At 45.8% G+C, this 143,139-nt stretch overlaps 4 protein-coding genes across 6 annotated transcripts; 2 read left to right on the top strand and 2 right to left on the bottom strand.

Moving 5' to 3' along the window:
* Positions 1 to 34,128: 34,128 nt before the first annotated feature.
* TNFAIP8L3 (TNF alpha induced protein 8 like 3) lies at positions 34,129 to 34,689 on the top strand. The gene has a single exon (XM_056865911.1). It carries the CDS (start codon positions 34,189 to 34,191, stop codon positions 34,687 to 34,689), a length of 501 nt encoding a protein of 166 aa, XP_056721889.1. The 5' UTR covers positions 34,129 to 34,188.
* A 7,447-nt stretch (positions 34,690 to 42,136) lies between these two features.
* Positions 42,137 to 64,261, bottom strand: AP4E1 (adaptor related protein complex 4 subunit epsilon 1). The gene is made up of 21 exons (XM_056865872.1): positions 64,112 to 64,261; positions 62,098 to 62,169; positions 61,002 to 61,125; positions 60,001 to 60,074; positions 59,125 to 59,246; positions 58,456 to 58,615; positions 57,709 to 57,875; positions 56,012 to 56,085; positions 54,293 to 54,415; positions 54,097 to 54,206; positions 52,981 to 53,120; positions 52,258 to 52,370; positions 52,020 to 52,138; positions 51,040 to 51,339; positions 49,590 to 49,704; positions 48,285 to 48,420; positions 46,788 to 47,046; positions 44,940 to 45,515; positions 44,134 to 44,318; positions 43,146 to 43,303; positions 42,137 to 42,297 (listed from the first exon to the last, which is right to left on the bottom strand). Exons 1-21 carry the CDS (start codon positions 64,259 to 64,261, stop codon positions 42,137 to 42,139), a joined length of 3,438 nt encoding a protein of 1,145 aa, XP_056721850.1.
* Positions 64,262 to 72,462: 8,201 nt separating this feature from the next.
* SCG3 (secretogranin III) lies at positions 72,463 to 108,532 on the top strand. 3 transcript variants are annotated; one of them, XM_056865775.1, is made up of 12 exons: positions 72,463 to 72,553; positions 73,436 to 73,488; positions 76,699 to 76,744; positions 76,840 to 77,055; positions 79,457 to 79,599; positions 82,620 to 82,781; positions 83,697 to 83,850; positions 84,858 to 84,974; positions 102,875 to 102,952; positions 103,845 to 103,970; positions 106,459 to 106,539; positions 108,279 to 108,532. In XM_056865775.1, exons 1-12 carry the CDS (start codon positions 72,463 to 72,465, stop codon positions 108,395 to 108,397), a joined length of 1,386 nt encoding a protein of 461 aa, XP_056721753.1. In that variant the 3' UTR covers positions 108,398 to 108,532. The 3 variants fall into 3 exon arrangements, with proteins under 3 accessions (XP_056721753.1, XP_056721754.1, XP_056721755.1); XM_056865776.1 differs by lacking the exon at positions 76,840 to 77,055; XM_056865777.1 differs by lacking the exons at positions 72,463 to 72,553; positions 73,436 to 73,488; positions 76,840 to 77,055 and adding an exon at positions 74,886 to 74,891 and having other exon boundaries at positions 76,694 to 76,744.
* An 8,585-nt stretch (positions 108,533 to 117,117) lies between these two features.
* LYSMD2 (LysM domain containing 2) lies at positions 117,118 to 126,472 on the bottom strand. The gene is made up of 3 exons (XM_056865868.1): positions 126,245 to 126,472; positions 118,888 to 119,219; positions 117,118 to 117,446 (listed from the first exon to the last, which is right to left on the bottom strand). Exons 1-3 carry the CDS (start codon positions 126,470 to 126,472, stop codon positions 117,398 to 117,400), a joined length of 609 nt encoding a protein of 202 aa, XP_056721846.1. The 3' UTR covers positions 117,118 to 117,397.
* Between the last annotated feature and the right edge of the window lie 16,667 nt (positions 126,473 to 143,139).

Raw genomic sequence — 143,139 nt, 5'->3', positions numbered from 1 at the left:
AAAGAACATGAAAGATACTGCAGACTTGGCCAACCTGAGAAATCAGCAGTGGCTGAACATGGACTGACACAAACAGGACACAGGGTCTTATTCCAAGACACTGAAAGACTGGACAATTCTACCAACTATTTTGTCAGATTGCACAGAGAAGCCATTGAAATTCATAAACATCAGCACAACTTTAACAGAAAAGAGGAGAGTTTAAGAATGAATAAGGCTTGGCTTCCTGCCCTGAAAAACCTCCAGACAAAGACAACATTCAACAATAGCCATACAGATTAGCTTTGGATTACACACATTAACAGATCACTTCAGGATACAATGGTTCCATATTAACATACCATACCCTCATTAGCACATTATCTTGATACTTACAGGACAATACTTTTGCAGGACAATACTCAGCTCAAACCCAACCCCTTTCTGACTATATATTACTCTTCCTACACCCTTGACACTGAGAGACACTGTCCTTCAGTGTTACTACTCTGAAGATGCCTGCCACAGTTGCTGGCGAAACGTCAGGAAAGAAAATTCCAAGACCACGGTTACACAGCCCGGATAACCTACAAGAACCAATGAACTCTGACCGTGAAAGCCTTCGACAATATTTTGCTCATTATTTGTTTGGAGCGACATAATGCATTTCTCGGCGAGCCTTTCTCTTTCCCCGATCCCTTTCCCCCCACACACAGACACGCTACTCTATAGATACGGTACGGTTTGGCAGCTTTCTGTGGGCGTTTGATCATTAGCCTGTCAGTCAATAGTGTAGTCAACACCAACCAAAAAATCTCCTTGGGGTGGGGGGGAAGGTGTTCATTTCTGGGTTTACAGCTGGAACACCTTGAAGGAGATGGTGAGCGATACTTGGCTGCAGAGTTCGAAGGAGAAAGAAGAAGAGTTGGTTTTTCTATGCCGACTTTCTCTACCACTTTTTTTTTTATATAAACATTTTTTTTAATTTTCTTATTAAGTCACATACAATTTCAATATTGTCATCTTCAGAGTTACATAAAATAAAGCAATTTCAAACTAACCAGCCTAATCAGTATTGACTTCTTCTGACTTCCCCTCTCCCCTCCTCTATCAAATTATTATCTATATAATCCCCTCTGTATTTGTTTTCTAATTCATTATGATTCGTTGTATCATTTCTATATGCTACATATCATCATCTTATATACTTTAATTATTGAATACTTCATTCTTTCAACATTAATCAACTGAATTGGATTAAGTCATAGCCTTTAACATTTCCCACGTTTAATTCGTTTTCACAATATGTTATCCATGCCTCCCATTCTCGACTTTCTCTACCGCTTAAGGGAGAATCGGACCGGCTTATGATCGCCCTCCCTTCCTGGCAACAGACGCCCTGTGAGGGAGGTGGGGCTCCCCAAACCCCGCCCGCCTCAGGCTCTGCCCCCCAAAAAACCTCCAGGTATTTCCCAGCCCCTGCATAGTCATGCCCTTCATCCGGCCTGTCCTGGGATCTGTTTCTTTGTTTCTCTTACTGATTCATCACGAAGCCTGTTGGCGGTCTGAACTGCACCTATTATGGTCTTGCATATTTATACGAATTCTCATTGAGAGAGTGACCAGCTGATGAAGCCTTGGCGAAACGTGAACAACGATCTAGACAACACGTCCATCTTCATCTTTCGGCTGTTTATTTGTCTGCAATATATTTTGGGACAGTTGCACTCACCTGGAAGCTTGAATGCTGTAAAAGGAAACTGACCTGTCCGTGATTGCTATAACGTTTATTACTTACCTTTATTAAGTGCATTTTTGTCTTCTGTCCTTTTATGTATTGTTCGTTATTTATGTAGTCACTGTATATATATTTTTGGCACCCAATATATATAATTGCATTGAATATTTGTGCTGTTGCTTTGCTCAACTGCCCGGTAGTCACAGGAGATCTCCTGCTAATTCAACTGATCTCCAGCCGATAGAGCTCAGATCACCTGGAGAAAAATGGCATTGAGGTCCCTCCCCTCCCCAAACCCCGCCCTCTTCAGGCTCCGCCCCCCCGCCCCCCGCCAGTTGCGAAGAGGGACCTGGCAACCCTAGAGGGCGGGTTATAAATCACAACATAAATAAATAAAACCATGTGAGGTAGGCTAGGCTGAGTGTGTGTGTCTGGTAGGGTTGCCAGGTCCCCCTGGAGGTTTTTGGGGTGGAGCCTGAGGAGGGCGGGGTTTAGGGAGGGGAGGGACTTCAATGCCATAGGGTTCAATTGCCAAAGCAGCCATTTTCTCCAGGGGGACAGATCTCTATTGGCTGGAGATCAGTTGTAATAGGCAATCTCCAGTTAGTACCTGGAGGTTGGCAACCCTAGTGACTGGCCTACGGTCACCCGGAAAGATTCCATGGCAGACTTGGACGGAAGGGCACACGAGTCTAGGTTTGCTGGGTCCCTCTTCGTCACCGGCGGGAGAGTTTGGGGGCAGGTTTGGGGAGGGACTTGAATGCCATAGAGTCCAGTTGCCAAAGCGGCCATTTTCTCCAGATGTATCTATCTCTTTGGGCTGGAGATAGTTGTAATAGCAGGAGATTTCCAGCTAGTACCTGGAAGTTGGCAACCCTACGCAAGTATAAGCTTCATTCTGGGCTTCTTAACAGGCCATGGCTTGAAGTTACTTCCGAACCAAGCGTACATGTATTGTGATAGGGCTGGCATATTTGCGGGGTGTCTGTAAACGGGCCATCCTTTCATTCTCTGGGCTTGCGCACGAGAGAGAGAGAAGCCTTATGTTACATTGGTTTTCGCCTTAATTAAATCTGTTACTCAAAATACGAAATCGCTGTGTGAGCTTGAGAGAGAGAGATCTATTGCATTTAATTAGAAGAAGAGTTGGTTTTTATATGCCAACTTTCTCTACCCCTTAAGGGAGACTCAAACCGGCTTACAATCGCCTTCCCTTCCCCTCCCCACAACAGACACCCTGTGAGGTGGGTGGAGCTGAGAGAGTGTGACTAGCCCCAAGGTCACCCAACTGGCTTAGTGTGTAGGAGTGGGGAAACCAACCCAGTTCGCCAGATTAGCCTCCGTCACTCACGTGGAGGAGTGGGGAATCAAACCTGGTTCTCCAGATCGGACTCCGCCGCTCCAAACCACCGCTCTTAACCACTACAGCACGCTGGCTGTCAGCGATACAACCAGCTTTCAGCGATACAACCAGGAGTGTCATCTTTCCCAAGTGCTGAGCCCTTGGTCCCCTTTTGGAAGGGGGAAAAGAAAGCTCCGCTTCTGATCAAATCCCGGCACCTGGAGCCCCGAGCCCCGTCTGTGTACAGCGGCAAGTTGCCTGCAACCATCGTCCGCTTTGTCTCGCAATTCCGTCCGTGGCCTGCACAGATTAATTCGTACATCATGAGTTCTGGCACGAGAGAGTTGGCGATCATTAAATTATATGATGTACCATCTCGCCCTAATCACAGGGAAAGAAATATGTTGCCGGTAAACACAGTATCAGATTTTGAAGTTATTTATGGTACTGGCTGGGGCTATAAAGAAATGGCATAATTTACTCGGAGCTGCCTGGTAGTTTTTATTATCTAATTTGCAATGCCTAGCAAATCATTTATTTATTTTTGCTAAACCATTTACGATCTGTATGTACACTGGTTTTGTTGGAAGCAATCTTGAATCTGTTTCGTATTATGCCTTTCTCCTGCCCAGAGCCCGTGCTCGGAGATTTTACTTTATCAGATTCCCTTCCACACGCGTAAGAAGTTCCTTTCCTGGAACAACATGTCCCTCCAGACTTATGTTACAGTTATTGGAACATGCTTTAAATAGGGCTGTCATTCAATTAAAGACATTCTGGTTGACTAATCATCAGCGTTTCAGCAGATTGATTAAGCGACATATATGGATAAATTCTGGATGCTTCCTGAACGCTGACCTTTAATTTTTGTGCGTTTCCCAGTAGAGGGAAAGAAGAAAAGTGGGGGGTCTTTGGAAAGGGATTTTACAGATCATTCCATTACGCAGGGACAGCCCCGGCCTTGCAGGATCATGCCTGATGTTCAGACTTGGAGGGGCTCTGGCTCAGTGGTAGAGCATCTGCTTGCCATGCACAAGGTCCCAGGTTCAATACCCGGCATCTCCAGTTAAAGGGACCAGGCAAGTAGGTGATATGAAAGACCTCTGCCTGAGACCCTGGAGAGTCGCTGCCGGTCTGAGTAGACAATGCTGATTGGGAGGGTCTATGGTTCAGTGGTAAAGAATCTGCTTGGCATGCAAAAGGTCCCAGATTCAATCCCTGGCATCTCCAGTTAAAGGGACCAGGCAAGTAGGCGATGGGAAAGACCTTTGCCATCTAGCAGCTGTGGTTTGAGGGTTGGACTAGAATCCGGGAGACCAAGCTTCAAATCCCTGCTCCGCCATGGAATCCTGCAGGGCGATCTAGGGCCTGCCGCTCATTCTCATCTGGGCCTACCTCACAGGGTGGTTGTTGTGAGCATAACATGGAGGTGGGGAGAGCAATGTTGAAAGCTGCTTTGGGTCCCTATTGGGGAGAAAAGCAGTTTATAGATACCTAAATAAATAAAATAATCGGTTCTTGTAGGTTATCCGGGTTGTGTGACCGTGGTCTTGGTATTTTCTTTCGCTGCTGGCGAAACGTCAGGAAAGAAAATACCAAGACCACGGTCACACAACCCGGATAACCTACAAGAACCGATGAACTCTGACCGTGAAAGCCTTCGACAAATAAAACAATGTTCATGGCAGATTCCCCCATCATTTAAAAACAGTACCCATCAATTAAACAAGGAGCATAAAACAAGAGCCACTGCCCAAAATGCAGTAAATAAGCAGCAAAATAATTAATAATAATTCAGCCGTCCGTGTCCAGTTGAGGAGGAACGCAGCAAAAATGTGACCAAAATGTCTGGGCGAATAAACAAAGCAACTTTCATTCCATGCTCAAAGGCTAACCACTCAGGTGGTAAGTCAGGAACTGGGGGGGGGGGCGACATTCCAGAAACAAGGTGCCACCACCAAGAAGTCCCTTCCTCTAGCTGCCGTCCCCTTTCAGAAGAAGGGGATAAGCAGGGCATCGCCTCCGGTGCCAACCGAAATAAACTAAGCAGGATCGGATGGGTAGAAAAGAATTGGCGTCGGAGAGTAGCGGTTGTTTGGAGCACAGGGGTGACCTGAGCCACTGGCGTGTGAGAAAATTGAAGCAGTGCCCTCCAGTGTGGTTGGTAAAACAGTAATAAATTTTAAAAATTGATCCCCCCCCCCCAGCCCTTTCATGGAAGCGCCGATATTTGGCGCCTGCAGCACCCGGGTCGCCCTGCCTGATCCTAGAGCAGGCCCCGTTTGGGGAAAGCTGCTTTTCCTCTTCCTTTTTCTATCTCGAAACAGGCTGTGCCAGGCTGCTTCTTCTTGGGGAATTAGCCTTTTTGTAGAGAGACATTTTCCCACTCCCAAATTCGAAGTTTCCCAAGAGAAATTTCCTTCAACCTACACATGCAGCACAGAACAAAACGCCTCTCTGGAAACCTTTTGTAGTGCTAATATTGATTTAAAAGTGGGAAACTGCACACGGCGAATGTTAGCAGCCAGCATGGTGTAGTGGTTAAGAGCGGTGGTTTGGGGCGGCGGACTCTGATCTGGAGACCCGAGTTTGATCCCCTACTCCTCCACATGAGCAGCGGAGGCTAATCTGGTGACCTGGATTTGTTCCCCCACTCCTACACATGAAGCCAGCTGGGTGACCTTGGGCTAGTCACAGCTCTCTCAGCCCCACCTACCTCACAGGGTGTCTGTTGTGGGGAGGGGAAGGGAAAAGGTGATTGAAAGCCAGTTTAACTCTCCCTTAAGTGGTAGAGAAAGTCGGCATATAAAAACCAATTCTTCATCATCATCTTCTTCATCGTCTTCATCATAGCACAACGGATTTGGAGGGGTGGGACACCTTGCTGACAGAAGGCCACAAGTCTTAGGAGGTTGGTTTGGTAGCCCTTTGTGCAGCCACGGTTTGTAACGTATTTTGGGAACGTGACAAACAGAAGACACCTTCCCCCTTGGCACACCGAAGGCAGATGTTTGTATCCCTCTCCCTTCTTTCCATTTATTCCCCCTTTTTAATGTGATGGGCGCATGAGTCAGCACAGTGGTAAAGCGGTGGGGAGGGAAGGGAATGAAGTCCGGTTGAAAGGGTGGACTTGACGTTGCACAACAAATCAAAGCGTTCATAAAATATGTGGGAAGCATATTGAGAAAAGAAGTTGCGTAAGCTGTTGCAGACAGATGCGGGCCATTCGGAGCAAAACACGCTCCGCCATTCGGAGACCCTGTCTACTCTCCGGATGTCATAATCTTTGCATTCCATCTGAAACAGACATGCGGTCTGGGGGAGTCATCACTGAGCGAGGTGCTGATTTGCACTAAAATAAACTCAGAATTCTGCATTCAAAACAGATACAAGGAAGTATTTCTTCACACAACGCGTAGTTAAATGGTGGAACTCCCTGCCCCAGGATGGGGTGATGGCTGCCAACTTGGAAGGCTTGAAGAGGGGAGTGGACGTGTTCATGGAGGAGAGGGCTATTCATGGCTACTAGTGAAAATGCATGCTAGTCATGATGCATACCTATTCTCTCCAGGATCAGAGGAGCATGCCCATTATATTAGGTGCTGTGGAACACAGGCAGGACTGTGCTGCTGCAGTTGTCTTGTTTGTGGGTTTCCTAGAGGCCCCTGGTTGGCCACCGTGCGAACAGACTGCTGGACTTGATGGGCCTCGGTCTGAACCAGCAGGGCTTTTTTTTTTTTTTACATTCTTATTTTGTTATTCATTGTTCATCGAGAAATAACGGGCTGGCGCGGATCAGCTTTTCCACTGGATGACCCATTTGGCTACCAAAGGAGCTATGCTAGGGATCATGGGAAGCTGGCTGGATTGCCCCCATTAAATTAAGCAAATTGGCCTGACTTCTTCTGTTTTGTATAATTAATTCTGTCACTTCTGCAACTTCATGTACAAAAATTAAGTTTTTTGGGGGGTGGGGCAAAGAAGACCCCTAAACCACAGTCTGGAGATCAAACAGCAGATGAATTTTGGGAAGCAATTTTAATTAGTTTTAAATGTAAGTACTTGCATATTCCAAGAGGACATGCCTCTGCTGTTCTCTCACTCGCAAATCTCAGTCATAGAATCATAGAGTTGGAAGGAACCACCAGGGTCATCTAGTCCAACCCCCTGCCCAATGCAGGAAATTCCAAACTACCTCCCACACACCTCGCCAGTGACCCCTTCTCCATGCCCAGAAGATGGCCAAGATGCCCTCCCTCTCATCATCTGCTGAAGGTCATAGAATCAGCCTTGCTGACAGATGGCCATCTAGCCTCTGCTTAAAAACCTCCAGGGAAGGAGCGCTTGCCACCTCCCGAGGAAGCCCGTTCCACTGAGGAACCACTCTAACTGCTAGAAAATTCTTCCTAATGTCTAGATGGAAACTCTTTTGATTTAATTTCAACCCGTTGGTTCTGGTCCGACCTTCTGGGGCAACAGAAAACAACTTGGCACCCTCCTCTCTATGACAGCCCTTCAAGTACTTGAAGGGGGTTATCATATCCCCTAGCTTGTACACGATAGATTAGCAAAACTCTGTAATATGTATTTTTTTTAAAAAGAGTCTCTTGGAGGGGGGGAAATAGATTTCTGTACAAAAATGTGTACAGATTTCTGTAGATTTCTGGCTGCCTTGTCTTAATCACAGTTGACATCTTTTGTCAACTCAAACGCGGGCGATTACAGTCCTCGGATGAGGTGCAACGCTGTGAATCATACTGCATGGCGTAGCGAAAGCGGCACGTTGCGGTAAGGAATCCCTGCTTCCCCTTCAGACAATGCCGCTCGATTGAAATGAGTAATTTTTCCCCCCCCCCATCTTTTCGTTTGCGTCTGACCGAGGCCTGCTGAGCTCTTTGGCAGCCGCTGCGTTTTGGGGGGGGGGGGATTAAAAATAGAAACCATAATTCGGAACTTCAGTTCCTTGTCCAAAAGAGGCAGGCGTTTGTATGCTGTAAAGAGCTATTTCCACCACGGTAAACTTCCTAGAAGCTAGATACATTTTAAAAATTGCTCAGGGCTGTGCATAATTCTTTACCCGGCATTCTGGGGTTCCATCTTTTTTTAAAGGCTGTTTTATGGTGTGCTTCTAGTCCGAGAACTGTTTTATCAATATCAGGTTTTTGTTTTACGTTCTTTTATGCCTTGCCTTGTCTTGGTTTTGTTTTATTTCCTTGGCTTGGTTTTTATTGTCATGGTTTGGGTTTGTTTTGTTTTAGTGCCTTGGATCAGTTTTATTTTATTATTTCAGCTGTGAACCGCCTCAGGCCGGTTTGGAGAGGCGGCATACACAATTTTCTAAATAAAACGAGTTAGCATTTTTATATCCCTGTATGCAAACCTTTAAGGCCTGACACAGCCATCCTTGCAACAAGTTGGTTGGTATTGGGGAGTTGGAAGAGCACAGTGGTTAAGAGGCTGAGCTGTGTATTGGGTTCAAATGTAGACTCTGCCACAAACTCACTGGGTAGCCTTAGCCAAGCCAGTTGCACGCCGAAGAAACATTTTTAAAAAAAACCTGCACAGCCAGTCAAATTTCCAATGGCAAATCAAAAGATTTAATGAGCAAAAGCCCTACCTGTCCTTGCCTACTTTCTAAAAACAGTTGGCAGATACCAGAGCATCCATTGGCACCATGTTGGAGACTGCTGATTTAGAGATGTGTGTGTGTGTGTGTGTGTGTGTGTGTGTGTGTGTGTGTGTGTGTGTGTTAAGTGCCGTCAAGTCGCTTCCGACTCATGGCAACCCTATGAATGAAAGTCCTCCAAAATGTCCCATCTTTGACAGCCTTGCTCAGATCTTGCAAATTGAAGGCTGTGGCTTCCTTTATTGAGTCCATCCATCTCTTGTTGGGTCTTCCTCTTTTCCTGCTGCCCTCAACTTTTCCTAGCATGACTGACTTTTCCAGTGACTCTTGTCATCTCATGGTGTGACCAAAATACGATAGCTGCAGTTTAGTCATTTTAGCTTCTAGGGTCAGTTCAGGCTTGATTTGATCTATAGAGATACCACCAAATTAAGGAAACGCTCAAGCCCCAAAATAGTCCGTTCCAGGCGCCTAGTAAATGCATGCAACTTAGGGTTGCCGGGTCCCTCTTTGCAACCGGAGGGAGATTTTGGGGGCGTAGTCTGAGGAGGGCGGGGTTGGGGGAGGGGAGGGACGTCAATGCCATAGGGTCCCATTGCCAAAGCGGCTATTTCCTCCAGGGGAACTGATCTCTATCGGCTGGAGATCGGTTGTAATAGTAGGAGACCTCCAGGGAATAGCTGGCGACCCTAATGCAGCTTAAGTATTTTATAAACCACTGAAGTTGTTAAGTGTCATCATATCCTGCGGTATAGAACCCCATAAGTTAATTCCATGTTGTGTGACAAAGTACTTAGCTTTGGTCTCTCCTAAAACTAATGCCAGTCGATTGAGCAGGGAGCTCCCAAGTTACAGTATTATGGGAGGGAAACCAGGTAACCGTATCAGTTTAACCAGAGACACCTTTCTCAGTCAAGGTCATTTGGCTTTTTGAGGGGTTCAAGTTTCCAGTCAAAGAGAACATGGTTTCTATTGGTAGAGGATTAATAGACGTCCCCGTTATGACTTTAATTACTCCGTGGGTCTGCTTTCCTTCCTCCGTTTAATGATATAAAGGCAAACGAATCTTGCAGGAAATCAATGGAGATTTCATTTTACCCCGATCGTAATGTCAAATAGCTTTTAGGACTATGTAAATAAAACCTCATGAAGTGGTCTCCGCTGACAGAAGTGGAGACTCATAAGAAACGGCAGACAAGGGGTTAGCTCCGGCCAGCTTTTTAGATTCAACCTCACCCGATTCCTATCCGTATTAGAGATCCCATCCCATGCGGCTTTTAGCAGGCCTCGCGGTCCCCATCGTGGTCTTTTTGGGTGGTCAAAGGAGACCACCTTCCCTTTTTGTGTAGTGGAAAAGCTGGTTAGATCCAACCTGACTATTCTCAGGCCAGCACCCTCATGGATCTACGACTATCATGTTAACTCTTTACCCCAGTTGTGTGTGTGTTAAATGCCGTCAAGTCGCTTTCGACTCATGGCGACCCTATGAATCAAAGTCCTCCAAAATGCCCTATCTTTGACAGCCTTGCTCAGATCTTGCAAACTGAGGGCCGTGGCTTCCTTACCCCATTTACTCTCTTACAGATAGGATTGCCAGGTCCCTCTTCACCATCGGCGGGAGGTTTCGGGGGCGGAGCCTGAGGAGGGCGGGGTTTGGGGAGGGGAGGGACTTCAATGGCATAGAGTCCAGTTGCCAAAGCGGCCATTTTCTCCAGGCGATCTGATCTCTATCGGCTGGAGATCAGTTGTAATAGCACGAGATCTCCAGCTAGCACCTGGAGGTTGGCAACCCTACGTACAGAATTGGAATGAAGCATTCACACGTGTTGACTGAATGCATCTCTTTTTAGCTTTGTATGATGGTTACGAGGTTGGCCTGCCTGCACATATTATTTGACCTTTTTGCCTTGTTTGTATTATAAGCTGTAGTACAAGTTTTTTTCCAAAAAAAAATGACAAGTCTGCAAAAAAAAAAACTTTATACAATCTGCAGTTCTTCCTTTCCCCTGAGAAGCAGCTGTATTTTTAAAAGCATTAACAGGCCCACTCAAATTCGCTTAATGGAGCCATGTCGCTGTCTCCAGTAACCTTTGGGAAGTTATTGACAAATCTTGATACTGACAGTCATAAAATGTGAAGTGTTTGGAGCGGAGTGTATGTTCTTTTCATTTTTTGGTGCTTGGCAAAAGGAGTATCAGGTTTTCCCCTTGCAAATAAAAATCAAAACCCTCGAATTCTAACTTCTCTGCCCCTCTGTCCACAAATACATTAAGTAGTCTAAGAGCAGAAATTCCCCCAGGAAATAATTTCTGCCCTTAATGCAGTCTGCAAGAAAGGACGCTAACTTTCTCTCTCGTGCAAATAAATGGGTCGGAAGCAGGATTCCAAATAGGGTTGCCAGCTCTGGGTTGGGAAATACCTGGAGATTTGGGGGGCGGAGACTGAGGGTAGGGTCCAGATCATGCGAAGTGATGGCGCCGCTTTACTCTGCTCTGGTTAGACCTCACCTAGAGTACTGTGTTCAGTTTTGGGCACCGCAATTTAAGAAAGATGTAGACAAGCTGGAACGTGGCCAGAGGAGGGCAACGAAGATGGTGAGGGGTCTGGAGGCCAAGTCCAATGAGGAAAGGTTGAAGGAGCTGGGGATGTTTAACCTGAAGAGGAGAAGACTGAGAGGGGATATGATAACCATCTTCAAATACTTGAAATTAAACAATATCATTAATTGGCTTTGCCTGTCTATATAGTTTGTATCTCCAGGACCTGGCATTAAATTGTATGGTACACATGACCCGGCCCAACCAGGTGACATTTATGTCATATCCAGCCCTCATAACAAATGAGTTGGACACCCCTGCCGTAGGTAGGGTTGCCAGGTCCCTCTTCGCCACTGGCGGGAGGTTTTGGGGGCGAAGCCTGAGGAGGGAGGGGTTTGGGGAGGGGAGGAACTTCAATGCCATAGAGGCCAATGGCCAAAGCAGCCATTTCCTCCAGGTGAACTGAACTCTATCGACTGGAGATCAGTTGAAACAGCAGATCTCCAGCTAGTACCTGGAGGTTGGCAACCCTAGTTGCCAGGCCCGTCTTGGACACCGGCGGGAGGTTTTTGGGGTGGAGCCTGAGGAGGGCAGGGTTCGGGGAGGGACTTCAATGCCATAGAGGCCAATGGCCAAAGCGACCATTGCCTCCAGGTGAACTGATCTCTATCAGCTGGAGATCAGTTGTACCAGCAGGAGATCTCCAGCTGGTACCTGGAGGTTGTAGTCAAAATTCGGCTGCGCTACTCGGAAGTTTAGAATTCAAGGTGCAAGCACCAGCAAAAGTAAACCTAAAATAAGGTCACTACAATACAAAATTGCTCTTAAAATGTATATTAAAGGTAATTACTAACAGGCACAACCTCGGTTGAGCAAACAGGAAATTTACAAAAGGTTCAAAGTGAATTCAATATAACAGCATACAAGCTTTACACAAAGATAAATACAGGCAAAAGTGCTCAATGCATATCATAATTTCAAGTCCATGTATGTAAAATTCAAGCAACGGAGACATGACGTGGTGCAATGGAAATCTGGTATAATTCCATTTCATATGAAACTTTTTCAAGCTCTTAGTCCTTCCGTGCTAAGTTCGTTCAAACCTGGAGGTTGGCAACCCTAGCCGTAGGATATTCAATACAGGAGACATTAGGAGGTGGTTTGCCATTGCCTGCATGTGGCAGTTGGCAGCTTGCCTCCAAGCACAAATTGAGCCTTATTTTAACACAGACAGCAAAAAAAGGGGGGGGTCCTTCGGTGGGCCAGGAAGCAGTTTGAGTCCCGCTTCACACCCAGTAGCCCGTGAGTCAGATCGGAGATTTCCGTCTCCGCGAAGTGTCGGAGCCCTCCCGGGCGTAAGTAGCTACGTTTGCCCGAAGCAAAACCCCAGCTTCTCAGGCCTCTTTGTGCCGTTACCAAGTGTATTCTGTCCTCTGCTATTCCGGCGAGATCTTCTGAACGGCAGGGCGAGGGCATGAATGGACGAATGAATAACCCGTCCTTTCTCAAATGCCAGTTTTCCAAACAGGGCTTTCAGAGGGTCTCTCCCCTCTCTCTCTCACACACACAAAACCCTTCCTAGCTGGCAGCTTGTACCTGGCAAGCGACAGGCTTTCTAGCTGCCAATTCTGGCCATCATCGGTTAATTTGGTTTTTTTTTTTCTCCCCACCACCACCCCCATCAACGTCCATTTGTTTTCTTTCTTGGAACGGAGGGAAGCTGCAAGCAGCTAACCAAGACAGCATTTTTGGGGAACAATGCCCATTTGCAAAAAAAAGAAAAGTGATTGGGGCGGGGAGGCAGTTCCAAACCGTGTTTCGCTTAACAGAGCTAGACTTTTTTTCCCCCATCATGGGAAATTACTCAACTCTGGAAAATGTGTAGAATCCAACCCACAGAACAGCAGTTAAAAGCAGCTTCTGGGTCTGAACCCACAACCCATCTGCCCGGCCTGCCTTTTCCTTTCACTGACATAAAGGTAAATAGGTGTGTGTGTGTGTGCGGGGAGGGGGGGGGAGTTTGTTTGTGAAACTCCTGCCCAGGGCTTCCCTTAACAGCGGCGAGACCCAAGCAGATTTGGGAAGAGATGCTGCCTCATTTGTTACTTTATTCATTTATTGGTGTTATTTATAGTCCGCCTTTCTCACAGGGACTCAAGGTGGATAAGAATACATGAACACACGAAGCTGCCTTCTACTGAATCAGACCCTTGGTCCATCAAAGTCAGTATTGTCTACTCAGACCGGCAGCGGCTCTCCAGGGTCTCAGGCAGAGGTCTTTCACAACACCTACTTGCCTGGTCCCTTTAACTGGAGATGCTGGTGGGACCTTCTGCATGCAAAGCAGATGCTCTACCACTGAGCCATAGCCCCTCACCTTTTTTCCTAAGAGAGGCAGTGTGTCACAAAGGGCAGAAATTCCACAGGTCCAGCTCCTCATCCCTCGGAGGCGTCTCTATGGCAAAGAAAGCTGCACCTACTGACTATCTGCCTGTTAGGCAGCCCATTAGAAGCACCCCACCTCTAGTGGGGAAGAGCCAGCGTGGTGTAGTGGTTAAGAGCAGTGGAGTCTGATCTGGAGAACCAGGTTCGATTGCCCACTCCCCCACATGAGCGGAGGAAGCTAATCTGGGGAACCGGGTTGGTTTCCCCACTCCTCCGCATGAAGCTAGCTGGGTCACCTTGGGTTAGTCACAGCTCTCTTAGAGCTCTCTCGGCCCCACCTACCTCACAGGGGGTCTGCTGTGGGGAGGGGAAGGGAAGGTGATTGTAAGCCGGTTTGAGTCTCCCTTAAGCGGCAGAGAAAGTCGGCATATAAAAACCAACTCTTCTTCTAACTCGGCAAGTCCCAGTTAATTAAACCAAGCAAGTAACTGGAACTCTCCCCCTCCAGAGTACTTAGCCTATGTGTATCCCTCGCTGAATGTTATATAAATGCACAGCCAATAAATTACACAAAAGGTTGGTTTTTGAAGGGAAGGATGATGGTCTGGGAGCTCTGAGTTACTACTTTGAATCCCTTTGGGCAAAGATAACATCTATAAATCTGCCCTCTCCCGCTGAAAAGTTTACGCAATGATTTACACCCTCATTAAAATGAACAGTGTCTTAAGCGGTGTGTGAGTATCTTCAGGGAGGCTGAGCGGGAAGGGCCGAGGACTGGGGTTTTGCTGCATAGCTTAACCGCGGTGTCATTTGAGAAGGGCGGAAAGCAGTAAGGTAAAGCCATCATGGAAGATTCTTTGGTTAAGAGAACTCCCGGCACCGAGGGGACGTTGTGGTTAACGTGCCCTGAAAGGAACCCAAAAATTGTCTTGGTAGTTCAAAGGAGAAAAAGATCCTCTGAGAACAACTGCTTTCTGAGTGACAGAGTATCCGTTCCCAGGGATGGGCTGTGCACTGCCTATAATTTACTTCTTTAAAATGAATGAAACTCTATGATCTTTGTTGCATCCGTCGATGCCGTCAGGTCACACAGGGCGATGATGAGGACTAGAACCTTGGTTGCATGAAGCTGCCTGATACTGAATCAGATCCTTGGTCCATCAAAATCAGGACTGTCTACTCAGACCAGCAGCGGCTCTCCAGGGTCTCAGGCAGAGGTCTTTCACATCACCTACCTGCCTAGTCCCTTTAACTGGAGATGCCAGGGATTGAACCTGGGATCTTCAGCATGCCAAACCGATGCTCTACCACTGAGCTGCAGCCCCTCCCCATAACACATGAAGCTGCCTTATACTGAATCATCAGACCCTTGGTCCATCCAAGTCAGTATTGTCTACTCAGACCGGCAAGCGGCTCTCCAGGGTCTCAGGCAGAGGTCTTTCACATCACCTCCTTGCCTAGTCCCTTTAACTGGAGATGCCAGGGACTGAACCTGTGACCTTCTGCATGCCAAGCAGATGCTCTACCGCTGAGCCACGGCCCTTCTCCATGGCTCTCCAGGGTCTCAGACTGAGGTCTTTCACATCACCTACCTGCCTAGTCCCTTTAACTGGAGATGCCGGGGACTGAACCTGCGACCTTCATGCCAAGCAGATGCTCTACCACTGAGCCACGGCCCTTCTCCATGGCTCTCCAGGATCTCAGGCGGAGGTCTTTCACATCACCTCCTTGCCTAGTCCCTTTAACTGGGGATGCCAGGGATTGAACCTGGGACCTTCTGCATGCCAAGCAGATGCTCTACCACTGAGCCACGGCCCCTCCCGCTGAAGGTCAGTGCTCTGAATGAACTGACTGTGCACCCTAGGATGTAACCGCTTTCCTCTCCCCCCGCAAAAAAACCACGTTCACAAGGGTTCCTCCTCAAAAAAATAAGTCACTGTGGATGGATAACGGGAAGATGGAATTTGCAGAAAGCTAAGACGTTTGAACTAACTGCTCAGGGCCTATGGGCCATAGGAGCAAAGAAGGAAAGAAAGAAGAAAGAACTAGTGGAAGAGTCGTGAGACCCTGAATAGAGGGTCTTTCTTTTGCTCCCTCTGAATGCTCTTCGGTCTCTGTTTAACCTCTTGATACGTGGAAACAAGTCATAGATTGAAACTAAACAAAAATGGCTGTCATCTCCAGGGGTTTATGGTATAAACATGTCCTAATAAGGGCTTGCTTTGGTAAAATAAAGCATAACATTTAATGAAACGTTATTTGATCAAATGTACTCGAGGCTTAAAAAATGCAAACATTAGGGCCAGGTGAATAATGTCTTAAAACATGCAAACGAGCTAGAATTTTTCTCGGCACCATCTGGATAAGAATTGAGGAAAGCCATAATGCCGGATTTGATAGTAATAATGATGCTTTTTCAGGACTCTGTTGACTGTATATAACATTAGTCATCATCATGACACCGCTGTAAGGCAGGGCAGTCCTATTTTAAAAGGGGTCGTAGTTTGCTGGTAGAACATACGTTTTATAAATAGGAGGTCTCAGTTTCGATCTCTAATTAAAAAGAATATACAGGTTCAAGATGCCCCCTTCCCCCCCCCCCCCGGTGTGATCGCTTTGCATTTACTGGCACTGAGTCCCACCTTCCCTTGATGCAGTTGTCAGACGAACTTATATCTACATATCCAGGCAGTTCAAAGACTTAGAAATGTAAACTTCCCACTCATAGGAGGACAACTATCACCCAAATATATAGACGGGAGGATATAGTCTTGTTTCGTCAGCAGGAAATGAAGAGCTCTAGGCTGATCCTGCATTGGGCAGGGGGTTGGACTAGATAGCCTCTATGGACCCTTCCAACTCGATTCTATGCTCCAGGGTTGCTAACACCGGCAGTCTGCTAGTCGCGGCCAAGCTCATCTGCGGCTCTCGCAGCCTGCGTGAAGTACCACTTGCGGTATTGAACAGGAAAGGTTACTGGGCCATGTTCGTGTCTGGCTAAGGGGGCCTTTAAATAAATATCTATCTCGTGTTGCTTTCACGTTAATTTGGGTCGCAGCCTTTCTTCCACCAACGCGCTGGGCGGCGTTTTGTTGGAAGCTTCAGCTGGGGACGGGGAGAGCTTGAAAAACAGAGCGGCAACATCCTCTGCCTGCCAAACTCGAGGAGCGGCTTTCTTTGGGGTTCTCGGCCCCATTCAGAGAGTCCCTTTTGAAGCAGGTTCCCAGGGCGGGGGCTCAATGCTGTAAGATGCTGCGGTCTTACGAGGAAGACGCTGAAGGCCTCCGACGGCTGCTGTGGAACACGGGAGCTGGGCACGGGCAGGACCGTACAGGATCGGCCCTTCCCGTGCTTCACTGTCTGCTCCTTTCAAAGTTTGCTGTGGAAGCCCTTCTGCCACCCCCTCCCCATCAGCTGCCTGCTGCTGCTTTGTACAACCTCCCGGCCTTAGAAATGTGCCCGGTTCCTGGTCCTCGGTGTCTCTATCCACATCCTAATTAATATGGAAGTCCCAGAACGGGGCGGGAGGGAGAGACCCAAGGACACTTGCAGGCGTCTCCGTTTCCAAACACTTTACACATTGCTCGCGGGGGGAGAAAACCAACCTGCTAGTTCAACCTCACCCGACGCCTGATCTTTTATTAAGAGACGGTGGTGTGGAGCTACTGTACGGCAACCGCTGGACCGTTCCCTGTGTTCCTGGCCCTGCAGAAATGGCAGCTGGTCGGAGCAGTTGTAAATTTGTATCGTGGGATTTTAGGTTCCGAAACGAGGGAATCCTAAGCGGAGTTTCAGCCTTCTCAACCCACTGAAGTTTCAGCCTTCTCAACCCACTAAACCCACATTTGGCTTAGGACTGCACTGTTAGTTACGCTGGTATTTGTGAGTGTGCACAGAGCATCGGGGAGGGGCCGTGGCTCAGTGGTAGAGCATCTGCTTGGCATGCAGAAGGTCCCAGGTTCAATTCCCAGCATCTCCAGTTAAAGGGACTAAGCAAGTAGGCAATGGGAAAGACCTCTGCCCGAGACCCTGGAGGGCAGCTGCTGGTCTGAGTAGACGTTACGGACTTTGATGGACCAAGGGTCCGATTCAGTATAAGGCAGCTTTGTGTGATCATTACATCTGCATGAACAAACGACTGAAATTGCACTGCATCTGACCAATCGAGTTTGCCCGTGGTGGACTGCTCAAAAGCAGAGTTTGTAGAAAAGGGAGCAACGTGCAGGTTATCACGAATGATGTTTATTTTTAAAGAATTGCTAGGCACTGTGTATAGGTGTAGCATAACTAAGAGTGAAATCCTAAGGAGGGTTACACCCTTCTAAGCCCACTGAATTGAATGACTGTGTGGGTGGGTGGGTGTCTGCTGGAGATCAGTTGTAATAGCAGGAGATCTCCAGCTAGTACCTGTAGGTTAGTCGAGCACAACTAAGAACACCTTATGCTAAATAAGGACAGTAGAACAACCAACAAAAAGCTCCAAATCAAATGACTGTTTGAACTACAAATTTAAACGACCGTCTTCTGTATCTACCCACAAAAAACACCAAGGGTAACAATTGCAAGCACGAAATACAAAGTGAGTATGCAATATAACACAAATAAACATGAAAAAGGTGTAAGGATAGATACAATATGAAACAAACAGGCAACTAGAAGTCTAAAAATAAAGCTGACTGTGAATCCAATAGCTTGGGAATCAGCAATTTCTGTAGCCTGGGCGAGGGCTGCGTTAAATCGTGTCTTCTTCCCCAACAAGGCAACCAACCAGAGTCGGTTGGCGCAAGGAGTCGGCAAAAATGCAAGGAAGCAGGGAATGTTTTTGCTACTAGGGCTTCATCAGCCTGAAATTGAAATATTTGTCTCACAAAAGCTGGGTTGTTGTTTTTTTCCAAAAGCTGGTTTTTTCAAAAGGAATACTTTCTGTCTCTCATTCAGTCAGCGCCGCAGCGTCAAAGCAGTACATAGGGCGTAGTGTGCCGGCTGGAGATCAGTTGTAATAGCAGAAGATCTCCAGCTAGTACCTGTAGGTTGGCAACTGTGCATGGCCCCCACATCGTGGAATAACCATCCAGTTTGGGGGTGAGGCATGAAGAAGGAGTCCAGCCGATGAGTCACCGCTGACTTACGGCGACCCCGTAGGGTTTTCAAGGCAAGAGTCGTTCGGAGGAGGTTTGCCATTGCCTGCCTCTGCGTGGCCTGAGAGAGTTCCAAGAGAACTGTGACTGGCCCAAGGTCACCCAGCAGGCTGCATGTGGAGGAGTGGGGAATCGAACCTGGACTAACAAGGGTATAATTAATTCTGCTTAGGAGTCCACTGGAAGGCACTCCCTGGTTTAGGAATCTCTATGAAGATTATAAACATCGGCGTGCATCCAACTTTCTCTACACAAAAGGCACATGGGGTTCTCCCGCATTCTTCTCCATTCCCACAGCCTCTTTGGTGTCCTGAAAAGATGGTTCCTGAGTTTGCAGGATCTGTGGAAGAGGAAGACGGAGCCATTTCACTCCCTCCCCATCCTTCCTGATGCCTCACCCCCCACCCCAAATTGGATGGCTATTCTGCCCCGTGGGTACAATGTAGGGTTGCCATTCTCCAGGTTCCGGAAGCCCATTGCGTCTGATATTTATTCTGTGCTCATTTGGACTTTACCATTCTGGATAGTCTATTATTGTATACTTGACTTATTCTTGTACACACTTTTTTGTATTCTTATTATGTATTAACTTACCTTGCTCAGTTTTTACATCCTTTGGATATCCTTGCAGTGAGGTTCTTGTTCCTCTGAATACAATTGTTTGCATATTGCTTATATGTGCTTTATTGAGCTCTCCACAAGTGCATAACTTTGATTCCTCATTCTCCAGGTTCCAGCTGGAGATCTCCTGCTATTACAACTGATCTCCAGCTGATAGCTCAGTTCACCTGGAGAAAAAGGGCCACTTCGGCACTCTACGGTACTGAACCCCCTCCCCAAACCCCGCCTCCTCAGGCTCCGCCTCAAAACGCTCCAGGTATTTCCCAACCCGGAGCAGGCAAGCCTACTTCCATGATTCTGGGAATAATCTTTCCCAGGGCTGGACAGGGATGCCGGTGCAGAAAGGAATGCTAGGAAACTCTGGTTTCTGTGCACAGAATGGTAGGATGTATACCTTTGGTCTCTGCCGAATGCTTAGTTGGCTGAACTTTATCTACCCGACCATCTCCCTTGGCGCATACCTTATTTAAAAACATAGCAAGTGCTCTTGGAGCTATTATTTTTTTTAAAAAAAAAAACTTTCACAAAATATACTCCCATCCATCCAGCATGCCAGGAAGGTCTAAAAATTGTTTCTTTGGGCTACATTCAGACTAACTAATGATGCCCTGGTTGGTGCCATTATGAGGCGAAAAATTGTTTCCAAGCCTTAAAAGGCAAAAAGACCTCTAAAGGCACTTGCGGGAGGGCAGAAAGCAGCGTTCACTCCCACCAGTTCTCCCTGAGATTTTAACTTTTTCTGAAATAGCAAAATGGAGCAACAGGTAGAAGAAGAAGAGTTGGTTTTTATACGCCGCCTTTTTCTGCCACTTAAGGGAGAATCAAACCAGCTTACAAGTTCCTTCCCTTCCCCTCCCCACAACCGACACCCTGTGAGGTAGGTGGGGCTGAGATCGAAGAGAGCTGTGACTAGCCCGAGGTGACCCAGCTGGCTTCGTGTGTAGGAGTGGGGAAACAAATCCAGTCCACCAGACAGCACTGGATGGTATGAGTCCTCGGGCGAGGATCCCTTACTGTTTGGGACGGTTGTATAGCCAGTGAGGGGTAGAGGCAGGTGCAGCACGAAGGGGTTTAATCCTTCCAGCCCTTTAAGGGTTGCACTAATCATAACGGGGGCTCTCGTGTTTTGGGGCTTTTTTAAAGGACAAAAGGCGGCCCCAGTTTCAATTCCCAAACGGGGGGGGGGGGAGAAGCCAGAAGAGTTATCCCCCCCCTTCCCTCTTTGCCGTGCAGCAAAGCCAAACGGGGGCCTTTCATGGCCGCAGTTAAGCTTTCGAAGACGCTGGAAAGACCATCTGATGACCGATCTCCAAGAGTCTTGTCTTTTTTTCTTTTCTTTTTTGAGCTTTTTGGAACGCTCCAGCAAAGAGGGGAGGGCCACCACCCTCTAACACAAACTCTCGAGGGTGGCATGTTTAGTCTGCTATAAACCGTGGCCTCGCTTTCACCCTGGGCCGCGCCAAGGGACTTTTAACCAAGTGTTTACTCGGGTTAAAATTATTGTGCTCTGCCCTTTTGAGGACCGTACTTCTTCCCGACGTCTGTTGACGCTCAAAATCAACATAAAGTTACAGCCACGCCGAAAAGTCTTTAAATATTTTTACAGCGGGCAGCGGGCAGCGTATTAAAGCGAGTTATTTCAGACCGAGGACGGGTCGTTTCAGTTCCCTAGCGCACTAAGCAGTGATAGCCAATGGTCAAAGTGACACGGTATATTTCCAGCCAAGAAAAAGCGCATGTCTCATTTCATCTGTGTTTATCTCCGCTGTGTTCCTTGTAAATACCCTCCAGACGGCTAAGAGGATATATGCGTATCCTCGCAACGACAACAGCCACCCAAACTTCTGCAACGTAATTCCACTTTACACAAAAGACAAGCACAGTTTTGTTTTGTTTTGTTTTAAAGCAAGGATTTCACATTCAGTTTTCAAAGAAATGAGCCTGTAGGGACACAATCCGACAGGACACAACCCTTCCTTAAGGAAGTATTTCTTCACGCAATGCATAGTTAACTTGTGGAACTGCCTGCCCCAGGATGTGGTGATGGCTACCAACTTGGATGGCTTTCAGAGGGGACGTGTTCATGGAGGAGAGGGGTATTCATGGCTACTAGTCAAAATGGATGCTAGTCATGATGCACACCTATTCTCTCCAGGATCAGAGGAGCATGCCGAATATATTAGGTGCTGTGGGACACAGGCAGGACAATGCTGCTGCTGTTGTCTTGTTTGTGGGCTTCCTAGAGGCCCCTGGTTGGCCATTGTGCGAACAGACTGCTGGACTTGATGGGCCTTGGTCTGATCCAGCATGGACTTTCTTATGTTCTTAACCCATCCTAGTGCAGGTGTGGGACCTGCACACAGAAGAGTGTCTGTCGCATCTCCGTTGCATATTTCCAATCCCCAACCTCCCCCCTTGGGCTGCGTGTAAGTTACTCAGGCTCTGAGTAATGAACTGGGTGCTGCAATATGCATGTATGTTAAGGAGGATGCACGATTACTCAGTGCCCTGCTATTGCACCCATGTTTTGACATATCATGTGCTAGGAAGAAGAAGAGTTGGTTTTTATATGCCGACTTTCTCTACCACTTAAGGAACAATCAAACCGGCTTACAGTCACCTTCCCTTCCCCTCCCCACAGCAGACACCCTGTGAGGTAGGTGGGGCTGAGCGAACTCTAAGAGAATTGTGACAAGCCCAAGGTCACCCAGCTGTGTGGAGGAATGGGGAAACAAATCCAGTTCCCCAGATTAGCCTCCGCCACTCATCTGGAGGAGCGGGGAATCAAACCCGATTCCCCAGATCAGAGTCCACTGCTCCAAACCACCGCTCTTAACCACTACACCCTGCTGGCGTAGGAACTGATGGGGGATTGTTTCGTTTTGGCTTTTTTTAATTCATAGCAGTTCTTACAGTGAAGAAAACCCTCTCACATGATTCAGGGACAGCCCTGGATCTTATGATTCCTCAGGTGAGGATCCCTTACTGTTTGGGACGGTTGTATAGCAGGTAAGGGGTAGAGGCAGGAGGGGCACGCAACCAATGCACACTTTAAGGCCACATGCTTAGCTGGCAAGACCAGATGAGATCAGGCTAGCCTGGCCTATCCACGTCAGGGCACCAAAGAGACAACAGCATTGAAAATTGGTCGCTGAATCTGGTCTGTGCCTTGCTGATACTGCAAGATGCCCACAAACTTCCTTCATATTTGGCTTTCCTCTTCATTTAAGAGGAGGAGGCAGCTCACAAATTAATGGGCCTTAGAAGCCACCTTTTGTGGAAATAACCAGAGATGTCCCTGTGGCTCCCAGAGCTAGTTATGAGATCTGGGTTTGGGACAGGGGAGGACAGTCAATCACCAGCAAGAGTATCTATATATTTTGCAGAGTTCTACATAGTCCTTATATTAAAGCATCGTACAAACTGGGGGGGGGGGACATTTACGAAAACCTAGCAACATAAACAGACGCAAAGCTAGCAAAATATTACCAGGAGTCCCATAAAACCATCATATGAAAAACCTATAAAACTTCCAGACTAGAAAACAGCATAAAAACCCTTATTAAAAATCGCTCATGAAAGGCCATCGGTTAAACATCATGAAAACTACCAGGCGCTATTAAAGTGCTTGGCAGGACCAGAAGGTCTTTGCTTGTTTCCAAGGTGGGAGGATTGCTCTCTGGGAGGAACCCAATGGGCGTTCCATAATGGCTGGATGCACTGAAGTACCCAGTGAGGGGAGCAGATTTGTGTTAGAGAGATATATGTATCATATGTGTCTCCCCCTACCTCAAGTACAGTTCTGTGAGAACTTGTTCATGGAGGACAGGGGTATTCATGGCTACTAGTTGAAATGGATACTAGTCATGATGCATACCTGTTCTCTCCAGGATCAGAGGAGCATGACGAATATATTAGGTGCTGTGGGACACAGGCAGGATGGTGCTGCTGCAGTCGTCTTCTTTGTGGTCTTCCTGGAGGCACCTGGTTGGCCATTGTGTGAACAGACTGCTGGACTTGATGGGCCTGGGTCTGATCCAGCATGGCATTTCTTATGTTCTTGAGTGGGATGGGATGGATCGTACTCATAACTAACAAAAACTAGGATTGTCGAAGGCTTTCACGGTCAGAGTTCATTGGTTCTTGTAGGTTATCCGGGCTGTGTAACCGTGGTCTTGGTATTTTCTTTCCTGACGTTTCGCCTGCAGCTGTGGCAGGCATCTTCAGGAGTAACACTGAAGGAGAGACACTGTCCTTCAGTGTTACTCCTCTGAAGATGCCTGCCACAGCTGCGGGCGAAACGTCAGGAAAGAAAATACCAAGACCACAGTTACACAGCCCGGATAACCGAAAAGAATCAAAAAACTAGGATTATTTACAGATTGGCCTGTGTGAATTAAAAAATTAACTTTTTGTTCTTGCTAGCACAAACCAGGTCATGGCCAGTGTCATTCTGTAGTGGAAAAGGAATACCAAGATCTCCATAGGTTATACAGGGCAAGATTCAATGGTTGTGTTCAGTCTGTACGATAAACAGTGGTTCATGAACCGTAGGTTGCATCTGAACGCAGCCGGGGCAACAAACTACAGCAGCAAACCAGGATCTCAAACTAGGGTTTAACCGCAGTTTGTACTAATTGTGGTTTGTTGTGAATTTGAATTCACAATGCATTTTTTTTCCTTGAGTAGCACTGCCCCTTCTAACCAACTGGCAACAGAGATGGCAGTACATGGAACATGTTCCCCATAGTGGGAGAAAAAGGAGGAGAAACAGACAGAACAGGGTATACGCACCAAAAGGGATTGGTTTGTTACATCTGTACCAAGCGTGTTGCCTGATATCTGAGCTCAGTCCTTATGCAACTCTTATTCCATAGCTTAAAAACAAGAGTTAGTTAAATGGTGGAACTCCCTGCCCCAAAATGTGGTGATGGCTGCCAACTTGGAAGGCTTTTAGAGGGGAGTGGACATGTTCATGGAGGTGAGGGGTATTCATGGCTACTAGTTGAAATGGATACTAGTCATGATGCATCCCTATTCTCTGCAGGATCAGAGGAGCATGACGAATATATTAGGTGCTGTGGAACACAGGCAGGACAATGCTGCTTGTTTGTGGGCTTCCTAGAGGCACCTGGTTGGCCACTGTGTGGACAGACTGCTGGACTTGATGGGCCTTGGTCTGATCCAGCATGGCTTTTCTTATGTTCTTATGCTCTTTTGAGTTATTTCAGATCCAGGCATTTACTTGATAGTGACTTAATAACAGAGGACTAGGATTTATGAGTTTTAATTTGTTTCTCGAAACGGGAACACCAGTGCTGAGATTTACCATCTTCGACAGCTAATCCAACCGCGCCACAAGAACCGTTTCTGATGACTTCTTCTAAATGCCGACGGGTTTCCTAGTCTAGTCGCCTGAAGATTCCTGCCTTTTTCAGACTCCGGCAGTTAAGCAGCTGGCTTTCATCACGGCTGCCTCCACAAAACCGGTTGGCAGTCCAAGTTTTCATTTTTAGCACACGAGCGTTCCTACCAATATAGACATTCTAAGGGGGATTAAATGGATCCCGTGTCCACAGGCACGGTGGCATTTTTGATAAGCCGCCTGCCGAGTGACCGCTCCCTGCTTCCTCCCTATCATACATGCGAGCCAGCCCACATCTGCCAGACAGGTTTTTGTCAGCGGGACGTCCTGCGCACTCCCCTCAACAGGATATTAACCAAATAAAATTGGGAGCACAAAGCAGCATGGGTCACGATTTCCTAATGTGAACATTTCTTTCTCCAAGGGGTGCTCAGTCTCAATAATTAAATGGTTTGGGGGATACAGGAGGGCAAAAGGAAATAAAAAATAAAATTGCATATAGATATTAAATCTGTTTTGAGGGGGATACTACATTGTGGCCATTTATGCTTGGTAACTAGCAGCGTGTAATTGCCCCGCATATTTTTTTTTTGAGTTTTTCACACTGAACCGTCATTCAGGAAGTGACCGCGAAGCCGGCACATGCCTGCTTTGCATATCTTAAGAGCCCCTTTAACGCGACCTTTTGTGTTTGCTCTGCCCCCGCCATGAAGAATCCCCTCAAGGAACCATGCAAAATCACAGCTGCGCGTTAGCTATGCACATGGCGGCTGCTAATGGCTATGCAAACAAAGGAACGACGGAGCGGGCGAGTGTGGGGGGGTGGAATTTCTCCTTTTGTGTTGGGATCGTGAATAGGCATTTTAAAGGTCGCGTTTAAAAAAAGAGCTTTGAGCGAGCATCAAAATTGACCCTGCATAAATGGCCTGTATGCAACTCAAAAGAGTATTGCTTTCTGCAGGTAACTACCTCTGAACTGTGTAATGGTTCAAAAAACTGCTATAGAGTGGGCTGAGCAGACTGAGCAAACCCCACGCTTCTCAGGCTCTGCCCCCAAAATCTCCAGGTATTTCCCAACCCGGAGCTGGCAACCCAGAGCTCAGTCCCATGTATGGGGGCAGTGGTCAGTATAAGCAGATCACCTGCTGTCCTATATCCATATATTGCAGTATAGAAGCGAATGCACCATTAGGTGGAGGGACAGCACAGTATGGCCTGAAAATACTTAAAAGCTGGTGATTATGAACCCAGGATTTTTACTTAAAGAAGGAGGCATGGGGGCTCTTTGCATTAGACATGTGTATGTGGAAGCAAAGTATCGCACATACAGATCTACTCTTCCCCACCCCACCTAATATTTTTGGGTTCATAATAAACTCCACTACAATTCTAATAATGCGCGAAAGCTTCAATCGCTTGAAGTGGGCACAATCACTTTGCATCCCATTGCCACTGTGCCATTAAACCATTTTTATTTTAGGAGAAGAAGAAGAAGAATTGGTTTTTATATGCTGACTTTCTCTACCAGTTAAGGGAGACTCAAACCGGCTTACAATCACCTTCCCTTCCCCTCCCCACAACAGACACCCTGTGAGGTAGGTGGGACTGAGAGAGCTCTAACAGAGCTGTAACTTGCCCAAGGTCACCCAGCTGGCTTCGTGTGTAGGAGTGTGAGAGATTAGCCTACGCCACTCATGTGGAGGAGTGGGGAATCGAACCCGGTTCTCCAGATCAGAGTCCACCGCTCCAAACTACCACTCTTAACCACTATACTACGCTGGCTCTCAATTTTAGCTACCTAATTGCCAGTGTTAATTTTTTAGTAGCTCTCACTTAGGGTTGCCAGGTCCCTCTTTGCCACTGGCGGGAGGTTTTTTGGGGCGGAGCCAGAGGAGGGCGGGGTTTGGGAACGGGAGGGACTTCAATGCCATACAGTCCAATGGCCAAAGTGGCCATTTTCTCCAGGGGAACTGAGCTCCGTCGCTTGGAGATCAGTTGTAATAGCAGGAGATCTCCTGCCACTACCTGGAGGTTGGCAACCCTACTCTCACGGTATCTTTTATCCTTCTGCTGTTTTATGCTTTTTCAGCTGATTCCGGTACTACTTGTACTTTGCAGCGCTTTTAATTGTTCTTTTAAGGTTTCCTGGGCAACCCTGTGCAGAATTGCCTCGGCCTATTTAGGGCTGGAGTAACTCTACATAGGATTGCAGCGTTGATTGCTTTTAATACCACATTAGTCATCCCAGCGATCCCATTTCTGATTGAGGGGCAGGATGCAAACATTTAAAACAAATGAACGGAGCCTAGCTAGCATAAGGACCCTTCTGTAACAGTATGATTGGGATTAGTCCCGCGGAATTAAGAATCCATGTACATCTATATCCTCGGCTAAGCAACACCGCAGAGAAATTTTTGTGGCCGTAATGCTGCTTTGCTCACATAAAAGAGCTTTATTGAGAGCTTTGCTGGTTATCACTGGTAATTGAGGCTACAAACGTAAATTGCTTTAACTTGTTAACAAGAGGCTGGAAGTTTTCTTGGTTCATTACTGGATGAATAGGCCAGGAAGAACCCCCAGAAACAATTCACATCTGTTTGGTGAAGAATCCTTATCACCCAAAATAGAATATCCCTTATAGCCAAAAATAATACTAGAAACAGCCTAGTCTGAATAGATGTTGCTCATTCTGCATTGTTCACATTGTGAGGGTTCAAGCCTTTCTTTTTGTTGCGCCCACAAATAGAATCCCAGGATATGCATTGTGTCTCTGCAAAGCAAGCAGCGTCCGCACTAAATAAAAGCATATTTACTTGCAAATAAGATTTCTGAGCGCCCCCCCCCCCTCCCCGGTCTCCCAACAACAATTTGTACTTTTCGTCCTGCCATCTGGAAGGCAAAATATTTTGAGAATTTCGCAGATGCTCATGAAGATTGCATTTACAATTCGGAAGAGGGGGTATTTAAAGAAAACTCGGATTGATTTCTAGCCCTTCTGCAATCAGGAACAGTCCCAGACAATTTTAAGATCCTTCAATATAGCTCAGCGGACGATGATGAAGGGAAATGTTGCTATTGGGACCACAAGTGATAAGGGAAAGTATAAGGCTTTGTAATGAGAGATCTGAGGCCAACTGTCCACTTGGGAGTATAACAACATCCCAAGATCAGAGAGATTTTGTCCATGCAATTCTGGGGAAATAGAAAGAATGGAATACGTGTTTTTCAGATGCTCATTCTATAAGGATGCCCGCTCTAAGCTGACCCGGTCCATGCTTGAGAAAATCTCAGGTTATTCTGAAAAATTAGAGAGGTCGCCAAATTCTGCGCAGCAGTCTACAAACTTCGTCAAAGTTTAGTTAAATAAAAGTCAAAGAAATAACAAAGTTCAAAATCTTCTTTTGAATTTGCATCAAAATGTTGATCTCTTATCCAAATCGTGAAACATTTTAATTTATATAAAAAGGTAAAGGTCCCCTGTGCAAGCACTGGGTCATTCCTGACCCATGGGGTGACGTCACATCCCAATGTTTCCAAGGCGGACTTTGTTTACGGGGTGGTTTGCCAGTGCCTTCCCCAGTCATCTTCCCTTTACCCCCAGCAATCTGGGTCCTCATTTCACCGACCTCGGAAGGACGGAAGGCTGAGTCAACCTTGAGCCGGCGACCTGAAACCGACTTCCGTCGGGATCGAACTCAGGTCGTGAGCAGAGCTTGGACTGCAGGACTGCAGCTTACCACTCTGCGCCACGGACTAGCCATCATCAAAAGATACCAGGGTTTTACGCTATGTCTGAACCAACCCTAAGGGTTGCATACCCTCCTATTTCCCACACGGTTGCTGAAGAGGTATGTTTTAAACTGTGGATAATTGTTTTTCTAGTGTATCTTAACAAAAAGCCTGGCTTTTAAATTCAGTGGAAATCTGGCTGTTGCAAAGTACACGAATCTGGCATACTGTAGGTGGTGGAGTTCAGCCTCGAGCAAGAGGCTGGTGGGTGGTGTTGAAGCCCGGGCAGTGATTTTTGGTATGAGAATCAGGGTGTTGCGCGTATCCCTATTTTCATCTACGGAAGGTCGGTGGTACGTAGTGTCAAGTGGGGACACGGCCTGTTCTCTCTGGTTGAGCTAATAGATACAGATGGTTCCTCGTTGGTACTTTTCGCTGCGGACTGGAGGCCAAGATCTCTGTCTTCCTTTGTTTCTAGGGAGAGAAGCAGTTGGAAATTAATATCGCGAAGCCAGGGAGAAGGTCTGATTTTTTTAAAGCTAGCTTCTGAAGAAGATCCTTGGTGTTGGGAGTTTCAAAAGTGAAGTTTACTTCAAGGAACCGCACCTGCTTTAGACGAATGCCACGCATTTGGTAGCATTACCAGTGTTCGGCTTTTATATATTTGTAAAAAAGCAACTCTTGCAAAAGGCACTGTGAGTCTCCCATGCTCTCTCAGCCCAAAAGAAAAGATGAAGAAGAGTCAGTTTTTATATGCCGACTTTCTCTACCACTTAAGGGAGACTCAAACCAGTTTACAATCACCTTCCCTTCCCCACAACAGACACCTGTGAGGTAGGTGGGGCTGAGAGAGCTCTAAGAGAGTGGTGACTAGCCCAAGGTCACCCAGCTGGCTTCATGTGTAGGAGGGGGGAAACCAACCTGGTTCACCAGATTAGCCTCCACCGCTCATGTGGAGGAGTGGGGAATCAAACCCGGTTCTCCAGATTAGAGTCCACCGCTCTTAACCTCTACACCACGCTGGCTCTAAGTGGAATTTCACATTGATGAGGGAAGTGGCAGCTGTGTAGTAGTGGTCTTGTAGTAAAATACTACATCGTTTCTTGGGCTTGACTACATTTCTGTGTGGTCTGTTAACAAAGGGCACCAGTTATAGGTCCCAAGGGGAATAGGATGTGTTCCAGAAGGGGAGCCACGCCAACTGAATTCTAGAAAGGGAGCAACAATAAACAGGGATCTTGCGGTACCTTACAGTCTTAATAATTTTATTCCTGCATGCACTTCCATGGCGTCAGGCCCACCTCTTCTCCTGCCAGGGATGGATCCTCACTGTGCACCCACTCATACAAGCCGAAGAAGGGTGCTTTAGGCCACAAAAAGCTGGTGTTGGCATAAAATTTGCGCTGCCATTGAAATGCCACAATACTCTTGTTTATCTGTTAGGTTCATTTTTATCCTGCTGGGTGGTACAGTGGTTAAGAGCGGTGGACTCTAATCTGGAGAACCGGGTTTGATTCCCCACTCCTCCACATGAGCGGCGGACTCTAATCTGGTGAACTGGATTTGCTTCCCCACTCCTACACGTGGAGCCAGCTGGGTGACCTTGGGCTAGTCACTCTCTCCCAGCCCCACCTACCTCACAGGGTGTCTGTTGTGGGGAGAGGAAGGGGAAGGTGATTGTAAGCCGGTTTGATTCTTTCTTAAGTGGTAGAGAAAATCTGGGGATAAAAACCAACTCTTCTCCTCCTTCTCCAAGAAGCTTAGGGAAATGTAGTTCAGTACTCTAACTCATAAGTCACACTGGCTGTCCCTATCCACATATAACGTGCTGGTGACGCTAATACTTGCCTAGCCCATCCGTATCAAAAGATGCATCCGACCTCTTCAGCGAGACCCAACTGAACATTTTGATGCGGAGAGGGACTTTGCATCCAGGTGTGCAGCTTATGCACAGAGGACTGCTTCTGCATGCAAATCTCCCTTTCCGGGTTCAGGCAACGTTGCAGCTGCACGCAACCATAACTCGTATCCCCCCTTCTTTTTGATTGCAGAAGCCACATTCCTGCAGGCACTTGAAGCTTTAGAGCTGAGCGAACAAACCGGGACATGGGAAAACACAACCTTAGGGTCAAAGGAGCCTCTTATCGAATCTGAAAAGAGGGTCGGCAGCTTGCGACCAGCCAGTTTCATCTGGCCCAAAGGAGTCCGGCCTTGGCCCACTGATTTGGGAAGCCCCTTCCCCTTTGCTTGACACTGCCGCTTTCACAGCTAGCTTCTTTACAGGCAGAAGACAATGGAAAGTGTGATTTTTAGAAAGAAGGGATGATAGTGGGGTGTGTGGAGGGGGGGAGATAAATAATACAGGTAGTTGCTAGGTGCCAGCCTATTGTCTCCTTGTGTTTCTGCTCACAACTAGGCAATAATAGTGTACTCTTTGTCGGTTGCTAAGCAGTCCTTTTCCCTTCTATACTTAAGCAAAGCTTCCTAAGTTCTGTTAGCACAAAGCCAGCAATAAATTACAGTGAGAGCAACAGAAGCTGCCGCCAGCCAAACCCCACCCAGGGGCGTTTGGGGGCAGGGATACTGTGCCTTTAAGCCCGAGTTAGAAATGTTCACCCAGTGTGGTGTAGTGGTTGAGAGAGGTGGTTTGGAGCGGTGGTGTCTGATCCGGAGAACTGGGTTTGATTCCCCACTCCTCCACATGAGCGGCGGAGGCTAATCTGGTGAACTGGACTTGCTTCCCCACTCCTGCGCACGAAGCCAGCTGGGTGGCCTTGGGCTTGCCACAGTTCCCTTAGAGCTCTCTCAGCCCCACCTACCTTCTCTTAACCGGGAAATGATGCTTGAGCTCTGGAGGAAGGTTTGAGGTCAGGCCATTTTGTTTATTCTTCATTTTACGTGATTTTAAGAGACCTCCTTTGGACATTTTTTTAAAGGGGGGGGAATTCCACCCACATCTAATGAAGCAATTAGCATGCAGAGTTGAAAACCTGACATTTATCCAATAACTGTTTGCTTTCTTTCCCCCTCCGAAAATAATTTGCATAATTGTTTAGATTATTAAAAATGTACTAAGGCAGAGGCAAATAGCTGGGCTTTTTGTATTCTATTCAAATAGATATTTGACCATTTTCGAAGAGATGATAAGCAGTGAAACTCACAATTAGCAAGTCCCTTTGAATTCTCGACGCAAAACTTTACAGCTGTGCTAAGGAACCAACATACTGCATATATCTAAACCTTATTAATTAATCTTGGCTGTTCTTTTTAACTATCAGTAATCACAGATACAATTGAATTGCAGAATTGGTTGTAGAGGACAGATGAATCTGAGATAGATCATGGTGGGTAGCCGTGTTAGTCTGTCTGTAGAAGTAGAAAAGAGCAAGAGTCCAGTAGCACCTAAAAGACTTACCGTAAAAAAATTTCTGGTAAGGTATGAGCTTTCGTGAGTCACAGCTCACTTCTTCAGATACAGCTAGAACGTGAGTCCATCTATCCTTACGTAGAGAAGAGTGAGTTCAGACACCCAATGGCAATAGCATATAAATGACACCTAATCCAATCAAGCCTGCTGTGTGTGTGTGTATATGTGTTAAGTGCCGTCAAGTTGCTTCCAACTCATGGCGACCCTATGAATGAAAGTCCTCCAAAATGTCCTATCCTTGACAGCCTTGCTCAGATCTTACAAATTGAAGGCTGTGGCTTCCTTGATTGAGTCCATCCATCTCTTGTTGGGTCTTCCTCTTTTCCTGCTGCCCTCAACTTTTCCCAGCATGACTGTCTTTTCCAGTGACTCTTGTCTTCTCATAATGAGACCAATACGACAACCTCAGTTTAGTCATTTTAGCTTCTAGGGTCAGTTCAGGTTTGATTTGATCTAGAACCCACTGATTTGTTTTTTTGGCCATCCACGGTATCTGTAACACTCTCCTCCAACACATTTCCAAGGAATCTACTTTCTTCCTATCAGCTGTCTTCACTGTCCAGCTTTCACACCCATACATAGTAATAGGGAATACGATGGCATGAGTTAACTTAATCTTGGTGGCCAGCGATACATCCTTACAAGCCTGCTAATGCCATTTTAATCGGCTATTGCCATTTGCATGCTATTGCCACTCAAGATTGCTTTTTTGCATTGTTTCTATCTGTGCACATCGGTAATGGAGAAAGAGAAAAAGATGCAGGTGAATGGAAGGATCTGAAAGCTGCAGTGAACTGCAAGTTCTGGAATTAATTTAGATGTTCTTATTAAAGCAAAATAGAATAGAATGCCGTGCAGGGTAAACGTCTGCAAAAACGAAATGATGTGACTCAGGAAATCCACTCATCTTTGAGTATGAAAAAACAGCGACTCCTAGTGTCCAAAAACTTGCTTCTCAGTCACACTCTGACAAAACGCATGGTCACTTTATCCTCCTTTAATCCCTGTTTTAGCCAGGATCGAGCGCACATTAGGCGAAACGCATGCGTTCGATCCTGGCTGAATCCTGGTTGAAACAGGGATTAGAGGAGGATAAAGCGACCGTGCGTTTTTGCCCTTCGACAGCCAAGTTTTCCTGCAACTGAGCCCTGGTTTTTCTTAATCACTTCTCACCTCCTGTGTGTGTGTGAAGTGCCGTCAAGACGCAGCCGACTTACGGCGACCCCTTTTGGGGGGTTTTCATGGCAAGAGACTAACAGAGGTGATTTGCCAGTGCCTTCCTCTGCACAGCAACCCTGGTATTCCTTGGTGGTCTCCCATCTCACCTCCTACAGAAACTTTAAAAAAAATTTAATTCCTGCTAAGGGCTTTGTGCTGCTCTTTGATGGGGTGAGGCTAAGGTTGGAAAAGCTGGAACACTTTCTCTGCCACTTAAGGGAGAATCAAACCAGCTTACAATCACCTTCCCTTCCCCACAACAGACACCCTGTGAGGTAGGTGGGGCTGAGAGAGTGTGACTGGCCCAAGGTCACCCAGCTGGCTTCGCATGGAGGAGCGGGGAAACAAATCCAGTTCACCAGATTAGCCTCCGCCGCTCATGTGGAGGAGTGGGGAATCAAACCCGGTTCTCCAGTTTAGAGACCACCGCTCCAAACCGCCACTCCAAACCACACCACCACACGGGCTCTCTCAGTTAAATTAAATCTCAGTGGCTCTCAACATTCGGAGGGTAATGAGCATGCTCACTCATCAGTTTAATTTTTGGATGAGGTTCTTTGAGGGGGCGGAAATTACAAACAATAATTTTTTCTACTTGGGTGTAGCCCAACTATGCACGTATCCTGATGCTTGCCCGCAGTTAGGTGCTTCTGGCTGCCATTGTGATAGTCAAGTTGCAGCCAACTTATTTATTTATTTATTTATTTTGTGATTTATAACCCGCCCTCCCCGGCCGAAGCTGGCTCAGAGCGGGTATGGTGACCCCGTAGGCAAGAGATGCTCAGAGGTGGTTTGCCATGGCCTACCTCTTGGTAGCAATGTTGGACTTCCTTGATGGTGTCTCATCCAAATAATGACCAGGGCTGACTCTGCTTAGTTTCCGAGATCTAGTGAGATCTGGTTAGCCTGGGCCATCCAGATCAGGGTGCTGTGATAGGCCCGTTTGCTATTATAGGTATGTCCATTGCACATTATTTGCTTAACTCCTCCCTATCGCTCTCTCTCTCCCCTCCATACCTAGGTCCTGACAGTTTTAGCTCCAAGAGTCTTGCGCTGCAAGCTCAGAAAAAGATCTTGAGCAAAATGGCTACCAAGACCATGGCTAATATGTTGATTGACGACACCAGCAGCGAAATCTTTGACGAGCTGTACAAAGTGACGATCGAGCACATGAAAAGCAAGAAAGAAGCCCACAAGATCATGAAGGACTTGATCAAAGTTGCCATCAAGATCGGGATCCTCTACCGCAACAATCAGTTCAACCATGAAGAGCTGGAGGTCGTCGAGAAGTTTCGCAAGAAGCTGAACCAAGCGGCCATGACCATCGTCAGCTTCTACGAGGTGGAGTACACGTTCGACAAAAACGTACTTTCGGGACTCCTGCACGAATGTAAAGACCTTGTTCACGAACTGGTGGAACGGCACCTGACAGCCAGGTCTCATGCTCGAATCAACAACGTCTTCAACAGTTTTGCAGACCTGGAGTTCCTCACCGCCCTTTATAGCTTTGACGGGGAATGTCGCCCACACCTCAAAAAGATCTGCGACGGAATCAACAAACTACTTGACGAGAAAATCCTCTGAAACTTTGCCTTTTTAAATATTATATCAGAAAAGACTTAAGAGATGCCAACTGAGAAGGTGGGTCAGAAACGCAAGAACAGATTTCCTTCCTGTCATCTCAAAGCGGAACATCTCTATTCCGGATCACTTAACATTCAGTTTGTAAATGGAAAACATGTCACACATAGTACTTGTGCCCACAAATAGCTTTTTAGGATGTAGGGCAGTTTGTTATGCAAAATCACGATGTATCATGGCCTCATTACTGCCACGCTGTGGTTAGATGCTTCTTCCCAGCCTCCCATCCCAAAGCCTGACGTCCAAGTCAAAGATGAAAAGATCCATGTATATCTTGGAGAAGAGTGGATCCGTATGGTTTTGATGAAGAGTGGGTCCCCGAACGTCCTCAAAATGGCAGATCTTCTATTGTACACATGACCCAAGATCATATTTAGCCTGGAGAGGAGAAGACTGAGGGGTGCTATGATAACCATCTTCAAGTACTTGAAGGGCTGTCATATAGAGTGGATGGTGCCAAGTTGTTTTCTGTTGCCCTAGAAGGTTGGACCAGAACCAACGGGTTGAAATTAAGTCAAAAGAGTTCCCATCTAAACATTAGGAAGAACTTTCTAACAGCGGTTCCTCAGTGGAACAGGCTTCCTCGGGAGATGGTGAGCTCTCCTTCCCTGGAGGCTTTTAAGCAGAGGCTAGATGGCTATCTCTCAGCAATAATTATTCTATGACCTTAGGCAGATCATGAGAGGGAGGGCGTCTTGGCCATCTGGGCATGGAGTAAGGGGTCACTGGGGGTGTGGGGGGAGGTAGTTGTGAATTTCCTGTGTTGTGCAGGGGGTTGGACCAGATGACCTCGGTGGTCCCTTCCAACTCTATGATTCTGTGGTTAGGAATGAAAATAATTTCGTAGGCCAGACACAACAGAAGCACAACACGGCAGTTTTGGAAGGCTTTTTCATTTTCTAAGGAGAGCAGGAATACTAAAGTGCAAGCTACGGTGAGATGGGATGGCTTGTTTTTCCAACCTTTCTGCACTGCCCAAGCTATTCTGCGATTGTCTCAAGTAGATTATGAGGGTTAGCAGACGTTGTAATGCATTCCCCAACTGGTAAGGCGCTGATGGGCGAGATTTTGACTTGTTGACAGTGGCTCACTTTTGGTCACTCACTTTTGATGTTACTCAATTTGCCAATTTTCCCTCTTCGTTTCTGGATAATATGCTACGGATTGGAGCACCTGGTTGCTAAACTGGGGGAATACAAAGCATTAGAACAGGGGTGTCAAACTCAATTATTATGAGGGCCAGATAGGACATCAATGTCACTTGGTCAGGCCAGGCCAGCCCCGATCGAGAGTGGGTGGGTCAGCTGCCTCGTGGGCAGGATAAGAGGTCTCAAGGGGCCGGATCCGGCCCTTGGGCCTTATGTTTGACACCCCTGCATTAGAAATTATTATATCTAGGATTATATTCCTTGAGAGGTGGTAAGCTCTCCTTCCCTGGAGGTTTTTAAGAAGAGGCTAGATGGCCATCTGTCAGCAATGACCTTAGGCAGATGAGAGGGAGGGCATCATGGCCATCTTCTGGGCATGGAGTATATTATATATACCTATTCAGACATAGTGGCTTTTTATAAGCCAGCTTCCCAAACCGAGGCAGGGGGTGGTGGTGGTGGAAGGCAAGACAGAAAGGAAGGGGGTCCTGGATAGAGCGCACAAGGTAAGAGGAGATTCTGCTTTATACTGTTCTTGCACACATCGTTATTCGGATTCCAATTATTTTAGGAAACGCCCAAACGTCTCGCCACTTTTATTTATAAGACTTCGGTAGCCTTAAAAGCGAGGAGCAAGTATTACGCATTGCTCATGTTGGTATATGCTGTACATTCATTGTTCACTTTTATGTTAGTGCGTAAACACGGTAAAGCAGTCTGTTTCCAAAATATCGGTAGTTATCAGTCAGCTAGCTACGAAACATGTGTTGTACTATAAATTATACACATTAAATGATTTGTGAGTCAAACAGTTTTATGTCCCGACATTTCTTTTGATGTCTCGCCTGATCCAGTTTTTTTTAGAAGCACGTCATTATAATAAAGCGTCGTGCACAAAATCTTTGTACGAGTGACAAACTAAAAACTTTAAAGCCAAAAGAGGCTATTACTAAGATGGGGACTCCAAGTTGCACTGTAAGGGGAGAGCTCCCCCCTACAAAATTCAGTTTAGCTGTCACGGGTCTCCTGTGAAGAACAGTAGGAGCTGTACAGTGGCAAATGTACTGTGTTCAGTTTTGGGCACCGCAATTTAAGAAAGATGTAGACTAGCTGGAACGTGGTCAGAGGAGGGCAACAAAGATGGTGAGGGGGTCTGGAGACCAAGTCCTATGAGGAAAGGTTGAAGGAGCTGAGTAGGTTTAGCCTGAAGAGGAGAAGACTGAGAGGTGATATGATAACCATCTTCTAGTACTTGAAGGGCTGTCATATAGAGGATGGTGCCGAGTTGTTTTCTGTTGCCCCAGAAGGTCGGACCAGAACCAAAGGGCTGAAATTAAATCAAAAGAGTTTCCGTCTAGACCACTGGTTCCCAACCAGGGGTCCGTGGACCCCCAGGGTCCGCGAGAACTAAATTAAGGTCCACGAAACAAAGTTATAAACCCATAATAAATTAATATTTTCAATTAAAAGTTCTCTATTATAAAAATATATATTCAAACGTTATTCTAAGTTTAATGTTTAACTAACAGTTATGATTAAAGTTTATTTTCAAATTCTCAGAATTTTTATTTTGAACCTTGGGGTCCCTGCACTGAACAAAAAAATCCTAGTGGTCCCTGGTCAAAAAAAGGTTGGGAACCACTGGTCTAGACATTAGGAAGAATTTTCTAACCGTTAGAGCGGTTCCTCAGTGGAACAGGCTTCCTCGGGAGGTGGTGAGCTCTCCTTCCCTGGAGGTTATTAAGAAGAGGCTAGATGGCCATCTGTCAGCAATGACCTTAGGCAGATGACGAGAGGAAGGGCATCTTGGCCATCTTCTGGGCATGGAGTAGGGGTCACTGGGGGTGTGGGGGGGAGGTAGTTGTCAATTTCCTGCATTGTGTAGGGGGTTGGACTAGATGACCCTGGTGGTCCCTTCCAACTCTGATTCTATGAAATGGCGCCAGGAGTTCTGATAAAGACCTCTGGACCTTCCCCGAGAAGACAGAATGAAAGATAAACAGATTTTAAGGTTGCATTACATGTATGGGTAAAACAGAAGGGGTTGCTGCCCATGGCTGTTGTAGACAACCACAGCATCCTAGGCTTCCTTTCTGTGAGTAAAAGGCAGGGTCCTTTCAAGGCTATTTTGGCCCAAGAGGGAGGATTTGCTGGGGCCAGGTCCACCTAGCAGCAACAAGGGAATGACTTGATACCTCCTGATTTGCACAACTCAGCCAGGCCTAGCTGCTTGCTACTGTTAAGCCGCAACCACCCTAATGAAAGCCAGTGCGGTGTAGCAGTTAGCGCTTCAGAGTAAAGTCTGGGAAACCCAGGTCTGAATTCTTATCTTACTGTGGAAGCTCAATGGGCGTTTGGGGCCAGTCATATACTTTCAGCCTAAACCTACCTCACAGGGTCATTGTGAAGATAAAAGGAGAAGAGTTGGTTTTTATATGCCGACTTTCTCTACCACTTAAGGGAGACTCAAACCGGATTACAATCACCTTCCCCTCCCCACAACAGACACCCTGTGAGATAGGTGGGGCTGAGAGAGCTCTAACAGAGCTGTGACTTGCCCAGGGTCACCTAGCTGGCTTCATGTGTAGGAGTGGGGAAACCAACCCAGTTCACCAGATTAGCCTCCGCCGCTCATGAGGAGGAGTGGGGAATCAAACCCCACTCCTGCACACGAAGCCAGCTGGGTGACCTTGGGCTAGTCACACTCTCTCAGCCCCACCTACCTCACAGGGTGTCTGTTGTGGGGAGGGGAAGGGAAGGTGATTGTAAGCCGGTTTGAGTCTTCCTTAAGAGGCAGAGAAAGTCGGCATATAAAAACCAACTCTTCTTCTTCTTCTTGGTCAGCAAACCCTAAGGGACAGCAGGGTGGCAAAGGGAGGGGGTTGCAGTGGAAGATGGGGGGAGTCAGTAGAAATTGCTTACAAGAACAGTGCTGTTCCATCAGAGGAACCGTTTGGATACATGTCACTAGAAGGTATCGCTTAAGAACAATGCCACAAACAAGTCATAGCTCGATAACAAACGTAGAATTTTTTTCAAGCAGCAGGACATTTTATTACACTGCACTTTATTAAGTTACAGATTAAGAAGAAAAAAACCAACATTTTCTGTAGACAATTTAAAAATAAAGGAAGTGTACCACAGGTACAAGTAAGCAACCCCATTTATGTCTTTACCAACATAAGTTTTGTGATTGTGCTCCCAAAATTCTGCGCGTTTACAGATAAATAGTTAAAACATCAAAATTAAAAACTTCAAACCAAGTGTTAAAAAAAAAAAGAGGAACTCCGCTCTTGAGTGTGCAAAAGGCATAGCTATTGTAGGATATCAGTGCAAAACATCGTGCAGCTGTAATAGTAGAAAAACTGCATAGCCCAAAAACAGAAATTGCTGCAATCCATTAGGTTTTGCTCGAGTCCAGCCTTAAATCTGATGCACGCTGAAAACACTAAGTGAAAAGAACATTCCTGGGGTTTCCTCGACGTCAACGATACACAAATGTAAACATTAAGTACATATTCCATATGTTAATATCTGCGGTTTCGATACCGTTACATTTCAGTGCATTTTAGTCAAGCCCTCGATTCAGATGATGCCGGAATCGTGGCGAGGGGGTCTGCTCGTACCCTTTACATCGTCTGTTGCGTAGAAACGGCGGCTTCACCTTCTGGCCCAGGAGTGAATGGAAAGACATCCGCCGCACTGCTAGAGCCAAGGGAAGACCTGTCCTCACACCCAAACATTCAGTGGGACCACATTGTGCTTCCTGCTTTGCCTGGAGCGCACACAGACACATGAGCCCCCACAGCAATTTCTCCAATCACCCAGGCTCCACCCTACCCTTTGTTCAGGTTCTATACAAGACATGACTTCATCACACACAATACCTATAAACACGCATCACAACTGATCTCCCTTCTCCCAAACTGATGCAACCACCACAAGGGTGATATGTCTACTACTTTGTGCCGGGAGGATTTTCTTACGATCGTGGCACCGCACGGCGAGAGTCGAGGTGTGCCGCATCACACACAAACGCCTGCTTTGTGTAAGCTTTCCTGCACGAAGACGGAGAAGTCATAATCACCGTATGCGGACTTTGCTACATCAGGCTTGCACCCGAGGGGTTCTGTACACTCCTACAGTATTTTAAAAACCGACAGAAAATGAAAACAAAATTCCAAAATACTGCAGTTTTGGCAGTTCGGCTATTTCGCCAGGCAGACTGGACTCAGGGAGGGAACAATCGCAGACAAAAGACATTTAGTGATGACGAGAGAGAGGAAAGAACCTAGACAACTGCATAGAACAACTATTTTGACTTCGAACAGATTTTGTGAACGATGCTTTAAAGCACTGCGCGTAAAAACCACCATGCAACACTCAAATGTCGTAAAGCCAGGTTTCAACCCACAACGGTTTGCATTAGCGAGTAATGCGGATGAGGCTGGTTCAGCGCAAAGTCACCTGCTCTGGCACCTCGCAGGGCACTGCCAAGGAAGGGCCACGCCAGCTGAGTGGCCAAGAGCGCCACCTCTGGCGCTCCCGGCACTTGTAAAAACCCAACAAGCACGGGGACAGGGGCATCAAGTTGAGCCTCCTTGCTCCCCTGTGCCACTGTCCTGATCTGAAGCAGCTCTAGGGCAGGGGTTGCCAAACTTTCTGAGCCTGCGGGTACGTTCGGAATTCTGACACGGCATTGTGGGCGTGGCAACAAAATGGCTGCTGCAGGAGGTGGGGCCAGCCGCAAATGATTGCCGCGGCTTAATTTCACACAGTGCAGATCCTTGTGCCGTGGGGGCAGCTGCTGCCAAAGCAGAGTTTTTTAAAAAAATCTGCTCAGTCAGTCAAATCTCTAACAGCCAATCAGAAACCTTGCTGGGCAAAAGTCCTACCTAGCCCCACCCACTTCCTTAAAACACTTGGCGGGCACCACAAAAGGTGTTGGAGTGCCATGCTGGGGACCCCTGCCATGCTGGGGTTGGAGTGCCATGCTGGGGACCCCTGCTGTTGGAGTGCCATGCTGGGGACCCCTGCTTTAGGGTGCTGCTATTTTGCCCTGTAGGGAAAACATATAGGTACAGGAATTATATGTTTACCCCGAGAGGCCAGACAGCTGTTCCCTGGAGCCGTTTTAGGTCAGGAGAATGGAACGGGGGAGGGGCAGGCTTCAATCACCATGTTGCAGTCACAATCCGAATCAGGACTCCGGAACCTGATAATCGAACCTGGGAAAAGTGCTGGGAGGTTTGGACACCTCGTCCGGCTTGGCCCTGGCGCACCGAAACAAATATTTTTTCGGGCGTTGACGTTTTCCTGAGCTATGTATCTGAAAATCCATGTGGAAGCCCGTTCAGTTCTTGCGTAAGATTTCCCCGGACCTATTTCCCACCACAGAAATCATCACAAAAGGATTCCTATGACGACACGGTATCCCAAAAAAAGGGGGGGAGGGTGTCTTAGGGCACTTAGCACCCATGGACACCCATAGGCAGGGAAGCCTTAGTTTTTTGCAAGTCAAAAACTGCATCTCAATAACGGAGAAAGCCAAACTGCGCCCGCTCGTCTTAAATTATAAAACATATTATCTATGCGAGCAAATCCTTTGGGAGGCACTCTGAACGACAACTTAGCCCCCCCCCCCCAAAGCCCAGCATCCAGGAAACTGGTTGTTACCGAGTCAACGTTTTCGGTTTAACATAACGCCAAGCCAGCATGGCGGACAATCACGGTGAGCAATACCTTGCAACCCAACGTCAGTTTCGCACATGGTTTGGCGAGCAGCTGAGCGACCAGTCAAGCGAACGGACAGCTCTGCAAGAGCTTTGGATGCCATTTTAAGGAGGGGGCAAAGGAATAAAACGCACAAGGTTTAAGGAGCAGCTTGACAACATAAGACATGTGAACTACTTTGTTAAGTAGCAGACGCTCCTATGACTAAAGTGTTGTGACCTACACAAGTATGTAACAGAAAATACATACTTTTAAGTCAAGACAACACGTCTCGTTCAAACAATTACTGATGCTTTTATTTGGCCACTCGTCAGTGACTGATATATCCTGAGCTTTTTTGTTTTTGACAGGCACCTAAGAATACATCCCCAGAGGTACGTAGGGCCTATACTTACACAACACCCGCCCTTGATAAGCAGGAACAGAGGCGGATTCGCTTTTGGTAAACCCCTGCACAATCACACGCTTCCTTCCAACAGCTGCCGGAAATGGAGGCACTAAGGGCACCCTCAGGATTCTCCCATCACCTTCTGGCACTGGTAAAGTAAACAGTCTGGAAGAGCAGGACAGGGTGACCGGAACCACAGGCCCAACATCCCGGTATGGATACGGCAGTGCAGTAAACAGGGGACCGACGGAAGCAGCTGGCATGCTGCTATTCCCTCATTACCTAAAAGAGAGACATCTTACCCTTAACTGCAAAAGATGTTCCGCATGATAACTAACGCTTCTTTTCATACATAGTTTTTGCTATAGTCTCAATTGAAGGATTGCATTAAACCCCAGCGTGGTGCAGTGGTTAAGAGCGGTGGTTTGGAGCAGTGGACTCTGAACCGGAGAACCAGGTTTGTTTCCCCACTCCTCCCCATGAGCAGCAGAGTCTAATCTGGTGAACTGGATTTGTTTCCTCACTCCTACACACAAAGCCAGCTGGGTGACCTTGGGCTAGTCACATTCTCTCAGCCCCACCTACCTCACAGGGTGTCTGTTGTGGGGAGGGGAAGGGAAGGTGATTGTAAGCTGGTTTGAGTCTCCCTTAAGAGGTAGAGAAAGTCGGCATATAAAAACCATGTCCTCTTCTTCAAAGCCTTACTTGGTAAAGCAACGTACACCTGGGGAAGAAGTCACAACCTCTCCTTCCCTACAAGACTAAGGAGATGTTCGAAAGATTCTGGCCTGGTTTCAAAGAGCAACTTGTTCGGCCTGCCCAACGATTCCCTGGACGTCGATTCCTCAAAAAGTAACATGCATTCTCTCCCAACCTGTTCTGACACCTCGCGGGATTTCACAGAGGGGTTTCTGACGTGCAAATTTGCTGATCAAAACTATAAAATCCCACTGGCCTATATGAATACTGCCGTATGTGTACCTTTCAGACAACCCCCAACACGTTCACCAACATGTTATCTACATTCACATGGTTTAACAGTTGCTTTTGGGGGGGAAATCTATTTCACTCTACTGCTACCAGTTTGGATCATACATGGTACAAACTGGAAGACGTACCTAGTTACTTACCTATGATATCCACAATGTGAAGCTTTAGTTTTTGCTGCAAGGTGTTTAGAACAGCCGATAAAGATCCCTGAGATGATGTCATTTTTAGGTTTAGTTTGACATCGTTAGAAAAGGAGAGCCACAGTTTTCCAAATTCTTCAGTGGTCGTTTTCATTGGCCTGGGAAAGATTTTGCCAAGACAAAATTAATTAAAAAATAATTGCACAGCATTCTGAATCAGTTTTTTTTAAAAAAATCTCCCTGCCCAATCACTAGAGAACTTGAAATTTTTATATCAACTTTTGTTAAAAAAAAAAAGTTAAGCAATTCAAAAATCAGGTTGTTCACTAAACATTTTGGACTGAAAAGTCCAAACAAAATCCTTTATGAATGATCCTACTGAAGCAGCAAAAATAGAAGAGTTGCCTTTTATATGCCGACTTTCTCTACCACTTAAGGGAGACTCAAACCGGCTTACAATCACCTTCCCTTCCCCTCCCCACAACAGCTACCCTGTGAGGTAGGTAGGGCTGAAAGAGAGTGACCTGCCCAAGGTCACCCAGCTGGCTTCGTGTGGAGGAGTGGGGAAACCAACCCAGTTCATCAGATTAGCCTCCGCCGCTCATGTGGAGGAGTGGGGAATCAAACCCGGTTCTCCAGATCAGACTCCACAGCTCCAAACCACCACTCTTAACCACTATACCACGCTGGAAAACAGTCTTGGAATCCCTTCTTTTACAACCCCAGGCAGTTGACATTTTACGAAAATACATGGGTCAGCCCCTTAGTTTTCAGATAAACCTGGAAAACAATTCGTACAGATGCACATCATGTACACAGAGTAGCAAGCAATATGAAGTTAAAGAGAGTTAACGACTGATTGATATACTTAAAAGTTTTATGCCAATAAAGGTTTGAATGAATGAATGAAGTTAAAGAAAGAATTCAGACCAACATTGATTGCTTGACTGCATTACACATCCACTTGTTAAGCAAAACCACTTATTACCTAATAAAATCCAACAGCGCTAAAGTTACTGAAAACCTGAGGCACATCTCTGACTCTAGATGGTAACCGAGAGACCCAGACAGCATCCCCTCTGAGCACGGCTCCTCCATCGTTACGCACTTCTGGGAGCTTTCTATGCTTTGAGCTTCTATTTCTGCAAAATGGCAGCCAAGATTTTCAAAGATCTACAAAGTAAAAGGGGGGGGCGGAGAATGAACAAAGAGGATTTACAAATCACCGAATCATAGAGTTGGAAGGGATCACCAGGGTCATCTAGTCCAACCCCTGCACAATGCAGGAAATTCACAACTACCTCCCCCACACACACACCCAGTGACCCCTACTCCATGCCCAGAAGATGGCCAAGGTGCCCTCCCTCTCATCATCTGCCTAAGGTCATAGAATCAGCATTGCTGGCAGATGGCCATCCAGCCTCTGCTTAAAAACCTCCAAGGAAGGAGAGTTCACCACCTCCCAAGGAAGCCTGTTCCACTGAGGAACTGCTCTAACTGTTAGAAAGTTCTTCCTAATGTCTAGAAAAGGTTTGTTGTGTTGTTTTTAAATACTAGGTCTTCAATTCAGGCCAGAGGAATATGCCTATTATCTTAGGTGGTGTGGAACACAGGCAGGATGGTGCTGCTGCAGTCGTCTGGTTTGTGGGCTTCCTAGAGGCACCTGGTTGGCCACTGTGTGGACAGACTGCTGGACTTGATGGGCCTTGGTCTGATCCAGCAGGGCTTTTCTTATGTTCAGTTCAGAAGGAAATGAAAATAGAATCGCTAAGAAAACACAAACCATCTTGTTACCTTAAAATGTTTGGAGTGTTCAAATTCCAGCTTTACAGCTTTAAGCGTAGAGGTGCTTTTGTTGGCAAGAAATATGAAAAGTACGAGGCTGTCTTCTTTCCATACTTTACACACGTACAACACAAGGGTTTCATCGCCACAGAGTTCTAGGGCCTCCGAATGAGGACATCTGGCTACTTCTTCTGGTACGCAAGGCGTCAGAGAGAGTGGCCTTTTGACTACAGGCAGAGCACTGGGAGAAGGCTGAAAAATTTCCAGGTCGCCGTCTGCAAACAAAGATGAAGGCGAGAACCTGCGACCCTGAAGCTTTTCCCCCAGCCCAGCTTCTGGCAGAGAATGGGACCTGTCCAACGCCGCCTTCGACTCTGGAGCTTCGGAGGAATTCAGCGAAGCTTTCCGGAATCTTAGGTGCCCGTTTTTTTGGAAGGGCTTTCTGTTCCTAGACAACGCGTCGGGCAAAGGAGTGAGGTCTGGGCAGGCCCTGCTCTGGACACTGAACGATTCCTCGCTATTTGGCGCTTCACCCATTTTAGGTTTCCTTTTGAATTTCTGCGCCGTAGGATCTCCTTTGCCCATCTGAAAGCAGACAGACAGAAATGTAACTTTTAAATGCTGGCCTCCCTACTTCCCTCCCCCCCTCTTTCTTGATATTTAGTGCAATTCACTGCCCCTTTTATCAGAGTGCCCGCCTTAAGTTCATCAACCTGTTGTTCGCTGGTAGGGAATGGGCACCCAGTTGAGCGCAAGGTAGCCTTCCTGATGACTACCCAGGATGTGGCCACAATTGACCATGTAGCCAAGTTTTTGCAATATGCAATGTGGATCCGCGAAAGACACTGTAAACGGGAACAGGCGAGCTCCGTTGAGTAAAATTGTATGATTATGTTCCCTGCAGGTATTGTGTATGCCAATAAAGGATTGATTGATTGGTATTTAGTGCAATTGAGCCAGAGGGGGTTGGCCTGCCGGCCTGTTTGACTCAGCGGGTACTGCATGAATTGTGCGCCATCTATGTTTTAATGATTTGGTATGTCTGGACTAAACTGAGGCTGTCGTACTTTGGTCACATTATGAGAAGACAAGAGTCACTGGAAAAGACAGTCATGCTAGGAAAAGTTGAGGGCAGCAGGAAAAGAGGAAGACCCAACAAGAGATGGATTGGCTCAATAAAGGAAGCCACAGCCCTCGATTTGCAAGACCTGAGCAAGGCTGTTTTTGGAGGATGCTGATTCATAGGGTCGCCATGAGTCGGAAGCGACTTGGTGCCACTTAACACACACAACATGTCTGGATATTTTATCATAGAATCATAGAGTTGGAAGGGACCACCAGGGTCATGTAGTCCAACCCCCTGCACAATGCAGGAAATTCACAATTACCTCCCCCCCACACCCCCAGTGACCCCTACTCCATGCCCAGATGGCCAAGGTGCCCTCCCTCTCATCATCTGCCTAAGGTCATAGAATCAGCATTGCTGACAGATGGCCATTTTAAATGTTTATGATTGTGTGTGTGTGTGTGTGTGTGTGTGTGTGTAACAGGTGATTTTATTGTTGATACCTGCCCTGAGCCTGGCCTTGGCTGGGGAGGGTGGGCTAGAAATTTAAATAAATAAAATACAAACACCAGCGTATTTTAAGGAACCAAGGGGGGGAATATAAAGGGAGATCCTCTACATAGCTTCAAATGGAAGCTTGGTATCCTGGAAGCTATCCTGATCGTACACTTATATATCGGAGCGGAGGGTTCAGAGCACGAGTCTGAAAAACTCGGCTGCAGTAAATATCCCCCAACTTATTGAAACGCTGATGAGGGCTGCTGCTAGAAAGTTTTAGAGAGCTCTCGTACCAGGCTGACGCTGCCCTGCGTTCCCAGGCCAACAAAGAGCGTCGAGGCAAGCTGCTGCTTCTCCTTCTCCTCCTCAGAGAGGCTGGTAATTTCCCGCTCAGAGTGCAAGGCGAAGTTTCCGGCGGGATGCTCCGCAGGAAGACTGCTCTCTATGGGGGGCTTTAAACTGTCTTCTTTTTCCACCAGGCTTTCCTTTTTGGGGAGGTAGCCTTCTTTTCCCCATAGTTTCTTCACGCCTTCCAGCTTCAAACTGTTGGTCCTAAAGAACACGTCATTAGGAAAGGTCAGTACAGGGCCTAGAAGGAGCTCGAAAGAGGAAAGCCCTTTTTGTACCACGAACTGAGAAGGTTGGAGACCAACCAAATTTAAGGGAACCTCTGCACAAGGGGCCTCAGCACCTTTTGGCCATTGAGAAGTATTGAAAGGCAGGAGTTACTGGGGTGGGTTCGAGTATTCTCCAGCTTCCCTTCAACTTAAGTGACTCTTCTTTCAGTGAACAGTGCCCCGTGGCGCAGAGTGGCAAGCTGCAGTACTGCAGTCAAAAGCTCTGCTCACGACCTGAGTTCGATCCCGGTTTCAGGTAGCCGGCTCAAGGTTGGCTCAGATTTAAAATTACGCTGCTCAAGATCAATGGATCAAGGATCTTCTAAGGGATAAAAGGAAAGGTTAAACATTATGGCCAGTTTGAAGGAGCCTCATGGCGCAGAGTGGTAAAGCTGCAGTGCTGCAGTCCAAGCTCTGCTCACGACCTGAGTTCGATCCCAACGGAAGTCGGTTTCAGGTAGCCGGCTCCAGGTTGACTCAGCCACCCGTCCTTCCAAGGTCGGTCAAATGAGTACCCAGCTTGCTGGGGGTAAAGGGAAGATGACTGGGGAAGGCAATGGCAAACCACCCCGTAAACACAGTCTGCCCAGTAAATGTCGGGATGTGACGTCACCCCATGGGTCAGTAATGACCCGGTCCTTGCACAGGGGACTACCTTTACCTTTATTATAGACATCACACTCACAAGTATTTCCCTGTTGCTTCATTATGTTTTTATCTGAGCAGTCATTCTAATCTTATTACTGCTGATCTGGGTTGCACTTTTGCTGTTGTTCAGTTATTTGATTTATTGTTTTACTTGAACACATGGACACATGAAGCTGCCTTATACTGAATCCGACCCTCGGTCCATCAAAGTCAGTACTGTCTACTCAGACTGGCAGTGGCTCTCCAGGGTCTCAGGCGGAGGTCTTTCACGTCACCTCCTTGCCTGGTCCCTTTAACTGGAGATACCGGGGATTGAACCTGGGACCTTCTGAATGCCAAGCAGATGCTCTACCACTGAGCCACGGCCCCTCCCCGTTGAGAGGGAGCTTTGCTTTGCAGAGGCAACTTAGAAATGTGATATATACATTTGTATAGGCATTATATACATTTGTATGTATATATTTGGCTATACAACTAGTAATTAGCCAAGGATTAAAACAGAGCAAAAAAGAGAAGAGCACTCACTCCTTCTGTCCCATCTCAGCGCTATTACCAGAAACATCAGAACCCAGAGAAATTCCGGTTGGAGACTGTCTGCCAGGAAAGCCAGATGTTGAGAAGCTTTGGGAAAGGGACGATCCATAAGGCTCAAAATTCAAAGCTGCAAATACAGAGCACCGGCCCATCAAAACAGATAAAAAAACCCACAAGAGGATTACAGGAAAGAAGCTGTGTATCACTGATGCCATACCTACAAAATCGTTCACATTCAGCATCCTACCACTAATACAGCCCGTACGGTGTAGTGGTTAGTGTCAAACTAGGATCTGGGAGACCCAGGTTCGAATCCCCACTCTGCCACGGAGGTTTGCTGGGTGCCCTTGGGCCAGTCATTCTCTCAGCCTAACCTAATTCTCGGGGGGGGGGGCTGATGTGAGCATAAAACGGAGGAGAGCCACGCCGAATCCCCGTTGGGGAGAAAGTCAAGAGTATAAATGAAATAAAAACAAATAATAAAAAAACCAAATAATTTTTGGTGCCTCGGTGTGGTTTTTAGAAGCAGGGCACTTTTTGAATTCACATGCCTTCCTGAGAGATGCCTACAATATCAAAGTGATAGTTACTTTGGAGTTTTCATTTGAACAACGTCTTTATTTGATGATAACATCAAATAAATAAACATCAGATAACGAATTCAGTACTATAATGGCTCACACAATAGCATTCAGCACACCTTTGCAAAAACCACGTTAAGTTCTTCTAACCAAAATCTGAAGAACCATTTGATAATGAGGCAGTCTCTGATAATGTGCTCAACCAGTATTCTGATAAACACAGATCACAGCCTCTGGTAATTTTATCTGATAATTGAGAAAAGACAGATTTGTATTTCGTAAGGTATGAAAGTATGTGCATTTTCTACTGCAGGCACATAAAGTGGGAAAACACATACACGCAGAAGAACATAAGAAAGAACATAAGAACATAAGAAAGTCTGTAATTGCAGTGGAAAACGCACACAAACCATAAACAGGCTCCTGTTGCAGAATTATAACAATAAAAAACAACGCAATCTTTGTTACGGTTACTCGTTTTTCTGGACGCCCCCCCCCCCACAAGCAGCTAAGCTGCTTGGACCCCATAAATACTCTTTCCGTAGAATTCGCTGCTACCTAGAGATTTTATATACGTTTCTAGGCCAGACAATAATTCTCCTTCTGTGTGAACATGCAAGATAAGGATCCTGCCCTCTACCTCCTTTCTCTCTCAGCTGGTAAAGCGGGCTCCAGCAGCCAGGTCGCACGGGAAATAACCCAGAGAGACACCCACCTTTTTGCTGAGACAGCTGCTCCTCCTGTCTTTGGTGACGAGGTTTATAAGGTGCTGCACCACGCCCGAGTCCTTCAGCTACAAACCCATCTAAGAAAGACAAGGAAGCATCCACCTATATTGAATTAGAGCAACAGTTCGAAATCTGATTAAGGTCTAAAGCGCTTGAGGTGAATACACCCTGCCGTATAAACCCAACCTGTTGATATTTAGCACCTCCTGTGCCAATGGTACATCCCATGCGCAAGTTACTTACCCAAGAGAACACTTAGCTATTCTAACATTCATATTAACGATTCACACAGGGGGGAATTAATCTGGACTGGCAAGGAGGCAGAGGGAGCCTACAAGCACACGCCTGGTATTTTTCTGGCCAAATCTGAAAATGTGTTTAAAATTCAAAAGTGTATAAAGAATAGTTCTGTGCTTCAGCCCAGGAGGTTGCAGAAGGGGACAGAGGAAAAGGTCAGCTGGACCAGAAAGATTTCTTGTTCCTCAGCACTGGACCAAACTCATATAGACTCTGTTCACCTTTCTTTGTGCCTGTGTGTGTGTTAAGTGCCGTCAAGTCGCTTCCGACTCATGGCGACCCTATGAATGAAAGTCCTCCAAAATGTCCTATCTTTGACAGCCTTGCTCAGATCTTGCAAATTGAAGGCTGTGGCTTCCTTTATTGAGTCCATCCATCTCTTGTTGGGTCTTCCTCTTTTCCTGCTGCCCTCAACTTTTCCTAGCATGACCGTCTTTTCCAGTGACTCCTGTCGTCTCATGACGTGACCAAAATACGATAACCTCAGTTTAGTCTTTGTGCTTAGCACAACAAAAAACTAAACCAGTGTGTGTATCTCGTTTCTCCTAAGCACACCATACAACATGCTCATTCAGGACACACACATCTGACACACCCTGAACCTCTGAGGCAAGAATAGAGCCCTAGCTAGCAGTATGTTGTCTCTGGTAGAAACCAGACACATCAGTGCTGGCCTGTAGATTGGCCTGCAGTATTGAATGTGTATATCCTATATATCACCAGATCTCGGAAGCTAAGCAGGGTCAGCCCTGGTTAGTATTTGGATGGGAGACCACCAAGAAATACCAGGGTTGCTGTGCAGAGGAAGGCACTGGCACCTCCGTTAGCCTCTTGCCATGAAAACCCCAAAAGGGGTCGCCATAAATCGGCTGCGACTTGACGGCACTTTACACACACACACACACACACACACACACACACAAGACTAGCCAGCCATCGAAGATCTCGCCTCTAGTATGTGAAATGGCTGTGCCTCCATCCACGGAAAATAAGTAAAATATCTCTAAGCACCTTTTGTTCTAAAACCATGTGGCGTTTAAACCTGGTGCTCTCACCTCTCAAAAACATTTTTTTAAAAAATTACTCAATTCAGCAGGGCTCAGTGATGAACAAGTAAAAAACACAATGCTGTTAACTCACCACGATATCCTCGCAGCTAGCACCCGCAGGAAACAATTTTTTCATCGATTCCCTGTCTTCACATAGGTGTTTCAGCTCATAAACATATTGCCTCATGCAGGTGTCCAGGGAGGTACCGAAGTCCATTATCAGTTTATCGACTGTTTTAGAATACGTGGCACGAGAGGCTATTTTAGTGACCGCGGACATAATCCAGGCTTTGGTTTCAGCGGCTGCGTTTCTCTTGAGTATCCTATGCAAATCTGCCAAGACAACTTCTGGGTCAACATTCTTCATAAGGTGAGAATATTCCCCCAGCACCTGTCGGAAGGAAGTTGTTGAACGTTAAGTGATAGAGATCCCAAGGCTACATTGTCACTGGCAAGATTTATTTCAGTCCTTATAGCCCTCAAACATTAGATTTAAAATTACACTGCTCAAGATCAATGGATCAAGGAGCTTCTAAGGGATAAAAGGAAAGGTTAAACATTATGGCCAGTTTGAAGGAGCCCCATGGCGCAGAATGGTAAAGCTGCAGTGCTGCAGTCCAAGCTCTGCTCACGACCTGAGTTCGATCCCAACGGAAGTCGGTTTCAGGTAGCCGGCTCCAGGTTGACTCAGCCATCCGTCCTTCCGAGGTCTGTCAAATGAGTACCCAGCTTGCTGGGGGTAAAGGGAAGATGACTGGGGAAGGCACTGGCCAACCACCCCGTAAACAAAGTCTGCCCAGGAAACGTCGGGATGTGACGTCACCCCATGGGTCAGGAATGACCCAGTGCTTGCACAGGGGACCTTTACCTTTACTTTTTAAACTTTATGACCAGTTTGCAAATTACAGTTTGCAAATATTCACCCACAACCCAAGCGTTTACATCTGAATCCGAGAGGGGAAGTGGGCCAGATGGAAGTCCTAGCAGAAATATAGAGCAATCTCCAGTGAGTCCCAAAAAACTCAGCTGAGAAACAGAGCAACCTGAATTTAAGGATATGCCTCTTCTTACCCAACTCATCACTTGAAGGAATTTCTGCGGGTAAACCGCCTTCTCGTCCTGTAGCAGCACAAGGTAAGACTGGACCGCTTGGAGCCGTAGCTGGCCATCTTCCTTTTCATCTGCAAATCCTATGAAGAATGTGACATTCTCTTTTAAGTAGAATGGGGGGAGGGTGTTGCTGGTTAATTAATTAATTAAGTACCCAGGCCCTCGTTTTTCATTACAGAATGTAGTACGTTTTGCCCACCTTCAGCAAGGAGTCTAAGGAAGCTATTTGGGATGTCTGGGTGCATTTTATCCCCTCCTACGGAAAACACTGCATTCATCGTGTGAATGAACCATTTGTTGTCAGGAGCATACGTGACGGGAACGTTAAGGAAAGGTACCTCAAATACCAGCCCACTGTAAGCTTTTTGCCCTTGCAGGATCAAAGTCATCCATTCTGATATAAACATATTAACAGACTAATCAAGGGAGCCCCGTGGCGCAGACTGCAGTACTGCAGTCAAAAGCTCTGCTCACGACTTGAGTTCGATCCCGACGGAGGTCGGTTTTAGGTAGCCGGCTCAAGTTGACTCAGCCACCCGTCCTTCCAAATGAGTACCTAGCTTGCTGGGGGTAAAGGGAAGATGACTGGGGAAGGCACTGGCCAACCACCCCGTAAACAAAGTCTGCCTAGGAAACGTCGGGATGTGACGTCACCCCATGTGTCAGGAATGACCCGGTGCTTGCACAGGGGGCCTTTTTTTAATCAGGGGAACTATTACTAGAATTATCTGTAAGCAACCAGTGGCAAAATGGTTTGTAAAGACCCCAGCAGAATGCTCTTCAACATCTGGACGTTCAGTAATTTTTAAAGCCGGCGAATGCAAAGTTTCTTTTAAACACTGCCGCAGGAATATTCGACAGTGCCAAACAAGCCCTTATGCAATCATTCCTGAGTTTTCCAAAAAACAAACAAAAAGGATATTTTTCAGCTAATTCTGCTATTTTGCCAACGACGTTGACGATGGTATATTCCTCCTTGCTTTGCATCAAGTAGTCAAGCATCTTCTGAACGATGACGGTGACGTTCTGCCCGTTTGTAATCCTATATAGAAGTTCCAAAGTCTGAAGGGGAAGGCAGACTGAATTTATGTATTTCTTGACTTCATTTATACCCTGGCCTTTCTCCACAGAGTTATAGCCTTCTGGGCTCACTGAATAATTGCTGTTATGTTCTTAATTTTTATTGGCGCAATGCCACAATAAATGTTTCTGATTCTGACTTCAGTGGACTTAGAAGAGTGTAACTCTGTATAGGAATGCACTGGGACAAAACTGCTAAGAATTAACATAAATATGGGACAGTTCATTTCAGTCATATTTCAGTTTATTTCAGAGCAATATGTTTAACAAGGCATTAAATATAGAAATCTCTCATACGTTGAGGCCTCTGTATCTTCACAGAATCATAGAGTTGGAAGGGACCACCAGGGTCATCCAGTCCAACCCCCTGCACAATGTAGGAAAATCACAACTACCTCCTCCACACACCCCCAGTGACCCCTACTCCATGCCCAGAAGATGGCCAAGATGCCCTCTCTCTCATGAACTGCCTAAGGTCATAGAATCAGCATTGCTGACAGATGGCCATCTAGCCTCTGCTTAAAAACCTCCAGGGAAGGAGAGAGCTCACCACCTCCCGAGGAAGCCGTTCCACTGAGGAACTGCTCTAACTGTTAGAAAGTTCTTCCTAATGTCTAGATGGAAACTCTTTTGATTTAATTTCAACATGTTGGTTCTGGTCCGACCTTCTGGGGCAACAGAAAACAACTCGGCACCCTCCTCTATGTGACAGCCCTTCAAGTACTTGAAGATGGTTATCATACCCCCTCTAAGTCTTCTCTTCTTCAGGCTAAACATACCCAGCCCCTTCAACGTTTCCTCATAGGACTTCGTCTCCAGACCCCCTCACCATCTTTGTTGCCCTCCTCTTCAAAGTACGCTACTGGCATAAGCTCCATTAAAGGGAAGGGAATGAAAGGAGAATACTAACTTGAAGTGACGACTGAAGGGGGGTTGGAGTTATTACCATTCAACTTACCTCTCTTTTAATAATGGGGTCAGGATGATCCAGGCATTCAATGATCGTCATCTGGTGCTGCAGTGCGAGGCTAGGATCCTGCTGAACAACATATGTCAGGGCCTTTAACCCTAAAAGGTAAAAGAAGTTACTACAGAGTTAAGGGAGCTGTTGTCGGCAGCGAGGACCGCGGTAAATAAAATTTTAAAAAACTTACCCAAATATTTCAAGTTAATTTTTGGAGACAGGACAAATTTTCCAATACATTTGGCTGCCTTCTCAAGTAGATCAGATTTAGGGTATATTGTGTAAATTGTGTGGACACATTCAAACAAGATTGCTGGGGGGGGGGAGAGAAAAAACATGGTAAATGGGATTTGTAAAAAAAAAAGGAAATGCATAAGCACTGAACAAATACGACAAATTATCAGAAATTTCACAGGGCATTCAAGCAAGTTATGTCCTCATTGAGGTATTTCCGAATGCATCAATTTATTTTTATGTCTTCCAATCTGTGCTCCAGCTGCATCAGACATATTTTTTTCTCCATTTCTATGAGAGTTTCCCATTTAACTATCCGTCATCTGCCTAGTTTTCATTAAGGCAAGGAGACTGCATTACTTCGGACCGCAGGCTGGGCCCCATAAGACTGAAATGCTCCTATTGGACACACATTCACTGATGACAATTTGGGATCAGGTCTTAAGTCACCGGAAATGGCTTACGTTTACCACCTCCTTGTGATGCTGAATTAGCCATAACTCTAGAGAGTAATGTAAACAGGTGGGGGAGAGAGACAGCCACACAAATTTGATTATTATTTTTTTTACACGACAGCTGATTGCCCAGAGAAAGAAACAGCAAACCAAAATCAACACCTCTGCACTAATATCAAGGATAAGGAAAGTAGTGCAGGAATCTTAGGCTATAGTTACTACAACACAAATGAGTGAAACATCAAAGTGTAATCAATGCATACAATAGTGGAAAGGGACAAACATACAACTATATACAATGGTATTTCAATAGTCCACAAAGGTATGTATAAATGTGTTTTTTTCAATAGTCCATAAGGGTACATAGATCCAAGAAGATTCCAATAGTTGGTCACAAGACCTCAGCAGATGTTTAAAAGACTATTATGAAAGGAAGACGATCGTTTCATTCTTCATCAGTTCCATTCAATTCATGCAGTTCAAAAGGTATACAAGGTTCAAAAATTCATTTCTTCCCCTTAGGGATAAATCTTATAACTATATCCATTGGCAAATGTAATAGTCCATATGACTTAAAATCTATAGAGGATATAGTTGGAATAAACAGAAGTCATTGTAAATGTAACAGTTCCACAAGGGATACCCTTGTGGAACTGTTACATTTACAATGACTTCTGTTTATTCCAACTATATCCTCTATAGATTTTAAGTCATATGGACTATTACATTTGCCAATGGATATAGTTATAAGATTTATACCTAAGGGGAAGAAATGAATTTTTGAACCTTGTATACCTTTTGAACTGCATGAATTGAATGGAACTGATGAAGAATGAAACGATCGTCTTCCTTTCATAATAGTCTTTTACACATCTGCTGAGGTCTTGTGACCAACTATTGGAATCTTCTTGGATCTATGTACCCTTATGGACTATTGAAAAAAACACATTTATACATACCTTTGTGGACTATTGAAATACCATTGTATATAGTTGTATGTTTGTCCCTTTCCACTAGAGAAAGAAACAAGCAGCTTTTCTACTCCAAATGTCCTTGCCCGTTCAGCAGGCTGTAGCAAAAGCTTTCGAATCACATCCACCTGCGTATGCATTTCCCCACCCCAAGCAAATGACCATCTAGGATTATGATTTAAAAGCTTGTTGTATCATAGCCAGCAGGTTGCGTTTTCTAAACATAAGGAGAAAAATGCTCTCACCTACCATATGTAATGTTGTGATTTATCTCTGCTCTCCTTAAAGACTCATCCAAAACATCATACATTAACTCACTGGTTCTGTAAAAAAAAAAATTATAGAAACATTCGAGAACAGTTAAGGTTTTTTTTTTAAAGGACATAGCCTTAAGACCTCGATTGTATACAAAGGCACCTTTATACTATAACTATTATTCACTACTGAGAACAAATGAGATCATGATCTAATGTCTCTACAAGCAAGGAGCAGAAAAGAACTGTCTAAATGGCTATAATCCAGAATTCCAGTTAAAAATTCAGAATTCTAGCTACAAATTCAGAATTCTGTAAAGTGAAAACCAAGCAATACGAATGAATGAATACGAAAGCCTTTATTGGCATTAAAAGGGAAAACGTACAGTAGAGTTTACAGTAAAATCATGATATAAAGTATGCAGGTATCATATGGTGTGTGTGTGTGTAAAGTGCCGTCAAGTCGCAGCCGACTTATGGCGACCCCTTTCGGGGTTTTCATGGCAAGAGACTAACAGAGGTGGTTTGCCAGTGCCTTCTGCACAGCAACCCTGGTATTCCTTGGCTGTCTCCCATCCAAATACTAACCAGGGCTGACCCTGCTTAGCTTCTGAGATCTGATGAGATCAGGCTAGCCTGGGCCATCCAGGTCAGGGTATCATATGGTAAAGTTTACTATAAAATCATTTTTATAAGAACATACAAATCCCACTAGATTGGTTACTTGGTTATTTAATCCTGAGTTAACCATTATATGGTGCAAAGTAGCAATCATGTTCTCTAATTACAAGCAAAATAAACCCCTTGCCACTGAGTCAATAAATTTTGTTGGATCCTGCGTGGTCATAAGGTAAGACACCTTTGAACTGGTAGGTAACCATTCCCTATCAGCAAGTAATGGGTCTATGAGATTGGAACGGCCCCTATCGTAGAGTGGACACTTAAGGAGGATATGTGTAACTGTTTCTATGTTACCTTCTCCACATGGGCAGACCCGATCCAGATATGAAACTTTATTAAATCTTCCATACAGTAAGGCAGATGGTAAACCAAGCAATACATTATCTGCATACTTAAAAACCACCATTAAACTCTTGCAATTTTGTTTTTAGGTGGTGACATTTCTTCCCTAGTATCCCCGACCATTCCTGCATTTTGCACCTAGAGCTAAGAAGATAGCATACCCAAGGAACAGCACTGATGAAACGAACAACCCTATGAGGTAGGGTTGCTAGCCTCCCAGTGATGGCTGGAGATCTCCTGCTATTTCCTTAGGAAACAATTCACTGCCACAGGATGTAGTGACGGCCACAGGCCTTAAAAAGAGAATAGGCAGATTCATGGAGGACAGACCTACCACAGACTAAAGGGAAACTCCACATTTAAAGGCAGTAGACCTCTGAATTTCAGTGCCAGGAGGGATTATATGCCCTGTTGCTGGCCCTCCATAGTAACCGTTTGGCCGTTTTTGGTCTCCAGCCGACAAAGAGCAGGTTACTTGGAGAAAAGGGTCATTTTGGAAGGTGGACTCTATGGCATTATACCCCATTAAAGTCCCTCCCCTCACCAAACCCTGCCCTCCTCAGGCTCCACCCCCAAAATCTCCAGATATTTGCCAACCTGGAGCTGGGAACCCTACCGTGAGCGGATACTAGCCTTCAAGTAGCTCAGAGCAAAGAAGAGAGTGTTTACCTCAGATCGTCTTTTCCAAGCAATCCCAGTATTCTTAAAAGCTGAATTTGTAACCAAGGTGCGGGAACGCTGTGATAATTGAAGTCTATGGGGAGCTTTCCTCCCACCACCTGCTTCAGAATAGTTATGAAACTGCTTGTCAGGTCTTTGTATTCAGACGAGTTCTCCTACAGGAAAGACATAAAGAAAAAAAATCGCATTGTACGCACAGTGCTACGCAAAACATACATAACAGAAGAAATCGTTATTAATGTTTCTTTCCTCAATTTCCTCTTACAAGTTTGCACTTCCCAGTTAAAGGGCTTTCCCCCAAATTTTCAAGACACAGCTGACACAAACACAAACTATACAAATGAATCTGGGGGTATTACTCGAAGTTTTAATCTGCAGTCTTTTAATTATGGTTTGTAAGCTGCCTTGAGGACAGCCAGAGTGGTGCAGTAGTTAAAAGTGTTGGACTAGGATCTGGTACAGGTTGAGCATCCTCCGGACAGCTTGGGACCGTAGTTTGGATCTGTCCAGCTTTTGGATTTGAACTTCGGCTGCGGCAGGGAAGCTAAAGTGATCTCCCCGCTGCCCGGCTTCTCCATACTTTGGAGAGGCCCGGCGGCAGGGATCTGCCTGCATGTTGGCTCCAAAGGTCCGGATTCAGGGTCGCTCCGGATTTTGGATGTCTGAATAAAGGTATACTCAACCTGTAAAAGCAAACTGGTATGACCATACTTTAGTTGCTTTTGAGAATCCCACCTTTACCATCTGGAGATAAATGTGCAATGAGGCAGCCATAACTCCCACATCCCTGTCGCAAAGTGCTTTTCGGAATTTGTCATGGATGTGCTGGACTTGGTTGGGAGCAATCAGGTAGAACTTGTACAGTGTGTGCACTGCTTTCCTTCTAATGATTTCCCTGAAAGTAAAATAGATAAATAAACATGTAATCTTACTAAATCTGGCTATTATATCCAAACCTGTCTGGAACTCTGCCTATTATCTCCAAACCTGTCTGGAACTCTTGTGTGTGTGTAAAGTGCCTTCAAGTCGCAGCCGACTTATGGCAACCCCTTTATGGGGTTTTCAAGGCAAGAGACTAACAGAGGTGGTTTGCCAGTGCCTTCCTCCGCACAGCAACCCTGGTATTCCTTGGTGGTCTCCCATCCAAATACTAACCAGGGCTGACCCTGCTTAGCGTCTGAGATCTGACGAGATCAGGCTAGCCTGGGCCATCCGTTGACAATAATTCTAAAAACACTGTTTCCCAGAATTCCCCTTTTTTAAAAAAAATTTAAAGGAAAAAGGGATACAGAGGGGAAAACTATTCTGGCCATCGTTGTAGTGTATGTTAATAGGTCTGCGAATTGCAAAGATAATTCTGATGGTGTAATACTTAAGAATTCCCTTTTGAAAACAAATACTTACTTTGAATGCTGGAGCTTGTCTTCTACTAGCGGAAGGACAGCAGGAATCATTTCCCGTGGAAATATTTGACTTGCCACAGTAAGGGCCATACATACTTCCATTAGGTTAGTGCTCTGCAAATCCTGCCAGAGGCATGAAAACAAAACTGCTATTTCCCCTCCCAATAATGGAAATCTAACATTAGAAGATAGGTTAATTATGCATAATGTTGGAGATTTCTGTTCATTCAGGAATTCATACTGTGTCTTTCATAAGTCAGCACTGAATGTTTAGGCTCAAAACATGGAGAAGTAATCCTGCCTGACCTCCTCCTTATACACAAGAACACAGATGCCCTTTAACAAAAGTATGCATTTCATTGTGAAATGTGTGCATTTCATTGTGAAATGCGTGCATTTCATTGTGAAATGCGTGCATTTCATTTTATATTGATTAAGAACCAGGTCACCTCCAACATTAATTGAAACTTCACAATAAAGGTAGATAAATTATCTTCATCAAATTTTATTTATTTTACTTAAGGAGATCCCAGTAATCTGATCTTATCTGGACTTTGCAAAAACACTCAAACTCAACGTCCTGTGCTAAGAGAATGCAAAGCAGCCTTCAAAAGAGTTCCAAATTTATTGAAAGGAATCCATTTTGAAGATTCTCACACCCACAGAAGAACTCTCAAAAGCAAAGTATGTACTTAAAGATCTCACTTTAGATTTATAGAAATGTCAGTTAAACCATGTGTTTCATTAAGGTCCAGATGCTAAAAAAGATTTTATTTTTGAATGTACATATGATGCTCTGAGTCACACTGAAAAAATATATACACTCAGGCCTAAGGTCAGCATGATGTTTAGTGCCAAACCTCCCATTAAAGTGTACCTTCACTACGGTGTTCACAAGCAAAAGCAACAGCTCGTGATTCTCATGAAGAAATAAAGAAACTGCCAAGTAGCCTAAAAAAGAAAAAAGAAGAAATGAATTACTGCAGTCCAAACACTTTCTAATCAATCAGGGAGGGACAAAAGACATTTAAAAACAAATTGCTTGTACAAAGTGTGAGCGAATAGTTAATATTTCTGTAGGGCAAAATGTAATTTATGAGAGCCCTGGATTTTATTTATTTAAATTTATAGCCTGCCCTCATTCCAGGCCAGGCCGGGCTCAGGGCGGGTAACGACAATTTGCAATGACAATATAATAAAACCATAAAATCTTCCAGTAATTTTTTTAAAAAACAACATAACAATATCAATACGCATATAAATTTAACAAGATGGCGCTCTTCAAGTCATAATAGCCACTGAAGTCTCTGCAGAGCAGTCAATACCCCCACAAGATAAACAGAAAGTGGGGAGGGGGAGGAATAGGGAGGCCATGGCTCAGTGGTAGAGCCTCTGCTTGGCATGCAGAAGGTCTCAGGTTCAGTCCCCGGCATCTCCAGTTAAAGGGACTAAGCAAGCAGGTGATATGAAAGACCTCTGCCTGAGACCCTGGAAAGCCGCTGCCGGTCTGAGTAGACAATACTGACTTTGATGGACCAAGAGTCTGGTTCAGTATAAGGCAGCTTTATGTGATGACAATTTATTGGCCATGAAAGAATGGATTCAAGAACTACACAGACTGGCAGGGGGTAATTGTATCAAAAGAGTACAGGCTGAAATCAAGCAGTGGTCCGTCAAGTACAGCATCCTGTTAAGCTTAAGCACAAGCATGACCAAACTATGGCGATCCAGTAAAAAAACCCTGCATTTAGAAGCGCCTCAAACTGAGTCCCTAAACTCTAGTATACTTAGTTTGTGCACGTATCCAGCTCTGAACGGAAACAACCAAGCCACCCTACATGCCTACTTTCTTGACATGCAATGCTTCCAGATACATACCGACTCTTTTTTCAAAGAGGTTTCCTTGTTGGGCTAGCTTGATCGCATGGATGTATCCAAACGAGGCCTCGTAGCCCAGCATCTCGCAATAAATAAGCCTCACCATGCATTCCTTCATCAGCCTCTGAAATAAAGAAATGAAGCGTTGTAAACACTTTGGCTCACAGTTTGGCACAGAGTTTCCAGCTCTACCGAGTTCAAACCAGTCTTGCAAATCAGTCCACAGAAGTTACTCACCCCGTAGTATGTGTATCAGCCATATGTAACTTGGCTATTTGTTTAAAGTAGCCTCGCATTTAAAACCAAAGTGGCTGACAATGTGTTAAAATGCATAACTTTAAAACATTACAGGACAGCATTTTGTACTCCACTTGTTGATGAACTGAATAGTTTTTTTTCTCATTCCGCTCAGCTGAATAGTTTTTTTTCTCATTCCGCTCAGCGCCCCTCCATTATTCTGTTTTACCAGGAATCTTTGTGGTAGAGAGTCAAATGCTTTTAATCATACTTAAAAATTCTCTCGTTGATTAACTGAATCGCTCTTAGCCTACCTGTAACCCGCCTTGAGTCCAAGTGAGAAAGGCGGACTATAAATGAAGCTAATAATAATAGTAATAATAAACCATGCAACAAGCATTCAAAGCACAGTAAAGAAGCTGGATAGTTTGATTTACACATGACCCCAGGAGGGAAGCAAAAAGAATCGACTTCTGAAACATTCGGTCGCCCTGCTTCATTCAAGCCAGGCTATTTTACCATCACATGTAGCATACACCAGTAAACTGTAGTTTTGTGTTTCTCTACCAGGTCGTAAGATGCCATATTTTTACTACTGCTTATCATTTTAGTATTTGTTGCTTTTACTACTAAGGCTGTTTTCATAACACAATAATTTTACGGTACAAGTTTAGCAATTCACCATGTAGTTTGTTATTGTCGATTTCACTGATATTAACAAAGCCGGCTTGAACAACAATTGCATGAAGAAAAACAACACAGGCCAAGTTAAATGTATTCAGAGGAAGTTGTCACTGGATAATCACATACATACACAGAACAAAAGGCACGGGAACGCAGTTTTACTTTTAGAATTTACCAGGGTAGTCGAGGGTGCAGAAACTGTTGCTTTCAAGCTGCTTATTTCCTGCTGGATTAATTTTTCTTCCTCCTAACAAGGAACAAGTAAAAAAGAAGCACGCTCGTAAAGTACACTGGGCAAAGTAGCAAAAATGGCATCCTGTCCCATCAGGCACAGATTATTCCTGCATATTTTAATTTCTCTGTGTCATGGTCTTCTAATGTACAGAATCTCACTGAATTGCTACATGCAATTTGACCGTGACTTTAAATATACATATAGGAATCAACAATACAGAGCGCTATCTTCAAGCATTTAAGGTTAAGTTAATTCATTCCATCGTATTCCCTATTACTATGTGTGGGTGTGAAAGCTGGACATTGAAGAACGCTGATAGGAAAAAAGTAGATTCTTTTGAAATGTGGTGTTGGAGGAGAGTGTTATGGATACCCTGGACTTCCCTAAAAAACAAATCAGTGGGTTATAGATCAAAACAAGCCTGAACTGACCCTAGAAGCTAAAATGACTAAACTGAGGCTGTCGTATTTTGGTCACATCATGAGACGACAAGAGTCACTGGAAAAGACAATAATGCTAGGAAAAGCTGAGGGAAGCAGGAAAAGAGGAAGACCCAACAAGAGATGGATGGACTCAATAAAGGAAGCCACGGCCCTTGGTTTGCAAGATCTGAGCAAGGCTTTCAAAGATAGGACGTTTTGGAGGAATCTGATTCATAGAGTCGCCATAAGTCGGAAGAGACAGCACTTAGCACCCATGTCCTACTTCGGTCACATTATGGGAAGGCAAAGAGTCACTGGAAAAGACAACCATGCTAGGAAACGTTGAGGGCAGCAGGAAAAGAGGAAGACCCAACAAGAGATGGATGGACTCAACAAAGGAAGCCACAGCCCTCAATTTGCAAGACCTGAGCAAGGCTGTTTAGGATAGGACACTTTGGAGGACATTGATTCATAGGTTCGCCATGAGTCGGAAGTGACTTGCCGCCACTTAACACAGGCCATTTTATGCATGGGATGTTTTGCCGCTCTCTAGATGCACATTCCGCCCCCCCATCTGAATTCCCAAAACTCTGCATGGGGGGCTTATTGTTTGAGTTTTGAGAATTTGGATGGGGAGGAAATGTGCACCTGGAGAGCAGCCGACCCAAGGCAAAAACCTCCCATGCACCAATGACCGATAACTTTTTTTTACGATGTAACTGAGGTTAATCAACAGTTCTCAAAGAATCATAGAGCTGGAAGGGGACCACCAGGGTCATCTAGTCCAACCCCCTGCACAATGCAAAAAATCCACAACTACCTCCCACTCCCACAACCCCAGTGACCCCCCCACTCCACGCCTAGAAGAATCACAGAGTTGGAAAAGGGACCACCAGGGTCATCTAGTCCAACCCCCTGCACAATGCAAAAAACCCACAACTACCTCCCCCTCCCACACCCCTAGTGACCCCCTACTCCATGCCTAGAAGAATCAGGGTTGGAAAAGGGACCACCAGGGTCATCTAGTCCAACCCCCTGCACAATGCAAAAAACCCACAACTACCTCCCCCTCCCACACCCCTAGTGACCCCCTACTCCATGCCTAGAAGAATCAGGGTTGGAAAAGGGACCACCAGGGTCATCTAGTCCAACCCCCTGCACAATGCAAAAAACCCACAACTACCTCCCCCTCCCACACCCCTAGTGACCCCCTACTCCATGCCTAGAAGAATCAGGGTTGGAAAAGGGACCACCAGGGTCATCTAGTCCAACCCCCCCTAAAGTGGGATCCCACCCACCCAATGGGCCAACTTCTCATCTCTCCCCCGCCCCGCCCCCATCTCTTTGACTCTCGGCTTCCCCTCCAGAGACACGAGAAGCCCAGGCCGCCAAGGCACCAACGGCAACGGCCCGCCTTTCCTCCAGGCAAGGGCCCTCCCTCTTGCACAACAGCCCTGCGAGGTTGGCAGGGAAGAGGGAAAGAGCCCCCCCCCCGAAGCAGCCCCCGGCCCCTCTCCCCCGCGCCCGCGTACATGCTTGGAGGTGAGGGCGGTGATGCTCCGGATGAGGCCGCCCAGCCTCGAGGTGGCCGGGCCGCCGCCTCCGCCCGGCCCGGCCCCCGGCTCGGCCTGCCCCAGCCAGCCGGGCAAGGCGCTCAGCGTCCGCTGCACCGCGTCGCTCATGCCCCGGCCTCCCCGCGGCCGCCGCCGGAAGTGTAGGCCGCAAAGCCTGCCCGCTCGCCCGCCGCCCGCCGCCGCCTCGCCCTCACTTCCGGCCGGGGGAGGAGTAGGCCGCGGGGAGGGCCTCGGGAGCACAGCGCCCACAAGGCGTCAGGAGGAGGCTGAGGCGGGAGAAGGGCAGCCCTGAAGGAGCTGGGAAAGACTCTGAAGGGTAAGGATGGGTCACACCGGCCACCAAGACTAGATCAATCCATGCCACCGTATTCCCTATTACTATGTAGTAATAAACAATTCCAATATCAAACAATTAATTTATCAACAATTGATTTATTAACAATTAATTGATTAGCAATTAATTGATTAATAATTTATTGGCTGATAACAAACAATCCCGATATCAAACAATTAATTTATTAACAATTGATTGGTTGATAATTAATTGATTGATTTTTAATTGATTGATAATTGATTGATTAATATTTTTTGGCTGATAACAAACAATCCCGATATTAAACAATTAATTGATTAACAAGTAATTGATTAATAAGTAATTGATTAATAATTAAATTTAATATTAAGAATTACATTTAATATTAAGAATTAAATTTAATGTTGGTTCTTGTAGGTCGGTGTTAAATATTAAATTTAACATTAAGAATTAAATTTATGAATTGATTTATTAATTAATAATTTATCGGCTGATAACAAGCAATCCTGATATTAAACAATTTATTAACAACTGATTGATTAACAATTAATTGATTAATAATTAATAATTAATTGATTCTGATTGATGATTGATTAATAGTTAAATTTAATCTTAAGAATTACATTTAATCTTAAGAATTACACTTAATGTTGGTTCATGTAGGTCGTTGTTAAATATTAAATTTAACATTAAGAATTAAATTTATTAATTTATTTATTAATTAATAATTTGTCGGCTGATAACAAACAATCCCGATATTAAAGACTAACAAGCTTATATGCACCTGAAGAAGAGGCCACTATCCAGTTCACGAAAGTTTGAGCTGGAATAAAATTGTCTCCACTGTTTAAGAGCAAGAGTCCAGTAGCACCTTAAAGACTAACAAAAATATTTTCTGGCAGGGTATGAGCTTTCTGAAGAAGGGAGCTGTGGCTCACGAAAGCTCATACCCTGCCAGGAAATATTTTTGTTAGTCTTTAAGGTGCTACTGGACTCTTGCTCTTTTCTACTACTGCAGACAAACACAGCTACCCACTGTGAATTATCTCCAGTGTTTAAGATGCTGCAGGGTTCCTGTTTATCCTTAGTGGATGCGGTTGACTCTGTGGGCGGTGGAATTCGGGGACATCATAAGAACATAAGAAAGGCCCTGCTGGATCAGACCCAGGCCCATCAAGTCCAGCAGTCTGTTCACACGGTGGCTAACCAGGTGCCCCCAGGAAGCCCACAAACAAGACAAGTGCAGCAGCACATCGTATTCCCTATTGCTATGTATGGGTGTGGAAGCTGGATGGTGAAGAAAGCGGATAGGAAGAAAGTCGATTCCTTTGAAAGGTGGTGTTGGAGGAGAGGGTTACGGATACCCTGGACCGCCAAAAAAAACCCAAATCAGTGGGTTCTAGATCAAATCAAGACCGAACTGACCCTAGAAGCTAAAATGACTAAACTGAGGCTGTCGTATTTTGGCCACATCATGAGACGACAAGAGTCACTGGAGAAGACAGTCAAGCTAGGAAAAGCTGAGGGCAGCAGGAAAAGAGGAAGACCCAACAAGAGATGGATTGGCTCCATAAAGGAAGCCACGGCCCTCAATTTGCAAGATCTGAGCAAGGCTGTCAAGGATTGGACGTTTTGGAGGACTTTCGTTCAAAGGGTCGCCATGAGTCGGAAGCGACTTGACGGCACTTCACACACACACACACACACACGCCCTTGCGGAGCCCAGCAGGGCTTCCTGCCGAGTAGGCCATTAGAATCGTAAGCCCATTAGAATCATAAAGTTGGAAGGGACCACCAGGGCCATCTAGTCCAAACACCTGCACAATGCAGGGCATTCATAACTATATCCCCCAGTGACCCCTACTCCACACCCAGAAGCTAGCATCATAGAGTTGGTTAATAATGTGGTTGGGGTTGTTGTTTTTTTACTGATTTCTCTGGTGTCTGCTTTAAAAAGCAAGTTAATAATTTGTACCACTTAAAGGTATTATTTTTACAACCATGATGCCTTTAGCCTGGGTTGTAATTTTGGTAGATGGAAAACTTTAATACGGGGCATTTGGAACACTTTCAGACGCAATATTGACGATGACATGAATCGATATCGAGATACCAGAAGGTGGCACCAAAACACTACTTTTGAAATAAGAGTGGCCCGTGGGTTTTTCGGGATTTTCTTAGGATGCCTGTCATTCCTCAGAAGCTTATCAAGTGTTGCCGAATCAGATCAGTAACGGTGGGCAAGCGTTCTAATGTCTGCTGATGGTTCCCTGTGACTCAGTTGTAGCATGAATTGGGTGTGTTTTGTGGTAATAACAGAAAGCAGTCCAGAAGGATACCACTAAAAGCTGCCAAGACACCCCTTAGAACAGGGTTGATGAACTCATTTGTTACGAGGGCCGGATATGACATAAATGTCACTTTGTCTGGCTGGGACTTGCCTCGCCAGCCCAGATCAGGGCTGGAGGAGGTGGCTGCCTTGCGAGCCAGATCCTCTCAAGGGGCCAGATCCAGCCCACGGACCTTATGTTTCACATCCCTGCCTTAGAATCAGCCAAGTCACATCCCCTTTATGTCTCTCATTACAAATGGCCAATGCAATTTCAGTTCCTTAACCGTGCCAGAAATGAGACTGAAATGGGCCCAGATAATCATACAACAACCTAGCACTTCTGGATGTTCCGGATGCATCCTGTATTTGCACTGCATTCCACGTTGGAACAGTTAGAAAAGTTGTGAGTGATCATATCTGCAAAGTGTGGAAATAAGCAAGTCACAGTGAGGGCTTGAGCTGGTCATTCTGGGGCTGTGGGTATAGAAGTCCCTTCATCATCTGGAAAAATTCCACTGGATAACGCATACATAATGGTGGCAGAGGATTAATCAATATGAACGCATGAACACATGAAGCTGCCTTTATACTGAATCAGACCCTTGGTCCATCAGAGTCAGGATTGTCTACTCAGACCGGCAGCGGCTCTCCGGGGTCTCGGGCAGAGATCTTTCACATCACCTACGTGCCTAGCCCCTTTAACTGGAGATGCCAGGGATTGAACCTAGGACCTTCTGCATGCCAAGCAGATGCTCTACCACTGAGCCACGGCCTCTCCCCATCTACAGCAACATGACAAAGCTAAATATCAAATATTTCCCCATTGATTTAATGCCCTGGTGTGGATGGCCCAAGCTAATCTGATCTCCTCGGATCTCAGAAGCTAAGCAGGGTTGGCCACCAAGGAAGTCCAGGGTTGCTATGCAGAGGCAGGCAATGGCAAATTACCTCTGATCATCTCTGACCTTGAAAAACCTACTGGGTTGCCATAAGTCAGCTGTGACCTGATTAACTTTCCACCACCGTTGTTTTAATACTTCTATTCTTTACTTTTTAAATGTTCTCTAACACTGATGTGGACTAATTGCTTGCTTCCATTTGATTTGTGGTTGGGGTTGTGTTTTTTTTACTGATTTCTCTGGTGTCTGCTCTAAAAAGCAATATTTATTGAAAAATCAATGGCGTTTACTGATTTCAAGAGACCCAAAGTATAACATTGTCAGCAAATTTACAACTGTGCATTTCAGCTAAATTGGGTAAGTATCACACCAAGGGGGCAACCTCACGACATTTACTAGGTAGACTTTCTTTACGGGGATCAAACTCAGGTGCCCTGTGCCCTCTTGTAAAAAGATGGAACCTCTCACGAGAGAGAGATGAGATCTCACCTTTGTGCGTGCATGATTGTGTTTCTCCCTCCTCTTCCTAGGTTCCCTGTGCCCTGTAAAACTTCACAGGAGAGAGATGTGATCACACCTTGTTTGCTTTTTCCATGGCACTTCTCAGCACAGCAACAGCTTTTGTAGTATTCTAGCAAATGTGTGAGACTTCGCAACCAGGAAAAACATCATCAAGGAAGAAAAGAGAACGTGCAATCAAGCTGCGACCAGCTTATGGCGACCCCATCCCAACATCTGTGTTTATAATTAGGAAATAAAGCCATTGAGAGACCAAGGAGGAAAGTAGGAGTAGTAGATTGAAATCTCCTTGAGAGTCATGGCCTTTTCCTAAGCAAAGCATCCTGTATACAGATCATAGACCACCAGGGTCATCTAGTCCAGCCCCCTGCACAATGCAGGAAATTCACAACTACCTTGCTGACAGATGGCCATCTCGTCTCTGCTTAAAAACCTCCGGGAAGGAGAGCTCACCACCTCCAGAGGAAGCCTGTTGCACTGAGGAACACTCTTACTGTTTGAAAAGAAAGTGCTGTATAAATGAGTAAAATCTTGCCTCTTCATTATTCTGGAAGGCTTGGGATGGTTTCATCCTTAAATTTCTGTTCTTTCTACAATGCTGATTTTATTGTGGCTTTTATGGTACTTCCTGTAATCAATGTGATGTAGTGATTAACATATTGGACTAGGATTTGGGAGACCTGCATTCATATTCCCTCTCAGCCATGATGCTCCGTAGGTGACCTTGGGCCAGTCATTCACTCTCTCCCCGCACTCTTTCAGCCCAATTTACCTGACAGGGTTTTTAATGAAAGTAAAGTGGGGTAGGTAAAACCATGCTGTGGCTCAGTGGTAGAGCATCTGCTTGGCATGCAGAAGGTCCCAGGTTCAATCCCCAGAATCTCCAGTTAAAGGGACTAGGCAAGTAGGTGATGTGAAAGACCTCCGCCTGAGACCCTGGAGAGCAGCTGCCAGTCTGAGTAGACAGTACTGACTTCGATGGACCAAGGGTCTCATTCAGTATAAGGCAGCTTCATGTGTTCACGTGTGTTCATGTATACTCCCCTGAGCATCTTGACAGAAGGGTGGGATTAAAATGAGATTGATATTTGAAGCTGTTTTAAGAGTCGTTTTAATATTTATTAATTTTGCTTTTGGGTTCCGATTTATTTTCTTGGTTGCGTTCTACTGCTACCGGTCTGTTTGGTTGTATTCTACTGCTGCACATTCTTATTTCAATGTTTTTATACTCCTGCAAGTAGAGATCTGAACACAGGTTTCCCTACTAGACCAACAGTTTACCCATTACACCATAACCTACCTTACAGGAGTGTTATACAGATTCCTGAGAAGCGCTTTGAACATTCATAAGGTTGCTATATCACTGCAAAGTACTATTATTATTAAATCAATATTTTCATCTAGCAAATCACTTCTTTCAGCATATATTAGTTTGCTGTATTACCATTATCATGTTTCTGGATGTGTTTCTAATAGTGTAGGGTTCTCATCTTCCTTCTTTGTTATTTTGTTTTTAATGCCTCAAGAAACTTGCTAGGAACAAAAGACAGAATGGATGCTCATTCTTCCCCTGTGTATTTCTGGGAATTAGACTATGAATAGAGAGCTGAGAAAAAAGAGCATGTAATTATGGTGGAAGGAGAAGAGGAAATTGCTTAAGACCAATTTACGTTTATGTGTGTTAAGCAAAATTGGGAACCTAATTTAAAGGCCTGCTACATGGCCATTAGCACAATAATGGGACTGAAAATCAAGGCCTGAATAACTGATCTGCCTGTTCTTGTGCCTCAGTGTTAGTTCTTTGGTTTAGAGTCAGTGCTGTGATTCCTTTCGATTCCTGTCGAGACATACCACTAAAACAAAAGGATGAATGAGGATTCCCCTGAGCCCATGCATCAAACGTTAACTCAGAAGGAGGCTTCAGTAGAGCAGATTACCTTCAGGTAAGCATGCATACGCCCTGATCTGGATGGCCCAGGCTAGTCTGATCTCGTCCTATCTCAGAAGCTAAGCAAGGTCAGACCTGGTTAGTACTTGGACGGGAGACCGCCTAGGAAATCCAGGGTTGCTATGCAGAGGCAAGCAATGGCAAACCCCCTCTGTTAATCTCTAATCTTGAACACCTTGCAGGGTTGCCATAAATGAGCTGTAACTTGCCGGCACTTTCTGCCACCCAAGTATGCATATATTCTAACATTATTAAGATACTTTTAAAAACTCGGCAGAATCTCCCCACAGTCAAGCGCTTTTAAGTGGAGTTGTAGACATGTTTAACTTTGCTGGATATTAGAGTAGCAGTACATATGAACACATGAAGCTGCCTTATACTGAGTCAGACCCTTGGTCCATCAAAGTCAGTCTTGTCTACTCAGACTGGCAGCGGCTCTCCAGGGTCTCAGACAGGGGTCTTTCCCATCACCTACTTGCCTAGTCCCTTTAACTGGAGATGCCAGGGATTGAACCTGGGGCCTTCTGAATGCCAAGCAGATGCTCTACCACTGAGCCACAGCCCCTCCCCTCCTCTGTGTACTTTAGACCTGAAATCCAAGAGAAATTGAAATGGATATTTATCATGCCGGTGGCCTGTGGTGGTTTTCTTTCTTTCTTTATTTATTTATTTATTTATTTTTTGCCTGCTTGGCTACTGTTTCATGCACAAGCTTCGTCTCTGCCAATTCATAGAGAAACCTCAAAAAATCTCTTTTCACCTCTCGTGCCTGCTTTTTAAAAATTCCGATCCTCATAGCGTAGAAGGTGAACTGTGGCTCAATTGATTGATTGCATCCTGCAGCTGCTGGAAAAACGAAAATGTCATGTGCGGAGGGTGTGTGAGTAGAATGTTGGTGCCGGGTTAATTTGTGCACTTGTCCCCCTGCGACAGGATTTAATTTCTCTGCGGGGAGAAAAGCCTGTTTTAATATCCTGCTTTCCTATACTGGCTGGAAACCAATCTTTTCTCCATCAGCCTCGCCAGGTGTGGCCTGACATCCCCAATTCACCCTGAAGCTCTGTTAGTAGGAATTGCTGCCCTGCTGTTCGTACCCACTCTAAGACTCAGGAGCATGGAAAGTAACACTGCCGTATATTATAGAATCATAGAGTTGGAAGGGACCACCAGGGTCATCTAGTCCAACCCCCTGCGCAATGCAGGAAATTCACAACTACCTCCTCCACACACACCCAGTGACCCCTACTCCAGTCCCAGAAGATGGCCAAGGTGCCCTCCCTCTCATCATCTGCCTAGGGTCATAGAATCAGCATTGCTGACAGATGGCCATCTAGCCTCTGCTTCAAAACCTCCAGGGAAGAAGAGCTCACCACCTCCCTAGGAAGCCTGTTCCACGGAGGAACCGCTCTAACTGTTAGAAAATTCTTCCTAATGTCTAGACAGAAACTTTTGATTTAATTTCAACCCGTTGGTTCTGGTCCAACCTTCTGGGGCAACAGAAAACAACTCGGCACCCTCCTCTATATGGCAGCCCTCCAAGTACCCGAAGATGGTTATCGTATCCCCTCTCAGTCTTCTCCTCTTCATATTAATAAATATGAGCCATATGCCTGGTGCATCACGTAAATGGGCATCACTTCCAAGAAATCTCCAGTGATGTGCTTGACCTTTTTCTCCCACCCACCCCCCATGGGGAAGGGTGCAAAAGCTTGCTTTGTGGGTGGAGATTTTGTACACTCGCCCATCTGGAGGCAGCAACCCTTTGCCTGCGGATTTGAAAGCTTGCCTGCTGCCCGGTGAGAGCTGCTCCATCCAGCAGGCTGGGTCAGGCAGGATGTGTGTAGGACCAGGTGGCGCACGCATGCTCCCACATCCGCAGCCCCCACCTCCCTTTCATCCTCCCTGGCCGCCACCCCTTCTTTCTCCTCCCACTCCTGCCCAGAGCTATCAACGGGGAAAGGAACCAGCTCATCTACCGATAACAAGGGGGAGAAAAAGAGGGCGGCCAAGCAAGAGGGGATCTGACCACCTCCCCCAGCTAGGTTCCCTCTTGCCTTCTCCGGCGGCAAATGACGCGTCTGTGACTTCAGCACTAGCAGGGCCGGACAGCTCCTGGTCCAGGAAGCCACCAACCACAAGCTGGGATCCACCAAGAGGGAGACGTCCGCACAACAAAGGGAAGAAAGGGAAGGAGGCATCCTCCCCTTTCTCTTGCTCACACATCCCCTTGCTCTCCTCAAGCTCCGCAAGGGAGGCTTCCTTCCAAACCGCAGCCCAGAGGACTGAAGGGAGAGAAGGATGCTTCTCAAGCTGGCCGTCCTGGTACCAGCCCTGGCCCTGATCGTAGGCCAGGTACATGGCTTCCCGAAGCCCGAGGGCACCAGAGGAGGTAGGTTGCCCGCTGGAACTTTGCACGATCGCAGGAGCCATTTTAAAACTTCCCGGCTGCTGAGTAGCTGTAGTCGCATACTCCCGGCAGTTCGTTTGCCTTGTAGCGTGGGGAAGAGCTTTACGAACCTGGTTTCCACATGTCAAGTTTGTGTGCCGAATTATTATTTGCCCCTTCCCTTTAGAAATCAGTTCCAGGGTTTGGTTTGGTTTGGTTTTGATGGTCAGGATTGGTGAGTTTGGCTAGTTAAAAAGGGAAATGGTAATTTCTTTATTTTTCTCCCTGGAGTAATTTATTTCTTTTCTCCCTGGAGAAAAATGATTGTTTAGGCTTGTTTCTTCTAGATTTCCTTTCTGGTTGATTCCCATCATTCTGGAGCATATTCTCGGCAACCTTGTCTGTAGTGCATCCGTTTCCAAGTCTCTCTTTGTGAGCTTGCTGGGAATGTCAGAGATCTTTTAAGCTCTTGGTTTTTCCCCAATCCGATTATGGGTTGCTGCTATTTTGGTCCAGCTCTTATAGGAGGCTTTTAAAATGTGTACGTTAAAGGTTTTCTGACAAGGAAACACAGGGATGGTCCAGCGGGAGAAGGTACTGAAGGTACTCTTAGACAAAGGCAAGAACCGGCCCAAGTATTTTGTTTGTTCTCTAACTTTAAGGCTTTCTGTGAGTTATTTTCCTCATCGTGGGTTGTTTTATTACAAGCAATGATATCTGTAGAAGTGAGTGGCACAAATGTGGGGAAATCTTAAATACTATGATTTGTTTCTTGTTACTTAGTGAGGTATGAGTGTGTGTTTGTGTGTCTGTATATATAGATATATGTATGTGTATGTGATGACATATCACAGTTGTATGTATATGTATGTTCCCTTTTCCTAGATAAAACCTTACACAACAGAGAATTAAGTGTGGAGAGACCACTAGAAGAACAGGTAGGCAAAACGAATATCTGAACAAATGTCCTTTGACATTTTTTACAACGAGCAGACAAGCCTTTTCTGCCGGGAAAATCCCCATGGTTTCTAGGAATAAATTTCAGAATGGTAACCATGCGAGATGCTGTAGCGAAAACAGCAGAACCCTTTGCAGCTATCAAGGCAATTACACAGCCTGAATGTATGCATGCTTACGTTAATGTAAATGCCAGAGTTTAATGGGGCTCATGGCTAGGTGTACACTAGATTCCAGCCCTGTGGTCACGGCAAGAGCCTGTTTTATTAGCTGCACGGAGATCGGATTCATGCACCTGGCCTTTATGCACAGCCTACCTCTCAGAGAATTTCAAACGCAGTCGACAGGTAAAAACGAGTAACGTGACCCATAAAACCCAGCAATAATATAATGACTTTAAGGAAGCAGCAGTTAAAATGGCAGCAGCATAAAAAAAAGAAGGTCAGTTGAAAGCCTAGGCAAATAAAAGGTCCTTCAGTTGGCACTTAAAATGCCTGTAGGGATGGCATCAGATTAGTGTCTTAGGGGGAGGAGTTCCCTAAACAGGGCACCAGCACAGAGAAGGCCCTGTCTACTCCTCACCTCTGAAGAGAGTGCTTTAATTGCAGTTGACAGGCAGATTTGTAGATGAGGCAGTCCTTCTGATGTGCATGTATCTGATGGCGGGCGTTTGTCTAGAGAAGCTCATGCCACAATAAATGGGTTGGTTCTCCTCCTTGAGCCAAGTGGAAAGATGTTTATATTTCCCCCCCCCTTTCTGTATAATTGTTTAATGATGTAAGAACATGTAAAGTTTTATTAGTATTTTTAATTAATTTTTTTTAAAAAAGGAATGCTGCGGGCAGTATTCCACCAAGCAGAAAGGCACCGTGCCCTTTTCTCTGGGGGTTACCGCATTATGTATTCCCAGCGACGTATTAAGAGTTTGAAAATGTTATAAAAAATACTGTCTGCACTTTCTATGTATTCCCACCTATGTATTAAGAGTTTGAAAACGTTTTTAAAAATACTGTTCGCACTTTGTTTGGCCCGTTTAGATGTAAAGACGTCTTCCAACCATTTTTTAGCCGTGGCATCCAAAAACCCTTTTAAAGCGATGTTTTTTTATAACATTTTCAAGCTCTTGATACATCGCTGGGAATACATAATGCGGTAACCCCATCTGATTGAGCATGGCCACGTTTAGTTCAAGGGCAGAGCTGCGGCTGCCCAATGTGGGGCACAGATTCATTTTGACTAAGATTGTCTTTTCTTTTTTAAAGAACAGGTTTGTAAAAAAAAAAATGGTGACAATCCATATTAAGGCACTGGAGCTTATTTTTAGAACAGGGAAATTCCTGGTTCAGGAAAAAAATAAACAGTGACAGCAGATGGCCGCTAGAAGCGTTCATACTGCAGACGCATCTCGCTGATACACACTCCCAATTCTGCTCTCTCGAGATTACCCCCACCCACCCCCGGCTCATGATCACCACCACCCTTGTTATAAGGCAGGCCCCCGAGACTTAGCTGGTTATGGCTGGTTTTACATTTATTTCTTTTAAGCTCCCCTGGGGAGCATGTAGGATTGCCAGCTTTAAAGCCGGCTGCTCTGCTTTCTGACCCCTTTGTGTCTGTGGGGGTCGCAGCTACTTGATAGTACTGTTTGCGGAGAGGGTCAGTGAGGAGAGACAGGAGGGTATGAAAGGAAGGGGGGGTTGTTGCTTGGACAGTGGGCCCCAAAGCCCCACATTCTGGGACTTGAGGTCTTCCTAGCAAAAAACGGTGGAGAGCTCCCAGTAACCCACCTCGAGTCCTCCAGGGAAAGCTGGGCTGAGAGAAACTCATGTACTATGCTTACAGTTGTGATCCAGAAGCTAAGAGCCAGAATGGCAAAGTGAGTCAAACGTTGGACTTTGAACGTAAGACAGCCAGGTTCAAATCCCCATTCAACAATGATATTCAGTAGTTAGAGTTGCCAGCCTCCAGGTACTAGCTGGAGACCTCCTGCTATTACAGCTGATCTCCAGACGATAGAGATCAGTTCACCTGGAGAAAGTGGCTCCTTTGGCAATTGGACTCTATGGCACTGAAGTCCCTCCCCTCCCCAAACCCCGCCCTCCTCAGGCTCCACCCTGAAAACCTCCCGCCGGTGGCAAAGAGGGACCTGGCAACCCTATCAGTGGGGGAGGGACCTTGAACCAGGAGGGGGGCCGTTGCTCAGTCATAAGCATCTGCATGGCATGCAGGTGGCCAAGTCCGCTCCCTGGCATCTCCAGCTAAAAGTCTCAGATAGTAGGTGATGTAAAAGACCCAGACACTGGAGAGGGGCTGCCACTCAGAGTAAACAGTACAGACCTTGATGGACCAATGGTGTGATTCAGTAAAAGGCAGCTTCATGTTGATGTCTACCTTGCTGTCTCAATGTCATCTTAGGCTAATCTACACCACAGGGTTGTTTTGAGGTTAAAATGAGAGGGAGGGACCCGTGAGTCCTTTTGGAATAAGGGTAGGATAAAAAGGTAATTCATAGCAACCTGATGACTGGTTGCTGCGAATCCGGGGGATGAGGGGAGCTTTTTGTTTCCAATGCCCCAAATAGTAAATCTCAAATAATTGGTTTCACTCCAATATATCCATGCATTTTCACCCACTGTGTAAACAATAAAAACTTTGTTGGGAGCAGGTGGCAGTTCTGGTGAGAGGAAGGAATTTTTAAAAAACTAATATTGATCTTTTTAAAAAACAACTTTTGAAAAAAGAGCACAAACCTCTTTCAGTCAAACAATATAACTTAGTTTTAAAGGGTCACATATGAACACATGAAGCTTCTTTCCACTGAATCCAACCCATGGTCCATCAAAGTCAGTATTGTCTACTCAGACCGGCAGTGGCTCTCCAGGGTCTCAGGCAGGGGTCTTTCACATCACCTACTTGCCTAGTCCCTTTAACTGGAGATGCCAGGGATTGAACCTGGGACCTTCTGCATGCCAAGCAGATGCTCTACCACTGAGCCACAGTCTAGTCCTAAATTATTTCTAAATTATTATTAGGTCTAGTCCTAAATTATTTCTGGGGGCAGGTTTTCCCACCAAGTCCTAAATAAGCAGCACAAGCCAAATCATAAGGGGTTAGGGAAGATCGTACATTGTTTGTTCCGGGGCACCAAAGGTAACGACTGTGTGTTCTTTACATCATTCTCACCAAAACAGATTGCCGAGGCAGAGGAAGACAGAAAGAACAAAAACATCCTGACAGGTGACTCTTGTTTTACTTCTGAATTGCCCACTCGTACTGCCGATTGCTCAGAGATGCGAGATTGTTTTATCATGCCTGTGTTATGAATCTTCCAGAAAATAAGCCAGAATTCAGAAATTATTCCTTTGTTGATGACTTGAACTTGCTCAAGTCGGCAGCAGAAAAAGAGAGGAAGGAAAAGGAGAGGGGACCGATCAGAAGCGCCCTATATGACCAGCAACTGGCCCTTGATGACGCAGATTCCACCAAGAGTCGCAGGCTAGTGGATGACTATGACACCACTAAAAGCGGTCTGGACTATAAATATCAAGGTACTTCGTCAGACGTCATGCTCTTAAGAATTTGCTTTGAATGTATATTACGTATACAGATGAGCCAAACAGTTAATGCCAAGGGAGAGCATGGTCACGCTCATCAGTTATATCTGGAAGAGCAGCCACATTTTAGTCTGTTTCAGGAAAAATAAATAAATTGTCTCTTGGCAGCTTAAAAGCTAACAAAATTTATTTGGCAGGAGCTATCAAATTTACTCTGGCAGATACGTGAAGTGAACAACAAGGGTGTTGCGATTGGGCATGGAGATTTGCAATATTTATGACCCGAAAAGCAGCCTCAAAAATAAGAAGCGTCGCTTGAAAATTTAAAAGTATAAGACCGGCCCTATCCACAGGCCGACAGTATCTGTTTGAAACGTGTGTGATGGGTCTATATATGGAGGAAATGTTTCCCGGAAAATTTAACAAAATTAGACTCGAATATCTTCTGTCAGATAAGAACCACCAAACGACATGATTGGTTGCCCGGTTTTGCACCCAGGTCTATAATCGCAGAAAAATTGAGAAGGGCCTTTAATCCTGAGGAGTGGCAGAGATTTTAGTTCCTGAAACGACTTAATCTCTAGTATTTGCCCAGGAGAAACGTCGAAAGGTTCAATTGCTGGCAGATGTGTATGGTTTTAGCTGGTATCTATTAGGACTATCCTGTGTTTTAATGAGATCATTTGTGTATAAATTTTATTCTTTCTGTAATTAATATTTCCTTCATATACTTACTGGGCGTGGACTGTAATAATAAAGATTAAGAACTAAGAACTCTATGGAGGGTATCCAAGGCTGGATGCATTGAGGGTACCTGTTTTGCAAGTTGAGATTAAAAAGGGAAATTCATGCCATGCCTGGGTCAGTCAATAAAGGTAAATTTAAAGGGCGTGCCCAGGAGCACCTGAGGAGGAAGAGTCAGACCCATTCCAAGGCAGCTGGGGATAGGTAAATGGCAGAGCAGAGTGGTGAGATTGGATGAAGAGGAACCCCCCTCTTCGTGCTGTATTCTGGGGCTCTATCCTGGGGCACTGGCCCTACTAAAAGCAACCCCGGAGACCTGATGGCAGCAGAACCAGACATTTAATTATGAACAGTTGGGACAATCTGAATTCTAGTTGTTTGAAAGATAACACTTTCTCTCTTGTTTCCTCTTCCATTTTTAAAAAAGAATTTGTACGTCTGTCTTATCTCTCTTTAATTGTCTTGTTTTTAAAAGCTCTGATTTTTTGTTTTTGTTTTAATCTTTGTCTGTTGATGGATGGACTTCATCAGCCAGAAGGTACATGGCCATCTTGAGAGATGCGGCATGGGGTTCTGTTTTTTCATGGCCACCTTGCTGTTTCCTCTGTCACCACCCAAACCGTCCCCCTTTGTCATTTTGACAAGAAGGGGGAACCAGTCATGATATGGTAATTTTTCTAAAATTGTATGGTGAATCTTTGGTGTTAGTCATTTCCCCAGATGGGAAAGTGATTACCAGCCATTGCCCAGAATGTTAATCCAACTCTATCGAATGTAGAGTTCTTACCATATAAAGAGATAAGCGTATGAATCTGTCTCGGACTGAGTCAGACCATTGGTCCATCTAGCTCAGTTCTGACTATTCTGACGGTTGAGGTCTTCAGAATCCCAGCACCTCCTGAATTAGATCTTTTAAGCTCTGAGCCCGGCCTTGGCTGGGGAGGGCCGGGTAGAATTTTAATAAAATAACTAATAATGCCAGGGAATGACACTTGGGCCTTGTTCATACAAGAATGTGCTCTGTCACTGAGCCATAAACCCTCCCAAACCAAAGCAGGGTAGTTGTAGCCTTGAGTACATCTTTAAGACATAACCCCATAAATCTGAGTCAGACCAATGCTAGGTGACTGAAAAACTCTCTGAGGTTGCCAGCCCCAGGCATTCCCGGCCGTTCTATTTGAGGTCCTGTAATGGGAGATGGCTGGATTTGAACCTGGGACCTTTGGCAAGCAAAGCATGTGCCCTACCACACAGCCACAGCTCCACCCGTTGGGTATCAGGACAGAGAGACACACATGACATAAGAAAGACCATGGTGGATCAGACCAAGGCCCATCGAGTCCAGCAGTCTGTTCACACAGTGGCCAACCAGGAGCCTCTAGGAAGCTCCCAAACAAGACGACTGCAGCAGCAGCATCCTGCCTGGGTTCCAAAGCACCTAATATAATAGGCCTGCTCCTCTGATCCTGGAGAGAATAGGTATGCATCATGGCTAGTATCCATTTTGACTAGTAGCCATGGATACTCCCTCTCCTCCATGAACATGTCCACTCCCCTCTTAAAGCATTCCAAGCTGGCAGCCGTCACCACATCCTGCCGCAGGGAGTTCCACAATTTAACACTGAACCCACTTCTTTTTCATGCTTTTCAGACGACCCTGACGGACTTCATCAGCTCGATGGCACACCGTTAACTGCAGAAGATATTGTCCAGAAGATCGCCATGAGAATATACGAGGAAAACGACAGAGGAGTGTTTGACAAAATTGTTTCCAAGCTTCTGAATCTGGGACTCGTAAGTTTCTGGACATCAGTCCCTTTGCGTATCCTGCCTAGATATTTGTTCTGGCCGTCGCTTACTGTTTAAGAAAGCATCAAGTTAATGGATGGTCCTTTGAATCAGAGCTAAGGCTGGCGGTGGTGGTTTCACTTCACATCAATCTCACCCTGCAGTTAAACCCGCTATTTAAAGCTTGGCCACGCTTTGCAAGTTGCCAAGATCTTGAACGGCTTTATGATGGGTGTGGAAGCCCAGAAGGAAAACAAAATAGCAAGTATGGGAGAAGCAAGAGCCAGCGTGGTGTAGTGGTTAAGAGCGGTGGTTTGGAGCGGTGGACTCTAATCTGGAGAACCGGGTTTGATTCCCCCACATGAGCTGCGGAGGCTAATCTGGTGAGCTAGATTTGTTTCCCCACTCCTACACCGGAAGCCAGCTGGGTGACCTTGGGCTAGTCACAGCTCTCTTAGAGCCCTCTCAGCCCCACCTACCTTACAGGGTGTCTATTGTGGGGAGGGGAAGGTGCTTGTAAGCCAGTTTGATTCTTCTTTAAGTGGTAGAGAAAGTCGGCATATAAAAACCAATTCTTCCTCTTCCTCTGCTGCTTCTGCTGCTTCTTCTGCTTCTTCGTTTTCACACCCTCCTTCCCCCAAGCTGCTGAGGAACAGCAACTTGTAATACAAAAGGGAGCCATGCCGGGCTGAAAAGTCAGTGGGTATAAAACGGTTCGGCATGACTGACTTCACGCAACTGGGGCTGATTTACGTCAGCTGAGAACTCGGTCTGAATCACGGCTTTTCTCGCTGCCGTTAAAATATGTCATCAAAGAGCAGATGTTCCGGCCGGCCAGATGTTCACCTCTGGGCTTCTGCCCCAGCGTCAATCGATCAGTAACGTCTTAACCGAGCAGTTGAGTTGCAGGCTGTACAATTAAACCTGCAGCCGCTTCAAGCTCGTCAACTATTGATCTCAGAGAGAAAACCTGTAGAGGGGAGACCGAGCTTCCATTCAAGTTTAACTAGAGAGGGGAAACTCCAGGCTGTTACCGCACTAGGTATTCCCAGCGATGTATTTAGAGTTTGAAAACGTTTTAAAAAATACTGTTCGCACTTTCTATGTATTCCCAGCGATGTATTAAGAGTTTGAAAACGTTATAAAAAATACTGTTTGCACTTTGTTTGGCCCCTTTAGCTGTGAAGACGTCTTCCAACCATTTTTTAGCCGTGGCATCCCAAAACTCTTTTAAAGCAATGTTTTTTATAACATTTTCAAACTCTTAATACATCGCTGGGAATACCTAGTGCAGTAACAGCCTCTGTCTCACAGTGCTAAGTCAGCCCCACAAAACGGATAGTGTGTGTAGGTACACAGGTAGCTTTCTTACACATAATCAGACCATTGGTCTATCTAGCACAGTTACTAGAACAAGTTTCTTAGAATCTTAGGGAGGTTTCAAGGGGATAATGTAGAAGAAGAGGGCTGGAATGTAACCTGTAAGCCAGGGTGGTGTAGTGGTTAAGAGCGGTGGTTTGGAGCGGTGGACTCTGATCTGGCGAACCGGGTTTGATTCCTCACACCTCCACATGAGCAGCGGAGGCTAATCTGGTGAACCAGGCTGGTTTCCGCACTCCTCCACACAAAGCCAGCAGGGTGACCTTGGGCAAGTCACAGCTCTCTTAGAGCTCTCTCAGCCCCACCTACCTCCCAGGGTGTCTGTTGTGAGGAGGGGAAGGTGATTGTAAGCCGGTTTGAGTCTTCCTTAAGTGGTAGAGAAAGTCGGCATATAAAAAAACCAACTCTTCTTCTTCTGACCTACAGAAGAAAAGGCTGTGTGCTCTGGAAAGGGGCTTGCTTGGGGGTAGCTGTGCCCTTTGTGCCACGTCCATTGGTTTCTCAAATACATCAGGTTGGCTATTGTAGAAAATAGAACTAGATGGGCAGTGTAGTCACCGTTTGCCCAGAGTGCCAAAAACCCCTGGATGTAGGGTTGCCAGGTCCCTCTTTGCCACCGGTGGGAGGTTTTTGGGGCAAAGCCTGAGGAGGGTGGGGTTTGGGGAGGGGAGGGGACTTCAATCCCATAGAGTTCAATTGCCAAAGCGGCCATTTTTCTCCAGGTGATCAGATCTCTATCGGCTGGAGATCAGTTGTAATAGCAGGAGATATCCAGCTGTTACCTGGAGGTTGGCAACCCTACCTGGATGGGTCACCATACCAAGTAAATTTGGACTTGTGGGTCACCATACTAAAAAGATTGGGAGCCAACTGTTGTCCAGGGTCTCAGTTTAAAGGCATTTCTCACCCTGCAGTGTGTCATGAATTGTTATGATTGCTGAACATATTCCAGAGATGATCCCTGGCGCTGAAACTGAGTTCCAAGGTTGACCCTTGGCTCCAGCAGAGGCCTGAGAGCCAGTGTGGTGTAGTGGTTAACAGCGGTGGTTTGGGGCGGTGGGCCCCGATCTGGAGAACCGGGTTCGATTCCCCACTCCTCCACATGAGCGGCGGAGGCTAATCTGGTGAACTGGATGTGTTTCCCACTCCTACACATGAAGCCAGCTGGGTGACCTTGGGCAAGTCACATTCTCTTAGCCCCACCTACCTCACAGGGTGTCTGTTGTGGGTAGGGGAAGGGAAGGTGATTGTAAGCCGGTTTAAGTCTCCCTTAAGTGGTAGAGAAAGTCGGCATATAAATACCAACTCTTCTTCTTCTTCTTCTTCTGTTTCTGCATCCATCCTTCTTCTGAATAACAAAGAGTTTTGTTTTTAGATAATTAGCTTCGATATATCCCATCACCAAGCAGAGGCTTTGGGCCAGCTCCCACTTACGATGCCATTGTTCCGTCGGAGCCAATGGGATTACACTGATTAAAGTGCAAAGAAAAAGCAGTTTCAGGACTGCAGCCTGATTCATTGGGATGAAACTGCAGGGATTTTGTTTTTTTCTGACTCCCAAAAGCTAGACTATCAAGCCATTTGCAGAGCCGTCATGAGAATTGGCATCTCTCTCTCTCCCCCCCCCCCACACTCCTTTCTTTCAGATCACCGAAAGCCAAGCCTACACACTGGAGGACGAGGTGGCTGTAGTGTTACAGCAGCTAATTGCTAATGAAGCGAAAGATCGGGAAAAGGCGCCCGAAGAGCTTGATTACCTTCCAAGCAGAATAGACAGTAAGGCTGAAGAAAAACAGGAGGAGAAAATGGTAACGCTTCTCAGCTAATTGTTTTGGCCCGCTTACTGAACAGAATGAGTAGAAACCCCCCCCCCACGCGCACACAAGGTTTTTTTTTTTTTTTTTGCTTTAGGGAATTCAGCTTCTCCACAGTGAACTAATTAAGGAAGTTTTGAAGGATGATCACTAGGACAGTTGTCCGCAATACATCCCTTGAGTATTTGTACAAAATTTAAAAATTTTCTTCCATTTCCACTGCAGTGCTGTGCTCTTAAGCAGCAAACGAAAGCGGTGGTCTACAGCCCTTGTACATGGAGGTTCCCTTTAGCAACTATGGGATGATAAGAGCTGTCCTTCGTTAATTTGTCTCATCTCGTTTTAAAGCGGCCATTGTGGGTTCACGAATCCAAATGGAATAAGTCCAGATGTAAGGCATTGTCTTACTGCTGCTTCAAGGTGGGGGAGGGGGAAAGACTCAGAATACAATGTGGGCTTGTTTCTCTTTTGATTTTGACGCCTGTATTTAGATTCCACATGAACAGCAGACTAATCTGGTGAACTGGGTTGGTTTCTCCACTCCTACGCATAGTTAAAGTGTAGAACTCCCTGCCCCAGGATGTGGTGATGGCTGCCAGCTTGGAGGGCTTTAAGAGGGGAGTGGACATGTACTTGGAGGAGAGGGTGATCCATAGCTACTAGTCAAAATGAATAGTAGTCATGATGCTTACCTATTCTCTCCAGGATCAGAGGAGCAGGCCTATTATATTAGGTGCTGTGGAATGCAGGCAGAATAATGCTGCTGCAGCCGTCTTGCTTGTAGGCTTCCTAGAGGCACCTGGTTGGCCGCTGAACAGACTGCTGGATTTGATGGGCCTGGGTCTGACCCAGCATGGCCTTTCTTATGTTCTTCTGTACACATGTCATTTTTTACCATTTTGCATGGAGGTGCCAAAAAATATGGATCGAGACGATACCTTGGATCACACATGGGCTTCCTCTAACATGTTGGAACGAAGGAATGAGCTGCCCCCTGGGGATAATTTTGAAGACCTCCAGTATTTCCCTAACTTTTATGAGCTACTGAAAAGCCTTAACTCAGGTCAGTTTCACGTTTTCAAGACCACTGTTCCTAGCTGTAAATTATTATTATTTTCTGTTATGTAATGGGCTGAAACCTTTTAGAACACTTGTAATTATGTTAAAACCTCAAATTTAAAAAATGGGGTCTTGACCTCAAACACCCTCATCACCATTGTAAACATGGCAAATCATGTTTTAGTGTTTTGGTGAAATGATTCTTGTCACCACTGGGAGAGATTATTCTTGATTGGATACGTTATCAGTTCCCGGACTTTTGCACTTGAATGTGCAGACTCCTTTCCTGTTTTGTTCCTGCTTGTCCTAAACTTGCCCCTCGGACATGACAACTGTTTTCCAGTTGTCCATATTCAGTGGTTTTATGATTGCATTGCCCTTGTTTGGCTTTCCAGGCCCAATTCAGGTGCTTGTTCTCACCTTTAAAGACCTGTTCAGCCTAGGACCTGCATGTCTTAGGGATAAACTATACATTACGTTTATTTATAAGTTGTCTCCATGTTCAGCATGGAGCCAGCGTAGTGTAGTGGTTAAGAGCGGTAGTTTAGAGCGGTGGACTCTGATCTGGAGAACCGGGTTCGATTCCCCACTCCTCCACATGAGTGGCAGAGGCTAATCTGGTGAACTGGATTTGTTTCCCTCTCCTACACACGAAGCCAGCTGGATTACCTTGGGCTAATCACAGCTCTCTCAGCCCCACCTACCTCACAGGGTGTCTGTTGTGGGGAGGGGAAGGGAATGCGATTGTAAGCCGATTTGAGTCTTCCTTAAATGGTAGAGAAAGTTGGCATATAAAAACCAACTCTTCTTCTTCTTCTTCACCATTTTGATTAAAGTCACAAGTCATCTCCAAGAATGTTGCTTTTTTACAGCAGTGGTTCTCAACTGGTTCTCAAACATTTCCAAAATCAATATATGAGTTCCTCCCTTCTGAGTGTGGCCCCATCACCTTCCTAAGTTTCAAATTAGTCGTGTGCATATTTACACTTAACCTTCGGTTTCTTAACCCAGAGAAAGAAGCCAAGGAAAAAGAAACCTTGATAACTATCATGAAGACCTTAATCGACTTTGTGAAGATGATGGTTAAATATGGAACCATTACACCTGAAGAAGGTGTTTCGTACCTGGGTAAGTATACATTTAGAACTTCTTATAATGATGTTGTTTCTCTTATGGCATGAATACTGGTAATTATATTGTCATCTTACTCAGCTTCAGGGCGGTTTGTGTCAAAGCAATGATTTTTTTGTGGCAAATTATTTTAAACCGTTGTCAGCTGCATCATTTCATGATTTTAAGGGCTTGTAATTCGAAGCAATTTCAGGCATAGTAAGAGGAAGACTGAACCAGAACAGATAGAATTTGGTACAGAGCTACAGTTCCTATTGGTCCTCTGTCCGAGAACTGTAGAGCATTTCCTGGCGTGGAAAAATCTGCATTCCATCTACTGATTCTGCTGTTACTTAGGACAATGGGCATGGTCTTTTCCGGTCCTTGATCCAGGAGAACCTGCAAGCACTATGGCGTCTCCAGCTTAAAAAGGATCAGGTGGTAGGTGATGCGAAAGACCCCTGGAGAGCCGCTGCCAGTCTGAGCAGACAATACTGCCAGTTGTGGACCAATCGCCTGTTTGTTCCTAAGGCAGTTTCATGTATTCTGCTAAGCTGGATCCTATGGCTTTCTTCTACTAAGTCTTCCTTCAGTGGAGAAAGACTTCCTACAATGGAGAAAGACTTTTCTGATGGAGAAAGGCTTCCTCTGATAAACAAAAGCCTTTATTTTTTAGAGGAAACAAACCGTTCTGGAAGGAAGGAAGAGGCTTCTTCCTCTCTATAGAACTCTCTCCCTGTGGAGGCCCGTCTCAGATAACTGAACGGTGATAAGTACATTTGAAATAAATAAATCTGTCTGGCTCATTGTGCGCTTTAAGGCTGACAGTGAAAACTTCTCTGTTTGGAAAAGCTACTGGCAGATTAGGCTCCTGCCATTATTTCATTGAGCTGGCTTGATTGGCATGTTGTTTCCCTCTGTTTTACAGTTCTAATGTTGTTGAACGGCTCGTTTTGTTTTTTGTGGTTTTTATGTTGTTGATATTTTTATTGTATCATGTGATCACGTTTCAATTTTCTGTCAGCCTCTATGAGAGCGTTTTGTGGAGTGGTGAGCACGATTGAAAAATAGAGTAGAAATGAATAAACCTGATAAGATCCCTGTTGGGTCAGCTCAGAGGACCAGCATTCTGTTTCCAACACTGCCTAGAGGTGTGGTGGTTAAGAGCGGTGGTCTGGAGCGGTGGACTCTGATCTGGAGAACCAGGTTTGATTCCCTACTCCTCCATATGAGCGGCGGAGGCTAATCTGGTGAACCGGGTTGGTTTCCCCCCTCCTCCACATGAAGCCAGCTGGGTGACCTTGGGCTAGTCACAGTTCTATTGAGAGCTCTCTCAGCCCCACCTATCTCACAGGGTGTCTGTTGTGGGAGGGGAAGGAAAGGTGATTGTAAGCCGGTTTGATTCTGCCTTAAGTGAGAGAGAAAGTTGGCATATAAAAACCAACTCTACTTCTGGCTAGCCAGAGGCTTCTAGAAAATTCAAAAGCAGGGGATGAAAGTGATGACTTTCCATTGTTGTTTGCTCCCAGTATCCAGTATGAAGAAATATACTGCCTCTGACAGTACTGGAATTCCCATTTTGTTAACAGTCAGGTTCCTAACCATGACTTGCAGCAAATATTAGCAAGTTGAAACTCAGGGCACCATTTGACATAAATGAAACTTGACTGCTGCTTTTAATACTGTTGTGTGTTTTGTTTGGGGAGGGGCTGTGGCTCAGTGGTAGAGCATCTGCTTGGCATGCAGAAGGTCCCAGGCATCTCCATTTAAAGGGACTAGGCAAATGTGAAAGACCTCTGCCTGAGACCCTGGAGAGCTGCCGCCGGTCTGAGTAGACAATACTGACTTTGATGGACCAAGGGTCTGGTTCGGTATAAGGCAGCGTCATGTGTTCATGAGTCAGCAGTGACTCTCTTCCTCCCCTTCCCATTCTCCGCCCCCTATAACCACAGTAATTTAAAAAAAGGATTATAATTTAGCACTACCCTTTGGAACGGTCAGGCAGTTTGAGTCTTCATGTAGGATGACCCACTAGGATCAGCACTGCGAGCCCTTTCTCTTACCTATCGTGGAAAATGCCAACAACTGAAGTCGTTTCAAGCATCTCCTCTGTGATCTCTATAGGGAACGAAGAGCGAATTGTCTGAAATCCAGAGAAGCACAGCAGAGTACTTGTTTTTCCTCTCCAAAAGCTCTGACCTTTCATCCTGCTATCTTGCAAGGCGCTTTTAAAACCTGGTGGTGTCCAAAGTAATTTGCCATATAGCCTTCGGGAAGAAGGCTGCTGCCTTGAAAGTCCTGCTGTATGCACACAAGAGTTGCCACACGCTTAAATGGTGTTGCTTGATTGTGTAACCATGGTAGAATATTATCTTGGGGAGTAGCCTGAAAAAAAGACCATCTTGAACATCCATATTGTGTAAAGTAATGATGTATCTTTAACAATATAGGATGCCTTAAAATTACAGTTAGATTGTAGGAATCTATGGGGGAAACCCCCCACCCCAAAAGGAATCGTGTAGCATCTTCAAGAAGAATGGATTTGTTGTGCTGTGAGCTTTGGTAGGCCAGAGTCTACTTCTTCAGCTGCACAAAGTGTGTCCTCTGTCGGCACAGATGTTCACAGTAATTAGCATGGGTGGGAACTGTCAAAAGTTGGAAGGCAATGAAATACAAGCGGTGGAGTCTGTGACATTGCTCTGCAAAGCTCATTATGTATTCAGAACAAGCACTGTGGATCATTCACAACCAGCACGGTGATCATTCACAACAGCCAGAACGCATTACATACTCTCTCTAGCATTGCTGAGCTAATTTAATACCTAAAGTGAACAAGAAAACGTTTAATCTCAATTCAAACCTAGATGAGTTCAGTCAAAACATCCTACTAAATTCTCTGAAGACTCCCTTGCGGTCTGTGTCATAGAATCATAGAGTTGGAAGAGACCACCAGGGTCATCTAGTCCAACCTCCTGCACAATGCAGGAAATTCACAACTACCTCTTCCACACGCACCCCCAGTGACCCCTACATGCCCAGAAGATGGGCAAGATGCCCTCCCTCTTATCATCTGCCCAAGTTTATAGAATCAGCATTGCTGGCAGATGGCCATCCAGCCTCTGCTTAAAAACCTCCAGGGAAGGAGAGCTCACCACCTCCCGAGGAAGCTTGTTCCACTGCTCTAACTGTTAGAAAATGCTTCCTAATGTCTAGACAGAAACTCTTTTGCTTTAATTTCAACCCCTTGGTTCTGGTCCAACCTTCTGGGGCAACAGAAAACAACTCGGCACCCTCCTCTATATGACAGCCGTTCAAGTACTTGAAGATGTTTATCTTTTACGAAGAAATAATCTCACCAACCCCCTATCAATCCCTCCTTCCATCGCCCTGATGATTTGCCCATTGGCATCCATTTGATCTTTGGCATGAAGCTTTCAAGCCTATTCAAAACGACTAAGCACAGCTGAGCCTGTGCACGTCAGGGCATTTCACTCCTGTCGCCTTCTTTGGCTAACTCAAGTGTAGTTTTGCTCCCGGCAGGTCCACCTCCTGGCCAGATAGAGAACCTGTGAGTCACAATAGCACCAGCAGTAACCTTTTATATTTTGATCTGTAAATATCACCTGAAGGTGCCCTCCCTCTCATCATCTGCCTAAGGTCACAGAATCAGCATTGCTGACAGATGGCCATCTAGCCTCTTCTTAAAAACCACCATGGAAGGAGAGCTCACCACCTCCCGAGGAAGCCTGTTTCACTGAGGAACCGCTCTAGCTGTTAGAAAATTCTTCCTAATGTCTAGACGGAAACTCTTTTGATTTAATTTCAACCCTTTGGTTCTGGTCTGACCTTCTGGGGAAACTTGAGTGTAGTTTTGCCTCTGGCAGGCCCGATAGAGAACCTGGAAGCTACAAGAGCACCAGCAGTAACCTTTTATATTTTGATCTGTAAATATCACCTAAAGGGCCCTTGTGTAAATATTGATCGCTTGTCATTTCCTCTTCCGTGATAACAAGTTTTCTAGACAGGGCGAGAGTCTTCCCCCCAACCCTACAAAATATATCCTTCTTCATAAAGCTCTCAGCATCTATCCAGAAATTGTATTCGTTAGCAATTTAAATCAGTAGCCTTTGAAACGAGTCCGTTTTAAAGTGGCTTATCGTCCTAGAAGGGCTGAGCTGTTTTGGTGCAGAGGGTACTGCCTATAATACAGTCCTTGATCTAATTATAATTCCCTAATAGGGTTTTATTAATATGAACGAGATTAAAAGGACAGCAGATGGAGTTGATGAGCTGTCACCCGTTCATTCTGCGAGGGATTCTTTGTTTCAAATAATAATTATTTTACTAACTCCCCCCTCCCATGTACTCATTTCTTTTTCCGCCGTCAAGTCACAGCTGACTTATGGGGACGCGGTGGGGTTGTCAAGGCAAGAGACATTCAGAGGTGGTTTGCTATTGGCTGCCTCCGCGTCACACCCCGGTATTCCTTGGAGGTCTCCCATCCAAACAGGAGAAGAAGAAGAGTTGGTTTTTATACACCGACTTTCTCTGCCACATAAGGGGGACTCAAACCGGCTTACAATCACCTTCCCTTCCCCTCCCCACAACAGACACCCTGGGAGGTAGGTGGGGCTGAGAGAGCTCTAGGAGAACTATGACTAGCCCAAGGTCACCCAGCTGGCTTCATGTGGAGGAGTGGGGAAACCAACCCAGCTCACCAGATTAGCCTCCGCCCCTCATGTGGAGGAGTGGGGAATCAAACCCGGTTCTCCAGATCAGAGTCCACCACTCCAAACCACCCCTCTTAACCACTACACCACGCTGGCTCTCACACACCGGTATTCCTTGGAGGTCTCCCATCCAAATACTAACCAGGGCCGACCCTGCTTAGCTTCTGAGATCTGAGGAGATCAGGCTAGCCTGGGGCTATCCAGGTCAAGACTCATATACACATTATGCCCACAAAAATCACACAATATGAAGGGCGCAATCTAAGGCAGAAATTCAGTGAGATTGTGAACCAGGAATATGGAGAGATGCATGAATTAGCAGGAAGAATGTGTGAAGAGAACGGCGACTGCACGTACATCATGTGATTGTCAGTGGATGCAGAAGAAGAAGAGTTTGTTTTTATATGCCGACTTTCTCTACCACTTAAGGGAGACTCAAACCGGCGTACAATCACTTTCCCTTCCCCTCCCCACAACAGACACCCTGTGAGGTGGGTGGGGCTGAGAGAGCTCTAACAGAGCTGTGACTATCCCAAGGTCACCCAGTTAGCTTCGTGTGTAGGAGTGGGGAAACCAACCCAGATCACCAGATTAGCCTCCGCCGCTCATGCGGAAGAGTGGGGAATAGGGTTGCCAGGTCACTCTTCGCAACTGATGGAAGGTTTTTGGGGCGGAGCCTGAGGAGGGCAGGGTCTGGGGAGGGACTTCAATGCTATAGAGTCCAATTTGCCAAAGTGGCCATTTTCTCCAGGTGAACTGATCTGTATCGACTGGAGATCAGTTGTAATAGCAGATCTCCAGCTAGTACCTGGAGGTTGGCAACCCTAGTGGGGAACAAACTCGGTTCTCCAGATCAGAGTCCATTACTCCAACCAACCCCTCTTAACCACTACACCATGCTGTGAAAGACCTCAACCTAAGACCCCGGAGAGCCACTGCTGGTCATAGCAGACAAGACTGAATTTGATGGACCGAGGGTCTGATTTAGTGTTCATAATAAAGAGAGCCAGTGCCAGAACTGGGATAATCGAAGGGCCAACTTTATTCATCTGCTCAAGAGGGATCCGCAGCTCACCCAAGCCAAAACACCGAGGAACTGCCCGACCCAGACCCTATAAACCCCCTTTCCCTTGGGCCCACCCCTCTTCATACGTCAGACTCGAGGATGAATGGAGACTGGTCTCTGTTCCCGCCATCGGCAGCCAAAATCTGCCCCTCCCGTCACTTCTTTTTAGGTGGGATGGGGCGGTCTTCCTTTCCTTTTGAGTACTTGTGCACACTGGATGGACCGGCAGCTGAATCCCCCCTCCCACAAGCCTCCCACAAACCGTCTCCTGGCCCCAACTCGGTCACAGGGGGGAGTTGGAGCAACACTAGGACGCAACAGTTCTACCTGCGTTCTTAGAGCTGTGATGCTCCATTCGCATCACTGGGCATCAGAGTAATGAAGGGATGAACATGAACACATAAACTGTTCCCAGTGGGATTTTAGCCGCAGATGTGATCTGGCTCCGTGCTGACAGTCCGTTATGCTCCAGGAAGCAACAGAGAGGCAAATTCCATTGAAGGCAACCATAGTAAGAAGCATTTTCTCATAGGCTTCAAGCCGCTTCGTTGCCGATCTATTTTTAGCTTTGCTGTTGAGAAATGGCTTTTATTTCTGACCTTCAGATACTGATCCGATATTCTCAAGAGTCCTAAGAAACCATGAGAATATTCACTTTAAAAGAAGAAGAGTTGGTTTTTATATGCCGATTTTCTCTACCACTTAAGGGAGACTCAAACCGGCGTACAATCACCTTCCCTTCCCCTACCCACAACAGACACCCTGTGAGGTAGGTGGGGCTGGGAGAGATGTAACAGAGCTGTGACTAGCCCAAGGTCACCCAGCTGGCTTTGTGTGTAGGAGTGGGGAAACAAGTCCAGTTTACCAGATTAGCCTCCGCCACTCATGTGGAGGAGTAGGGGAATCAAACGCGGTTCTCCAGATCAGAGTCCACCGCTCCAAACCACCGCTCTTAACCACTACACCACCCTGAGCGATAATGAAAGAAGCCCAGTGTTTTGTTGACTGAACCGCTACGATTAGTGAAAGGGCTTAATACATTCTGTACTTGGGAGCCATTCGGTAAAGTGCTGTTGATAACCGGGTAAAAAGAATCTCACTTTGAGTAAATGACGGCTGTTTTAGAATTAAATCATGAAAGCAAATGATTGTATCTTTTTAACTGAGGTATCATAACAAGTCCTTAGGTAGGGTTGTCAGCTCCGGGTTGGGAAATACCTGGAGAATTTGGGGGCAGAGCCTAAGGTGGACGGGGTTTGGGGAGGGGAGGGACTTCAATGCCATAGAGTCCAGTTGCCAAAGAGGCCATTTTCTCCAGGTGAACTGACATCTATTGGCTGGAGATCAGCTGTAATAGCAGGAGATCTCCAGCCACCACCTGGAGGTTAGCTACTGTATCCTTAGGCTTTAGGAGTTCAGGCCAGTCAGCATGGGGACCACCTAGGGTTGCCAACATCCAGGTACGAGCTGGAGATCTCCTGCTATTACAACTGATCTCCAGCCGATAGAGACCAGTTCACCTGGAGAAAATGGCCGCTTTGGCAACTGGACTCTATGGCATTGAAGTCCCTCCCCTTCCCAAACCCCGCCCTCCTCAGGCTCCGCCCCAAAAATCTCCCGCTGGTGGCGAAGAGGGACCTGGCAACCCTAGGACCACCCCTTCCTGTACCATCCTGCCTAAGATGTCTGGAGCATCCTTCCATTAGTGGTGACGGAATTTCAGAATAATGGCTGCATTTAAAATAGTTCCTCAAAATACCTCCTGCCCCGCTCCCCTTTTAAGGGCTGAAACGACAGGTCTGAATTGAGCACTCAAAACAATAAATCATTTACTAAATCAAGCCACGTGCTCTGAACTCTTTCTCGGCCATCTATAGTAGTAGAAAAGGGCAAGAGTCCAGTAGCACCTTAAAGACTAACAAAAATATTTTCTGGTAGGGTGTGAGCTTTCTGAAGAAGTGAGCTGTGGCTCACGAAAGCTCATACCCTACCAGAAAATATTTTTGTTAGTCTTTAAGGTGCTACTGGACTCTTGCCCTTTTCTACTACTGCAGACAGACTAACACGGCGACCCACTGTGAATTATCGGCCATCTATAGAGACTGTTAAGTTTAAAAGCACATTTTGGTAACAGCTGGTCTGGGATTTGAAGGCCCCCGCATTATGTCATCATCACAGGATCTCCCTCCAGGGGGGAACAGTCCTTTAGCATTGTTCAGCGAAGGAGGTGATTGCATCTCACAGTAAACCGCACAGTATTTATCGTCAGAATCCAGGGCCAGATGGAAGAATAGCAAAGCTGTATGAGTAGCTACATTGCAGTCCAGCAGCACCTTCGAGACCCAGGGGGGAGGGATGTATTGTTCAGAATTTGTGAATGAAGTCAAGTTCAGCAATCTTGGGTTGTAATCTCCCTTCGAAGCTTCTCTGTTTGACTGAAGGTAAGCTGCAGCAGCCAGTGTGAAGCTGGCTGTGCCTTCTATAGGTTTGCCAACCTCCAGGTACTTCCTGGAGATCTCCTGCTATTACAACTGATCTCCAGCCTATAGCTATCAGTTCACCTGGAGAAAATGCTTGCTTTGGCAATTGGACTCTATGGCATTGAAGTCCCGCCCCTCTACAGACCACGCCCTCCTCAGGCTCCTCCCCAAAACCTCCCGCCAGTGGCAAAGAGGGACCTGGCAACCCTACCTATGGCAGCCATTTTGTGGCTGTGAACACACGAACTCATGAAGCTGCCTTCTACTGAATCAGACCCTTGGTCCATCAAAGTCAGTATTGTCTACTCAGGCCAGCAGCGGCTCTCCAGGGTCTGAGGCAGGGGTCTTTCACATCACCTACTTGCCTAGTCCCTTTATCTGGAGATTCCAGGGATTGAACATGGGACCTTCTGCATGCCGAGCAAATGCTCTACCACTGAGCCACAGCCCACCATACCGTGTCAGAATTCCAAAAGTGCCCATAGGTTGGGGACCTCTGGTATAGAGGGTGGGCTGCGTTCCTCCAAAGATACGTTGGCGCCGGCTCGAGCCACACCAACGTACCACAGATCCTCACAAGAGACCATCTGAGGCTTTGTTCTGTTGCTGACGCTTTGCATCCAACACACAAAGAGACAACCCCAAAGTAGCAAAATCCATTCTGACAGCCAGATGAGTCAGCTGTGTAGAGAAAGGAACGTTCACAGTTTCTCAGAAGTTCAGAATGTCTAAGTTCCGGTCAGAACTGACTGGTGAGAGCCGCAGCTGTCTCCGTCGCAATATAGTGTCCAGATCACATGAAGTGATGGTATCGATTTACTCTGCTCTGGTTAGACCTCACCTAGAATATTGTGTTCAGTGTTGGGCACCGCAATTTGAGAAGGATGTAGACAAGCTGGGACGTGTCCAGAGGAGGGCAACCAAGATGGTGAGGGGGTCTGGAGACCAAGTCCTATAAGGAAAGGTTGAAGGAGCTGGGTATGTTTAGCCTGGAGAGGAGAAGACTGAGAGGGGATATGATAACCATCTTCAAGTACTTCAAGGGCTATCATATAGAGGAGGGTGCCAAGTTGTTTTCTGTTGCCCCAGAAGGTCGGACCAGAACCAACGGGTTGAAATTAAATCAAAAGAGTTTCCGTCTAGACATTAGGAAGAACTTTCTACCAGTTAGAGCGGTTCCTCAGTGGAACAGGCTTCCTCGGGAGGTGGTGAGCTCTCCTTCCCTGGAGGTTTTGAAGCAGAGGCTAGATGGCCGTCTGTCAGCAATGCTGATTTTATGACCTTAGGCAGATGATGAGAGGGAGGGCATCTTGGCCATCTTCTGGGCATGGAGTAGGGGTCACTGGGTGTGTGTGGGGGGGAGGTAATTGTAAATTTCCTGCATTGAGCAGGAGGTTGGACTAGATGACCTTGGTGGTTCCTTCCAACTCTGTGATTCTATTATTCTGTTTGATTCCTTCGGTTTTGGCCTGAGCCACAGCAGTCTCACTGCTTTCCTTAGTCATCAGGATCGCACCTTCCTCCTTCGCTCGTGACTCACCACTCCCATCCCCTGGCCTCCTTCGCTGCCGAGTGGGGAGTTGTTTTGATGAGAGATGGATGTGTCCAGATGCCACCATGCATCTCGCCTTCCCCCATGTTTTGCTCTTATTTGGAAAGAGTCAGGCAAGTCCTACCTCCTACGGACGAGGAGTCCAATCCACTTGACATGTGGGAAAGTGTTAAATCCATACTTTCCCTCTGAGCAACTGCATCGTTAATATATGTGACCATGACTTTTGGAACAGTTCTGCCTTTCATATGAAGACGGTAGTGGTCACAGGGGAGAGGTTGTGGTAGAGTATCTGCTTGGCATGCAGAAGGTCCCAGATTCAATCCCTGGCATCTCCAGTTAAAGGGACTAGGCAAGTAGAAGAAGGGTTGTTTTTTATATGCCGACTTTCTCTACCACTTAAGGGAGAATCAAACCAGCTTACAATCACCTTCCCTTCCCCTCCCCACAATCGACTCCCTGTGAGGTAGGTGGAGCTGAGAGAGTGTGACTAGCCCAAGGTCACCCAGCTGGCTTCGTGTGTAGGAGTGGGGAAACAAATCCAGTTCACCAAATTAGCCTCCGCCGCTCATGTGGAGGAGCAGGGAATCAAACCCGGTTTTCCAGATCAGAGTCCACTGCTCTTACCCACTACACCTTGCTGAGACCCTGGAGAGCTGCTGCTGGTCAGAGTAGACAAGACTGACTTTGATGGACCAAGGGTCTGATTCAGTAGAAGGCAGCTTCATGTGTTCATAAACGACTTTTATTACATTGTAATCTGTTGACCAAAACTGTCATATTTTTTTTGTATATGGACCTGTACTGAGGTCTGTGGCCACTCAGGATGAAAGTGGAGAACAGGCAGGCTTGGTCTGAGTCCAAGAAGTTGAAACTGCTGGCTGAGCCCAGCTGGCAACACAGTTCCTGATTAAAACATGCGGGGGGGACGGGACACAAGGTAGAGTCCTTCTTGGACTGTTCCATTCAGTCTGCAAGTGAACGGGAAAATCAGACGTTTGAATTCTTCTCTGGGACAAAAGCCACCAGCACATGGAAAGCTCAGCAAATCAGGACAAAGACACCGACCTCGCCGTCTCCCTAATGTGCTACCTTCCTATGCAGTGGGCCATGGCCCGGAATCTTTCCAGTAGGGACCCAGAGCTGGAGGAATGCACAGCACCCACACCCACCCGACATTAATGTTGCCAACCTCCAGTTGGAGCCTGGAGACCTCCTGGAATTACAGCTGATCTCCAGACTACAGAGATCAGTTCCCCTGAAGAAAAGGGCTGCTTTGGAGGATGGACTTGATGGCATTATACCCTGCTAAAGTCTCAACCCCCACCCTTAGAATCATAGAGTTGGAAGGGACCGCCAGGGGTCAGCTAGTCCAACCCCCTGCTCAGTGCAACTACCTCCTCCCCCACACCCCCAGTGACCCCTACTCCATGCCCAGAAGATGGCCAAGATGCCCTCCCTCTCATCGTCTGCTTTAGAATCAGCTGTGCTGACAGATGACCATCTAGCCTCTGCTTCAAAACCTCCAGGCAAGGAGAGCTCACCACTTCCCAAGGAAGCCTGTTCCACCAAGGAACCGCTCTAACTGTTAGAAAATTATTCCTAATGTCTAGACGGAAACTTCTTAGGCTCAACCCCTCCAAATCTCCAGGAATTTTCCAACCCAGAATTGGCATCCCTACTTGGCACAAACTCTGAGGAGGCTCTCTCTGAGAAAGCAGCTAAATTGTCAACCATTGCACATGGCTGGGATTTGGGGGGGCAGGGAGTTTGGAAGCGGGACAACATCAACCCATCCACTATTTTGAGGCTGTCCAGTCCCTCTAAATGTGCTTGGCTGCTGAAGCAACAGGTTCTTCCAGCAGCAACACAGTGCCTGCCTTGGTAGCTGAATGCGTACAACCTCAACATCCCCCTGGCTTTCTGTTTCCGTATTCAACAGTGGTGTGAAAATAAGCCCTGATCTGTCCATGTCAGTGCTTTCTGGTGACTATGGGAAGAGAACAGTGCCCTGTGGTGTTCCTGTTCATTCCTGCCTAGCAAGAATTTGGACATGAAGTAGAGGAACCCATTGTCCAGATGAGACCCATTGTCTCATCTAGAACCCATTGTCTCATCTAGAACCCATTGTCCAGATGAGACCCATTGTCTCAATTAGTAGAGGAACCCATTGTCCAGATGAGACCCCATTTCTCATAGGGTTATTTCTTTCCTGCAGAACTTCTCTTTCACATTTCCCATCACCACCACCCCTCTTTAAATTTCTTTTTGATTATTTCTTTTTCTCACATGTGGCTTCACCATCCTGCTGTTCTCATGGATGATTCATCTTTGGCTTGCTCTGTTATTTTTTGCATACCGGTCACTTTATACTGGAGGAGCTGTGATTGGATGCCAGCCGCACGGCTCCCTGTTATTTGAAAGACAAAGATCCAAAGAGACCTCTGCATTCATGGCCTCTGGCTTAGGTGTGCCAAAGCAAGAAAGTCCTATTTGGAATCAGTGGAAGTAACAGGACATAGAACCGTGGCTCAGTGGTAGAGCATCTGCTTGGCATGCAGAAGGTCCCAGGTTCAATCCCCAGCATCTCCAGTTAAAGGGACTAGGCAAGTAGGTGATGGGAAAGACCCCTGCCTGAGCCCCTTCAGAGCCGCTGCCGGTCTGAGTAGACTGACTTTGATGGACCAAGGGTCTGATTCAGTAGAAGGCAGCTTCACATGTTCATGTGTTCAACCTGGGTCACAAGTTCTGAGAACCATGATCAAGAGATTGAAGCCTTACTGCAGCTTTACAAATACATTCACCAAAGTTATTAAGCAGTCAACATTTTAAAACCATCTGCTGCTCTGATTTTTGGGCTTATTACTCCCAGTCATGGCCTCTGCTTGTCAGATCTAAGGCTGACATTTTTTTTTTTTTTTTGGCCATCAAGTCACAGCTTGAAAGTTGGACATTGAAGAAAGCTGTTAGGAAGAAAGTAGATTCCTTTGAAATGTGGTGTTGGAGGAGAGTGTTGCAGATACTGTGGACTGCCACAGCTTCATGTGTTCATGTGACTGCCCAAAAAAACAAATCAGTGGGTTCTAGATCAAATCAAGCCTGAACTGACCCTAGAAGCTAAAATGAATAAACTGAGGCTATCGTATTTTGGTCACATTATGAGACGACAAGTCTCTAGAAAAGACATGCTAGGAAAAGTTGAGGGCAGCAGGAAAAGAGGAAGACCCAACAAGAGATGGATTGGCTCAATAAAGGAAGCCACAGCCCTCAGTTTGCAAGATCTGAGCAAGGCTGTCAAAGATAGGACATTTTGGAGGACATTGGTTCATAGGGTCGCCATGAGTCGGAAGCGACTTGACGGCACTTAACACACACATGTAGGGTTTTCAAGGCAAGAGATGTTTAGAGGTGGTTTGCCATTGCCTGCCTCAGCATCCCCCTTGGTATTCCTTGAGGGTCTCTCGTCCAAATACTAGCCAGGGTCAGGGCTGAGAGAGTGTGACTGGCCCAAGGTCACGCAGCAAGCTTCCATGGTGCAAGTGGGGATTTGAACCTGGGTTTCCCAGGTCCTAGTCTGACCCCTTAACCGCTACACTACACTGGCTCCCCCATGGCTGGCATTGCCTTGATGATCATGAAGGAGCAACTGGTACTTTGATTTTCTTGAGCTGTTGCGCATGAGAACAAACTAAGCATGCAATCCTAAAAACACTATCCTGGGAGTAAGCCCCACTTCTGGGTAGTCCTCCTTAGAATTGCTCTCTAAGGCCATTTATTCTTGGTAATTATCAGCGCGTTCCAGGCTAAATTCCCCACATATTTTTTGGAGTTTTTCAGTAGTTCAGGAAGTGACCGCGAAGCCGGCGCATACCTGCTTTGCATTACTTAAGAGCCCCTTTAACGCGACCTTTTGTGTTTGCTCCACTGCCGCCTCGAAGAATCCCCTCAAGGTAGCATGTAGGTTCACAGCTGTGCATTAGCTATGCAACCGGCGATTGCTAATGGCTATGCAAACAAGGAGCAGGCGAGTGGGGGGATGGAATTTCTCCTTTAGTATCAGGACCGTGAATAGTCATTTTGAAGGTCGCATTTTAAAAAAGAGCTTTATCGAGCTTCAAAACTGACCCTGCATAAATGGCCTAAGACATATTAGATGTTTCATATGACCAGGCAGGGATACTGGACTTAATCTGATCCTTCATATTTCTCATGTTCTCAATTAGCAGTGCTTTCGGTTGTCTGTTTTAATGCTGTCATCAGACATTTTGAAGTGTTGAATTAGCCTCATGCCTGTATAAACCAGCATTAAATGTTATCTATTATTACCATAATTAATGTGACTTCAGTGCTTAAATATTTTTGCTTCGGAATGGAAAAAAACATTTCCATAGCAGACACTGTTGGGGGTGGGTGGAGGGTGAGAGGTCTTCCCCCAGCTGAATTATTTAATGCCACGTATATTTAGATCCGTTTTGTTTCCAAGCCATGCTGACAAGTGAACAAGTGTGGGCTGAAAAAGTGCCTTTCGGGCATATGTTGATTATGCAAAGAAAAATGTGCCTTTTCAGGGTGTGTTATGGAAGCTCTGGAAATCTATATAGTGGAACGATATAAACGACAGACTCTGCAGTTTGCTGTTTAATAACCTAAATGCTGGTGTGGGTGGACAGTTTGCTATCGGGCAACAAGCCCACAGCCCTATTGGTGACGGTGCTTTATTCTTGCCCAGTGCATTTGGCCTCAGGACTTCCATAAGAGATATCCATATGAGAAAACTAAGGCCATTTATGCTTGGCAATTAGCAGCGCATTCCAGGCTGAATTGCCCCGTATATTTTAAAAAATTTTCATGCTGAGCCGTCATTCTGGAAGTGACTGTGAAGCCGGTGCATACCTGCTTCGCATTACTTAAGAGCCCATTTAACGCGACCTTTGGTGTTTGCCCCAAAGAATCCCCTCAAGGGACCATGCAAAATAACAGTGGCGTATTAGCTATGCACATGCTAATGGCTATGCAAACAGGAACGAAGGAGCAGGTGAGCGGGGGGGGGTGGAATTTCTCCTTTTGCGTAAAAGGCAGTGTTGGACCCTGGATAGGCATTTTTAAAGTCGCATTTTAAAAAAGAGCTTTGGGCTTGCATCAAAATTGACCATGCCTAAATGGCCAAAGGCTTGCAAACCACTTTGGTCAGCTGTTTTGCAGAACGCGTTCGCACCCCGTCTTCAGCATGGCATTGGCCGGAAGAAAATCCTTCACATTTAAGACTGTGGCTGATACGCACCTGGTTGCAAATTCAGCAGTATGCTGGCCTTCCGAGTAGGGTTGTCCACCTCCAGGTACTAGCTGGAGATCTCCCACTGTTACAACTGATCTCCAGCCGATAGAGATCAGTTCACCTGGTGAAAATTTGCTTTTAATACCTGGAGGTTGCCAACCCTATTTCTAGACCACTGAAGAGTGTCGGGCAAGAAAGGAAGGAATGGCCAGACGTTTTCTCCTCTGCCTATAGGATAGGATTGCCAGGTCGCTCTTCGCCACCAGCAGGAGGTTTTTGGGGTGGAGCCTGAGGGTGGGGTTTGGGGAGAGACTTCAATGCCAGAGAGTCCAATGGCCAAAGCGGCCGTTTTCTCCAGGGGGACTGATCTCTATCAGCTGGCGATCAGTTGTAATACCAGGAGATCTCTGGCTAGTACCTGGAGGTTGGCAGCCCTAAGCAGAGGTCATAGGTGACATGTAGAGCAAGGAGCCATTAGCCTGATCCTGAGGACACTGGACACCACGCTGCGTAGCTTGCGAGCCCTCTTGGCAGCTTCTTCAGCAGGGGAGGAGCCGTGGCTCAGTGGTAGAGCCTCTGCTTGGCATGCAGAAGGCCCCAGGTTCAAGCCCCGGCATCTCCAGTTAAAGGCACCAGGCATGTAGGTGATGTGAAAGACCTCCGCCTGAGACCCTGGAGAGCCGCTGCCAGTCTGAACAGACAATACTGACCTCGATGGACCAAGGGTCTGGTTCGGTAGGAGGCAGCTTCATGCGTTCATGTGTACATAGAGCTGACTCTCCACCCCCAGGCTAGGATGTTTTGTTGGAAGTTATTAGCAGTTCCATTCTGGAGGGGTTTTTATTTACTTATTTATTTATCTTGCTTTAATTGGCACAATTAGAAATAGGTGTCCAGATGGGCAGAAGGTTGTCGCCTTGATGAGCTCTTAGCCTATTTTTTAAAAAAGAGAGGTTGCCCAGGCAACTGGCCTTGGAATGACATGGGATCTTATTAGAGCTGCGGCTAGGTCACGGAGTTGCTTAGCTACTGGCCATGAGTATGACATTTCTGCAGATGACTCACCCCATTAGTATAACTCAAAGCAAATATTTTGCACCATTATGTGGATCACAGCTGGTGGGTCTGTAAATGTAGGCTCGGTTTGAAACAGAGCCAGTTGGTAGTGGCTTTCCTTCTCTCTCCCGCTGTCTCTTGACCTTTTCCAAAAACAGGACGCCTCAAAACGTGGCAAATAATTTGCAAGCGCCATGGTGGATTAAAAGAGAAAGCAACTCTGCCTTTCATGATATATGGGTTTCCCAAAGCCAGGATTTGGGGGTGCCTTTTGAACTCTTAGAACTCGGAGGGTTCCCAGACTTTCTGTTTAAGAAAAGAAATGACGTTTCTAGCCGTTCTGGATGTAGAAGCGATAGCTATATCGTCGGTCGACGGGGTGGGAATCAAGAGAGAGGAGGACCAAATTCCTTAAGACTTTTGGTTTTGTCATTCATAACTGCGTACCATAAACCGATTCAGGTTTTTCATAGCCAATAGAGATCAGTTCCCCCGGAGAAAATGGACGCTTTGGCCATTGGTAGGGTTGCCACGTCCCTCTTCACCATTAGCGGGAGGTTTTTGGTGTGGAGCCTGAGGAGGGCGGGGTTTGGGGAGGGACTTCAGTGCCATAGAGTCCAATTGCCAAAGCGGCCATTTTTTCCAGGGGAACTGATCTCTATTGGCTGGAGATCAGTTGTAATAGCGGGAGGTCTCCAGCTAGTTACGTGGAGGTTGGCAACCCTAGCCATTGGACTCTATGGCATCGAAGTCCCTCCCCTCTCCCAAACCTGCTCTCAGGCTCCACCCCCAAAATCTCCAGGTATTTCTCAACCCAGAGCTGGCAACCCTATCTGATGCATCAGAGCTACCATTCTGTTTTTAAAGATGAGTTGGGCAACACTTTCTCTGGCACCCGCCAAGTATTTTTAGGAAGTGGGCAGAGCCAGGGAGGGCTTTTTCCCAGCAAGATTTCTGATTGACTATTGAGTTTTGATTGGCTGTGCAGATATTTTAAAAAATGTTGCTTTGGCAGCAGCTGCCACCACAACACAAGGATCTGCACTGTGTTACTGAAGTTAAGCTGCGGCAGTCATTTGGTGGCTGCTTCCTCTTCCTGAGGCAGCCGTTTTGTGGCTGTGCCCACCATGCTGTGTCAGAATTCCAAATGTGCCCGCAGGCTCAAAAAGGCTGGGCACCCCTGGACTAGAAGAAGATGGATGTGGTCCGTTGCTGAATAACACTGGGCTACTTCGGCTGCCTTGACTTCGTGGCCTTTTATAATCGTCATCGACATTTTATCATAGAGCATTTTAAATGCCTGTCTGTACTTCGTGGATGCAGGGGATCAAATTCATGATTTTGCAAATGAATCAGATCGAGGAGGGGCTTTGGCTCAATGGTAGAGCCTCTGCTTGGCATGCAGAAGGTCCCAGGTTCATTCCCCGGCATCTCCAGTTAAAGGGACTAGGCAAGTAGGTGATGTGAAAGTTTTCTGCCTGAGACCCTGGAGAGCTGCTGCCGGTCTGAGTAGACAATACTGACTTTGATGGACCAAGGGTCTGATTCAGTATAAGGCAGCTTCCTGTGTTCATAAACAACTTTTATTACATTGCAGTCTGCTGACCAAAACTGTCAATTTTTGCCGGTCTGAGTAGACAGTACTGACTTCGATGGACCAAGGGTCTGATTCAGTATAAGTCAGCTTCCTATGTTCATGTGAGTCCTATAAGACTGCAACTGAAGAACGGTCATTTTCTGTTGTTTTTTGTTTTTCCAGAAAACCTGGATGCAATGATAGCTCAGCAGACGAAGAAGAAACTTGAGAAGCCCAGTACTAAAAGCAAGCTGTTGTCAGGTATTTATTCTGTTGCTGTGCCTTTAAAAAACAAACAAACAAGGATTTTCCTAGAAGATTCATTGAATTAGTAGACAGGTATTCAGTTAATGTGAACAACAAAAACCTGAATTGGTTGCATGCCTCTTCCATTTCCTGGTCCATACCTGAAGACCTGCTGCCAGTCTGAGTAAACAATACTGATCTTAAAAAAGGTAAAGGTCCCCTGTGCAAGCACCGAGGCATTCCTGACCCATGGGGTGACATCACATCCCGACATTTGACTAGGCAGAGTTTGTTTATGGGTGGTTTGCCAGTGCCTTCCCCAGTCATCTTCCCTTTACCCCCAGCAAGCTGGGTCCTCATTTTACGACCTCGGAAGGACGGAAGGCTGAGTCGACCTCGGCTACCTGAAACCGACTTCCGCCGGGATCGAACTCAGGTCGTGAGCAGAGCTTGGACTGCAGTACTGCAGCTTACCGCTCTGCGCCACGGGGCTCTCACCATACTGACCTTACTGAATACAAAATTGAAGGCAGATCCATGTGTCCATGTGAGCTTCCATGGGGATTTTGAACCCAGTTTTCCTTATTCAGCCCCTGAACCATTATTTCAAGTTATGTATTCATATTACAAACTCAGTTGAAATGATTCAGGTTACCTTAAGCCTGATGTATAAGAAGGACCAGAATTTGCCTAAGGGAGAAAACCAGTGACAGTTAAATTGAACTAAAGCTGCTATAAAATTTGCAATTAACTTTAGAAAGTTAGCCTGCAGCTACTGGAACCTTCCTGTGAAAGATGTATATCTCCTATGGGACATGCTAGACATTAGCTGATGTACTTTGGTAATTTCTACACTTCAGACGATACCGGAGATAGTAATGGGATTCTCTGATTGCAACCTCTCTAGACAAGAGCACCGAAGAGGCTGACAGCACGAAAGCAGCCGCGGCTAAAATGGAAAAAGAATACGAAACGCTGAAAGATTCCACAAAAGCCGAAGAACAAAATACAGGCAACAACGAAGAGCCAAAAGGTAAGCGGGATTCTTCCCCTCCACATTTCCATATTGTTTCTGGCATATGGCGTCAAAAAACAATATGGTGGCTGGGATCCAAAGAGCATCCTTGAGCATGCGCGAAGACTTGTTTGTCTGTCTGTCTTTGAACAACCTGCTCATTCTCTGTACCCCAAACTGGTTTCAAACGCCCCACAGTTCCAATCAGTCAGTCATTTATTAATACAGCACATATCCAGTCATATACCAAAAAATATATATATATATAGAATCATCAGCAGTTGACTAAAATTCCATCAATATTAAAAGCAGAGATTCCAAATATAAAAATATAAAATACATAAATACAAGCATTAAAAGTATAAAATACATAAAATCCTAAGAGGGCGCTCCTGTATATATATAGATTGTAAGACATGTCATCCCAGCAATTTGCACCTGGTTTTGGATGCGGGAGCACAAAATGTAGCAGTGTCTATGGTAACCCTTGGATTTTCATCCAAGAGCAGCTTCCTTGCCCTCTCCGCCTCCGAGTTATCAGAGAGCCTGTTGGGCCACGGCCGGATAAATTTACCACTGATCTCTTCATAGTAAGGGCATCGGATGAGAATACACTACGTGGTATCTACATCCCCTATGCCACACCGGCATAATCTCTCTGAGATAGGGATTTCCCCACAGTTCCAAAATGATTTGCCGTGTGACATGGGAGGGAGGATGGCTGTTGGCCAAAAGCAAAGCTCCCTGTACACACAGGACTAGTTGCGTGACTCTTTGGGGGAATAGCCCACAGCTGAGGGGTGGAGCATCTGCTTTTCATGCAGAAGATCTCCGGGTCCGTCTCTGGAATCTCCAGTTTAAAAGATCTTGTGGTTCTCTTGGCTAGTAACCATGGCTGTGTTGAGGAAGACAGCCTGTTGGACTTGGACTAGAGAGATCTGAATTCAAATCCCACTCCGCCTTAAAAGTCCCAGGGTAGACTTAGTCCAGCCCCAGCATTTTGGTTATGAGAAAGCAGGAGACTCCTGTGCATGCTATGTGGATCTTCTTGCGGAAGGGTGGCCTTACAGCTGTGGGAAAAATAAGTAAGATCTCACCAATGCAAACAGAAGGAAAGGGAGGGGCCATGGCTCAGTGGAAGAGCCTCTGCTTGGCATGCAGAAGGCCCCAGGTTCAATCCCCGGCATCTCCAGTTAAAGGGACTAGGTAAGGAGGTGATGTGAAAGACCCCTGCCTGAGACTCTGGAGAACCGCTGCCAGTCTGAGTAGACAATACTGACTTCGATGGACCAAGGGTCTGACTCAGTATAAGGCAGTTTCATGTGTTCATGTGTTCAAACAGGAACATCGAGCCCTCGGCGCAAGCAATAGGGTTGACCTATTGAACTGAGAATGAGTTGGGCTGTTATCTTTTCTTGCTAACTCTGAACGACAGTTTTGCTAACCGAATCCAGCGCGTTCAATATGCCACTGTAGCAGGCAGTTCCTTCGTAATGGCATCCTGTACCTTTTAAAAACATAAAATCGTTAGTGAGTTCAATAGTCTGGGTTGAGCTTATTGATTGGTCTGTAACATGAGAGGATGGGTGGGGGGGAAACAAATCAAAAGTCTGTGAATCATTTCCAGTAGAGAATTCCACTCTTTGAACAGCTCCGAATGAAACAGAGAAGATGGATGAGGCGGGCGTCTTTCAATACCCATTCTCTGCAGACATCATCGCTTGAGTAACTTGGGCACGCGGCCCTTCGCCACTTTGTGTGCAGGGAATGGCTAAGCAGTAAGGCGCTCATGTTTTTTTGATCTGTGAGTGGTTCATTTGCACATGCAGGTCCCCTCCTGACACTGCGATCGTCGGGTAATCCTTGGCGCCTTCGACCTAGCCCACAGAGATTTAGGGTGCTCGCCCTTTGTTTGTGGAACCACCTGCTTATATTTATTCCATATTGTGCTCCTCTCCACCACCAGGAGCAAGAGATTGTAGGGCCATACTAAGAATTGCAATAATAATCAATCAACCTTTTATTGCTCATTGTCAACAGTTTAAGCATTTACATTATATGGGAAGAACAGCTTTACAAGAACAGCACGATCCCTTAAAACTGGGTACAAAATAGAACCATTTTATCGTGACGGTTGTAAGCTCATTACATGCGTTATGTATTGTTCAATCTGGTAAATTTTCTCGATATCAGCATCGAGGTCAGATAAAAGAAACGGCATAATCCAAGGTTGTAAAGGGAGATCATATTTGGCTAGAATAGGTATAATCCAGCGAGTTCCCTCTTCCTTCCAATTTTTGCAAAAGAGGAACAGATGATCAATTACACTGTCTCCACAATCCCACAAGTGGTCGTTAAAAGGAATATTAAAGAAGCGGCCATTTAATACCTGTGTGGGAAAAGCTTTGAGCCTCGCCAGGGTGAAAGCACGCCTTTGATTTGGGGGAGTTAAAAGATAAAAAGGAATTGCTAATATACTGATTTCTCTTTATTTTTGCTTTTCAAGGGAAAGCAGAAGCGTATTTGGAAGCCATCAGAAAGAACATTGAATGGCTGAAGAAACACAACAAGCAGACAGACAAAGAAGGTCGGTTTGCGTGAACTGAGGGCAGGGGATGGATTACAGTCAGAATTTGGCTGGGTAGTATAAATTAGCCCAACCCACCAAGATACACATTAGAATTATGGAATACAGAACCGAGCAGAGCAAAAGAGAAACACAATAGTATAGGTATCATCTGACCATCTTTGTGAAGACCATCCCATTAATGCAGGGGAGCATCACGGAGATAGTTCTCTCTCCCAATCAGCACCCACTAACCTCTGAAGGACCAGTTACCCTGAAAAGGACCTCTGAGGAGAGCCAGCATGGTGTAGTGGTTAAGAGCGGTGGTTTGGAGCGGTGGACTCTGATCTGGAGAACTGGGTTTGATTCCCCACTCCTCCACAGGTTGGGGCCCCAGAATCACTGGCTTTCAGGAGGCGGGGGTGTGTGTGTGTGCAGACCCACCTGCATGAGGTAGCCTCATACATTCAAAATTAATACAGGAATTATGAAACACGGTAACCTGCTTGAGATTTGTGTGCAGAATTATAATATACTGTGCGAATTAAGATGGTGCATACTAATGCGTTTAATTTGCATGACTGGTTCAGAGCGTTTATCTCTTTGTGGCACAGAACCTGAGTTAGCCTTGTGATAGATTTTGTGTTTGTCCGTGTGTGGGTATTCAGCCTGGATGATCTCTAATCGATCGCGCTTTGACTCCAACATGAGTTTTCATTTTCCAAGCGGGCATTTTAAAAGCCGCCATGAACCATGTACAAGCCCTTCAAAAGTCCTTGCCCAGCAGTTCAGATGTTAGGTTGACCGAGGGAATGTGACAAACAAATGTGAATAAATTTATTTACGGCAAAAGCCAGAATGAAACAACCAGATACAACCTGTGAGAGATTAAGCTCTCTCTTGTTTAAAAATATAACAATTTAAAAACATTTAAAGCCAGTAATTTACCAGATAAAAATTAGCCAGTCCCAGTACGGAAATTAGCCAGTCCTGTGCGGATCTTAATCTTGATTTCCCGTACGGATCTTAATTGCAGCAGAGAGAGCCCCGGGGTGCAGAGTGGTAAGCTGCAGTACTGCAGTCCAAGCTCTGCTCATGACCTGAGTTCGATCCCGACGGAAGTCGGTTTCAGGTAGCCGGCTCAAGGTTGACTCAGCCTCCCATGCTTCCCAGGTCAGTCAAATGAGTACCCAGCTTGCTGGGGGTAAAGGGAAGATGACTGGGGAAGGCACTGGCAAACCACCCCTTAAAACAAAGTCTGCCTAGTAAATGTCGGGATGTGACATCACCCCATGGGAATGACCCGGTGCTTGCACAGGGGACCTTTACCTTTTTAACATTTGGCAACTTGCGAGAGACAAAAAGAGTCCCCGTCCCAAAGAAGAAGTTTAATTACCTGTTCCTCTGACTCCATTAAATTAATAAGCGGATGGATCAGCTTCCGCCGAATACCCTCGTAATAGCTACATCTGAAGAGCACATGGTTTGTGTTTTCCAGTTCTCCCGCACCACACGGGCACTCCCACTGTGCTCTTGGCATCTTTCTGCATTTTCCATCCAATAAAGCTAAGGGTAGAGCAGATTCTCGTGCTAGGGTTAAAGCTCTCCTATGCTTATTTAGTTCTAGCGTAAATAAATACATAGCAGGGACCAGACGGCAGTGTATACTGGAAGGAGCTAGATAAGCTGGGGAGCTCCTAAGATCTGTTTGCCTCTCAAACAAATGGGTATAAACGAATGAATGCCTTCCGTGTTTCCAGATTATGATATTTCCAAACTGCGTGACTTCATTGACCAACAAGCTGACGCTTATGTGGACAAGGGCATCCTGGACAAAGAAGAGGCAGATGTGATCAAACGTATCTATGGCAGCCTGTAAGAAACAGACAGGAGGACGTCCCTTGAAGCTGTAGGGAATTCTAGTCTAGCTTCATCCTCTTATGACCTACAGCCTGTTTGTTTTCTCAGTTTTCAAAGAGATTGTTAGAAAGTGTTCTGTCTGCGTCGTATTGAACCTTTTTCCAAAAACAAAAACAAAAGTGTCAACACCCACAGTGACTGCATATTGATCTTTCCTGCACATTTGTCATCCCATTTAAGGCAGAACTTTGCTGCCGACTTTAGAGTTAACAGGGTAAACCACTGACTTTCCCGTTCCCTTTAGCTTAATCTTTGACGCCTGGCAACTCTGGTAGAGAAGCCAGATGTGTTTGAGGGAGAGCTCTCTTGCCCCAGCGACCGCTTACTCGTCACACTGTTTGGTAGGATCCAAAGAACTGTGAGCAAAAGGGGGGGAAAGCCACTCTTAGGCCATTTATGCAGGGTCAATTTTGATGCTCGCTCAAAGCTCTTTTTTTAAAAAGTGGGCTTTAAAATGCCTATTCATGGTCCCCGATGCAAAAGGAGAAGCTCCACCCCACCCCAGCTCACCTGCTCCTTCATTCCTTTGTTTGCATAGCCATTAGCAATCGCTAAATGCAGCTGTGATTTTTTCATGCTTCCTTGAGGGGATTCTTCGAGGCGGGGGCGGAGCAAAACACAAAAGGTTGCATTAAAGGGGCTCTTAATGCGGAGCAGGTATGCGCCGGCTTTGCAGTCACTTCCTGAATGATGAGGTGAAAAACTAAAAAAAAAAAAAATGCGGGGCACTTCAGCCTGAAACACTCTGCGAATTACCAAGCATAAATGGCAATGCTGCTCTGCAAATGCTTGTAACGAGTTCATGTGGCGCCAGGATAGGTTGGTTCTGTTACCGTTCTCGTGCTCCCTCTTTGTGGAAGCAGCGGCGCCAGTTTTCTCGCACAAGCAGAACACCTTTGGCTTTTCTTTCACCTCCTTGCACAACGCTCTAGCAGTGCCAGGTGTACAACAGCCCTTGCAGAAGCTGCCTTCCAGGTCTGGAAAGGCACCTTTGGGTCTAACTCAGCGACTTTGTTAGACATGCCGCTATTCATTTGTAAAGGGCGTTATCAGGGAACAAGGGTGAATACCATTTCTGCAGCTAAATATTTGCAAAGAAATCTCACGTTCAAGTTCCCATCGGTCACTACTGTTTCTTTGGCTTCCGAGATTATCTCATTTTGAATGCATTTGTGTGTCACGATTTTTCTTCCCGTCTATGCATTCTGTAGCGTGTCCATGTCTGTGTGCCATTAATTAGCCACTGTTCGTTCAACAAATGCATCAGCCTTTAACATAGATCTTGCAGGGAGGAAGAACTGGGTTGCTAAAGTCAGGTACAGTAGCAATGTAGTAAGTGAACACACCTCATAGCTTTTTAATAAGTGTTATTTCTCTGTGCATGTATAAAGAATTGAATTCTCGACGTGAGTAGCTTAACCACCCATGTAAATAGCTGTTAATTTCAAAGGACGGGGTGGGTGGGGGGAAGCACTGTAAAGATAAACCTTTCGGGGAGCTTACAATTGGAGGTTCTCGGAAGCATTGGGTCAGATATTTCCGTTTAGACGATTCATTGCTTTTGCCAGTCGGGGTGGAATAAGTTTTAACCACTGGTCCGAAGCCAAAGAAAGTGCCGTTTCTTGTTAAGAATGTAAGAAGAGCCCTGCAGGATCAGACCGGTGGTCCGTCTAGTCCAGCGTCCTGTCTGTCTCATACCGTGGCCAAACAGTTACTCTGGAGGGCCAACAACACAGCGTAGGGGTCGAGGCCTTCCCCTAAACGTTGCCTCCCGGCACTGGCAATCAGAGTTTACTGCTTCTGAATGTGTAGGTTCCCTTTAGTCATCATGGTGAGTAGCTGCTAACAGACCTCCCCTCCATGAATCTGTCCGATCCCCTTTTTGAACCTGTCTGTGCGTGTACCCATCACTAAATTCTCTGGCAGTGAATACCACATTTAAATCTCTTGTTATGTCAAAGCAGTATGTGTTCGTTGTGACAGAGTGACTGATCAGCAGAGGCTCCCAGACTTCTTGTGGCTGGGGTTGCCCACCTCCAGGTGGTGGCAGGAGACCTCCCGCTATTACAACTGATCTCCAGCTAATAGAGATCAGTTCCCCTGGAGAAAACGGCCACTTTGGCAACTGGACTCTATGGCATTGAAGCCCCTACCCTCCCCAAACCCTGCCCCCCTCAGGCTCTGCCTCGAAAACCTCCCACCGGTACTGAAACCTGGGAACCCTAGCTTTCTTTTAGATGCAAGGTGGCCCAGCCATGTGGTGGTTCTGGGTGTTGCATAAGGGTACCTTGTTGAACTTAATATGTTATTTGTGAGATTCCTGGCTGGAAAGAGCAGTGACTCATGCAGAGCAGCAGCAGGCATGCAATTCTGCTGAGCCTCTGCATCGGCTGAATGATCCACTCACACCTGATGAAGAGACTTGACAGAATTATCCCTCAGAGGCTGAGTAGGAAGCTAGGTCAGAGACACAGTGGACAGCTTCCTCTTTAGATAGGTGTTTGGGGCTCACTGGGAACAGCTTTCATGATTTGTTTTTCATGTTACAGTAGCCGGCCTCTTGTGGTCTACTATTATACACAATGCTGTTCGGGAATAAATAATTTAGCAACAAGATTTATGAAAGATATACTACAATCAGAATTTGAAAAAGGGAGTGGTTTAAGAAGAAGAGTTGGTTTTTAAATGCCAACTTTCTCTACTACTTCAGAAAGAATCAAACCGGCTTACAATCTCCTTCCCTTCCCCTCCCCACAACAGACACCCTGTGAGGTAGGTGGGGCTGAGAGAGCTCTAAGAGAGCTGTGACTAGCCCAAGCTGGCTTCACATAGAGGAGTGGGGAAGCCAACCCGGTTCTCCAGGCTGGAGTCCACCACTGTTGACCACTGCACCACGGTGGCTTTCTTAATCGTTTTTGGGAGGGGAGGCACTAAGCAAAGTTAAGTGAGAGGGACACATTGCCATGGTTAAAATGTCTGTAGATGTTTCCTGTTGACTAAGAGCCCATTACAAACTGCACTGTTGGGGCAGTGTCTTACATTTCTGGTTTATCATTAAAGCACTGAATCAGCAGTAGGAGAGGCATCTGTGCAGATGTGCCTGATCACGGAGGAGAAGTTATTGCTTAATCTAGTTGTCAACACACTGAAACTCCTTCGTATTTGCTTTTCTCCCAGGGTTTTGCTACCATCAGTATTGCTCTGGCATGCCCATTCCATAAGAGGAATAATCCTCTGCACGTTTTCCTAAGCGTGTTGAATGTTTAACTTTCTCTTATTCACTAAGGCCCCAAATCAGCCCCAGCTCAGCTTCACAAGGGGTCAGCTTTTGTATGCATTCAGCATAGGACAAGCTTCGGCAAAAACGCCCGAAGGATGATTCTTCTTTTTATCCAAGTAGGTCTGAAAATTTCCTAGCCAGTGGCGTCTCATCTGGAGAACCGGGTTCGACTCCCCACTCCTCCACATGAGCGGCAGAGGCTAATCTGGTGAACTAGATTTGTTTCCCCACTCCACATAAAGCCAAGTGGGGGACCTTGGGCTAGTCACACTCTCAGCCCCACCTACCTCACAGGGTGTCTGTTGTGGGGAGGAGGAGGGAAGGTGATTGTAAGACGGTTTGATTCTCCCTTAAGTGGTAGAGAAAGTCGGCATATAAAAACCAACTCTTCCTCATAAAGATGAGTTTCCATCTAGACATTAGGAAGAATTTTCTAACTGTTAGAGCGGTTCCTCAGTGGAACAGGCTTCCTCGGGAGGTGGTAAGCTCTCCTTCCCTGGAGGTTTTTAAGGAGAGGTTAGATGGCCATCTGTCAGCAATGCTGATTCTGGACCTTAGGCAGATGATGAAAGGGAGGGCATCTTAGCCATCTTCTGGTCACTGGGGTTGAGTGTGGGGGAGAGGTAGTTGTGAATTTCTTGCATTGTGCAGGGGTTGGACTTGATGACCCTGGTGGTCCATTCCAACTCTATGATTCTATGAGGTGAGGGGGAAAAATGACAGAGGAATTTCAGGTGGAACGGAATGAGCAAAAGCTGCAGATGGTTAAATGAAATCTAAGGTTGATAGTAGGCTCAGAAACTACTTCAAGTAGAGTAGAAGGAGAGTCAAAGGAAGGGCTTAGAGGATGGATGCGGGGAACTGAGGCTAAGAGAGGGCAACGAGAGAGCAATGTCTTTAATTTCGCACTGAAGCCTTGGAGGTATGCTCTGAGAAGCCCCCCCCCCCCCCCATTTAAACTATCATACTGTCCGGACAACCCCTCGGGCCGTGCATCTTTAGAAATGCACCTTCTTTGTCAATCGCAGCCAGTGTCAACGAACACTGCCTTTTTAACAGCCAGATCAGTTCCGCGAAAAACAGTGGGCTCGGGTTTCCCCTGCTTTGAGTGCCGCCGAGCCCGGATGCCATTGGCACATCAGGTTGCCCCAAAGGCATCTGTACTGTTGGTAACTCGAGATGACGGAACATAGCCTCATCCATCACCCTGCATTGCAGAAGATCTGTAGCTTGTGCTAAACCAGGGCTGGAGGGAGCGAGCCCTGTTATTATAATTAGCACTGCAGATGCTGCTTTACAGCTTACTGTCGGAAGGCTGCTTTTGGCTCTCACAGCGTTCTGGGGCAGTTTTCGGATCACATTTTGCCAGTATTTGCCCTATTGCCAATAAGGGGGGAAAAGGTACCCTGCATCTCTGTGGTTCTAATCTCACCCGATATTGTCTTTTTTTTTTACATTGTTAGTATCTTTAGATGCATCAAGATGTCTTCACTATTATAAAAAAATGCTGAAAATGTTAACAACACACACTACTCACAACACACTTTTCTAATAGAATTCTGTTTCTGATACTGTACTTTATTAAATGCTTTGCTACAAGATACTGTTGTGCAGTTTTTTTGTTTCTTCTTTTGAATTTGTTCCCCCTTTAAAAGGTCAGGATTTTGCACTGTGGAAGATGGTGCTGAGTCTCTGAGAATGGTAAGGGGCTCTCTGCTCAAGATAAGACTTATTTGTGATGTATTTGAGATGCACTCCCACTGACTTCAGGGGCCACTAAGAACCCAAATTCAGCATCAGGCAAAAATTGACACATAGGTGAGGAATTTTGTCAATAGTGATCACCCTGAAGTGATCGTTCCTATGACAGCTGAGAATCTAGCATTTCAGAATCTTACTCAAATCCACATTTGTGACTTAGCAAAAGCCTTTTGTGTTCACGTTTGTATACACACATCTTTAAGCATGGGTTTTAAAAGTTCAACAGATTCGAGATGCACTATCATATTTCATTCATTACCGTGTATGCAATTAGGATAGAGGGTCCAAGATTCATAACGTTATTTTTATACTGCCCCTGGATGTAGAGTTGCACAGTACCCACCATAGCTCAAGATCTCTTTCTTGTTTTATTTGCAGACCTCTCACTTATAGGAACCACAGTTGACTTCTTGGAAAGAGGGAGGGAAGACTTCAAGAGAGGCCAAAACCGTTTTGGTAACTTTAGCAGGAGCAAACCACAATGATAGAAAGCACAGAGTTTTACTTTCTCTCCAGAAACGGCAAGCGCTTTGGGAGAAAGCAGCCCATGTTCTCACCCCAGCATTAAAAGAACTCCCTTTTACAAAATAGGGTATGTATAATCATTAACAGCACAGAGAGAAATCTGTTTTAAGCGTCTGGATTTCTTTCCAAGATTTTAGCTTCTCACCTCATTAGAGAATTGAGCCTAAAACCCCACCACAGGATATTTTATCTTGCCTGTAAGCTACAAAATTTTGCACACTACAACCACAGTTAATCTCTTTAATGCTCTATTGATTTCAATGGAAGAAAGTCAAGAATAGGCTCAACTCTCCCATTTACATCAAAGGGATGTGGAAAGTGCTTACTTTTAGCTGGATTGCACCCATGGCTTTTTTGGCCTGCTCTGTCGTTGCTCATAAAAACCGCTACATTTAAGAACCACTATCAAAAAAACAATGCAGATACTAAAATTTGCTTAGTAAGAGATATGTTAGTAGTTCTGCTTAGTTTAGGAGAAGAAAACTCTGGAATGGGACTCCATGCATTAAAAACTGTACGGGGCTGATTTCAGTGCGGCTTTTCTAGTTTGTCAAATAAAAAAGCTGACGATGCACAAAGCAGGCAATTCCATTTGTCCAAGCACAGCTGCCAAATTGAATGCCGCCCCAAAGAATGAGATTCATTTTTCTCCAGGAAGCCAGCGCAAAAATCAATGAACAGATTGCGATAGCTACGGGCATGTGAAATGGCGGCAGTCTTCGCACAAGGTAGGTTTTTTTTCTTCCCATTTTCACATTACGCACAACCATTCTTTATGAATCCTGGGTTTTATTGTAGGAGAAATAAGGAACGGAAACACCCGTCTATCTGCAAGATGCCCTTCACCTCAGGGAGAAGAGTAAATCCTCCTTATTTCTCTCTGCCGGTTGCAGGAATATCTGTTTTGACAGGCTACTCTAGAGCTGGCTGTCCCAATTTAATTTGCTGGATGAGAATAACCACCAGCCTTTAATTTCCTCCAGGTCCTGCTCGTCCCTACCCAAACGGCCTTGCTCAGATCTTACAAATCGAGGGCTGTGGCTTCCTTTATTGAGACCATCTATCTCTTATTGGGTCTTCCTTTTTCTGCTACCCTCAGCTTTTCCTAGCATGACTGTCTTTTCCAGTGACTCTTGTCTTCTCATAATGTGACCAAAATATGATAGCCTCAGTTTAGTCATTTTAACTTCTAGGGGCAGTTCAGGCTTGATTTGATCTATAACCCAGTGATTTGTTTTGGCAATCCACGGTATCCGTAACACTCTCCTCCAACACCACATTTCAAAGGAATCTACTTTCTTCCTATCAGCTTTCTTCAATGTCCAGCTTTCACACCTATACATAGTAATAGGGAATACAATGGCATGAATTATACCCTACTAGGATTATAGGCTGGTGCCTATGTCAGGACATCCCTCAAAATTCTGGAGCCACAGTAGCTTTATCAGACAGCAGCTGAACCTGCATACCCACAACACTTCAGCCAGAGGCATAACTGGACAGATACAGGTCAAAGCACATCAAGTGGTAGGGTCTGACTTCTACAAAAGTTTCTGACTCAAGCTTGCTGTCTAACCTGATCAACAAGGGGGCTTTGGCTGGTGCTTCTGTTACCAAGGGCCTGCCTTTCTAGCCCAAGGTTAGCTCGCTTGGAATGCTGAATTGTTACTCAGATAAGATCACAGAAGTTCAGGTGCGGGAACCAGCAGCGTTGGAACTAAATAAATGTCCATTCATAACTGCGCTTTACAACTGAGAGTTTTGGGTTTAATTTTTGTAGATCCCACCCCTTTCTAATTGCAAGTCACTTTGCCCAATAAACAAAATCCCTCAGCCCAGGTAATTTTAAATCAAAAATGGTATGAAGAAACACTAGGGTATCTGTAAGTTTCTTTTATTGAACAGTGTTTCTTAAAGCATAGCTCGCATGTTTAGTCTTCTGCTGTTCATTTGAACACATGAAGCTGCCTTATACTGAATCAGACCCTTAGTCCATCAAAGTCAGTATTGTCTACTCAGACCGGCGGTGGCTCTCCAGGGTCTCAGGCAGAAGTCTTTCACATCACCTTCCTTGCCTAGTCCCTTTAACTAGAGATGCCGGGGATTGAACCTGGGACCTTCTGCCTGCCAAGCAGATGCTCTACCATCTGAGCCACGGCCCCTCCCCAATTTAATTCATATTCTTCATCCACAGACTGGACAATGGCAGTATCAATATATTGGGTTCTCAATGTGGCCCATACGTGCAGACGTAAATCTAGAGACTGGGGCTATGAGCAGACATATAAAAAAAGAAAATTCATAGAACTGCATTCAAGCTTTTATAAAATGGAATGAATTACAGTGAACGCAAAGGGAATACCCTTACAAAATACTCTTCATATGCCTTTCTGATAAGTCTCAACCAAGATTCTAATCTTCTGAGTATTTCAGGAAGTCTTAAGAATAAAGAAAAATGCACAAAACATCAGACTTCTTCTGATGGTTCTAATATTGATGTCTTTCAAATAAAGTTACAATGGTAAAAAAAGAGCAGACACTTGAATATCTTCTGCAATTTTAATACATCCAAATGAAACTAAAAGAAGCATGTCTTGAAATCTGCAAAGCGCTCAACAGTGTGCTTTCTATATACAACAAGCTCAATAACAAAGATAAGTCAGTGACCTAAAGTGCATTTTGTATTTACTACGTGAAAGCTACACATGTGTGCACACAAGAAGCCGCTTCAAACATTGTCCTCACACAAAGGAAAATACATTTCACTGAGTTTTTCCTCTTTGTTTTTAAAAAAGTTCAGTTTCCAAACAATATTCTGTACTTTAAAACCTCACCCCCTTTCCTCCCTCTCAAAACAGATGGCTAAAACGGGCTCATTTTTGGAGAACAAAAATTGCTTTCTATATATACTCTGTATCTGTATATACATATACGCACATTCCCACACATACAATATTCAAGGCCACATCCATCAACTCTGATACTTTCGCAAAACAAGCTAATCTGCCTCACGGCTGGCACCACAATAAAGATTTTCTTCATGAACGCTGAATCTCTCTTACGCTTAAGCATTCCACCTGTTTCTTAAAATATTCTACATCAGGGTGGTCTCTGGGATATATTGGTGCTACTGTGCTACTATTTCATAGCAAAAATATGAAGGCAATTACTAGTTTGGAAGGCTTACTTCCCTTTCTGATGTATAGTACAAGGACACTGACCTGCAGAAGGCAAACAGTCAAAAACTTAGTGCAAGTATAGTCAGTGGAATTACCTATACACAACTTGTAACAAGTACACCATAATAAAATTAATCCAAAAGGGTCGCTTTTGAATCTCGACATATTTAGTTCTTTAAGAACTGTTTTTTATTCCAGCGCTTCATGCCGTCTTCTACTGCTGATAGGAAGAGGTTGCATAGGAATTTTCGTCACCGTCCTCCCTGCTGAGGCAAAAGGAAGCAGAATTATGAAAATACTACCTATAAGAAGAAGAGTTGGTTTTTATATGCTGACTTTCTCTACCACCTAAGGAAGAATCAAACCAACTTACCATCACCTTCCCTTCCCCTCAACACCCTGAAAGAGCTCTAAGAGCTGTAACTTGCCCAAGGTCACCCAACAGGCTTCGTGTGTAGGAGTGGGGAAACCAACCCAGTCCACCAGATTAGCCTTTGCCACTTATGTGGAGGAGTGGGGAATCAAACCCGGTTCTCAAGATCAGAGTCCACTGCTCCAAACCCCCGCTCTTAACCACTACACCATGCCGGAACTATCAATCTTTTTGCAAGTATTCCTTTGCATGTTCTGAGTCACTATATGTCAAGGATGCCCAAAAGCAGGACAGTAAGGTGCTGCATTCAATTTCTGTCCAGCAGCACTACTCTGGAACAGGCAGCTCTGGAAGGCCTCACTTTCCCCCACAATGCCACAGAAACTGTTGTTGTCTTTGCTGCTCTGATTGCCTCTAACCCCTGTAAGACCCACTACATGGGTGACCAAGACCTGAGAGAGGGCGAGACATTCACCCTGAGAGAGCTTGCTCCCCCAGTTTTCTCGGTCCTCCATCAGTCCTGGACAATGGGCCAGGGGAGGGGGGGGCAGTGATACTCATCTGGGAGGCTTTCTCTTTAAGGGCTCTACCTGCCCCGGAGATCTCCGGCATTGAATGTGTTGGCCTCCCTTCCTCCCCGCCCCTTTCTTTATAATTTCAATCTATATATTATAACTGGGGACCCAGATTGCTCTTCCCTGGACTTGCGATGAATAATGGCACCAACTGATCTAACAATCTCGTTAGCTGACCTAGCTTTTAATCTATATGTATTATGTTTTTAAATATATGTGCATTATATTTTATGACTATCAGCCGCTCTGAGCCCGGCCTTGGCAGGGAAATAGAGAGGGATACAAGACAAACAAACAAATACATTGCTCTGGAAGGAGCAGCAGGGGAGGAAAGAACCCAATTTTGTGCCCCCCCCCCTCCAGTGCAGTATCCTAAGAATCCTTTTCAATAAAGGACAGAGATTCCTCAGGAAAACTCACACTTCAGCTACAGTACCCAATGAAGCTATCCTTAGGAACTGGCTGTCAGTTTCACTCATGCCCTGATGAGTCAGTTGGCACTTTAAAACCACAAGCTTCCCTAACTGGGCTGCAGATAATTTATACTGCCAGCTCATTCAAAAAATCAATAACACTCCCAAAACACTGCTACATGTCATGGACGGGAAAAAACATTTCTGGTTTTTAAAAACATAGCACGAAGTGTTTATGAACCGGAAAGAACTGAAATCACAGATGGACTCTCTATCCTCCTAACAAACACAAAGCTATCTTCTGACTAGTGATCATGAATTGGAGGAAACAAGCAAGTCATACCTGGTATCCTCAGGCTTTAGCTTCCTAGCGGCCTGTTTGGACAGTTTAATCTGCAAATCTAGTCTGTGCAGAAAATCTTTGGCAGATAATTCTTCAGGTGGAAGAAGATTGTCGGGTTCTTGAGGACTGGGTGAAGAGTCGTCTTCCTGAACTGACACCGGATCGTCTTCACAGGAAGGGGGGCTGCTAATTGCTTCATTCTCAGGAGATTCCAGGCAGTTCAGTCCGTTAAATAGCAAAGGCTTCTCAGATATAACTGGTATATTCAACGTTTTTCTCAGAAAAATGCAGTCATTTGTGAACAGCTTATTTGTCCTTTTTATTTGCTCCATCTGAAAAGAGATACAATACCATTTACTACTGATTCAAGCAAGTTCATCACACCTAGATAACGACCATAAATCAGCAATTTTCTGCAATTATCCTTCCTCATTACAAAAATTTCTTCTCTAAATATAGTGCCTCTTTCAGTGCATTACAGGAAAATGTCCCCATAAACAAACAGACTGACATTCTATGTCCCTTTTAACTATATTCACATTGGTGTCCTTTTTTAACTTTTCTTGCATGAGAGCAAAATTATATGGCAAAAATAAATTACAATTAAAACCTGGGTATGATGCAGTACAACCATCCATCAAACCAGGCAGCCATGTAAATTCTCTCATGCATGTAACTTTATCGTGTCTTTAAAGACAGTACCATTGTCAAATATTTGGCAACACCTCTAGTTATTTCTGGGTACAAGTCTCCCATCAGTATTGAAACCACCCAGGGGTCAGCAGGAAGATGATGTTTTGATAGAACAGGAGCAATCCAGAGGGCCCTGGGTGCAAACCATTGATCACAAAATAATAGAAGGTGATCTATCGTCTCGATTGCTCCTGATGCACAAGCACATCGCCTATCTGAGAACGGAGTTATATCAAATCATCCTCTCAGTTCAGCTCATGCACGTAACAGAGATCATGTACCCTAACAGAATTAAGTCATTCTCTGGGACATCTAGTGCAATTCCTGTCCTAAAAATAATATCTTACGGAGGGGGCAGGAAATTAGGGCGTTCCAAGGACTAATCCAGTCTCTGGCTGTCCAGTAACCAGCTTAGGTACCCCTTCTTTCATTTGCCAGAAGACAGCTGTTTCAGATAACAAGGGAAAGATTATGTGAAGGGCAGAAAGCTAGATCCACAATGTTAGCAATGTCTTTTCCTTCTTACCATGCCAGTCCTGCACAAATAATTCAAACATAGCATCTTAGAACAATGGCATATAGCTGAATGGTTGTGGCTCTACACATGAAGCTGCCTTATACTGTATCAGACCCTTGGTCCATCAAAGTCAGTATTGTCTACTCAGACCGACAGCAGCTCTCCATGGTCTCAGGCAGAGGTCTTTCACATCACCTACTTGCCTAGTCCCTTTAACTGGAGATAACTGGGATTGAACCTGGGACCTTCTGCGTGCCAAGCAGATGCTCTGCCACTGAGCCACAGCCCTTCCCTCTAACTGCACCAAATATCGACAATCCAAAATTCCCATGATGGTGGAAGAAAAAAGTTATAATTAACTGTCACAGAACCAGAAAGTCAGTTAATATGACACCCTAGTTACTGCTCCAGCAACAAGCTTGTTATTGTCACTGCAGCTGGACAAAACAGGTGTCTCCTACAGAAATGTGAATACCTAAGCACTGCAGTAAGAAAGACGTTCCCAAGGCTAACTGCATTTCCCTCACTAGCTGAGCAGGTTACGTGTTTTCTTTTGAAGTGACATGAAAATTCAGCATTTTCGATTTGGCGCTACTTGTTGAAAGCCTCTGCCTCATCAATGAAGGCGCACACCTTGTCCAACATGACAGCAATCCGAAGAAGTTCAGTTCAAACAAAGAAATACAATATTTTCTCTATGGTATTAGTTTCCCCAATGAGTTAGCAAGTTGATGGCTGTAGCAGGCACAGCGCACCTTAATAAATAATGCACCAACAGCTATCGTGCAACTAAGGCGCACTTGTTCCTCTTGCTCTCCAGAACCATGCATGAAGATACGATATTTTAAGGGCTGGCGCACACAATCTAAGTCACCACTTAACAGCTGAAATAACAAACAATAGTTTCCATGTGGAACCAAAGCATCGTGAACTAAAACCACAAATGAAGTCTTAAATTCAATCAATTTTCCAGTTCAGCCTGCTTAAATATTCAGCTGCCACTCATTGTCAAGGAATCAGGTGATAAGAAATCAAGTGATATTCATTCAACAGTGAATTTATGGGAGGTACACAGATTATTAAATGCATATCTAGCCAGTGTAATCAATTTGAGTAACCTAAGATTTGTAGTACATTTGTACTATTTGTGGTATTCTGATTTTGGATCCCTCTTTGGAGAGGGGAAGTGGCCAAATTTTTAGAGCATCTGCTTGGCATGCAGAAGGTCCCAGGTTCAATCCCCAACATCTCCAGTTAAAGGGACTAGGCAAGTAGGTGATGTGAAAGACCTCTACCTGAGACCCCGGAGAGCCACTGCCTATCTGAGTAGACAATACTGACTTTGATGGACCAAGGGTCTGATTCAGTATCAGGCAGCTTCATATGTTTTACTGGTTTCTTACTTTTAAATTGTGGTTAGAAAAGCAAGGAACCTAGAAATGCAACATTTACTTCATTGCCAATCTGGTAAAAGTGAAGTGAAGAAAGTGGCAACACAGCACCAGCTGATTTCACCCTACTGAGGAGTGACAAGTGATGGCGTGCCTCACCCTTACTGGCTCTGCCTATCTACAATAGATCACCAAGGTATCAAAAGACAAGAGACTTGACAAACGGAACTGGATGGCGCTATCACAGGTACAGCTTCCAATAATCTGAATAGGAAATACATTTATGTAGTTCATTGCAACAGCAGAAGTTTGAATTAACCTGCGGTGCTGGGTGTTCCAGAAAGCGAAGCTTTCACTTCCACTGCAGCACACTTCGTTTTGTGTGTGCGTGTACTTATTCCTTTAATAGCAAAGGATGTGGCTTTATGCAAAATTACTTACAAAGGCAATGGAACAAAATGCAGTTGCCCAATTAGTTTGTTATGCCTTCATAAGGACCATTTGAAAACTTCTTATGCTATGTGCCATTTCTTTAACAGAGCATAAGATATATGCCGCCCTGACCTGGGTGGCCCAGGCTAGCCTGATCTCGTCAGATCTCAGAAGCTAAGCAGTGTCAGCCCTGGTTAGTATTTGGATGGGAGACCACCAAGGAATACCAGGGTTGCTGTGCAGAGGAAGGCACTGGCAAACCACCTCTGCTAGTCTCTTGCCATGAAAACCCCCAAAAGGGATCGCCATAAGTCGGCTGCGACTTGACGGCACTTTACACACACAAGATATATGCCACAGAAATAATTCTCTACAGAATTAAAGGACACAAAGCAAATTAGATTCAATATAAATTGAAACCCACATATATTTGTCGGTGTGCAAGCAATGCTTGCTTTTGTGCCCAATCCTACTCTATTCTCACTCTTCCATTCACACTACTCACATAATACATACACATCTATTTCACATAGGACTCCTATACATAACATTCCCACAGTCCAACACATGACTAGCACTTTTCTAGTGCTGCTTACTTAGCAGATAAACCTGCTCCACCAACAGCACAGAGCCTCCTCCTCTTAGGCCTTGTGTTCTCACTTTTTATATAATTTTTTTTAAATTGCAATGTTCACAAATATTCCATAAAACGATTGTAGCTGAGCCAGTGCAGGGTGTGTGGATCTTTCAATAATCTGAAACCTAAACTCTTGAAACCAAACACTGATATCTGAATTAAACTCAAAGGGGGAAAAATGTGATTCACGTGTGATAACTGGTGAGGCAAAGAGCTTCCCTGTATAACTTTGCACGGGTTCAGAATCTCATTTAAACTGTGCTTCAACCTGTGCAAATCACCTATGTTAGCTTAGTTTTGCACACCAAAGATCTATAACCATTTGCAAACCACGTAGGATGAACTGCACGCAACATTCATGATGTTTCTAACATGGCACTTACCAGTATACAGGCAATGTTTGTTATTTGCTTACTTAAGGTACATGAAGTTTCACAGCATTTTATAAGCAAAAACATCTAGTACTTGCTCAAAGGAGCTTACAATTAACTCTTGACAGCTGGGAATCAGAAAGGGTGACAAGAGAGCAGGGAGGGAAGGAAGCACCTAGTGCTGCTTGAAGTAAACATGGGGAAGACCGTTAGATCACAAACAAACTCAGAATGAACAATCCCAGACATGCTTCTGGGATCCTTTGCAATGCCACAAGGCATACCGGGGCACAACCCAGTGGCAACCCGCAATCCAAGAGTTGCATGCCAGGATCCTAAGCAACACTGCAAGAGACCCCGCACTGCACTTTTCCAAATTGTGCACTACTTCTTCGGCTGCCCTAAAATCCCCTCGCCAATCATTTTCACTTCTTGCAACATGATTCAAGTTCAAGGCAGGCACGTAACAAAAGTGGTAAAATAAAACACGGCGTAACTGGAGGGGAGGCGGGGGCGTAGAGAGGACGACAGCTGCTTAAACGTACTCCTCCTCCTCCTCACAAACTGTCTTTCACTTCCTCCCGTGAAACCACCAGCTGGGCAATGTTGGTTGCCCGGGTATGTATTTGTTCCTGCAGCAAAAGAGGCTCACGTCTGTCTGGAAGCACCTACGCACCCCTCAACCCCTGATGCCAGAGGAACCAGTGGTTGTTACTCCCTATGGTGAGGGGGTGCCACTCTAAGCATGCTCAGAGAAAGGCACTCTTCTCACAACTCTGCTAGGCAACGGCTCTCAGGAGGACCTCTTCACACCACACCCTGGTACCTTGTACTTGGGCAATATTGGTTGTGTGGAAGGCACTACTCACTCTTCCAGATTCCAGCTGCCTGGGAATGAGCTGCAGTTTCCACACAATGAGGGAAAGGCACTCTGCACATAGCCAGAAAGACATGCTCTCTCCACCATGTTTCAATACTTTTCAAGGCAATCGGGATGGACACCCATACAGTGTTTGCATCCTGTACTACATTATTTATTTGCTTACTTCATTTATACCCCACTTGCCCCATGGGGACCCAAATTAGCTTGCAACATTCTCCCCTTCTCCTTTTTAGGTTAGGCCGAGAGAGTGCCACTGGCCCAAGGTCACCCAGCAAGCTTCCATGGCAGAGCACGGTATTTGAATCTGGGTCTCCCACTTTTAACCACTACAGAACACTGGGCAATGCCAGTTATGCTGGTCCAGCTTTGCTGTCATAGAATTGGAAGGGACCACCAGGGTCATCTAGTCCAACCCCCTGCACAATGCAGGAAATTCACAACTACCTCCCCCCAATACCCCTAGTGACCCATACTCCATGCCCAGAAGATGGCCAAGGTGCCCTCCCTCTCATGACCTGCCTAAGGTCATAGAATCAGCATTGCTCACAGATGGCCATCTAGTCTCTGCTCAAAAACCTCCAGGGAAGGAGGAAGCCTCCCGAGGAAGCCTGTTCCACTGAGGAACCGCTCTAACTGTTAGAAAATTCTTCCTGATGTCTAGACGGAAACTCTTTTAATTTCAACCCGTTGGTTCTGGGGCAACAGAAAACAACTTGGCACCCTCCTATATATGACAGCCCTTCGAGTACTTGAAGATGGTTATCACCTCTCAGTCTTCTCCTTTTCAGGCTAAACATAAGAAAGGAGAGGTGCCAAGGCTCAGCATGTCTGGATGCCCCTAACCCCCCCCCCCAACACACACACACACACCGTAATCCGCGGGGCTGGCTGTAGTTGCTCCAAGGAAAGCATAGGGAGGGGCTGTGGTTCAGTTTGTGGAGCATCTGCTTGGCATGCAGAAGGTCCCAGGTTCAAACCCCGGCATCTCCACTTAAAGGGATCAGGCAAGTAGGCGATGAGAAAGACCCCTGCCTGAGACCCTGGAGAGCCGCTGCCGGCCTGAGCAGACAGTGCTGACTTTGATGGACCAAGGGTCTGACTCGGTATAAGGCAGCTTCATGTGTTCATAGACGACGCACTCTTCCCAGGGAGGCAAGAGGGGATCTTAAATACAACACAGTACAGTGCTTTACACTGTACAGATCCACCTCATCTAAAAATCCATATCAGATTGACCCACACAACATAACAGAGAAAACCAGCTAACATTAAAACCCAATGTAAAACTAAGAAAATGAACTATAGACAACCTACTTTTGAGCTCCTTCTACCAGTTTGTATTGAACAATATGGTTTACGGTGAAATTGCCCTGATGGAATATTTAGGTGCATTAGAAGCAGAAAGTGATCCACTTTCTTTCCGGGGAGATTCATTTTCCCCCCTTCACACGAACACACGAAGCTGCCTTATGCTGAATCGGACCTTTGGTCCATCAAAGTCAGCATTGTCTGCTCAGGCAGGGTCTCCAGGGTCTCAGGCAGAAGTCTTTTGCATCTTTTTTGCAAGGCCCTTTGACTGGAGATGCCGGGGATTGAACCCGGGACCTACTGCATGCCAAGCAGATGCTGTACCACTGAGCCACGGCCCCGCCCCAAATGTACAGATTACATGAACACATGAAGCTGCCTTATACTGATTCAGACTCTTGGTCCATCAAAGTCAGTATTGATCTACTCAGATGGATGGCGGCTCTCCAGGGTCTCAGGTGGAGGTCTTTCACATCACCTGCTTGCCTGGTCCCTTTAACTGGAGAGGCCGGGGATTGAACCTGGGACCTTCTGCATGCCAGGCAGATGAGCCAGGGCTCTCCAGGGTCTCAGGCGGAGGTCTTTCACCTCACCTACTTGCCCAGTCCCTTTAACTAGAGATGCCAGGGGTCGAACCTGGGACCTTCTGCATGCCGAGCAGACGCTCTACCACTGAGCCACAGCCCGGCTCTCCAGGGGTGTCAGGCAGGGGTCTTTCCCATCACCTACATGCCCGGTCCCTTTAACTGGAGATGCCGGGGACTGAACCTGGGACCTTCTGCGTGCCGAGCAGACGCTCTACCACTGAGCCACCCTTCCCAATCAGCATTGTTCTACTAAGAGTGCTGGCAGCAGCTCTCCAGGGTCTCAGGCGGAGGTCTTTCACATCACCTACTTGCCTGGTCCCTTTAACTGGAGATGCCGGGGATTGAACCTGGGACCTTCTGCGTTCCGAGCAGACGCTCTACCACTGGGCCACGGCCCCTCCCCAAAGGGGACTCAGAGTGGACTCCCTTCTTAACCCCAGCCGGACCTCTAGGCGTTCACGGCGCTTTGCCGCAGACGCCAGCCCCCCCGTATGAAACCTGTCCAATCCCCCGTCGCCCCAGGCGGGACTGGACCTACCGTCACGCCGTACTTGAGCGCGATGCCCTGCAGGGTGTCGCCGGGCCCCAGGCGGTGCTCCAGGTAGCGCTCGGCCAAAGGCGCCGCCACGCTGGCCGTGCTGCCGTACGAGCGCGTCTTGGTCAGCGCCAGGCTGAGCGAGAGCGCGGCCTCCGCCTCGGCCGCCTCGGGCCCCGGCAGCGGCTCCTCGCGCAGGCACGGCCCCGGCAGCGGCAGGAAATCGGCCATGCCCCCCCCCCGCGCTCCCTCCGCGTCGCTCAACGGAGGAGGCTCTAAAGGGGAGGAAAAGGCGGGAAAAGACCAACGGCCATAACCGCCCGCCCGCACCAGGTGAAGGAACGGTTCCCGGCCGTGACGTCACCCGCCGCCGGTCTGCGCCTGCGCGCGAGCGCTCGCCCCCACCTGTCCTAAGGTGAAGCTTCTTCTCCTCAGCTTGCGCAGCTGTTACCCACCCACCCACGCACCCGTTTCTTTCCTTACGGTCCCTCCTGTTCGCCATCTTCTCCCCTTTTTAAAAACTTTTATTTCTGTACACAAACAAGCATACAAACATAAACAGTCCTAGAGCTAAGGGACCACCAGGGTCATCTAGTCCAACCCCTTGCACAATGCAGGACATTCACAACTACCTCCCCCCCACACACACACACACCCATTGACCCCTACTCCATAGAGTCAGAAGGGACCACCAGGGTTTTCTAGTCCAACCCCTTGCACAATGCAGGACATTCACAACTACCTCCCCCACACACACACACCCAGTGACCCCTACTGCCCCCACATACACACACCCAGTGACCCCTACTCCATAGAGTCGGAAGGGACCACCAGGGTCATCTAGTCCAACCCCTTGCACAATGCAGGACATTCACAATTACCTCTCCCACACACACACACCCAGTGACCCCTACTCCCCCCCCACACACACACACAGTGACCCCTACTCCATAGAGTCGGAAGGGACCACCAGGGTCATCTAGTCCAACCCCCTGTACAATGCAGGCAATTCACAATTACCTCCCCCCACACACACCCCCAGTGACCCCTACTCCATGCCCAGAAGACAGAATCATAGAGTCGGAAGGGACCGCCAGGGTCATCTAGTCCAACCCCTTGCACAATGCAGGACATTCACAATTACCTCCCCACCCCAGTGACCCCTACTCCATGCCCAGAAGACAGAATCATAGAGTCGGAAGGGACCACCAGGGTCATCTAGTCCAACCCCCTACACAATGCAGTCCACAAAGTAAAAATAAATAAATCATCACTGGAAACAAGGTCCAGGAATATCAACAACAAATTTAAACCAGCAGAAGATTGAACATAAATAATCAAGAGCCAGTGTGATATAGTGGTTAGAGTGTTGGACTAAGATCAGGAAGATCCAGATTCAAATTCCTACTGCCAGGGAAGCTTGCTGGGTGACCTAGGGCCAGTCACACACTCTAAACCAAACTTACCTTACAGGGTTTGGGGGAGGGTAAAATGGAGGAGAGGAGATTGATGCAAGCTGCTTCGAGTCTCCATGTGGGAGAAAAAATGGCACATAAATGAAGTAAATAAATAAGCAGTCAGTAGCACTGATAACCTTAAAGCTAGCTGCAAAGGCACTGCCTAAAATCTTTGCCCTGGCACTAGAATGTCTCTAGGGAAGGGGGGGAAATCAATCTCCCCGGAAAGAAAGTGCAGTGTCGTGGTGCTGTTGAGAAGGCTACCCACTGAATCTAAGTTGGCAGGGGTGCGTGGAACAGAACCTCTGACAACCATTGTTATGGGTGAGTGGTTTCATATGGGTGTAAATTTACTGTTTAAGCATCCTGTGCCTGGCCTTTCCTTAAGGCTGAATGAGTCCTAGAAACAAACTAGCAACCCATGAAATTGACAAAGAATTGCCACAGTATAGTTAGTAGGGCAGCTCTCAGCTGTTAACAGAGTTGTAGAAGCTGCAAAATAATAGTTAATCCTCTGATTTTAAACCATTCACATACTTCTGGCTTGCAACTCTTACGCTTTAATTTATGATGGAATATTTGCATTTAAGTTGGCTCTGCTGTGCAAAAGTACAAATTGGCAAGTGACAGAAGAAGAGTTGGTTTTTATATGCCAACTTTCTCTACCACTTAAGGGAGACTCAAACCGGCTTACAATCACCTTCCCCTCCCCACAACAGACACCCTGTGAGGTAGGTGGGGCTAAGAGAGTGTGACTAGCCCAAGGTCACCCAGCTGGCTTCATGTGTAGGAGTGGGGAAACAAATCCAGTTCACCAGATTAGCCTCCGCTGCTCATGTGGAGGAGTGGAGAATCAAACCTGGTTCTCCAGATCAGACTCGACCACTCCAAACCACCGCTACACTACACCAGCCTGTTACTATGCAGAGACACACCTGACTCTGCAGCAGAATAGGCAGTAAACATTCTTAGGATTGTTTTTCAGCCCAGTTCTTTGCATGTTTACTCGGAAGTGTGTCTGAGGACAGCGGGGCTTACTCACTAGTCAGGAAGCATAAGGTTACAGTCTTAAATGAAAACAAGAAAACAGGAAAAATCCAGAAAATAGACCCCCAAGTTATCCAAATTCTGCCGTAAAAAATGGATCTGATTTTTGTGAACATATTTTTGTGCACAGATGACATGCAGAAAGAGCAGTACTGTGAGGCAGCAAAGGGCACACTAGAGGAAATCAAGACGTTAAGAAATGCACCAAAAGGGTACTAGTGCTGACATTTCTTATAGCAAACATGAGCATCCTAAATTCAGTGGGACTTGTTCCTAGTGTAAGCTTGTTTCAGATTGCACTAAGCATTTGTTTTCTGATGATTAAGCCTATGTGATGACATAAATTTGAAGAAAAAAATTAAAATGCATGTAAGCCATGCAAATAACAATTCCAGAGCACCAAAGATACAGAAAATGTTTAGATTCAGATTTGTATTAACTGGGATGAAGCAGAGGGGTGCAAAAGACTACAATGAGTTTATTTTCTTCATTGTGTCTTGTAAGCATTTCCATGTACATATCTTGAATGCAAATTATTCAGTTGCTGTGCTGGTCCAAAAAGTGCCTTCAAAGACCCATATCTTCAACTGTCCAGAAATTGCTTAGAAAGAATATCCTTGTGACCATCGCACACAATTTCTAAAAGATGTTGACCCTGTAATTTCTTAGTGAAAAAATCCATGTTGCTTGTGTAACTGTTGTGCTTCAGGCTATGTCTAGACTGGTAGTTTTAATAACCAGCATCCATCATACTCCTACGTTCCTTATGTTGCAGAATTTCAGCATCGTGCTATTTGATTCCAGCATTTGATTCCTCACTGTCCTTCTGTTTTGGTCTCAGCAAACAGCTATATGATTTCCAGTCCTTTCAGAGACTGTTAAATGTATACTGCGGACCTGTCCAGCAGTGAAAGCAATGGAAGCAAGCAGTGCAATCCTGACACTAATTTATGCCAGTGGAATGGGTTCAAATCCAAATCCCCTTGTATATGCAAGCTTAACGAGGGAGGGGCTGTGGCTCAGTTTGTAGAGCATCTGCCTGGCATGCAGAAGGTCCCAGGTTCAATCCCCAGCATCTCCAGTTAAAGGGACTTGGCAAGTCGGTTATTTGAAAGAGCCCTGCCTGAGACCCTGGAGAGCCGCTGCCGGTCTGAATAGACAGTACTGATTTTGATGGAACAAGGGTCTGATTCAGTATAAGGCAGCTTCATGTGTTCAAGTCTAGCTGTATTTTAGGGGAGGGGCTATGGCTCAGTGGTAGAGCCTCTTCTTGGCATGCAGAAGGTCCCAGATTCAATCCCCGGCATCTCCAGTTAAAGGGACTAGGCAAGTTGGTAGTGTGAAAGACCTCTGCCTGAGACCCTGGAGAGCCGTTGCCAGTCTTAGACAATACTGACTTTGATGGACCAAGGGTCTGATTCAATAGAAGGCAGCTTCATGTAAAATCACGTGAAATGAAGTTGTACTAGAACAGTGAGGCAACAGAGACCCATTGCCTTCTAAACCACAAACAAGGCCTATCTCAGCAGTAATGGACAGGCAATAACTAACTGTTTCTGTGTAAGTTGTTCCCTTTTTCATCTGAGGGCTCCTGGGTCTTTCGGAAATACATGGCAGATGAAAAGATATGAAGTACGTAGCTCTACCAGCATGAAGTTGGGGGAAGCTGCTGCTAGTCAATTGGTTCTCATGCAATTTTGAAAAGTGAAGGAATCCTACAAGAACCACAAGTTTGACAGTCCTGTTTCTGTTTGAGGCTGTCAGCACTCAAGAAGAAGATTAGTTGGTTTTTATACCCCACTTTTATCTACCTTAAGGAGTTTCAGAGCGGCTTACAATCACAGTCCCTTCCTCTCCCCACAACAGGTACCTTGTGAGTGAGTTCTGAGAGAACTGTGACTGGCCCGAGGTCACCCCGCAAGCTTCATGTGGACGAGTGGGGAAACCAATCCTGTTCTCCTGATTAGAGTCCGCCGCTCTTAACCACTACACCACACTGGCTCACACCAGCGTGGTGCAGTGGTTAAGAGCAGTGGTTTGGAGCGGTGGAGTCTGATCTGGAGAACCAGGTTTGATTCCCCACTCGTCCACAGGAGGGGGGGAGGCTAACCTGGTGAACTGGATTTGTTTCCCCGCTCCTACACACGAAGCCAGCTGGGTGACCTTGGGCAAGTTACAGCTCTCTTAGAGCTCTCTCAGCCCCACCTGCCTCACAGGGTGTCTGTTGTGGGGAGGAGAAGGTGATTGTAAGCTGGTTCGAGTCTCCCTTAAGTGGCAGAGAAAGCCAGTCAATTGGTTCTCATGCAATTTTGAAAAGTGACCTTGGTCTGATCACAGCTCTCTTCACGCTCTCTCAGCATCACCTACCTCACAGTGTGTCTGTTGTGGGGAGGGGAAGGGAAGGAGATTGTAGGCCGGTTTGATTCTTCCTTAAGTGGCAGAGGAAGTTGGCATATAAAAACCAACTCTTCTTCTTAAACAAAAGCAGTGACATTTTCAGGTGTTCCATGCATGAATCTCACCTCAAATGCAAGAAAAACGTTGTGAGTAGACAGTTGGTTTCCCTCCACAATCCCCCACTCATAGTATTTGGCCCACAGCTGGATTTGAATCCAGATTTTCAAAAATCTTGTTGGTCTCTCGGGTACTACTGGGCTTGAATCTTGCTATTCTACTGCAGACCAACCTGACTATCCTCTGAAACTGTTTGGTCCACAGTGGCTCTCATTGTGTCTGCATTAACTTTCTTTTTAAATTGCTATTATTGAGCTTTTGATTTTGCTTCTAGGCAAAGACTCAACTGTGTTATGCTTGCATAAGCTTGCTCTTGAACCATAGGATTTGTAGTGCCTGCGTTCTCCCTCAAATGGCTAAGCTACCGCAAAAACATTTGCTCCGTTTGCTTTTTTTATATAATGTGTGCCAAGCACTGGCATTGTATTTCACAACATTTGCCTCTACACGGAGACGGTTGCTTTCATTTTAGCCACAATACAATCTGGTGGATTATTATGTAGATGGAAGTGGAAGTTGTTTTCTCAGTAACCAGGGTAAATGAATGAAGATGAGACTGAACCATGGGAGCTGGTGAGCCGGTTAAAGAGGAGGCCAGTACCACCATTCCAGACAAGTGGGCAGGAAGACAGCGATGGAGACCAAGATCAAAAAGAGCTGGAAGATGTTTGCTCACATCTTCTTGTATAGCTCATAATTACACAGAGCAGGGTAATGCTCCATACACCAACTCAAGGGCAACAGCCAGCTTCCGTCTCTGTTTTACTCCATGGTGGTAATTAAGAGTTTCTCAGGTCTCAAAGGCAGCCCCTGCAGAGGTGCTCAAAAAGAGTTAAGCATGGTATAGTGGTTAAGATCAGTAGTTTGGAGTGGTGGACACTGATCTGGAGAAGCGGGTTCGATTCCCCCACTCCTCCACATGAGTGGTGGATGCTAATCTGGTGAACTGGGTTGGGTTCCCCACCCCTATACATGAAGCCAGCTGGGTGACCTTGGGCTAGTCACAGCTCCCTTTGAGCTCTCTCGGCCCCACCTACCTCACAGGGTGTTTGTTGTGGGGAGGGGAAGGAAGGTGATTGTAAGCTGGTTTGATTCTTCCTTAAGTGGTGGAGAAAGTCGGCATATAAAAAGCAACTCTTATTATTATTATTTGGGACTGCTCTTAGCATGCCCCATGGTGAAAGCCAAAATAGCTTACTGTGCCTTAATGTTTATGTGGTGGAGATAGGCTGGACTGGTTTGTTTGTTTATTAACTAAAACATTTATGTCCTGCCTTTCCTTGTGGTTCAAGGTGACTTACAATAATAGTAAAATACATTTCCAGTTAAACCAGAAGAAAATAACCCCAAATCTTTCCCTCTCTCCCTGCTCAGAAATGGTGGCTGCTGATTGGACAACTGCTGGCCTGTTTTAAAGTTGTTTCCTTCTCGACTTTCTTGAATTCTATCTCTTAAAGATGGAGGCAAGGAACACAAGACCAGGAGGGCAACTTCAGTGATGAGCGAGGTAAGAGGAAACAAGTTATATTTTTCTTCCTTTTGGAAAAACAAAGAACAAATAAATGAATGTTTGTGGAGGGAGTTAACTGAATGGAAATTGATTCTGGCAGGGGGGAGTATGCACTGGAATCTGATGGGGAAATTACTTGGAAATTATTTGTGGGAATTGATGTTTAGCGGTCATACCTAACTTCTGCCTTGTATTCAGTTTGCTGACTTGGGTAAATCACTTGTCTCCAGCTAATCCAGCATTTTATTTTCTGCAGTGGCCTGCCGGTTCACAAAGTGGCAGATCACCAAGGTGGGAAAGCTTTTATTGTGACATGTGTAATCGTGCTGACAATTTATCCCAACTCACTTAAAACTACAAATGATAGGGGGTAGATATAGTTTAGTGTTGTTGGTCATTCTGGCAAATTACTGTCAGAAGGGCTTGCTTACCCTCAAAATTCAGGTATCACATTGCAGAGTTTTGTAGTGTTGAGATTTGCTGTTTGCAACCTTTGACTGTTTTCACTCATAGGAAAGAACAAGATGTTGCAAGGCAGAGATAAAAGGAGCAAATACTCTGCCAGTTGTGTGTCTGCTTTAAACAATAGCTCCTGTAATAAAGCAGGACAAATTTAAATAATCTATTTGCAAATGTGCTGAAGAAGAGGCTGTGTAGTATATGAAGAAAAATCATTACCTGGGTTCATTGCTTCTTGAGGTACAGTAAAATGTGGCAACTGTGCTCCTCCAAGGGACTTCCTTGAAGGGAGGTGTGATGGTGCCCCTGTGGGACAAGAACTGTCACCCTAGCTGGTAATGTTCCCTGACCCTTCAGCCCTGACCCAGCCCTGCAGGGATGGTATGGAACTCCTTCAGTGCATTGCTGAGGCAGACTGGATTTCCATCCATGCAACATGCAGCCACTCAGCTCAAAAGCCAACAGTATCACCATGAGGCTCCATGAGAGCCAGTGTGGTGTAGTGGTTTAAGAGTGGTGGTTTGGAGCGGTGGACTCTGATATGGAGAGCCAGGTTTGATTCCCCACTCCTCCACATGAGCGGCGGAGGCTAATCTGATGAACTGGATTTGTTCCCCCACTCCTCCACATGAAGCCAGCTGGGTAACACAGCTCTCTTCGAGCTCTCTCAGCCTCATCTACCTCACAGGGTGTCTGTTAACAGGGTGTCTGTTGCGGGGAGATGAAGGGAAGGAGATTGCAGGCCGGTTTGATTCTTCCTTAAGTGGTAGAGAAAGTCAGCATATAAAAACCTTCCTTCCTTCCTTCCTTCCTTTCTTTCTTTCTTGTATGAATGTCTGCTTCAAACCAGTTTAATTGTCATACCTTCCCCCCAAAGAATCCTGAGAATTGTAATTTGGCAATGGAGATAATGAATTCTCTGTCAGAGATCCCTAGTGCCTTCACACAGCTACAATTCCCAGGAATCCCTGGAGTTAAGTTAAACCTGTTTAATCCTGTGTACTGTAGACGCTCCTGTCTCTCTATTGTAAAGAATTTACAACAAACAGTGGTTGCCCCTAGCCTCTTTCGAAAAGACTTAGATGCCTTACAGTCGGAGCTGAATCAATGTTGAGGCTGAGGGAATGGAGGGAAAGGAATCAACGCATTAATTAAATGCTCTGGTGTCTGAATAATGCAAAGAGACAGAGCAAAAAGCTCTGTTGTCATGACAACATCATCCCTAGATGCTCTGGGATGCATTTCCCTCTGCTTACGTCCCAAAGCTTCCTGCACACGGATATGAAGTGAGCTAATTTCCCAGCTATGCATAAACTCTGAGCTAATGCCTCGGTGAACTAAAACAGAGATACAATATCGGCTCGGGCTTGCCTGTAAGGACATGAGTAGCTGGAACTGGAACAAAAACCTGTGCTTACAGTGAAGAACGTTTTGTGAACTGCTTATCTAAATGACAGCACAATTCTCTTACTTATAAGAAGAGCCCTGCTGGATCAGACCAAGGCCCATCAAGTCCAGCAGTCTGTTCACACAGTGGCCAACTAGGTGCCTCCAGGAAGCCCACAAACAAGACGACTGCAGCAGCATTATCCTGCCTGTGATCCACAGCACCTAATATAACAGGCATGCTCCTCTGATCCTGGAGAGAATCGGTATGCATCATGACTAGTATCCATTTTGACTAGTAGCCATGGATAGCCCTATTCTCCATAAGAACATAAGGAAAACCATGCTGGATCAGACCCACGCCCATCAAGTCCAGCAGTCGGTTCACACAGTGGCCAACCAGGGGCCTCTAGGAAGCCCCCAACAAGACGACTGCAGCAGCATCCTACCTCTGTTCCACAGCACCTAATATCGTAGATGTTTTACTTATATAGAATATCTTACTGTTTTGTGAGCCGCCTCAAGAGCCTTCTGTTGTTTAAATGTATATTTTTAAATACTGGTGACAATCCCCAGATAAATTTTATGAATATCTTATTCCTGTTCAGAGTTATCTATATATAACTGTCAGCATGTGCTTCTGTATGCACAGAAGGTGCAGCAATGCATTTACATGTGGATATTCAGAGCATTCATCTGAAATTGTCAGCATTTAGACTTGAAGGTCAATATTCACCGTTTTTTGAACATTCGTTGCAAGGTAGAATTAATGGAATATTGAAGTGCAGCTGTTCCATCTAGTGGACAAATGTTATGCAGCAATCTTTGATGCGTTGCATAAGCTAAACGGGGGAAATCCTGACGTGGTTGATTTTTTCCTTTCACTTTTTTTTTTAATCTTGCCCTTCTGAATCCCATATGCCAGATTTGGTGATGTGAAAGGGAAGCCAAAGTGACAAGAATTTTGCATGAATCTCCTCCACAGCAATCGTCACCACCAGGAGCCAGCGTTAACAGCAATAATGTGCGAACAAGAATTCTCAGTGCCTAAGAATTTGTTACTGAGTAGCTTTAAAAGGTACATTTAGATCTCAACTAAGTTAGGCATCAAGTAACAGTGTTCTACCGAAAGCTGTTAGTTGAATCCCCCTTGGCACATTCGTTCATGTATGCAGTCCTCACTGACCTAGATCTATTAAGATGCTTTGTGAGAGAAATTAATGGTAATGGAAGCAAAGCTCAGTTTGATCTCCTGGCTCAGATGGAAGCCCCGGCAACAACGTGTCACTGCGGACATACAAATCAGCCTTATACAGAGTCAGACCACAGGCCTGTATAGCCTAATACTTTCTATCTTAAATGGACAGCACCTCTCCAAGGTATAGATAGGTGAAGCCTTGCTGCTGGAGGTCACTTTAATGAGAGATACCAGGGTATGAAGCTAAATTGAGAAGTACCTAACAATGCATTCCTATGTGTGTTCACTCACTAATACCGTTGAGTTCAATGGGACACGTATGAACACATAAAGCTGCTTTATACTGAATCAGACCCTTGGTCCATCAGAGTCAGTATTGTCTACTCAGACCAGCAGCGGCTCTCCAGGGTCTCAGGTCTTTCACATCACCCACTTGCTTGGTCCTTTTAACTGGAGATGCCGGAGTTTGAACCTGGGACTTTCTGCATGTCAAACAGATGCTCTGCCACTGAGCCACAGTCCCTCCCCTAAACATACTCCCAAGTATTAATCAAGTTTAGGTACTTTCACCAAGGGCAGTAAGTTTGGCAGCCTAAGAATGTCCTCTCTTGATGTGACCAAGTCCATCCGGTCCAGTATTCTGCTTCACTATTGGCCAGGCAGAGCTCTAAAAGCTCATAAAAAGGAGATGAAGGTGGCAGCTTCCCCACTTTGCTTTTTGACTCCCTGAAAAAGTGCTCAAAGATATACTGTTCATGTAGATGGAGGCTTTATTCCACGATCATAGCAAACTGAGCTATCCTCCATTGTCTAATCCTCTTTTTTTAACGTCATAAAGCTAGTGACCATCACCACCTCTTGTGGTAGTGAATTTTTCATTGCATCTGTATCCCCACAGGCTCTGAGCCCCACAGCACCAAATAATAACAGGAAACCAAATTGTTACGAAAGTTTATTTACAAAAGTGACAACCAGTTAGCGGAAGTCCCCATCACATCTTCCAGCAATTCCCTTTGCTGCAAAGCTGTGAACATGCAACATTATTCATTTTTCCAAACCAAACATCTACCATTTATCATGTACACAAGACTTGGTGCACTATAAAATGCATAAACGTTGCACACAATGGCCAACAGCGTTCATGAAAAACTTATTTTTTAAAAAAAATTAAAAAATCTGAAACAGCAATGTGCAAAATAATTGGTTAGCTAATCCCCAACCATTTGCCTTTTTTCTAAACAAAGGAAGCTCTCATTTATGTGCCATTATTCTAAATATGATTCTCATGTGCTTGAAAGCTGTGCTTAGAACAATATTAAATCCATTATTAATTTCTACATACCATTATCAAGACAAGGGAGTCTGCTTCGGCTTATGATCTGGATCTGCTGCCTCCTGGGTTCATCTATAAGATGGGGAGGCTAAGGCTGACCTCTTTCTATGTAACATCTGTCTCACCTTCCTCTCCTAATGTTGATTATCTGTATGTCCCACCTGAAGGACTTAAGGCCAGCTCTTACTATAAACAGACAAGCTGTGCAGGTTCTGGAGAACTTTTTTTCCATCTTAAGAAGCCTTCATCAAGTTCTTGGCCACAGAAGTGACTCTTGTATTTTCCTCGGAAGCAGGGAAGCCTGTATGTAAAGCCATTGCAAAAACTGTCCCAAAGGGGATGTGTTCACATACAAAGTTTGCCACGTTGAAATCAATACATTGAATTTTTTCAGTGTGTTTGAGTAAGGTAAAATGACCTTGTTAAACCTGCAGCACATCTGATGATGATGAATTGTAACATCTCGTAGATGTTGGGGAGCAATATGGTCATGTATCAGTCTTGTAAATGATCTGGCTTTCACAAAAACTGGTAAGAAGAAGAGTTGGTTTTTAGATGCTGACTTTCTCTACCACTTAAGGAAGAATCAATTCAATTCAATACCTTTATTGGCATACAATACAATAAATGATCCATACAAATGATGAATAGCTATAGGGAAATAAGGAATATTGGACACCATCAAGGAAGAATCAAACCGGCTTACAATTACCTTCCCTTCCCCTTCCCACAACAGGCACCCTGTGAGGTAGGTGGGGCTGAGAGAGCTGTGACTAGCCCAAGGTCACCCAGCTGGCTTCATGTGCAGGAGTGGGGAAACCAACCCAGTTCACCAGATAAGCGTCCACAGCTCTTGTGGAGGAACGGGGAATCAAACCCGGTTCTCCAGATTAGAGTCCACTGCTCTTAACCACTACACCACACTGGCTCTCCCCGCCCCAGCCCAAACCACTGAAAAGACTGTTTCAAATAATGTTAATTTCAGCAGCAAAATAAAAAACCTGGATCATCATCATCCAAAGATATGGAGAGAAGTTCTAGAAAAGGGCTCTCTAACAGGTAGTTTGTGGGCTACCGCCAGGTTGCCAACTACTGCAGAGTACCTCCTCCTGCGTTGCCTACAAGACCCAGGAAAAGACTGCAAAAAGATCTGCTCTAGGCAGTGTTTCCCCCCACAGCAGGCTAACAATGATCATCTGCATCATCATGCAGGAGAATGTTACCAGATGTTGGCTGCAGATGTGTGGTATGGCCTGCTGCAGTAACCGCCAGCGTGGTGCAGTGTGGTGTAGTGGTTAAGAGCGGTGGTTTGGAGTGGTGGAGTCTGATCCGGGTTTGATTCCCCTCCTCCACATGAGCGGCGGAGGCTAATCTGGTGAACCGGGTTGGTTTCCCCACTCCTCCACATGAAGGCAGCTGGGTGACCTTGGGCTAGTCACAGCTCTCTTAGAGCTCTCTCAGCCCCACCTCCCTCACAGGATGTCTGTTGTGTGGAGGGGAAGGGAAGGTGATTGTAAGCTGGTTTGAGTCTCCCTTAACTGGTAGAGAAAGTCAGCATATAAAAATCAGCTTTTCTTCTCCTCCCCGTTGACAAACAACTGTCTGTTATCACTCTCTCATGAATGGGAAAGAAGTGGCAAGTGGAATTGAGAGAAGATGAATGATTACCAAGGCTACAAGGCTGGGTTAGGCAACCAAGCAGAATATGACAAAGTGTTGCGCACGTGTACACAATATACCCACTATATGGCTCGGATCAAAGGACAAACACAACAACAAACTGCCGTACTATAATAAGCAGCCAAGATGCCCACAACTGAATCACCGCACGCAATACAGCATCACATATACAGAGGTTACAATTATAGCCACAGGCCGCTTTGCACACCGGAAGCCCTGATAAAAGAACTGAGGAACACAGCGGTCCAGTTTGTACATTTAATGTGCCCCACCCGAAGCAGTCCTTTTGCCACAAGTTCGCAAGGGGAAATAACGCGTGGACCTGGGCATCCACGCCAGTGTCTGATCGCCCAGAGGAGACACCCACACCCACAATGTCTCCATCTCTTTTGAGGGCAGAAAAATCACACAAGCAGCACTTGGATACTAATGTTAATTTTCCAGCGGCTCGCATGTTTCTTTCCTCACTCAGTGGTGGTGATGGGGGGTCATTCCACATGGAGGAGAAAGGTTTTTTAATTAATGATCTGGGGTAATGTTAGGCCTCCTAAATTTAATTTAGGGCAGGGGTCCCCAATGTGGTGGCCGTGGGTGCAGTGTTGCCTGCCAACACATTTCCTGGAGCCCAACAAGTGTTTTTAGAAGGTGAGTGGGTGGGGGGAGGGGGGCAGTTGCCCAGCAGGGCTTCTGACCGGCCACCGAAGAGCCAAGTGGCTGGGCAGATTAAAATAGCATTGTCTCAGCAGCAGCTGCCACCACAGCATTGGATTTATTCTCTTTCACGCCTCTTTCCCAGTGTATTCTTTTAAAATTGTTCTATCCTGTACTTGGGCTTCCTCTGTGTGTGGCTCCGTCTCCCGTGGCAGCCGTTTTGTGGCTGCGCCCACCACCTTGTGTCAGAATTCCAAAGGTGCCCACAGGCTCAGAAAGGCTGGGGACCCCGGCCTTCGGGCGTTCTTCTGTGACGAGAAGTTTTAACCTTGAGAACGGATGCTGATGGACAATTAGTGTAAAATACTTTCTGGGGAAGAAAGCTTGCTACCCTTGGCAGAGAGGTCCTTTTCTTTTGACACCAAGCAGGCTTCCATTTGTAAAATTATTAGGGTTGCCAGGTCCCTCTTTGCCACTGATGGGAGGTTTTTGGGGCGGAGCCTGAGGAGGGCGGGGTTTGGGGAGGGGTGGGACCTCAATGCCATAGAGTCCAATTGCCAAAGCAGCCATTTGCTCCAGGTGAACTGATCACTATTGGCTGGAGATCAGTTGTAATAGCGGGAGATCTCCAGCTAGTACCTGGAGGCTAGAGAGAAATAGACACTTCTGTGCTCTTATGACAGAGATTAGGAAATTAGCACGGACGCGAATGTATCACAAAGTGCAAAAAATGTATATTAAATGGTACAATATATACAAGGTGAATATCAATACGATAACAACAACCTATCCTAAATCTAAGTATATACAGTGTATAGTTGCAATACAACATCCAGGATAGGTTGTTATTGTATTGATAAGATAACACCTTGTATATATTGTAGCATTTAATATAGGTTTTTTGCACTTCATGATACATTCGCATCTGTGCTAAGTATCTGGAGGCTGGCAACCCTAAAAATTACCGTATGTCTGCACCAAACTATCTGAAAGCCAGCTTTCTCTGAATAATTTAACGTTTATCATCATTGGGAGAAGAAAATTTTTTATAAGATTGTCATTGTTTAACAGAAAGCAGTGTGCTTCAGATACCCATGTATTTGCGACATTGCAGTTGGCCACAGAGATATTACAAAGGCACAGTGTTCATATACCTCATAGTCTTAACTCAGGGACGTACGCTCAGAAACCTGTTCTTCCATACTGTGTATCTTCTGCAACTTGCGTCTTAAGGGCAACTTGCGTTTTCTGTTTAATGGGTTCATTTGAACTGTCAAGGGAGCCTCCAAACTGGTAAAAGGGCAACTTGCGTCTTAAGATAAATGTCCCTTAGTTTAGTTTAGGTTTTTTTTTTAAGCACTTCCACCGGCTTCCTTGAAGGTAGCAACTGCTCTACTCCAGGGAAGGTTTCTGAAATTATTTATATTTAAAAGAAAGGAACAGGTAATCTAGAACTCCCAACTGTATGTAAAAATGAGGTGGTCGATCCCCCTGTTATGCTACAGACAATGAGGACAATGACGGCAGAAACATGCCACAGTAGCATCTGCACCCCAGACAATCTTAATTGTCTTAATTCAAAGTACTCTGGCGCCATCTCTCAGCAGCATAACAGTGGCTGTGTTTTCTTTGCTGGGTTTCTTTTATCTGCGTCTGGAGAATGTGCAGCTTTCCGAGATAAAAAAAAATGTAAACTAGGCCATTGGTCCTTTCTAATGGGGCCTCTTCACATGTAAAGAAGAAGAAGAGTTGGCTTTTATATACCAACTTTCTCTACCACTTAAGGGAGACTCAAACCGGCTTACAATCGCCTTCCCTTCCCCTCCCCACAACAGACACCCGGTGAGGTAGGTAGGGCTGAGAGAGCTCTTAATAGAACTGTAACTTGCCCAAGGTCACCCAGCTGGCTTCGTGTGTAGGAGTGGGGAAACAAATCCAGTTCACCAGATTAGCCTCCGCCGCTCTTGTGGAGGAGTGGGGAATCGAACCCGGTTCTCCAGATCAGAGTACACCGTTCCAAACCACCGTTCTTAACCACTACACCACGCTGGCTCTCTTCATACCACATGTGACATTTTAACATACCTCACCTGCAGACCTAAGACGTTTTAAGTGCACATCTAAAAGCCACAAGGTGTGAATGCATCAAGAATGCTTGCAGACACTTATAACATAAACTGCACTCACCACATTTGGTTGTATCCCCTTGCTGAATATTCACTTGGTGTTAAACCCTGGTATCTTCCATAATGTATGAAGCAGACCTTAATCTTCTGCTTCTTATTTCCTTCCTTTCTTGTTTATTGGAGAGAGACCTGCAGCTTTTGCTGCATTTATTATTTTAGCGGGGGGGGGGGGGTTGTAACCTTTAAAACAGCAGCTGAACAACAATTGATGGAACTGTGATTTGATTAAGATCCCATTTTTGCTCATCTAGAAATGGAATTCCCTCTTTGTGTACATTAATGGCCCTGGGCTCCCAACTTGGTAGCCCAGTCGCTAGCCTACTACGGCTCACAGCCTCACTGTTTGCAAATCACCAGATCCCAATAACCAGTAGTTGTAATAAATTCACAAAAATAATAATAAAAATTAAGTGGTTTAAAAATAAGCAGCCCCTGCTTTATTAAAACACTGGTTTAGCTTAAAGAGATTTCTGGTGGCAACTTCGGCCTCCTGTTAAAAACAACAACTATTTATATATATCCATATCTATTTTTAAATCCTAAATGACTTGAAGCTATGCTAGGTTTGGCAAAACTAGTATTTGTTACACGACATCACCGGACAACAGACCTGGAACCTGGCTAGCCTCACTTTAAACCCATGTAAACAAGTAGGCTTTGACAATACTTAGCCCAGATTCCACAGAGGGTGGCCACACAACCTAACCTCGATGAGGAATAGGACGTGTGGTGGCATGGATGTGCACCCAGTTCAGTTTCCCTTTCCTGCTGACTTGGGTTTCATTTGCGCTCAAGGTCTGACTAGTGACCACTTTTGAGGTTAGGAAGGAATTTTCTCCAGGTGACCCGAGGGAGGGGGGGCTGGTTGTGGCCCTCCGTACAACATGCAGCTTGACTCTTTCCTCTTTCTTTTCAACTGTTTGCTCAATGAGCACTCTCCTGTGGTATGCCTGTTTTGTGTTTATGGCACTTTGTAGTATGGTTTTGTAGGTCCATCTATCGCGGTGTTGGTGAAGGGAGTGGTCCTACATTGCAGCATGAGGTTGGTTCAAATAAATTTTGGTCCCTTTCAGCTTTATAATTCTGTGATCTGCAGAAAGTGCTACCCTGTAAGGTGAGTAGTGCTTTAAAGAGGTGCAGAACGATGCTGGTCCTACCGTGGGGACAAGGAGAGATATCAAATGTTAAAGGTGAAAGAGCAGGAGACAGACACATCTGACACAATCCATGGGGCAGCTCTCATTCATTTCAAATGGGCTTGCTGGGACATCCCCAGCATCTCCAGTTTAAAAGGACCAGGCAGTAGGTGAGGTGAAAGACCTCTACCTGAGACCCTGGAGACCCATTGCCAGTCTGAGGAGGCAATATTGACCTCGATGGGCCAGTGTTCTAAGGCAGCTTCATGTGTGTGAGAATTTCCCAGTGGATTGTGCCCCAGGTTAATGGGGAGGGGAGGAGAAGGGGGTGACACCTGGCT

This window comes from Euleptes europaea, chromosome 20, assembly GCF_029931775.1.
Source record: "Euleptes europaea isolate rEulEur1 chromosome 20, rEulEur1.hap1, whole genome shotgun sequence".
Taxonomy (NCBI): Eukaryota; Metazoa; Chordata; class Lepidosauria; order Squamata; family Sphaerodactylidae; genus Euleptes; species Euleptes europaea.
Note: the sequence above shows the minus strand (reverse complement) of the source record. Positions and strands in the feature narration are given on the sequence as shown.

What these genes read in the sequence shown, in the direction of transcription:
- TNFAIP8L3 (XM_056865911.1), top strand. Translation starts at nt 34,189, where the DNA reads ATGGCTACCAAGACCATGGCTAATATGTTGATTGACGACACCAGCAGC.
- AP4E1 (XM_056865872.1), bottom strand. Translation starts at nt 64,261, where the DNA reads ATGAGCGACGCGGTGCAGCGGACGCTGAGCGCCTTGCCCGGCTGGCTG. An exon ending in AAATCACAACATTACATATG is followed by an intron (nt 54,416 to 56,011) that starts GTAGGTGAGAGC and finishes CCCCCCCCCCAG; the next exon opens with CAATCTTGTTTGAATGTGTC. An exon ending in GCAGCTGTCTCAGCAAAAAG is followed by an intron (nt 48,421 to 49,589) that starts GTGGGTGTCTCT and finishes CTGTATTTGCAG; the next exon opens with CTTTGAATTTTGAGCCTTAT.
- SCG3 (XM_056865775.1), top strand. Translation starts at nt 72,463, where the DNA reads ATGCTTCTCAAGCTGGCCGTCCTGGTACCAGCCCTGGCCCTGATCGTA. An exon ending in AGCTTCTGAATCTGGGACTC is followed by an intron (nt 79,600 to 82,619) that starts GTAAGTTTCTGG and finishes CCTTTCTTTCAG; the next exon opens with ATCACCGAAAGCCAAGCCTA. An exon ending in AGAAGGTGTTTCGTACCTGG is followed by an intron (nt 84,975 to 102,874) that starts GTAAGTATACAT and finishes TTGTTTTTCCAG; the next exon opens with AAAACCTGGATGCAATGATA.
- LYSMD2 (XM_056865868.1), bottom strand. Translation starts at nt 126,472, where the DNA reads ATGGCCGATTTCCTGCCGCTGCCGGGGCCGTGCCTGCGCGAGGAGCCG. An exon ending in CGCTCAAGTACGGCGTGACG is followed by an intron (nt 119,220 to 126,244) that starts GTAGGTCCAGTC and finishes ATCTCTTTTCAG; the next exon opens with ATGGAGCAAATAAAAAGGAC. An exon ending in CTAAAGCCTGAGGATACCAG is followed by an intron (nt 117,447 to 118,887) that starts GTATGACTTGCT and finishes TTGCCTCAGCAG; the next exon opens with GGAGGACGGTGACGAAAATT.